This window comes from Pelophylax lessonae (genome assembly GCF_965119305.1).
Source record: "Pelophylax lessonae genome assembly, chromosome: 3".
In the NCBI taxonomy this organism is placed as follows: domain Eukaryota; kingdom Metazoa; phylum Chordata; class Amphibia; order Anura; family Ranidae; genus Pelophylax; species Pelophylax lessonae.
The window spans coordinates 377,607,586-377,751,764 of NC_138770.1; the positions used below are offsets into that span (position 1 = coordinate 377,607,586).

General features: G+C 44.2%; 1 protein-coding gene across 2 annotated transcripts; it reads right to left on the reverse strand.

The window, feature by feature from the left end:
• Positions 1-6,477: 6,477 nt before the first annotated feature.
• GPR63 (G protein-coupled receptor 63) lies at positions 6,478-107,352 on the reverse strand. 2 transcript variants are annotated; one of them, XM_082252105.1, is made up of 2 exons: positions 107,156-107,352; positions 6,478-8,523 (listed from the first exon to the last, which is right to left on the reverse strand). In XM_082252105.1, the coding sequence occupies exon 2, from the start codon at positions 8,389-8,391 to the stop codon at positions 7,129-7,131; it is 1,263 nt and encodes a 420-aa protein (XP_082108231.1). In that variant the 5' UTR covers positions 8,392-8,523; positions 107,156-107,352; the 3' UTR covers positions 6,478-7,128. The 2 variants fall into 2 exon arrangements, with proteins under 2 accessions (XP_082108231.1, XP_082108232.1); XM_082252106.1 differs by lacking the exon at positions 107,156-107,352 and adding an exon at positions 66,230-66,338.
• Positions 107,353-144,179: the final 36,827 nt, after the last annotated feature.

The following is a 144,179-nucleotide window of genomic DNA, read 5'->3' on the forward strand; positions in this document are numbered from 1 at the left end:
TGAGATATTTGGTATTATATTTACATTTTCTATGAAGTGCAGCCTACTGTTCTAAATTATCAGCCATTTTCGGCTAAAGCAGGCTTATACTGTACAAGGCTGTATAAAGTGTCTTTCAATGGGATTACTAGAGAGGAAGTCAGCTACATGCAGGAAGCTCTTTTCCCACAAAAGCAGTATTTATGTGTAGGTAATTGCCATTTTATTTTTAAAAAATCAAGTTCTAATGTAGGATACTGGCTACGCAAATCTTGACGCAAGTAGGGCTTCATCATTTTAAAGATTCAAGTTATGGCACTTAAACCCCCATATAAACGAAGTACAATTTCAGGCTCGTTTTAATCATACCCCACTTTGAAATCGAAAATCCTGAGTTAAGTGGCTTCAGGTTTTACAAGTTAATAAAAATGTACACTTATCTTACAGAGTAAACTGCGCAAATAAGCTACATGATACGCCAGAACACAATCATTTATAGTTCACAGAAGAATGTTACCATTAAGAAAAATCCTATGTAGCGAGTAAATGTTAAAAAAGTAAAATCACAGGGCACCATATCATAAAATAGTTGTGCTTAATAAGGAGTAAAGTAGACCTGTATGAAAAAAAAAACTTGTCTACATACTGACTAAAGCCCCGTACACACGCGTCGAAAATTGGCAGGGAATTTTCGGCCAACGTCCGATCTGCCGATTTTCGGCTTGTTAGTATGATGCTTCCGACAACCGACTCCGACTTTTCGCCCGAAAAAAATCTGGTGTGCAGACTATAAAATTTTTGTTGGCCGATTTTCGTGCAGTCAGTACAGATTTCGACAGGGAAAAATCTGATCAGCAAGTCTGGGCATGCTCAGTGAAGAAAGAACACAAAGAAAGCAAACCAACACATGACATCACTTCTGAAGTAGAATTTTGTTGGGCGAGAAAATTCGTGTGCAGTCTAGGTACATTCCAACCAACAAAACACAACTCTGGACAAAAGACGGGCGATCGGTCGGCCGATAATCGTTGCGTGTGTACGGGGCTTTACTCAGCACCCAACTTTAGTCGTCATCATTGTCATTTAAATGGTTTATAAAGATTAGTTACCCACCAGTCACTAAACTCAACCAAGTTGTGTACCTCAATCACCAAAGAAAAATATCTATAACTGCTTACACTATCATTAAAGAAGCGTCTTGGGTTTTACATTGTATAAACTGGATTTAATACTATTTTCAATATACTGGATATTAATGCTTTCGTAAATAAAACTATAATCAGGACACAGATGTGTAATCAATCATTGATCTCCTTTCAGAATTTAAGGGGAGCCTCTCAGACATACACTGAATCCTATCCAGCTCTGGAAAAGGCATATCGGAGTTCATGAGGCCGCTCAGGTGTGCACCCCACTATGAAAAAATGTGGTAGCTTCCCTTTACTTATATGGCCTTTAGCCATACCAGATAGCACTCAAAACCAATATTGATAATATTAAAGTGTATGCAAAGGCAAAAAAAAAAAATGACATAGTGGGGAAAGCTTACATCTCTTGGTCAGCCTTTTTTTTTTTTGTCTGTGTTCCACTGAGGAGACTCACCCCTCTATTAGTCCTGGTGACCTTCTCAGGGAGACAAAGATGTGAGAATCCAATTTTAGAGTTGTCACCATAGCACCTGTTCATATGACAAAATCGCAGCGATGAGAATTCTGTTCAATTTAGAGAGATTTTATTTCTTTTCCAGGACAGAATTTGAAGGGAAATCTCAGTAGCGGGACACAGGCAGAACCAAAAGTACCCGACATGGGTTTTAAGCCTCCCTTACTTTCTAAAACTGAACGGACATAAAAACAAAAGTTAAGTACACTTTAAACAGTTAGATATCATTATATAAAATCTCTTTGTTTTCGGTGTATGAAAGGTGTTATTTAACAGGTGTTCACGCACTTACAGTACATCCAAGTATGCATCCTCAAAGATAACCAAAAATTAGGCATTTACTGCTTTTTATTTTTGTTCGGCAAGTTTTTAGCTGCGGCTGATATGATCACAAAGAGCCATGTGATGTAGAAATAATTCAATCAGCATGAATAAACAAATCAGACAGTGATCTTGATGGTTTGAGTGACAAGATTATTCTAGGTTTAGCCATTCCAGAGATGTAAATGAAATACGATTTGCTATGATGTCAGTGATACACAAAACCCCATAAAGATTTGTTCATGCTATTCATACTTCTTTTTGTGCCATATCAGGTAAAATTGAGATTCTAAATGATTGCAGTTAGATCCTGCAAATCTACCAACTGTTCACCTGGAGGTTAATTGATAACGAGGAGCAGATTTCGCTATCTGCACTCTGTTATGGACATCACTGCCCAGCCCATTCATATAAATTGGCCACTGTGTAGTGAGCGGAGCCCCACATTAATCAGAAAGAGCGCTGTGATTGGAGAAGAGATGGTTATGTGACTGACAGGCCCAGTGCCCAGAAGTCAGCAGAGCCCATTTTATTTTTTAAGTAGTATGGCCATACAACACCACTGTAAATTAACTCTTTGGTCCACATACAACTGACTTATTGATGATAAAAAAATAAAAACTCCTGCTACTGCACTCCTAAATTCATTTGTATTGCTTTATTTGTATTTTCTTTTATTTAAAAAGCTAGATTGGAATTTGCTATACAAAATCAAGTATTGTACAGCTTACAGTCTCATTCTAAGTTGTCAACTGCATGGTATATCAAAGTGTATTTAATTAATAAAGAATGTATTTTTACTTATAATGTTCATATACATAAGTGCAGCTTATGCAATATACTGTATGCAAGTTGTACTTAGTGGTCCAGCACAATGCTTGTATCTCTAAGTACACATCCCTTCAAATTAAAAGACAAATACGCAGTGTCCGAGAAATATATCAGTCACACCTCTAATCCTTCAGCAAGAATTCTGTTGCAAATATATGATCTACAGACATCCAACAGTGGGAGAATCCTAAATTTTATATGAAACCCCCTCCCCCCCTCCCCAAGAAAACATGGAATAAGAAAGCAAGCTAAATGTAAAAGACATATCAAAGTCACATGTGATCATATTAGCCATTGACACAAATATTGCAATTTACTATAAATAAATCCTAAAAGTACTCCTCGTTCCCTATTAATGACCCAGGCTCTGTGCAGAAAACCTACTGTCAGCAGATCTTAACCTGCCTTGCATCCATGAAAAAAGATTGATAGAATGGGATGTTCTTATGGATTGCACACTGATCATGGCCTTCTTAAGATGAGCCACAGATGTTCTCACACATTTTCTTTTGGAGATTGGGTGCAGATGATTACACTGAACAAGGTATTTAACGGCTGGTTACACGTCAATACATATGCATTAATGCAACACTTTACTGTGCAATTAGGAGCAGAGCACCCTTTTTTAAAAAAATATAGGGCACTGCAATACAAAAATGGTTCACATCTGTGTACTGCATTGTGCTACAATGCAAGTATGTGCTGCAATGGCTAGTTGCATTGTGAGCCCATGCCTGGTTTACCAAGTGTTACCACAATGCAATAGCGTGAAAGGAACCTAAAGTGGTTGTAAGCCCTTTCATATACCCAGTGAAATGACTAGCATTAGGTGATACACACAGATGAAAAAAAGAAAATCCTTCATAAGTTGTACACATTTATCTTAAGCCACCTGTCCTGTACAGCCTTCTACAACACATAGATGAAAGGGTTTTTCTCAGAAGCAGAAAGCAAGGGGCAGGGACCTGATATCACACACACTGCAGAGCCAGAGCACAGAGCTGAGTGTAATCTGAGAGCTGACTGCAGGGAAGTGACGTGACCCCCCCCCTCCCCCCCACACAGGCTCATACATAGAGCTGAGCGTATGAGTCATCTGCTGTGTGTTTTGGGGAGGGGCTGAGATGTCTGTTTAATGCATTAGGAGTGATTTATGCATATAGCAGAGAGAGAGAGGAGCGATTAGAGGGGAACCAAACGCAATGCTTTGGATTCAGGTTAGTACACACTATAGTGGGAAGTGCTTTTCTAATTGTTTTATGTCTGGGGTTTACAACCACTTTAAAATTCCAGAAGAGCTAGCTTTGCATGGATATACTCTTGGAATAATATCACTTACAGTTATCTATAGATTTCAATGCCCAAATGTTTATGATATGGACTTTTTTAGACAGTGAAAACAACTAGATAGCATGCAGAGTGCAATAACAGATATGGTTTCAGTCTGAAAAGACTTGGTTGCATTTACATTTGCCGTAAATAAAATGACACTAAACTCATTTTTTTATATCTATCATTCTAAAATATCAAGTATATCATGTCTCTGAGGGTTTTTTTAGTTACAAATTATCTTACCATTGTTTTCAGGCTTCTTTTTTGTCTTGTGCACGTTCTCTATCCTTCACTGATGCACCTCACTACTACTGGTATAGAGCTAGCAGTGCTATTATTCCTGGTCAAGTGCTCCACTCTTTGTGTAATACAATACTCATAGAGCTGAATGTGTCTGCAGGTATTTGCGAAATCCATCTAGTAGGTGAGCAGGAAAGGGTGGCTATGTTCACATACACATGGAGGTCACAGAGAACAAACGCAGCCACCCTAGAACAGAAAGAATAGCAGAAAAAAGCTTGCATTTGAGAGGTGAAATAAACAGAGATAGAAGGTATATTCTACTTATATTTAGACATATTGCATTTAATTTATTTGATAAAAATGTGAGATTAGTGTCACTTTAAGGCAAAGCAAAGAGTTTTTTTGGATAAATGGTTAGGCGTACACAATATTAACCTGCTGCTCCACTAACATTTTTCCTAGACAACCACATTACAGCAGCCTCTAAATGTCTTTATCCATTTGAGAATAGCAATATAATCCATGAAGAGTCCCACTCAATCAGATTTTACATTCTGTACTGAAGACACTTTTGATGTAATTTGCACTTATTAAAATATAACACACAATCATATTAGGAAATATATTTTCAATCTGTGAAGCCCTGATTATAAGATTATTTAACCATAATATTTAGGACTTTAATTATTTTTATGTAAATATTGTTTATACTAAAATATTATACCTTTTTTAATATTGTCCTCCATAAACACTAAGGGCAAATCTGTAACAAACTCGGATAAAGTGCACATCAGTCTACAGGAGGGGCAAGAAAGTGATTTGATGTTCAACACTGTAAAGCATTCAAAATTCCTTTGGTGCATGTAAACAGATATTTGCCTTGGGCTGTCTCCACCAGCTTAGCTGTGATTCATATTTTTATGGTTTATTAAAATATGACTCCTCGTTCTAAATGCTTCCTGTGCCTAAATGGAAAATCATTTTAGATTAGTATAGAAAGACAAAAAAACAATCTAGTGGCCATCTGAGCTATCACCTTTACCCAGTACCCCATTAAGTACTTTATTTCTTTTTTCCTTGTAGTCTATCTCCATGAAGCTGAGCACCAGGGACTTTCAATCATGCCAGCAAACAAGGAAGACAACAGGGAGGAAGTCTTTAGAATGTGAATACAGGCCTCAGGCAGCAGCTGATTACATCAGCAGTTATACAAGGTGCCCAGAAAGTCCACAATAAACTTGAATTTTACTTACTACTCCAGTTTTTGCAATGTCTAGACCAGTGGTCTCCAAACTGTGGCCAGGAGGCCGAATGGGGCCTTTGTCCGGCCCTTGGGGCATTATACCTCCCAATGACACCAACAATGGGGCAATCATTTCTGCACTGACACCAACAATGGGGAACTATTCCTCCCACTGACACCAACATTGGGGCACTATTCCTCTCACCGACCCAGATGATGGGGCACTATTCCTCCCACTGAAATCAGCGATGGGGCACTAACCAACAATGGAACATTTTCTACTCCCACTACCCCCCCCCCCCCTCCCAAAGCCTGAAGCACAGTAAACTGGCCCTTTGTTAAAAAAAAATAAAATTTGAGACCCCTGGTCTAGACAATAACCCCTTAAATCAGTAATAAGCACCAGGAATAAAGCTCACAGAAAGATTAAACTGTTGCCACACTCCTGATTTAGGTATGTGTTGGGGGCTGCAAAGGTCAAAAGCAGACTAGTGATTAAAGAGAAGCGGATTACCATTTAAAAACAAATTCTAAGGACATTTTTTTATTTCAATGAGCTTTACTGAAAATGTGGAGCGTGTGCAAGATAAAGGTGTAATTACTACAGGATTGGCAAGGAAGAAGCAGACAAAGTGGCAGTGAAAAGGAAAAGGAAGGGAAGCAGCGGAGATCTGTAATATTAAAGGGAGACCGAGATAGAGAGAAAATTGGATAAAACAGGATGGGACAAGAGGTTCTTAGTATCAGCGATACTGGAGTAGGAGAAGGAAAAGATGCAGCTAAAGCATGGATACTGCACTTAAATGGGACAGAAGGCAAAAGTGTAAAATAAGTGTAAATTCTTAGGAGTTAAAAAGGAAAAGAGTTAGACAACCCTATAATGACAGTACTTCATAACTGGGTACTAAAAGATCCCATCACCAGAGGCTCAGATGTAAAAAGCTGATTCTACCCATTCCAAGTTTACAGGGTCGGCCCATCCACAACTAACATTTCAGTGTTTGGAGGACTGATCCTTTAAGTTCCTCTGAAGATTAATAGGAAACAGCATAGCTAAGCTGATGTGTGCATCCTAGGTCAAATGTCTGCATTTATGCACATCAAGTCCCTGCAACAGCAAAGAAATTAAAAGCGACATATCATCAAGTATATTACCAATATTGAAATTGGTTTCCAAAAAAATCTAAACTTGCAAAATTGTAGCTACAGAATATTTTTGGCTCACTTCTAATAACAAAAGCAGCAACATTTGTTTCAGGAAAAAAATAAAACAAGACATCCACTGATTGTAGCAGCATACAAGATGCCCGCAATAACACACTGCAGGCCTGGTAAGCATTAACCTGACAAAAAAGTACTTATCAAATATGGATTTACAATAAATCCTAGAGGTAACATGTTTTACTTTTACATTGCTTCCTGGCAAAGAACAGATCACTTTCTGCACAGGGGAAATCATTGAAAACACATAACAAATAGGTCATGGCAGTCACTAAAAATACATTTCTTAATAGGCTTTACACAACTGATCTATGTTCCCCACACACATAGATGGCACTAGGCCGGATTCGTCTTCTAGTGTGACCAGGTAACTGGGGTAAAAACTTGAAGTATTTCGGCATTAGATCCAAACAAGCGTCCCGGAATTTCTTTATCCTCCAGTAGTAGATTATTGGGTTTAGTGCAGACTTGAGGTAGCATAGCCAAAGGAGCCAAGTGCTTATCTCAAAAAAATTGTTCTTGCTGTAGAAGTCACTGTTGAATGTAGCAACTAGGCTGTAAGTAGTGAATGGTGCCCAGCAGACAATAAAGACAATGAATAAAATTAAAATGGTGGTGAAGGCACGAGTTTTAAAGCTGATGTCTATATTCATTTGAAAAGGCCTTTGAAGGCTCATTAGGCCCAACTTGCTTGCCTGGCTGAGACATATGCTATCCGGATGGCTATGTATACGGACTGCATTGTGGCGCACAGTGTTCAGTATGCCCATAAAAGCATAAAGCATCACCATAAAAGGAATAAAAAAGAAAATTAGAACTATCAGTATTACATAAGCTTTATAACCAGCATTAGTGGTGTAGCCAAAAACACACTGTGGAGCTCTAGAGGGTACCTGTAATTGTGGGTTGCCAACAGCGAGAGGAAAAGCCACACAAAACGAAGTTGCCCATGAAATAACTATGAGAATCTTTGCCCGATATGGGTTCAGCTTGTCCTGTTTCTGAACAATAATTAGAAACCTGTCAATGCTTATTATAAGCAGGATAGCAACGCCCTCTATTACAAACAACCAAAAGAACATGGCTGATACTCTGCAGAATACTTCTCCAAAGATCCACTCGGTAACAATGATAGTTATCAATGCAAAGGGCATGTTCAGAATAGAAAGCAGCAAGTCAGCAAATGCCAGGCTTGCAAGTAGAATATTAATTGCAGATCGCATTGCCGCTTTTTGGTAGACCATAAGACAGACCACAAAATTTCCTAGGAATGACAGCAAAAGTATAATAATCATTATTGAAGAAAGAATTATTTGAAGGGGTAAATTTAGGGTCTCCAAATTATCTTTTGTAGACTGGGTAGCAGTAGAAGCTGTAGTGTTCAAAGGTAAAGTACCAGCTGTGGTCATGGCAACTGGTACGTATTTTGGTGGTAGATCAAGGCTGCCACGAAATGAAGACTGAGGTGTCGTTATGTTTGTATAGTCATTTTCATAGATGACATGTGTACTGTAGGATGTCACGGGATGAGCCGGTGTAAGCATTGCTGAGAACACCATATTTGTATATGCCACGTTTTTCAAAGCACTTTAGCAATTCTGGAAAGTTGTTGCACTCCATGATTCCTGTTGTGATGGCAGAAGTGGTATGAACATATATCTGTAGTCCATTCCAAAAAGGTCTTCATGAAACTGAAAAGAGAAAGAAAACATTGATTAAAACTGTATACTGTATTTAACTCTAGACCAGCCTTTCTCAACCTTTTCAACACAGAGGAACCCTTGAAATAGTTTTCAGGTTTCAGGGAACACCTGCTAAAAATGACTATATTTACAACTCATGATGCATTAGTGTGATGGTCAGTGGGATAAATGCTCCTTACTCTTTTGACATTGGGAAGAATTACCTTCTTCCAGATAGCTTAAAAGATCAATGGTGTCAGGGGACATTATCTGGGAGGCAGAAAATGCTCATTGCTCAAGGAATCCCTAGCAACCTCTGGGGGAACCCTGGTTGAGAACCACTGCGCTAGACTGTACTTACACCATAGGTAACAGTATTCCAATACAATTTTTGATGAATTAACTGCATCCTCCACATATTAACTGCATTAAAACGTGTGGTTCAAAAAATGTTTTAATTGAAAAAGGATAATGAAACCAGCTCAAAAAGCCAATCAAATCCAACCATCCATTTCCTTGTTTAAACCAATAAGTTTCAAGCTAAGGAGCAGGGCCGGATTAACATAGGGGCTATTGGAGCTGCAGCTCCAGGCCCCTCCCTGAATATAGGCCTATGCCAGTGGCTTATCGATATCTACGTGTGCTGTCTTGAAGAAGAAGTCCCCTCTGCACTGCACATGTGAAGGAGAGAAGTCTCAGCTGCTGCAGCTGAGTCCTGTTCCTGCCGATGCCTGGCTCCTATCACAGGATCTGTTACACTCACACAGATCCTCAGTGTAAAGGAGATGCAGGCAGCCGTCAGGGGGAGGGGTGCTGATGTCATCCTAACCATCAGAAGCCCGGGAGAAAGGAAATATTTCATGCTGCTCAAATGAGGTTAGTAAACTTATTAGGGAGAGAGGATTGTGCAAAAACTCTCCTGGGGGCTGTGATGATTGTTGGAGAGACTGCTGCTTCCCCCCATGTAATGTGTTCCCTTTTGCCCACAATGTAATGTGTTATGCCATACAGTGCCCACCATGTTATATGCTGTGCCATGCAGTGCTTGCAGTGTAATATGCAGTGCCCACCATGTAATGTACTGTGCCATGCAGTGCTTGCAGTGTAATATGCAGTGCCCACCATGTAATGTACTGTGTCATGCAGTGCCCACCATGTAATGTACTGTGCCATGCAGTGCTTGCAGTGTAATATGCAGTGCCCACCATGTAATGTACTGTGTCATGCAGTGCCCACCATGTAATGTACTGTGCCATGCAGTGCTTGCAGTGTAATATGCAGTGCCCACTATGTAATGTACTGTGCCATGCAGTGCCCACCATGTAATGTACTGTGCCATGCAGTGCTTGCAGTGTAATATGCAGTGCCCACCATGTAATGTAAAGTGCCATGCAGTGCCCACCATGTAATGTACTGTGCCATGCAGTGTCCACTATGTTATGAGCAGTGCCCACTATGCCATATGATGTACCATGCAGTGTCCACCATGTAATGTGCTGTGCCATGCAGTGTCCACTATGTTATGAGCAGTGCCCACTATGCCATATGATGTACCATGCAGTGTCCACCATGTAATGTGCTGTGCCATGCAGGGCCTACCATTTAATGTGCAGTGCCTATCATGCCATGTGCCGTGCCATGCAGTGCCCACCATGTCACATGCAGTGCCCACCATGTCACATGCAGTGCCCACCATGTCATGTGCAGTGCCCACCATGTCATGTGCTGTGCCATGCAGTGTCCACCATGTCATATGCTGTGCCCAGCATGCAATGTGTTTTGCCCGCTGTGTAATGTGCTATGCAGCAGTGCCCACCATGTCGTGTGCTGTGCAGTGCCCACCATGTCACATGCAGTGCCCACCATGTAATGTGCTGTGCCCAGCATGTAATACGTTGTGCCCACTGTGTAATGTGCTATGCAGCAGTGCCCACCATGTCACATGCAGCGCCCACCATATAATGTGCTGTGCCCAAAATGTAATGTGTTGTGCCCACCATGTAATGTGCTGTGCCCAAAATGTAATGTGTTGTGCCCACCATGTAATGTGCTGTGCCCAAAATGTAATGTGCTGTGCATTGCCCACCATGTCACGTGCAGTTCCCACCATGTCATGTGCAGTTCCCACCATGTCATGTGCTGTGCCATGCAGTGGCCACCATGTCACGTGCAGTGTCCACCATGTCATATGCTGTGCCCAGCATGCAATGTGTTTTGCCCACTGTGTAATGTGCTATGCAGCAGTGCCCACCATGTCGTGTGCTGTGCAGTGCCCACCATGTCACATGCAGTGCCCACCATGTAATGTGCTGTGCCCAGCATGTAATGCGTTGTGCCCACTGTGTAATGTGCTATGCAGCAGTGCCCACCATGTCACATGCAGTGCCCACCATATAATGTGCTGTGCCCACCATGTAATGTGCTGTGCCCACCATGTAATGCGTTGTGCCCACTGTGTAATGTGCTATGCAGCAGTGCCCACCATGTCACATGCAGTGCCCACCATATAATGTGCTGTGCCCACCATGTAATGTGCTGTGCCCAAAATGTAATGTGCTGTGCCCAAAATGTAATGTGCTGTGCATTGCCCACCATGTCATGTGTATTGCCCACCATGTAATGTGCTATGCCATGAAGGCCTCCCATGTCAATTGCTGTTCAGTGCCCACCATGTCATGTGCTGTGTTGTGCCTATCTTGTCATGTGCTGCACCATGCAATGCCTACCATGTAATGTGCTGTACCCACCATGTAATGTGCTGTGTATTGCCCACCATGTCGTGTGCCATGCAGTACCCACTATAAAATGTGCTGTGCCGTGCTCACCATGTCATGTACTTTGCCCACCATGTAATGTGCTGTGTTGTGCAGTGCCCACCATGTCATGTGCAGTGCTCACCATGAAATGTTCTGCACCCACAATGTGGTGCCGTGGAGTGCCCCAGGTAATGTGATGTCCAGTGCCCACCATGCCATGTGCAGTACCCACCATATATTGTGCTGTGCCCACCATATGATGTGCAGTGCCCAACATGTAATGTGCTGTGCCAGCCATGTCATGTGCTGTGCCCACCATATAAGGTGATTTGCCCACCATGTGCTGTGTTGTGCCCACCATGTAATGTGCTGTGCAGTGCCCACTATGTCATGTGTTGTGCCCACCATGTAATGTAATGTACTGTATCCATGTATCCACCATTTAGTGTGCTGTGCCCACCATGTAATGTACTTTGCTATTACCCCCATGTATTGTACTATACTGTGCCCCCCCACAGACTCACCTCCCCTCTACCCTTTCTCTCTCTCTCTCTCGCCCCCTTAACCCCCTCTCTCCTACCACTCTCTCTCTCTTTCCCCCCACTCTCTCGCACCCCCTCTTTCCTACCACTCACTGTCTCTCTCACCCTCTCTTTATCCCCATTTTTCTCACCCCCTCTTTCTCTCTCTCACTTTCACCCCCCTCTCTCTCTCATCCCCTTGCTTTCAGCCCCCTCTCTCTCTCTTTCGACCCCCTTCTCTCTCTCTCAGCCCATCTCTCACTCTCTTTAATTTATTTTAACAAAAAAATGTTTGCGTTTTCATTTTATTTTACTTTTCATTTTATTTTTTTTCATAAAAAGGCCCACCAAAATCCTCAGCACCAGGCCCATGATGCTCTTAATCCGGCCCTGCTAAGGAGAAATGATCAAAGCATTTTTGAATGTTTATTTTATATCTAGATTTATATGCAAAAAGTAATTTATTGTTCACAAATAAAAGACATTCAAAATCAGGATACCTGGCAGCTGGACTAGACAAATAGGTTTTCAAATCTGAACGATCTGGCTGCTAAGTGCCCTCTGCATGATACAATGCCTCTATCTTTTTTACCGGATTGAACAAACTTTTTGAAAACCTTAAAAAATCCAGGCTCAAAGGAGCAACACACATTTGTACATTTTGCAAATATAAAATTTGTGCACTAAACGTAGTCCTGCTGTCAGTTCAAGAACTATATTACAAAACCAGGAACCAACAATACTGCCAAAATCAATACCATCAAACATTTTCTTGGTTTGCATTGAACTTCTCTGTGCAGTGGGGCAACATCCCTCCCATTGATATCCTACACTGAAAAGTACAATCATCAATATGATATTTGATTTTATTAAAAAGGAGGAGCCCATGGCTATCTAGTAAACATATGGCCCCTTTCACAAGGGGCGGAGACAGTTGAGATCAGTAGGCAAAGCAGAGCAGGCAGATGAGCCACTCTGCTCTATGGGTGGCAAGGAGTAAATGGACTCCTCTGTTCCTTTACACCCGACTTCCCTCCGATCTGATCCACCTAGATGTAAGAGGACAGATCCCCTTCCGTTTTTTTTTTTTAAGAGACCAGATATAGGTGGGTGAAAACAGACAGAAGTCCGTTTACACTCGCCAGTCCATAGGGGTGAAGGAACTGCCTGATCAGGTCCACCTGAAAAATCAACAGACAGACCTGACCGGCCCCTTTGTGTGAAAAGGGCCTAACTGTGCTAGAATCAGGAAGTTAACTCCATTTAGTTTAATTCGTTTATTGTAATCCTTAACAGACCAGGGAGTCAAGTTAGAGAACTGCAGTAGAAAAAAATGGCACCTCTCTCTCTGTCTCCTGCCTCACCAATCACATTCAAACTTTCAAAGGTAGGTTTAAATTTGATTGTTGGCTGTTGGAAACTTTTTATTGCCTTGCAAGAAAGCAGCAAGGAGGGCATTCCGCCATCATTAGCGGAAGCATTCCAAAATCACCAAATTACATTGCAAAAAAAAGGGAGGCAGAGTGGTACAGTAAAGAAATGTCTGCATTAAAACTAAACTGCTCGGCAGGTAGACCATGCTTGCTGTATTCCACCTAATGCGCCTTTTCCAATTTTGCTTCGAGTGCTTAAAAAGAAAAGGGGAGGGTGAGAATTGGAGTACAGTTACCTCTTTGCTGACCACAGTAAGTGCTATTGCTTAGAGGCAAGTCAGATGAAGCATGCTTTCAGAAAACTGCATTTGAGATCTGTTTGGATCAAATCTTAAATGCATTCACATTGACTTGTTTAGTACGATAAAAACAAATCAACACAATGCATGGCAAAAGCAACATTAAAATCCTAAGTGAATTATTTATCTGCCAGGTTACAAATCCTTCAAAAATACATCCCTCAGTGTTTGCATCTGGTGACTGATCACTCACAGCATCTTAGGAGGTTAGGTAACATGCTCCACCCAAATGTTGGGTATTTATGACAGCTCTGAAAAAGCCAAAGAAGGGGCAGTGGGAACGCGGGGAGTATTACTAAGTTGAGGGTGCTCTGAACTGAATGAGTCTTTTTAAAGCTTGAACTCTGGGAAATGTATTTTTTTCAATGCAGTGGAGCTGTGCATGGGTTAACTGCTTGTTTTTAGTCCAGAGGATTGGAGAGCTGAGATCTGCTCACCTAATCCTCTGATCCTTCCAGAGTAAGACCTGTCCCTGTGGAACCTGCACCACCCACCCCATACCCACGCCCCCCCCGTGGTCTAGCGGTCTTGGGCTGTGGATTGTTCCTGACGTCACCAGATCGGCTCTGGAGGCCAGGAACAGTCCACCGCTGGACATGGGGGAGTCCTGTTTTCCAAAGAATCGGGTGAGTATAGACTCTTGTGTTCACCCCTAGACAAAACATTCAGCCCCATCCAACCACAGCAGCTGGCAGCCTCTCCCACAGTTTGACAGACTGCCAGAAGTGAGGCTGGATGGTGCACCTGTGCCCTCAGCCTGCACCTAAATGCCAGAGCCTTATGCACCGGGGCTAAACACCCAGTTTACATGGGGCCTACAAGTGATTTATTGCTGGCTGCAATCAGCAAGCAACTGCAATGATCTATTGCTGCAGGAAGAGGTGGGACAGAGCTGATATGATGGCACATCCTTCCTGATGTAAACACAAAGCATAAGCATTATTCACAGTGCACCGCTACAAGCACTCCTATGAAGTACTGTGTGGCACGATCAGAAACCTAGGAGCTGATCATTCCAGCTCTTGGGCTTAGCACTGAGTCCGGCCTGTCACAGACAGCTTGTGATTCCTGTGCTAAAGCCACTGAGACCAGCAGAAACCACTAAGACCAGTTGCCATTGGGCAGCATTGGGGACTTATGCGGTCAATGTAGCAAAACTGATGTTATTGCATGAAGATGATTACTACCTTTAGAACAACTGTTGTTCTGGGCCAGATGGCCAGATGACCCCAAAGAAAAAAGTAAAGAGGTGTTAGGTCTGGAGATTTGAGAGGCCATTCCACTGGACATCGCCTTCTAATATTATTTAACTAATGACAAGTCCCATTCTTTACTCTATCCAAAACTAAAAAAAAAAAATGTTTTTGCTTTAGATATGCTTTTACCAATACAACATTATTTGTATGACAAATTTATAGCTTGGCCTATTGAATTGGGTTGTTTTGAATTATATAAATACTGTACATGTTTCACCAATTGAGAGTATTGGAGTATATATCAAGATCAGTTTTTTTTTTAAGAGAATTTAAAAAGAAAATGTAATAATTACAGCTAAAATTACTATTACTTAGTAAAAGGAAAAGGCTGATGTAACGAACACTACGAATTAGACATGGGTTATGTTATATTATATAGATCTCTCCTGTTTAGAAGGGGTTAAGCTTTGGAGAGCTCTTTGAAATGATAGAGATACCTCAGCTGGGGCCTCATTTATGACCCAACTGTCTCCATAGCAACCATATAATCTATCTAGTAAGAGTATCCTAAATTCCAGTCATTTCCATCTGCAAAAATACCCAATAGAAAAAAAAGAAAATCAAAAGATTAAAAAATAGCATCTTACATTTTTTGAAGTCAAACGCTGCAGAAACCATTCTGCTGATGAATGCAGATAATTGAACACTAAGGGCAAGAGAGATAAACATATCACAAAGGCAACTGTGAACATTGCAATATGGCCAATTAATCAAGAAACTGGAACTCTAGCAGCACTGGTATACAGTAGCTCAAACTAACATAAAATAGCACATGTGGAGATTGATGATAAAATCCCACTGAAACATAACCTAAAATAGTATGCAAGGAGATGAACAATAAATAAATTCAAATGAAACATGACCTTCGCAAAAACATATTTTTAAACTGTGCCATGTACGTATACTCTGCGCTATGGACAATTTTTTTTTCTACATGAAGTGGTTATAAAGGAAAAAAAGTAATTTTTTTTTTTTTACCTTAATGCGTTCTCTGCATTAAGGTAAAAAACCTTTTATAAGTTGAACCCCCCCCCCCCCCCGAACGCTTAACGCGTAATTCCACTTTTGTTGAGAAAAAAATATTCCCCTCTAGGTGATCTATGTACATTTCAAGGATTAAAAAAAAAACGCAGTTGCAGATTCCAACCTTTTATTATTCTGAAGAAATTCATGTGTGTTCCTCTGTGCCTATGTGCTAATTGAGCCTAACGGGAGTGGTTTCATAATTATCAATCAGCTGTGCAGCTGCAAGGCACTAATGAGGAAAGCTGCTGGGCCTGCATTCATTTAGACGTGTTCCTATTGGGAGTATCTCACCAAAAAATTGGATTTTTGTTGCAGGGGATGCCTGAAATCTGATTTGCATCTTAGACACTCTTAAGCCCCGTACACACGCACAGATGGTTGGCCGTAAATTGTTGGCCAACGTCCGATCTGCCAATTGTAGGCTTGTTAGTATGATGCTTCCGACAACCAACTGCTAATTTTCGGCCGAAAAAAATCTGGTGTGCATGCTATAAAATTTTTGTTGGCCAACAAAGAACGGCCGATTGTTCCTCAGTCAGTACAGATTTCGGCAGACAAACATCAGATGAGCAAGACTGGGCATGCTCAGAGAAGGAAAAACACACGGAAAGTCAACCATCACATGACATCACTTCTGAAGTTGGTTTTTGTTGGCCAACAAAAATCCAGTGCAAGTCTAGAGCACATTTCAACCAACAAACAACACTGGACAAAAGTTGGCCGATCAGTTGGCCAACAATCTGTGCGTGTGTACGGGGCTTTAAGCTGGATACACACTATCCAACTTTTGTGGTTAGGTTTCCTTCAGATTTACCTTTTCTATGTAGTACAAGGACCTGCCTGATTGCATACAAAGTGAAAGTGTTTAGGTTTGACCTCATATTATATGGTTTTGGTAAGTCTTAAGGAAAAAGTCTTCAGAAAATCTTATAGTGTGTATGGCCCATTAGTCTCTAAGTTGTGCAGGCCAGTCAAGTTCCTCCACCCCAAACTCACTGTTGTCAATGTCTTTATGCACCAGTGCACAAAGCAAGGTCCCCAAACTGTTCCCACAAATTTGGGAGCATGAAATTATCCAAAATGTCTTTGTATGTGGACGCCTTAAGAGTTCCCCTTACTGGAACTAAGAGACCAAGCAAAACCCCTGAAAAACAACCCCACACAATAATCCCTCCTCCACCAAATGATTTATACCAGTGCACAAAGCAAGGTCCATAAAGAATGGATGAGCGAGTTTGGAGTGGAGGAACTTGACTGGCCTGCACAGAGTCCTAACGTCAACCTGAGAGAACACCTTTGCGATGAATTAGAGTGGAGACTGCGAGCCAGACCTTCTTGTCCACATCAGTGCCTGACCTCACAAAAGTGTTTCGGGAAGAAGGTCAAACATTCCCATAGACACACTCCTAAACCTTGTGGACAGCCTTTCCAGAAGAGTTGAAGCTGTTATAGCTGCAAAGGGTGGGCCAACTCAATATTGAACCCTACAGACTAAAACTGGGATGCCATTAAAGTTCATGTGCGTGTAAAGGAAGGTGTCTCAATACTTTTGGTAAAATAGTGTATATGGGACACTACACTGAGAGGGTTTTCTGGATGATCTCCATCTCTCATACAGCTGTGAAAAAATGTGTCGGTATCCTTCCACAAAACAGAAAAACTTATGATTTCCTCTAACTTGAAACTGACCAAAGTAATTGCCATTCATCAGTTTTTCATCCACATGTAATAAAATCAGGCTTTGCTTTTAATATTTTGATACAACTAAATATTTTAAATAATAAAACAAGTTCATGTTTGGCATATACAAACTCATGGACTTTTCACCTAATATTTTGTTGCACAAGCTTTAGAGGCCATCACGAAAAACAAGCGACTTCTGAGGCTCTCAAAGAGACGTTGGCACCTGCCAACAGATCATTTTGGCCCACTGCTTCGGCTGTCCAAAGATTGAAGGGTGTCTTTCTCAGACTGCATGTTTCAGCTCTTTCCATTGATGTTCAATAGCATACAGATCGGGACTCATAGAAGCCCACTTCAGAATTAGGGCTGGGGAATATAATCGAAAGATTGATGCATCGCGATTCGACCCTTCGCGATTCTGCATCGATGCAGGCTGCCGGCATAATCGATTATACGAAATGACGTCATCAGCCGCGGCCACGCCCTATCGCGCAAGGGAAAAAAAAATAAAAAATCACAAGATCGCAGGATCGGCAGCTGATTGGTGGGTTAGTGGCGGGAGCTTAATAAAAAGGCTCCGCCCCTCCCCTTCCGCCTCTTTGACCCGGGCCGAGGCGCAGCAAGACATCCCCCGCGTGTATCGGCGTCCCACCTGCGGCCTAGAAGCCAGCCAGCCAGCCATCCAAGCCAGAAGCCGCCAGTCCAGTGAGTCCACACACAGGAGCGAGGAGCCCCAAGTGCGTCCCCATCGCAGCCAGCCAGCGCCGCCAGCCTCACCTCACCTAACCGTAGCCGACAGGCCCTGGAGGCCCAGCCGCCACGCCACTGCCAGTGACGCCAGCCGCCCGCCACAGAGCCCAGAGAGCAGCACAGCACCTGTCCTCCTCTGCAATGCAGTGCACAACAACCCACACAGTCACACAGCAGGTATGTCCGAACAAATAATTGTGTAATCATTCATGGGGGTCTCTCGTCTGTATCTCTGGGGGATGTCTGTGATGGGGGGGGGCCTGGGACAGGGGACAGTCGGTCGGGGCCCGGGGGTACTGTTCTGCTGTGGCAGTCTGGCAGCCAGGGGGGTCAGTCAGTGTCAGTGGGGGCCTCTGTCAGTGTCAGTCAGCTATGGGGGTCTGGGCAATGCATATTCACATAAAAGGATTTATATATAATGTTTTGTGGGAATTTATGATGACCATTTTCACAAGAATATTAGCTTGGCTGGCTGGCTGGCTGGCTTCTTCTATCTTGGCTTGCCTTAAAGTACAACTATAGGCCAAATTTTATCCAAAATCCAAAAAGTTTGGCCTTTAGTTGTACTTTAAATGGTGGTAGGCCTAGCTTATATTAATATTTTCTTTTATGAAGCAGTAAACTGCACTACTACAGTTTTTTACTAATTTTACTGTTACTTCTAGTAAAATACTAGTGTTGTTGTCTGTCTCTGCTATGCTGTTTGCATTTTCAGACCTTCCTATATGTTTGCAGTGCAAGTGCACTAAAGTATGCAGGGCTTGCAGGCCATGACAGGGTCCAGGAAAGTGTCCTTTGAAGCAAATGAAAATAAAAAGGATTCTTTTATTTGTGACTGCTTGATTGTTTGTTTTTTTTGATAAAGTTTTGAAAACCATTGGGCAGTGGGCTGGGCATGGGCATTGGGCAGTAATCTTGATGCATCGCGGAATCGAATCGTATCGAATCGCGACCCTAATAATCGTAATCGCATCGAATCGTGAGGTAAGTGAAGATGCACAGCCCTATTCAGAATAGTCAGGTTCTTAACCTGACAGAATAGTCTTTTGTTCTTAACCAACCTTGGGTGAATATATCTGTATGTTTTGTGTCATTATCATTTTGGAGGACCCATGACCGGTGTCAGACAGATCTTTCTGACACTGGACAGTACATTTGCCTTTCAGGATTCCTTGACAGTCTTCATTGCACCCTGCACAGATTCAAGACATGCCAAAGCCAGAAGCAGCAAAGCAGCTCTAAAACATCCGTGAGTCTTCATTAAAATTGTATAGTAGATACAGTGCTCTTTTCTTTAAAGGTTTTTCATCTGTAAACTGAGCTAATATGACTTGCCAAAAATCTAAAAAAAAATTTTATCTGTCCAAACAATATTGTCCCGGAATCACTGTGGCTTGTGATAATGTACTGTATTTTAGAAAATTCCAGTCTGGCATTTTATGTTTCTCTATCAACCGTGGAAACCTCCTGGGTCTTCTTCCTTTGAGCCTACTTCGGTTTAAAAGCAACAAATGGTGTGATCAGACAATAATGTGCCTTGACCTTGGAGTTCAGCTTGTATCTCTTTGGATGTTTTCCTTGACTCTGAGTCTATCATTTACACTATCCTTCAGTTAAATCTGGGGTTGATTTTCCTCTTACAGCCACATCTAGGAAGGTTGTCTACACTCCCATGGATCCTAAATTTCTTAATATTTGCAACAGTAGTATCAGGAACATCAAGCTATACAGAGACTTAGGCACATATGTTACAACTAGGCCCATGAGCCGAATCCGGTCATGTCATGTGGCCCTTACACCCAGTTTTGCAACCGAAAAGTGGCAAAACCCCATTCTGCCACCCCTGCCTCTCGCCCACCGCTCTGTTGTCACTTGTAAACACAGAAGCTTTTTGTTTTTATAAGGAACAGGTTTGCTTTCAGCGGCTCCAGTAACTAGAAGATCCCTGTACACACTCACGGCGGTAACAGATCTCCAGAATCTGAGAGAGAGAGAATTATCTTCCTAAAAGGTGATGCAGAAGCTGCCTACAAAGGGAGGTACTAGAGTCCGGCCAGGTAGGAGAGAGATACGAGGAAGCTAAACCCTGTACTCTGTACACAGCAAAACTATGAACTCTGCACTTTGTATGCAACACACTTCTGAACACTGCACTCTGTACATAGCACACCCTAAACCTTGCACTCTGTACATAACACACCCATGAACTCTGCACTCTGTACGTAGTCCACTCCTGAACTCTGCACTCGCACCGCATATTCCTGAACTCTGTACGCAGCATACTTGTGAACTCTGCACTCTACCATCCTCCTGACCTTGCACTCTGTACATAGTACACTCCTAAACCCAGTACTCTGCAGGTCATGTAATTCTTAACTCTGTATGTAACACACTTCTAATCCCTGCATTCTGCATCAATGCAGTGCATGTTATCTTAGCTTGCAGAACTTGGATTCATTGAAGGAGTTTACCAAAAATGTAAATATTGCAGAATATACAGCCTCATGCTTTATAACTAAAGTCCATTTCATGCTGAATAAACTAAAATTATTATTGTATCCTAGATAAAGGTAAATAGAAAATTATCTTTACATAGATTTTTACTCCAAAAGCATTTTATTAAAATAAATTTAATAAAAAAACAAAAAATCGAATTTAGATAAAAAGAAAAAAAATCATATTTGTTTGAATTTTTTTTAAATATCATTGATTTTTATCCACTCTGCATTGTTTTATAACTGGGGAAAGCGGGTATTCAACTTATCAACCCAAATACCTGCAGCAGCTGGAGAGCAGTAAAGCAGTGGTGTTTCAAGAAAAAAGCTACCGGAAAGGTAAGTATATCACCACTTCTTTTTAAGTCTTTATGTACACTAGCAAATTTGAGTTTAGGAGCTTTTGGCGTTTTCTTTGCCAAAGCTTCTAAACTGAACTCTATAAAAGCCTATGTGTCCATGTACACATAGGCTTTTGGGATAGTTTAGGAGCTGCTGTGGTTAGGGGAGTTTCAACCTCCCCTAACCTCCCTCTCCTGAACGCAGTAGAATCATGTTCAGGATAGGAACGTTTTGACCGCTGGCTGTAAAACACGCAAGATCCCAGTAAAATAGTGGCACAATTTTGCCACGTCTTGTGTTTTCCTGCAGCCAGTTGTCAAAGTAGTTCAAGTGCACATGAAGCCATAGGCAGGTGTAGCAGGGTCATTGTAAGAAAAACGAACAATACATATAAAGGCCCCTTTCACATGGGCTGTCCGATCAGGTCCGCCTGTCAGTTTTTTAGGCGGACCTGACTGGACCTTGCACTCTCCCCTATGGTGTGGCGGATGTCAGTGGTGACATGTCCGCTGACATCCGAAGCTATCTGATCTGATCCTGCCTGCAAAATACAGACGGATGGTTGTCCTATATTCCATCCGCCTGGCGGATCGGATGAGAATGGAAAGGCGGTCCGTTTTCACCTGATTTCCCCATAGAGGAGAGCGATTCCCCGCTGAGCAAACTGAGTCCATCAGGTGGAGGCGCCTGTGTCAGAGGAGCCACATATTTGTATTTTTCATAGATCATAGTTACTGAAATTTGTGGTTTGATTGAAGGGGTTTTTAAAATAAAAGTTTTGAAAGATTTAGCAATTGTCCTCTTGGCATCAGTAAATACTGGCACCAGGAAATACAGTATATAGCGCAATAAATGAAACTGGTATTTATTGATTTTGTCTGATCTTTTATTGAGTAGGGCTTCACATGGGTTTTCGTTTAGTTGGTATAGAAAGAGTGTAAACTAAGGGAAGATTTTTGTCCAGAACTTGTCTACCATATGTGGAGAAAGTCACCACATATAGTAGCCACCTATGCAGGGTGGCAGGTACTGGGGGAAGAAGGTTGCCAGTTGGCTAGGTACCATGTACTAGCATGTTAAAACCTTGTAGTTTGTTTCTACTGCTGGGACATGTTGGGAACATATTTTAGATGTATGCCCTGGTTAAACCCAATCTTCCCTGTCTAGTGTGGTGTTGAAGTTACAAAGCAATTAAAACTAAACTCATGGCTACTGAGTTTAGACAAGTTATGTTTAGTCACCTTAATTGGCCAGGCTGGAATGATATAACGCCCACACATGAGCACAAGAGTTCAATCATTGTGGCACCCACATGTACCAAAAATGCATGTGCAGCCGAGTGTACATTTTAAAGACGTTTACAAATTTCTGAAACAAATGCCCAGTTTGGCAGGGACGGGATTAACACCAGGGGGGATCAAAGGGTTAAGTGTGTCCCTAGGGGATGCTTTCAAACTGTGTGGGGGATGGACTCACTAGATGAACACAGAGACCTGAATAGCAGGAACACAGGATCCCTGTGTTTTTAGGGATGCACCGATCCAATATTAGGATCAGATATCGGCGCCGATATGGCCATAATAGCTGGATCGGGGGATTGGTAAAATTAACAGATCCACGGGCCGATCCGGTTTTTCTTTTTACATAGCTGTGAGGGAGCAGAGAACAGCTGTCAAAGAAAAAAAAAAAAAAAGAGCCTCCTGCAAATGCCTGTCAGTCTCCCAGTTAAGTAAACACAATGAATACAATGTATCTTTTCGTTCCGCCGAAGGAGGGAAGTTTAACCTCTTAAATGCACAATTGTTATAAGGTATCTGCCGATACTGATCTGGAAGTATTAATTTGTTATAAGCTCACAAAACAGTACTTCCGGATCGGACTCGGGATCGGCAATTTCACAAGGCAAAAGATCGGCATCAGGACCAAAAAATTCGGATCGGTGCATCCCTAGTGTTTATCTGTGACAGAACGGCGGTCTGCCTTGTTTACATAGGCAGACCGCCATTCTGTCTCTATGGGGAGCGATCGTGGGTGGCCGGCTGACATCGCGTCTGCTGAACCCGCTGATTGGCTACCCCTCTGGCCAATCAGCGTGCACACCGTGCCCCCACTGGCTATTGCACGAAACAACGTACAGGTATGTCGTTTCACGCAATAGAGCCAAACTTTTGCAGTAAAACTACGGCGGCTGGTTGGCAAGTAGTTAAAAGAAAATATAGGAACCCAATAGGTTTCTAAACCCGCACAAATCGATAACCAAAAAACAAATAAACTACAAAAAAGGGCTGCGTGTTGTACAGTGTAAAAAACACCTATACCGTGAAAAGAAACAATAAAATACATATCACCATAGTGAACAGACACTGGAACTTTGAATACACTATTTATATACATATTGAAAGGATGACAGCAGCGGTTTGAAATCATTCCTGTGACCTCATGTATGACATCTTGGATTTTCCCTGAGTGCGCAATTTGACTCCCTGTAATAGGGGTCAATTAAGTCTGGTGAGTGTATAGTGCATCTGCATGCTGGTAGAGGGGAACCTTTCCTATACTCAGTGAGGACGTTATTCACGTGTGGGATTAGATATGGACAATTTTTATGTATTTTTTATAATTTAAATGAAGATTTTTTTTATTTATTTGTCTATTCAATATTGTTTATTCACTATGGTGACATGTATTTTATGATATAAGAGTGCGGTTCCTTTGTTTCTTTTCACACACAACACACTGCTGGCCGAGCTGAAGACCCAAGGCAAACCACAAACATGCATTAATGCTTCTTCTGAATAATAGATTGTATTTAAACTTGTGAAAAAAACAGCGTTTTTTAATCTGAACGTTATTTGCTCTAAAATGAGGTCCTCAATAGGTGTTAAAAGAAATTGGTCTACGCACATTCCTGCCTCACCAGATGCATTACTGTCACTGCTGAAATTATTCCATAAAGTCACCAGTTCTTCATCTTTACTCGTGTTTTGTGAATCTGGATGTCAGAGATAATGTCAACACAAATCACACAGCGCAATATTTCTGCTTACAGGGCAACAGAAGCAAAGACTCCTACGGACCATTTTGATAATGGAACAATTTCACAGAATACGGTGAGAAAGTGGAAGCTGTTACTTATTTGTGTGAAACTACGTAAAAGTAACACTATCTCAGTTCTCAAATATGTTGCACAATTGTACAGCGACGCCTCAATAATGGTAATTCTGTAGGTGCCTAATTTCATAAGCCATCATCACATGCCCTAAGAGCATAAATGAGCAGACACACAAAGTGCTATATTCATGAAGCCTTCTAATATATCTTTTATACCACAGTTCCCAACGGATGAGTTGTGCTCCACTTATGTGCAGAACTTCCTTCTCACAGTATATTCTCTAATGGCTGTTTGCCAGTGGCAGGTACTAGAAGAAACACTTTGGCTTCACTCACAGACTGGAGGTGTGCGCTTTTACCGGCTCCAGAGGACATTTTAGAGAGGAAAACTCACTGACCGACCACTTTATAAGGTAGACCTGTTTAATTGCTTGGTAACATAAATTTGATGAAGTTCAAACTGATCAGGAAGAGGATTTAAGTGACTTTGAACGTGGCATGGTTGTTGGTGCCAGACGGGCTGGTCTGAATGATTCAAAAACTGCTGATCTACTGGGATTTTCACACACAACCATCTCTAGGGTTTACAGAGAATGGTCCGAAAAAGAGAAAATATCCACTTAACGGCAGTTGTGTGGACAAAAATGCTTTGTTGATGTCAGAGGGGAATGGGCAGACTTGTTCTAGATTAGGGTTTCTCAACCAAGGTTTCATAGCACCCTAGGGTTCCTCCAGAGGTTGCTAGGGGTTCCTTGAGCAACAAGCAATTTCTACTTCTCAGATAATTTTCCCATTGACACCGTTGATCTTTTTAGCTACCTGTAAGGGGGTCATTTTTCCCAATGACCCCAAGTGTAAGGAGCATTCTTCCCTCTGACATCACACTAAAATATCTTGGGTTACAGATATAGTAATTTTTAGCAGGGGTTCCCTGAGACCAGAAAGTTATTTCAGGGGTTCCTTTTTGTTGAAAAGGTTGAGAGAGGCTGTTTTATATTATAGAAAGGCAACAGTAACTCAAATAACCACTCTTTACAACCAAGGTATGCAGAATACCATCTCTGAATACACAACACATCAAACCTTGAACCACACCAGGTGCCACTCCTGTCAGCTAAGAACAGGAAACTGAGGCTACGATTCGAACAGTCTCACCAAAATTGGACAATAGAAGATTGGAAAAACGTTGCCTGGTCTTATGAGTCTCGATTTCAGCTGCGACATTTAGATGGTAGGGTCAGAATTTGGCGCAAACAATATGAAAGCATGGATCCATCCTGCCTTGTATCAATGGTTTAGGCTGGTGGTGTAATGGTCTGGGGGACATTTTCTTGGCACACCTTGGGCCCCTTAGTACCAATTGAGCATCATTTAAATGCCATTGGACTACCTGAGTATTGTAGCTGACCATGTCCATCCCTTTATGACTACAGTATACCCATCTTCTGATGGCTACTTCCAGCAGGATAATGCGCCATGTCACAAGGCTCAAATCATGTCACCACTGGTTTTTTGAACATGACAATGAGTTCTCTGCACTCCAATGGCCTCCACAGTCACCAGATCTCATGCAATAGAGCACTTTTAGGATGTGGTGAAACAGGAGATTGGCATCATGGATATGTATCTTTTGTACCCTGAGAGCCCATTCACACTAGCGCGACTTGTGAGGCAACTTGTGTTGCCCCAGGTAGCTTGACATAAAAGCAATGTTAATCAATCAGTGCCGTCTTAATTGGCACTACTGAAGTTGCTCCGACTTCAGAAAAGGGTCCTGTACTACTTTGAGGCGACCTGTGATCCGACTGTCCCATATACTTCAATGGGAGTCGCCTCCTTATCTTAATTGACACGACTTGTTATCAGACTTTCCAGGAAGAAGAAAGAGATTAGCCAGGCATTCCCCACAGACAAAGTCGCCTGTCTCTTCAAAGTAGTGCACAAGTCTCTTCCAAGTCTCTAAACAAGTCTCTTCAAGTCACGGGGCGACTTTCTGGTAGTGGTAGTGTGAACCAGCACTGACAATAATCTATTAGTAATACCATGCTTGTTGATATACAATGTTCTTTTGTACCACCATTTTTTTCTCAAATAAAAAGTTTGTAAACAAAGTTGCAGGCCATACACTGCTGGAATCTTGAAATCAGCTGAAATTTGAATTGTGGGTGGTCCTGTTGGCAACTCCACTCTAAAAAAAAATTATTTTTTTTCTGACTTTTGACAAAGGAGCGAGTCCAAAAATTTTCAGCTGAATAGTGCATGCAGAAAGTCATATGTAAGCACTATTCAGCATCCGCTGGAACAGTGACTGTTGAATACAATAGCCAGCAGCTGGCATTCCTCTAACCACACTACTTGGCGTATATGTCCAGTTTAACCACCTGAAGACAAGGTCTATTTTAACACCTTGTTTACAAGTAAAAATCTGAATTTTTTTTCTACAAAATTGCTTAGAACCCCAAACATTATATTTTTTTTCTTTAGGAGAGTCCCTAGAGAATAAAATAGTTGTCATTGCCATTTTTGTATTTAAAAAAAGTATTTGCGCAGCGGTTTTTCAAACACAATTTTTTATAGAAAAATACACTTTAATGCATTTCAATGCAAAAAAAAAAAAACACAATATGTAACCTAAATTTTTGGTAAAACATAAAGGATGGAATTAAACGAATAAATAGATACCTAACATGTCACGCTTTAAAATTGTGCGCGCATTTGGAATTGCGAAAATCCACAATACTTTAACGATGATGCTTTACATTTATTTTTTAACATGTTACCAATTTAGAGTTACAGAGGTCTAGCGCTAGAATTATAGCTCTTACTATAATGCTCCCAGTGATACCTCACGTGTGTGGTGCAAACACCTACGTATGTGTTCGCTTCTGCACGCAAGTACAGAGGGATAGGGGTGTTTTAATTTTTTTTTTCTTCGTTTAGTTTTATTCCTATCACAAGAAATGTAAAAATTCCTTGTAAGAAATAAGGGATGACAGGTCCTCTTAATGGAGACATCTGGGGGTCTAAGATCCCAGATCTCTCCTCTACCCTGAAAAGCATGAGGTCAATTAAAAAAAAAAAAAAAAACATTGATCTCATGCTTTACAAAAAAAAAGCAGTGTTAACATCTGCCTCACCGGCCTCCTAGACCAGAGAGATGGCTGGGGACCAGAAGCTCACTGTCTAGCACTGTGATCAAATGGCAGCATCACCCAGATTGAAAACTGGGCTTCCCAATCGCACAGGTGAGCCTGGAGAAGTGCCAGTGGGTGGTGGGAGGGGACTGTAAGAGCAATCCAGTGGCTAATCAGTCGCTAGGATTGCTTTAGATAGAAAACCATTGCTGGCTGTAAAAAAAAAAAAATTGGGGTTATGGCATACAGCTGCAGCCATAGCCCTGGTATAACCACTTGAACACAATCAGATACAGTACATGTATGTGATTCTGTGGCAAGTGGTTAAAGAACTATGGTCACAGCATACACTTTCATGTTTTAAACATCAGCATTGTGATAACAATACAAACAATCGTTATTAATGACAATCCAATATAAGTTTTACTTAAAAAATCTCCTTTCACATTGTGAGTTCTGTCTGCTGGCCATCTCTTTCCACAACTTCCTGGATTCCCTGCATGCCATGCAGCTTATCCTCTGCTGTTTACTTTCAATGTCTAAAGACTACATGTCCCATGGTACCGTGCTGCCTGCAAGTGGTAATTCCTGACTCTGCTTCCTGAGACTCTTCCTTTCAGCACCTCTGTAGCTCAGAAGACAGGATCTTTGAATTCCGTGACACAGCAGTGCCTACTCACAGGACATAGTGAACATGAGTCACAGAATTCAAGGAAGTAAATGTGTGGGGATCTTCACAAAATAAGTTTTCACACTTCGAGATCATTGATATTAATAGAAGCAGGCTAGAAATAATTGAAATAATATGTGGTATTGTAGTCAATGCAGTAACCAGCGTGCCCCCCATCAATGCAGTGACCAGCATGCCCCCCATCAATGCAATGACCAGCAAGCCGTGTCCCCTTCAATGCAGAGAGACTTACCTAAGGTAGAAGAACACAGCCTGACATCCATCCCACATGTTCGGTCTGCCCTGCAGCTAGTTCTCCTGACTGAGCGGTGAGCGCCGGGAGCACAGCGGACCAATCACGTCGTGCGTAGCGGCACAGTGAACCAATCAGGTGTGCAGGCACGCGTGATTGCTTTGCTGTGCCGCTGCTCACCGCTCAGTCAGGAGATCTAGCTGCAGGGCAGACTGAACATGTGGGCGGATGTCAGGCTGTATTCTTCTACCACTACTGTGAGTCCCGACTTCTCTGCCTTCCCCATCGCATGTTCGGCGATGTGACTATCGTCCACGCTCGCAGCACGATATCGATGTTCACATCGACTATCGTTCAGCCCTAATGCTTTATACTGCACAAAGCTAGAGGGGCTGATTTACTAAAACCAGAGAGTGCAAAATTTGCTCCCAGGTTTTATTGTCGAAGCTAAATTGAACAAGCTGAAGTTATAAGCTGATTGGCTACAAATCGACAAATCCCAGGCTCCAGGGCAACACCGATCCCAGGCGCACCTACCCCCCCCCCCCCCCCCCACCCCCACTATGTATCTCGGGAACCAGCATAGGGTAGAGGAAAGGGACACACGTCTTCTCTCCTCCCTTCTTGTTGCTGACCCAGATGTGATGTCGTTCATGGGTCCCCGTTGACAGTATCATTGAGGCCCAGGAAAGAATGTAATGCAGTGCGGTGTGCATTGCATTACATTCAGTGGAGCACAGGGGAGAGATGCAGGGTCTTTTAGAACCTGGATGTCTCATTAAAGAGAACCTGTCACCTTTAGTAATCACATAGGGGAACATGTTAGATATCGCTGCGCACACCATGAGAGAAATAATTCTAGCACCTCCTTCGTAATGCTAAACTGATGACCTATAGGGGGGATTTTAAAGCATCACCTATGGAAAATATAGGGTACTGAAGTTTGTTGCCATTTCACAGGCGCACGCAAATTTAATGTTTGACATGTTGGGTATCTATTTATTCAGGGCAACCTCTGCTTTTATATTTTACAAACAAAATTGGCTAATTTATCATTTTTTTGTGCCCCCTAAAATCAACTTTTATCATGTTTTTTACAGAAATGTACCTTTGTGGTACTATCGTGTGACATAAACTACCATTATTTTATTCACTAGGAGGTCTGCTTTCAGAAAATATGTAATGTTTAGGGGTTTTATGTAAGCTTCAAGTCTAAACTGATTTTTTAAACGTGTGCAAAAAAATCCTCAAAAACAGCTCTGGCTGTGAAGGAGTTAAAGGATAAGTTCACCTTTGGGGACATGTTACATGTTCCCACCCGTAAACTTTGTTAGTTAAAAAAAATGGCTTCTAACTTTTGTAGCTGGTTTCCTAGATCCAAATACATTTTGTCAAGTGCTCCAGTTTACGGCTGGGTTCACACTATTGCGAATTGGATGTGGATTTCTCCACATCCAATTCGCATGTCAGGAGATTGTGACTGGCTCTGTATGGAGCCAGTTCACATATCTCCATAGCAGCTCCGGTATGAATTGCACAGGAGTCCTGTGAGTCTTCTGGTCTGTTTCAGGTCCGAATTCAGCCAAAAATTCAGACTGAAATCATACCCAAAATGATTAACAGGGACGCAGCGGACCCCCCAATAGGAAGGAGCTGCTCCGTGCGGCAGTGTGAACCCAGCCTTAAGCCTCGTACACACGCAAAGAATTTCCGCCGACCGGTCGTCCGTCTTTTGTCCAGAGTGGTGTCTGTTGGTTGGAATGTGCTCTAGACTGCATACGAATTTTCCCGCACAATAGAATTCTACTTCAGAAGTGATGTCATGTGTTGGATTGCTTTCTATGTGTTCTTTCATCCCTGAGCATGCTTAGTCTTGCTCATAAGATTTTTCCCCATCGAAATCTGTACTAATGAGACGAAAATCGGACGTGTTTAGACGGTCAACAAAAATTATATGACCTGCACACCAGGATTTTTTCGGCCGAAAAGTCGGAGTCGGTTGTCGGAAGCACCATACTAACAATCCGAAAATCGTCAGATCGGTCGTCGGACGAAAATTCCCGGCCAAATTTCTACTTGTGTGTACAGGGCTTTAGTAAATCTCTCCCAATGTGTCAAGGAAAGCAATTTAGACACATATACAGTACATATACTTGTAGGTATGGGTATAGAGCACCTAATGCTCTATGAGGACATCACCTCAGGTGAACTGTCTGAACAGCAACACTTCCAATCATAGCGAGAATCTCTATATAAACATTATTATTATAGGCATCTTTTTAAATATGGTAGATCTGAAGCCCAAACATTTTGTTAAGTTGATGGCGTATAGAATGGTTAAAAAGCTCAGTCAAGGTCTATTAACACCAGCTGTAACACAGCGGCTGGTGTGTGGTGTGGTGTGGTGTGGCCAGACCATCGCAGTGTTGGCGCATCACACCATGCACTTTTCTCAAATTAACTGTATTGAAATGTCCACAGTAACATTTCATACATTCCTATTAGCCAGCGTGCAGTGACCAACACTGCGTTGGAAAAAAGTACTGCATGCAAAACGTTTAACGCACACCACCCACAACACACTACAACACAGTCATGTGAACTGAGCACGTCGGAGACAAGGCATTTTGCCCTGTTTTGCAGTGGGGGTACGGAGGGACTGCACTAGAATAGCCACCCAACACAGTCCCACCACACCTGGTGTCAATGGACTCTAATGCCTTGCACACAGATAATTGGACGACTTATCATTTGCATCCAGTTGCATGATACTAATATCGAATTCAACAATGTGTACTAAACGTAGGATTTTTTTGGTACGATTCTGGAAAAGCTTCCTGGTTGCGTAGCTATGTATCAGATAGTGCAAAACAAAGTCAATGGCAGCCAGGATTTTTCCGGGTTATTTTCGTATTTCTGATCATGCGCAGTCTTTGTCTATCGATTTTTAGCGGACGCATACTGTACTGATTAAACGGCTGTCGTTTGCTAAGCTATCGTACGACATAAGTTTTCATTTTGTCCCTTTGGATTTTGTTGGATGAAATGTCGTGATCGGCTGTCAAAAGCTGTGTACCAACGATCAGATTATCGTGCGATCAATTTGAAAGTGATTTTTTTCATACGATTATCTGATCGTATGTACGAGGCATAAGGCTCGGTTCACAGCTATGGAGTTTGCTTTTGATCTGTTTGCAGTGCTTTTTGCACACACGATTTTGCAGCGTTTTGTGTTTGGCATTTTATTTTTTTTTGCCCTATTTGCTGTTTGGCAGATTACAAAATACAAAACATGGCAAAAACGCATAACATGCTTTTCAGCAGCTTCTCCACTGAAGTCTATTTATCAAAAAAAAGCACAGTTTTCCATTTAACCACTTCAGCCCCGAAAATTTTACCCCCTTCCTGACCAGGCCCTATTTTGCGATTCGGCACTGGGTTATTTTAACAGACAATTGCGCAGTCGGGCGATGCTGTACCTGAACAAAATTTTCGTCCTTTTTTTCCCACAAATAGAGATTTCTTTTGGTGGTAATTGATCACCTGTGCGATTTTTAATGTTTGCCCTATAAACAAAAAAAGAGCGACAATTTTGAAAAATATATTTTTTTTCTTCACATTTTGCTATATAACATTCCCCCCCAAAAAATTTAAAAATCAAAATTTTTTAACATTTTAGGCCAATGTTTTCTGCTACATATTTTTTGGTAAAAAAATCACAATAAGCGTATTTTGATTGGTTTACGCAAAAGTTATCGCGTTTACTAACTACGGGAAAGATTTATGCAATTTTTTTTTTTCTAGTAATGTCGGCGATCTGTGATTTTTTGTGGGACTGCGACATTGCGACGAACAGATCGGACCCCTAACTGACATTTTTGACACTTTTGGGGGGACCAGTGACATTACTACAGTAATCAGTGCTATAAATATGCACTGTTACTGTAATAATGACACTGGCAGGGAAGGGGTTAACCCTATGGGTGATCAATGGGTTAAATGTATGCCTCATGCTTACTGACGTGTGTGGGGGGAGGGGGTTCTGTGGCAGAGATCACCAGTTCAGCTATGCTGAATCCTGTGATCTCCTCCTGTCTGTCACAGAGAAGATCCGCCTGCTACATAAGCAGGCGGGTCTTCTCACAGTTTCCCCGACGATCGGGGAAGGGAGGCGGCAATCGCACCCACCTCCAGCTGTGTCTAAGCAGCGCCAAAACACTAGGAGTCCAGCGACATAGGTCTACGTCGCTGGACCCAGGGGAGCCGCACTGCTGCAGTAGGATTACTGTGAGCAGTCGGCAAGTGGTTAAAAAAGTCCCTGACCCTTTCCAAAAACGCTGAAGTACAGGTGTGAACCAGGCCTAAGGGTTTTATTTTTTTTCTGTGTCTAGTCAGGAAAATTTCTCACTTCCTGCACAAGGGATACAACAGGATGTAAAAGGCTGCATTTGCATGAATGCATGGGTGCAGATAATTTGCTGCATTCAGTGGTGGATTAACATTGCCTGTGGATGCAGCAACACTCTGTGCTATGGCAGAATACAAACTGATTGACTACCTGCGGCCAGTTTGTGTGCGGCCAAAACTCTGCAGAAACATTGACCCTGGCTGTGTCCAGGGTCAGTCAAAAGCTCTACTCGTGTAACCACTCACATAAGCAGCTATATGCAAAACAGCAGTGGAGCTATATATTGATCTGTACAGAGTACAAATCAGACAGCTGTTACTTTCCACACACACTGTGCAACTGGCATTTCCCACTGGCGGGAGTCTAGTGATTATCACTGATCCCCGCTCTTAGCTTCCTTTGTGAATATAGCCTAAGACCGCTGATACCAGAGGCGTAACCAGAACCTTCAGGGCCCCGGTGCAAGAAACCATGAAGGGCCCCCAGGACCCCTGGCTTTGGCTCTTCCCACTGATCCTGGTTTCTTTTACTCTCGTTGCGGGGCCCTTTATTACGGTCCCGCAGTGGGGCCCTTTCACAAGTTCTGCAGTGGGCCCCCTCCCTGCCATCTTGGGGCCTCCCCACGTTGGTGGAATGCCAGGGCCCGGTCGCAAGTGTGATCTTTGCGATCCTGGAAGTTCCCCCACTGGTGTCAGTAGTTTTTATTTTTTGGTATTTTTATTGTATTTTTTATCATTTTAATTTATTTTTTTACAATGTCACTGACTATGACTCTGTCCATTCAGAAAAGGAAGGAGCTGGGAAATTACATATTTACCGACCCCTTCCTGGTTCTCTATTGTGACACATCCCCTGCAGCAGCCGGCAGGAGAGGGGAGGGAGCACAGTGGGAGGGGGGGGGGACAAGGGGAGCACACAGGGGCCCAGAGACAGCAGAATACAGGATAGGAGGTGTGGCGGGGGCAGTATACAGAGGAACCAATCTCCTCCATTTTCCTCCTGCAGCTACAGGAGGAAAAAGGAGGACAGTGATTTCTCTACATGCTGTCCCTCCTATCCAAATGTACAGGGGACCTACACAGGCTCCCTGGAGCATGGGGACCGATTACAATAGCAACCCCTGTAGTTACGCCGCTGGCTGATACCAGGTGCCCCCATTGGAAGATTTTTATTGACCTCCTTTTTTGGTGACAACCGTAAAATCCTGGATTTGCCATCAGAGTCTGCCCTGGGGACAAAATTCACCATGACAAAAAGGGGGTAATTCTCCCCAGTGGGATGCAGACATAAATAAAGACCCAATCCAAGCTCTACCTCTAGTGTTTCTAATTTTTTGGGATTTAGATACACTGTAACCCACACAAATTCAAAATCAACATGTACAAAATCATTAATCATTGAAGCAGTTTAAACATAACCGCCTTAAAACAAGACCCCACTACAAACATAAATATACCGCATGTCTTCACTATGGGGGTTCCATCCTTACTCTACATAAAATGTAACTATTTTGGAAGGTTTCCAGGCTTTCAGTGGGGGATGCATCGCATCTCCCCCGCCGGCAGTTCACACTGCCCTCTGCGTACCCCTTTGGGTGTCAATACAAATTTAATGAAACCCCAGATTGGTTCCCAGATTGCAGTGTGAACTGTGAATTTGGACAGGAATCGGATTGCATGGGTGTGAACACCCATGTGATCCGAATCCAGTGTGGGGGAAAAAAAGGTTCCTGCGCCTTTTTCGTGCGAATCCAATGCAAGCTCAGCCATACAACTGTATAGCAGAATTCGCATTGCACAGGCATCGTATGTGATCTGCACAGTAACGCGGTGCGAATCACATGCAATGTCTGACATCACAATACTGTGAACCCAGCCTCAATCACAATGGGACAATCTACTATTGTAAAGTTGGCCAGCAATATCACCAACTTTCTACTGGCAGCATGGACAGCCCATTTGAGTTTACCCAGGCCACATATTTAGGTGAATCCTTTGTAAAATGCCAGAGTTGCCAGGCTGGGCATGGAAATGTAAGTTATTGGTTTGTGATAGATGAAAGATAAAAAAAAGGCTGGCAGGAAAAATAAGTGACGCTGTCAATATGACTGATTCACATTAGCTTGGATCACACACCCACACATGTTCCCGAGTCTAATTAACATAATTCATCCTATATTTAGTTGCAAATATTCAAAAAGGAACTCTGTGCTAAAACTAACTACTTACAACAACATCTTATATAAACTACTCAATAAATGGAAAGCAGCAAAAAAGATGGGACAGAGTAAACCGCACATCAGCTGCCATGAGGAATGGCACACTGCAGAAGCACTAGAATAGCAGCAAAAAAAAACTTTCCCTTCCCATCTGCATAATGTGCTAGTATCCATCGCATAATATTACATTATGAAATACTTACCTTCGAACAAAGCCCTCCAGCGGCTGTCACTGCTGGCAGGGCTTCCATCTTGCCCGGTTTTACTTCTAAGTTCATGGACTCCAGCTGTGTGAGTGGCCAGGGCTGCTATGATGTCACTCCCGTGCATGTGGAGCATGCCGGACCTTTAAAACCCAATTCTGGGCTCACCCCCCCTACCTACTAATTGCTCCCTCCTTACCTCTGGAAGACCCGCAAGATGTATGCTTTGCTTTATTTTTTATACTTACCTTTTTTCAGATGTCTTCAGGTTGGTCTTCTTCCTCTTCAGTAGCCCAAGGAGGTCCTCTGCACAGAGCTGTGATGATACAAATGCTGCTCTATGCTTTGAAACAATATGAAAGAATGGCAATATGGTGAAACTGTCATACCCTCTGTACTACTCCTCTGCACATACAACCTGCTGTCATACCTTCCACATTCCTCTCCTGTACATACTGCCTGATGTCATACCTTCTGCACTCCTCTTATGTACATACTGACTGATGTTATAGCCTCTACACTATTCTCCTACACATACCAGCCACTGTCATTCCCACTGCACTGCTCTCCTGACAATACTGGCTGATGCCATACCCTCTATACTACTCTCCTGCACATACCAGCCACTGTCATACCCTCTGAACTGTTTGCCTGTACATACTGCCTGCTGTCATACCCTCTGCACTCCTCTTCTGTACATACTGCCCATTGTCTTATGCTTTGCCCTCCTCTCCTGCACATACTGCCTACTATCATACCCTCTGCGCTCTTTTTCTGTACATAGTGCCCACTATCATACCCTCTGCGCTCTTTTTGTGTACATAGTGCCCACTGGCATACCCTCTGCGCTCTTTTTCTGTACATAGTGCCCACTGTCATACCCTCTGCGCTCTTTTTCTGTACATAGTGCCCACTGTCATACCCTCTGCACTACTCTCCTGCACATACTGCCCAATATCATACCCCCTGCACTCCTCTTCTTTACATACTGCCCACTGTCATACCCTCTACGCTTCTCCCCTGCACATACTGCCCACAGTCATACCTTCTACACTTCTTCCGTGCGCATACCCCCCCCCACTGTCATATCCTCTGCACATACTGCCCAATGTCATACCTTTTGCACTCTTCTGCACATACTGCCCAATGTCATACCCTCTGCACTCCTCTTCTGTACATATTGCCACCTCTCATAGCCTATGAACTCTTTTGCTGCACATATTTGCTGCTCTCATACCATCTCCCCACCTCTGCTGCACATACTGCCAAATGTACCACCCTCAGCACTACTGTTCTGTACATATTTCCCACTATCATGCCCTCTGCACTCCTCTCCTGCACATACTGTCCACTCTCATACCCTCTACACTCCTTTTCTGTGCATACTGTCCACTCTCATAGCCTCTGCATTCCTCTGCTGCACATACTGCCCAATTTCATACCCTCTGCACTTCTCTCCTGCACAAACAGCCAACTGCCATACCCTGGGTACTCCTCTCCTTACTGTTAATTTAAAGACTTTTTCGGCATTATTTGTAGTATACCCTCAGCACTACTGTTCTGCACATATTGCCCACGCTCAAACCCTCTGCACTCATCTGCTGCACATACTGCCCCCTGTATTTTCCTTGGCACTCCTCTTTTGCTGATTTAAAAAACGTCTTCAGCATTGTTTGTAATGTCCAATCTTGCCTGTACTCAACTTTTTCTAGTATATCTAAAAAAGTTAAGCTTGGCTTCAATCTTTCCTACCCCCTGATTCTTTCTATTGGTCAGTGAGGCGCCTATCACATGCAAATACACCTGTCATCGTTAAAGAATGAATATATATTTGTCTAAAATACACCGGTCATAAAATAAGTGCAGGTGCTGCCATGGCTGCTTTTGTCTTGAAAATGAATACTGAATCATAAAGCTGGAACAAGCATGCTTTATATACTGTATATGAGAATCAGAAAAAGTGTCAGAATTTCTTATCTCTATACTTAGGGATGCACCAATATATGGACTGCCAAAAACAATCGGCCGAAAATAGGGTTATCTGCATTTTCTCGATAGCAAAAAAGGTGCTGATAATGGCCACTGAAAAAATGCACAGTGGTTTTCATAGGTCATGTGACTCAAAAAACGCATAAAAAACGCAACAGTGTGTTTTTGATGCATTTTTGGCGTGTTTGCAAAGCATTTCGATGCAAGTTACACCGCAACGGAAGCGCAACGGACCAGTGTGAAGACATACATAGAATTTAAAGGGATGCATGTTCTTGAGCTTTTCTTATGCTTTTGTTAAGGCAACAGCAATTCAAAAACTATTAAAAAGTCGAAAATAATACAATTATATATATTTACTTTTTTAAAACTGTCCATTTTGGTTTCGGTTTTCGGCATCCTGAATGTTTGGTTTTGGTCCAGAATTTTCATTTCGGTACACCACTAACACTTGTTCCCCATATGCGGCTCAGAAAGTACTGACACCAATTCATTAGAATGACAAAGAATTAACATTCTCAAAATGTAGGGTCAGCTATGGCAGCCTACGTAATTATTTAACATAAGGGACTAACAGGGAGGCGCTTATAATAAATATAATATATTGACTTAATTCATTGGAACTAAATGCTACATTCATTTTCTTTTATTCAGGCATTGACTCCTCCTTTATGTTCACATGGTGATCCTGCCAGTAACATACTTTCTGTCCCAGAGACCATACTCAATCATTACACTGTATCTATGCAACACTATAACTCTAGGACAGGACTACGGAACATCTGCCACCTCTCCTCTTTTCCTTATCATAAAGGAGAGGTGTAGTCCACACTCCACAGCGCTGAACTGCGCAGGGTAGCTAACAATGCTAAGGATTATAGAGCAGGAGAGGTGTGATTTGTTCAACTTAAATTAAGTTAAATGTTACAAACTTATAAGAGATGTTTTTATTTTTTACTTACCTAGGTGGATGCAGCAGCGTTCCGATGCTGCATCTGTCCCCCTCTGGCTCTAAGGCTGAGAACCAAGTGATCAAACAGTGCTGACCACTCGGTTCTCAGGGCTCCCCGAGCAAAGAGCTGGTGACCATCAGTCACCGCTCTCTGCTCCCCCACGCTCAATGGAGTGCTGGACTGTGGAGGGGGTGGGAGAGGCCGGCTCAGTCTCTCAGCGGCTTGCTGAGAGACTGTCCTGGGCGCCAGTACATACATGTGGTTGGATCCCGACCATATGGTTGCAATCTTTCCCCAGCCTGGCCTGGCTCTGTGACATCAGCTGACAGCAGGCGTCTGCTGAAAAGGGGGTCACAGGAGTGCAGAACAATCCTCAGCTGTACTTTTCTTTTAATGGATTTCTGGCAGTTCAACAAGAATTTATGTTTTTTAAAAGAGACAAAACATAAAAAATAAGACAAATGTACTAAATGAAAAAAAAAAAAAAAAAACATTTTGCCCAGACATACACTTCAAAAAATGTTATACAGTATACTAGCTAAATACAAGCAGAAAGTGTCTCAATTAGGCATGTGTATGACTGCAGAAACCCATTTATTCAGTGATGCGGTCCAAAACACATCAATGGTTTACATATCAAAACCTTAATAATGCTAATAATGCCCCTAAAGGACAGAGCACAGTGCTAGAAATTACTTACTCTCTGAATGTGATAATTGGTCTTACAATATGCTCTGAAAAGTCTTTATCTAAAGTGATAATTGGCTGTATCGGTCACACTATTCCTGGCAGTGACAGTCTAATATAAATTCCTTTGACTTCTGTGAAAGGTCAGCCTCATCAAATACCAATGACAAGCACATAATAAAAGATGGGAGAATGACAAAAGAACAAAAAATATCAAGTAGCGTACATAATAATGTGCAAAAAAATAAAACGTGTAAATCAAAAAAAAAAAAACCTGAAACAGTAGTCCATATCTTTATGTAAAATCTTGAATAATCCATAAAGCCACTGATGTGCATCATTTAATTCTCTGGGAGCAATCCCATGACCTGCTACACTGGAACTCACCACATCACAATGAGCACCAGTTTAAAGACAAGTCAAAAAGCACTTGAAAACCTCTTCTCCGTGGAATCAAACTTGCCTCCTTCTATGGCAGGGGTCTCGAACCTGCAACCCACAGGCCAAATCTGGCCTGCTGCAAGATTTTATCTAGCCTTTTGATGTAAGAGGAGGCTTTAACCACTTTACCACCGGAGGATTTTGCTGTCTTACGTCCAGGCCACTTTTTACGATTCGGCGCTGTGCGACTTTAACTGACAATTGCGCGGTTGTGCGACGCTGTACCCAAACTAAATTTACGTCCTTTTTTCCCCACAAACAGAGCTTTCTTTTGGTGGTATTTGATCACCTGTGCGATTTTTACTTTTTGCGCTATAAACAAAAAAAGAGCGTTTATTTTGAAAAAATAACAATATTTTCCACATTTTTTATATGAAATCCCCCCCCCCCCCCAAAAAAAATGTAAAAATCAAATTTTTTTTACATTTTTGGCCAAATTGTTTTCTGCTACCTATGTTTGGTAAAAAAAATCACAATAAGCGTATTTTGATTGGTTTGCGCAAAAGTTATTGCATTTACTAAGGGAAAGATTTTAACGCGTAATGGCGGCGATCTATGATTTTTTTTTGCGAGACTGCGACATTGTGGCGGACAGATCGGACCCTTGACTGACATTTTTGAAACTTTTGGGGGTACCAGTGACATTACTACAGTAATCAGTGCTATATATATGCACTGTTTCTGTAAAAATGACACTGGCAGGGAAGGGGTTAATTTTATTGGAGAGGGAGGGGTTAATGTATGCCTGGTGCTTACTAACGTGTGGGGGGGGGAGGTGACTGAGTGACACAGGGACAGATCGCATGTTCAGCTATGCTGAACACTGCAATCTGTCACTCCTTGTCACTGAGGAGATCCGCCCGCTCTGTTTACACAAGCGGGCGGATCTCCAAACTAGATTCCCCGGCGATCGGGGAAGAGCAGCGGCGTGCGCGCGCCACCCACAAGGGGCGGAGTCCAGCGGCGTAGGTTTACGTCGCTGGACGATAACGAGCCACATTGCTGCAGTAGCAGCAATGTGAGCGGACCTAAAGTCGTTAAAGGGGTCTCTGATGTAAGGGGGAACTCTGGTGGGGACTCTCATGTAAGTGGGACTCTGATGTAAGGTAGACTTTAATGGGGACTCTGATGAAAGCAGGGTCCCTGATGGGATCATGTTTATTTGGAATTTCTTTGTTTGATTTTACTGAAGTTTTTTTTCTGTAGTTCTAAATCATATTGTGCCATTAAAAAAGAAAAAAAATCAAGTAAAAACGTATTTATTTCATTTAGATTTGGTTCATTTATAAAAGCTGGTATTTTCAGTTCGTGAAAATTTCTAAACTTTACAATGTGGCCCTTGTACTGAAAAGTTTGGAGACTGTTGCTTTATGGTCTTGAACTTTAAATAGATGGAATTCCCATGATTTACACTATATTACCAAAAGTATTGGGACGCCTGCCTTTACACACACATGAACTTTAATGGCATCCCAGTCTTAGTCTGTAAGGTTCAATATTGAGTTGGCCCACCCTTTGCAGCTATAACAACTTCAACTCTTCTGGAAAGGCTGTCCACCTTGCTTTGTGCACTGGTGCGCAGTCATGTTGGAACAGGAAGGGGCCATCCCCAAACTATTCCCACAAAGTTGGGAGCATGAAATAGTCCAAAATGTCTTGGTATGTCTTGGGTGGAGGAAATTGAATGGCCTGCCTCAACCAGATAGAGCACCTTTAGGATGAATTAGAGCAGAGACTGTGAGCCAGGTCTTCTTGTCTACATCAGTGCCTGACCTCACAAATGTACTTCTGGAAGAATAGTCAAATTTTCCCATAAACACACTCCTAAACCTTGTGGACAGCCTTCTCAGAAGAGTAGAAGCTGTTATAGCTGCAAAGGGTGGGCCAAATCCATATTGAACCCTATGGACTAAGACTGGGATGCCATTAAAGTTCATGTGCGTGTAAAGGTAGTTGTCACAATACTTTTGACAATATAGTGTGTATCCCTTATATATACACAAATACACATAAACTGATCAGCAATAACATTATGACTACTGACAAGTAAACTAATATTGATTGTCTCGTTACAATGGCATCTGAAAGTGGGTGGGCTATTTTAGGCGAGTATATATTAGCAAGCAATCATGTTGTCCCTGAAGTTGGTGTGTTGAAAATAGAAAAAAATGGGCAAGTGTAAGGATCTGAGGGACTGAGAGGCATCTCCAAAATGGCAGCTCCTGTGGGATGTTCTCAGTTTACACTTGTCAGGACCTTCCAAAAGGGGTTCCAGGAACGAAAGCCAATTAACTAATGACAGGGTTATGGGTAGCCAAGGCTCACTGATACATGTGGGGAGTGAAGGATGGACCATGTAGTTCAATCCAATAGCTACTGGAGCTAAAAGTGCTGAAAAGGTTAAAGTGTTACTAAACCCAGGACCCTTCATTCATTATATCTGGTCTCCCACAGTACACAGAACATGGAATTGCAATAGTTTTAGTAAATATAAACTGCTAAATACCTTTTCTCATCAGCATCTTGTGACTTCCATTAGTGTCATTTTCATACTGCTCTCACTGTTCTAAAAGACTGCAGGGCCCCTGGCCATCTGTGTGGACAGTGCTGATTGGCCCTGTGATCACAAGTGTGCTCCCAAGAAAGAAAAAAAAATCTGTAGCAATACATCCCAAACTGAGCATGTGCAGCGTGTCCTCTACCCTCTGTACTATCCAGAGATGAGTTGGGGACACTGGAAGAAAATGAGGATCAGAGGAGACATGATCAAACAGCCTTTTTACACAATGCAGAGGATTAACCCCTTAGGTTTGACAGTGTGTATAACAAGCATGCTTTACTGCATTTACAGACTGATTTTACTTTTGTGAGTTTAGTAACACTTTAGGGCTCATGTACACTGCAGGTGCTAAACGGACGTTTAGGAGCAGTTGGGCGTTTTTATCAGCAGCCCTTGAACTTTCCTCAATGTTATCTTATGTGTACATGCACACTCAGTAGTTTATAGTAGTTTAGATGCAGCTGAGGTTACTGGCATTTTTGAAAGCAGAAAAATCATGTTCAGGACTGTAGTTTACCGGCATTTCAAACATCAAATACTTGTAAACGCGGTAACCCGAGCAAAACTGCGCAATTGTCAGTTAAAGCGGAGTTTCGGCCTCAAGTACCTTTTTTAACTAAAATACCCCAATAATACTAATCCATCGCTCTTTACAGAACCGCTATTCTCATACTTACAAGGTGTACAGTATTGGATTTTAGTCAAAATCGTACTTTTAAAAATGCTGTCTGGGCGCGGCCATCTTGGATGTGGGCATCTGAAGCCGCAGTGTAATCTGCTGTGTCCTTCTTCCTGTTTCCAGGGAGTTTTCTGGGAGTTCTTCCTGATTCCAGCCTCCTGGGAGTGATGACAAACAGCTCCCAGGATGCAATGCAAAGACGGAAGTGAAATCAGTGGCCATGGCCACAGAGGGGGGAGAAGGAGGAAGTGCAATCAAAAATGCCCTGAAAATAAGGTAAGGGACCCCTGAAAAAAATTGAAAATGCCCAATTGTTGATCAGCATAGCGAGAACTCCAGGAATCACTAAAGTTGCAAAATAGGCCGGAACTCTTCTTTAAAGTAACGCAGTGCTGTATCGCAAAAAATGGCCTGGTCATTAGGGGGGAAAATCTTCCGGTCCAGAAGTGGTGAAAGGGGAAAACATTTCTGATAATTTCTAAATATATTAATGTTGAAAAAACACAAATTTCACCACATGCTGTTGCCTGGTCCTATCACGCAATTTTCTATGTCTTCGCAGCCTCAGCAACAGCAACATCAGGAGCATTTCCTCACACATGATCATGATCGGATCCATAGTGAAAACACAAAAAATAAGACAGCTATCTAGCACTCTGCTCTCTTCTCTCACAGAATGGCTGAAATAATTAATAATTTACTTGTTTTTCATGGATTGTGGGCATTTGGGAGGGTCTCCTGAGGTTATCTTTAACCACTTACCTAACCAAACCAATTTTCAGCTTTCAGTGCTCTCACATTTTGAATGACAATTACATGCAACACTGTACCCTTATGAAATTTTCATTCCTTTTTTTTCACACAAATAGAGCTTTCTATTCGTGGTATTTAATCATCACTGTTTTTTTTTTATTTTTTGTGCTATAAATTAAAAAAGACCGACATTTTTGAAAAAAAAATATTTTTCTTAGTTTCGGTTTTAAAATTTTGCAAATTTAGTTAATTTTCTTCATAAATTTGGCCCAAAAATATACTGCTGCATTTCTTTGGTAAAAATAACCCAAATAAGTATATATTATTTGGTCTTTATGAAGGTTTTAACCACTTAAGCCCCGGAGGATTTGGCTGCTAAACGACCAGGGGTTATTTTGCGATTCGGCACTGCGTGACTTTAACGGACAATTGCGTGGTCGTGGGACGCTGTACCTAAACGAATTTGGCATCCTTTTTTTCCCACAAACAGAGCTTTCTTTCCTGTGCGATTTTTTGATCACGCGCTATAAACAAAAAAAGAGCGTCAATTTTGCAAAAATAGCAATATTTTTCCCTTTTTTTTTATATGAAATTCCCCCCAAAAAAAATGTAAAAATCAAAATTTTTTAACATTTTCGGCCAATTTGTTTTATGCTACCTATGTTTGGTAAAAAAAAAATCGCAAAAAGCGTATTTTGATTGGTTTGAGCAAAAGTTATTGCGTTTACTGACTAAGGGAAAGATTTTTGTTGTTTTTTTTTTTAACGCGTAATGGCGGCGATCTGCGATTTTTTTTTGCGGTACTGCGACATTGCGGCGGACAGATCGGACCCTTGACTGACATTTTTGACACTTTTGGGGTTACCAGTGACATTTCTACAGTAATCAGTGCTATATATATGCACTGTTACTGTAAAAATACACTGGTAGTGAAGGGGTTAACTTTATTTGAGAGGGAGGGGCTGTGTGTGTCCCTAGGGGCTTGATTCTAACTGTGATTGGCTGTGGCTTCAGCTGTATGCAGAGTGATCAACGGATCTACATAGTAGATCCATATGATCAGCTCTCATACAGAGGGGAGAATGACAGGCAGCTTGTTTACACAAGCTGCCTGACTTTCTCCCTCTCCCCCGCCGATCGCAGAGTGGCCGGCGGACATCGGGTCCGCCGGTCACACGCGCGGGGGGTCCGTGACCACGCGGGAGCGCGCCTCCGGCGGCGCGCGCTCGCTCCCTAGACCCTCACAAGCTAGTGACGTAGCCCTACGTCACTTTGCCTGTGAGGGGCTGACCGCCGACGTAGATCGGCGTGCGGCGGTCGGCAAGTGGTTAAAGTCTACAAGCTATGGTGCCAAACATTGAAAATTGATCACACCTAAATTACTGCCGGCCTCTAGGATCTAATTTCTTGACACCCTAACAAGCCAGGACAGTACAAATACCCTCCAAATGAACCCTTTTTGGAAAGTAGACATTCCAAGGTATTTAGTAAGAGGCATGGTGAGTTTTTTGAAGTTGTAATTTTTTCCCACAATTCTTTGCAAAATGAAGATTTTTTTTATTTTCTTTTTCACAAAATTGTCATATTACCAAGTTATTCCTCACACACTGTACATGCATACTTGCAACTACACCCCAAAATACATTCTGCTACTCCTTCTGAGTATAGGGATACCTAATGTGTGAGACTTTTACACAGCCTGGCCACATACAGAGGCCCAACATCCAAGTAGAACCTCCCGGCGTTCTAGGAGCAAAAATTACACATATCATTTCCTGATAACCTATCACACTTTTGAAGGTCCTAGAGCGCTAGAATAATGGAAACGCCCCGAAAATGACCCCATTTTGGAAAGCAAACACCCCAACACATAATCTAGTAGCCATTATGAGTCTTTTTAACATGTAATTTTTTTCCACAAGTTTTTAGACAATGTGGAAAGAAAATGAAAATGCATTTTTGTTTTTTTACACAAAGTTGCCCATTTAAGATATTTTTAAACACACTGCATGTACATAGCAAAAATGACACCCCAAAATACATTCTGCTACTGAGTATAGTGATACCACATGTGTGAGAATTTTACACACCCTAGCCACATACAGACGCCCAACATTCTGGGAGCACCGTCATGTGCTCTAGGGACATAAAATTACAAATCTCATTTCCTGACTACCCATTACACTTTTGTGAGGCACTGTAGGGCACTGATAAGCACTGATGTGGCACGGATGAGCACTGATGTGGCATGGATATGGCACGGATTAGCACTGATGTGGTATGGATGTGGCACAGATGAGCACGGATGTGGCACAGATGAGCACCGATGTGGCACGGATGAGCACTGATGTGGCATGGATGTGGCACTGATGAGCACTGATGTGGCATGGATGTGACACGGATGAGCACTGATGTGGCACGGAGGGGCATGATTGAGGCATGGATGAGCCTGATTAAAGAACAGATTGGCATGATTGAGGCACGGATGGGCATGATTAAGGCATGATTGAGGCATGGATGAGGCAGGGGTGAGTGGAGTTGCGATCTCCCTCCTCTCCTAGCACGCTGTACCGATCACTGCGTACAGCATGCAAGAAGAGGAGAGAACTGAACTGGACATGTGCCGGTTTGTTGACAACTGGTACAGGACAACCGCTGTTGGCCCTTTACCAGGATCTGTGATGCTCTGGGTCCCATGGACCATGCAAGCAAGGACACTTTTGTGTGCGTGCCCCAAGGGGCGCGTGGGAAGCAAAATTTTGGGAGGACGTCATTGTATACCCTCCCAGAATAAGCCGACCGCGCTATAGCCGTCATTTGGCTATGGCCCGGTTGGAAAGTGGTTAAAAACGCTTTTAACTTCAAAAGCTCATAACTGTTGCTAAAAATGCATAGACTCAGTATGTAAAAGCTGTAAAAATTACATTTTTCACTGTTGGTTTCCGGCGTTCAGTAGAGGTTTTCAACTGCCCTGTGTACATTAGCCCTAATACTGGTTCAGTCACAAAACCCAGAGTGCATTTCAGTTTGTTGCATATGGGGCTGCGTAGCCGCAGACTGGTCAGAGTGCCAATACTGAGCCAAAAGAGCCTACAATAGACACGTGAGCATTAGAAATATACAAAAGAGCAAGGGAAGAAAGTGGCCTAATCTTATCAAGTCATGAAAAGTTGGAGGAACACAAGTTTGAGGCATTGACTTGGCTTCAAAATTCCAAATTTCCAGATCTCAATCCAAATGGAGCATCTGTGGGGTGTTTTAGAAAAACAAGTCCGATGCATGGAGGCCCCACCTTTGGCAACTTACAGGACTTAAAAGACCTGCTACTAATAGCTTGGTGCCAGATACCACAGCATACCTTCAGAGGTCTATTGAAGTCCATTCCTCACCAGGTTATAGTGGGTGATCATAATGTTAAGTGCTTTTTGAAAATACCTAGGTTAAAGAGGACAGGGCCAATCTGCCTACACCAGAAGACATTCCTCTATTTCACAGTCTCCTTTGAAGAGGAAAGCTTTTTTTGCCTGAGTGAGAGTAATTTTGAAAACATTTTGAAACAAAGTGATGTCTTTGTATCATTCTTCTGCATTTTTTTTTTTTAAATTTCAGTACAATCCTTTTAAACAAGTCAAAAAACAAAGAACCTGAACTCATTTCATTCAACTAGTTAGGATAAAAGATGAGGACTGTCTGGTAATGGAAGGTAAACAATTGGAGTCTGTCATTCTTCTCCTTCCTTCATTACTCGGGAAATCACTGACCCGGAGAAGTAGCTGCGTATCAGTTGTCCCCACATTGTACTGGTTGTTTCATTCAGTCAATATGACAGTTCTGGAGATTTATGTTGGATTACTTTATTCTTCCACTGAAATCCCAAGGTGCTAAGTGCACAGTACAGTAACTTATAATACACATTACAGAAGACACGCTGAAATCTGATTACTATGGATACTGCAGTTTGCTTTTCCTACCGTTTTACTGAATGTAGGCTCAATTATGTAAGCCGTACCAATCAATCATTATTTGCTGTTATTTTCAGTAATACAGCAAATGGAAGCTAAAAATAACTGTCACATGGAAGCAAATAATGATTATTATGGCACAAAAACACTGCTTATATTTATACCTTCGTGAATTACCGATAAGTCTTCTGCCTGTTTTCTGACCACCATTGGGATTGTCAGAGGGGCACAGGCTTAACATCATTTTCCAAATGGCAATGGGCCTCCCAAGTAAATACAGCAAAAAAAAAGCCAGGTATTTGGGAGCCAGGCGATATGACCAGTCAGTCATGTGACCGGCCTTTACTCCAACCATGGCATTCTTTCTGCAGCGTTCCAGTGCATCCGGAAAGTACTTACAGCGCTTCACTTTTTCCACATTTTGTTATGTTACAGCCTTATTCCAAAATGCTGTTAAATTCATTATTTTCCTAAAAATTCTACAAACAATACCCTATAATGACAATGTTCAAAAAGTTTGTTTAAAATCTTTGAAAATGTATTAAAAATAAAAAAAACTAAAAAAAAAAAATCCCATGTACATTCATAGCCTTTGCCATGAAACTCAAAATCTAGCTCATGTGCGTCCTGTTTCCACTGATCATCCTTGAGATGTTTCTACAACTTGTGATAAATTCAGTTGAATGGACATGATTTGGAAAGGCGCACACCTGTCTATATAAGGTCCCACAGTTAACAGTGCATGTCAGAGCACAAACCAAGCGATGGAGTCCAAGGAATTGTCTGTAGACCTCCGAGAAAGGATTGTATTGAGGCACAGATCGGGGGAAGGGTACAAAAAAGTTTCTGCAGCATTGAAGTTCCCAATGAGCACAGTGGCCTCCATTATCCGTAAATGGAAGAAGGTTGGAACCACCAGGACTCCTCCTAGAGACTTCCCCCTCGTTTAGGGGAGAAGGGCCTTGGTTGGGGAGGTGACCAATAACCTGATGGTCACTCTGACAGAGCTCTAGTGCTTCTCTGTGGAGAGAGGAGAACCTTTCAAAAAAATAAAAAAACAACCATCTCTGCAGTACTCTACCAATCAGGCCTGTATGGTACAGTGGCCAGATGGAAACCACTCCTCAGTAAAAGGCAAATAACAGCCCACCTTTGAATTTTATAAAAGGCACGTGAAGGACTCTCAGACCATGAGAAACAAAATTCTCTGGTCTGGTGAAAAAAAAGATTGAACTCTGTGGCCTGAATAGCAAGTGCCATGTCTGGAGGAAACCAGGCACCGCTCATCACCTGGCCAATAGCAACCCTATAGTAAGCATGGTGGTGGCAGTATCATGCTGCGGGGATGTTTTTTTAGCAGCAGGAACTGGGAGAATAGTCAGGATTGAGGGAAAGATGAATGCAGCAATGTACAGTTATTCTTTATGAAAACCTGCTCCAGAGTGCTCTGGACCTCAGACTGGGGTGAAGGTTCATCTTCCAACAGGCCAATGACCCTAAACACACAGCCAAGATAACAAACGAGTGGCTACAGGACAACTCTGTGAATGTCCCTGAGTGGCCCAGCCAGAGCCCAGACTTAAACCCAATTGAACATCTCTGGAGAGATCTGAAAACGGCTGTGCACTGACACTCTTCATCTAACCTGATGGAGCTTGAGAGGTCCTGCAAAGAAGAATGGGAGAAACTGCCCAAAAATAGGTGTGCCAAGCTTGTAGTATCATACTCAAAAAACTTGAGGCGGTAATTGGTGCCAAAGGTGCGTCAACAAAGTATTGAGCAAAGGCTGTGAATACTTATGTGCATGTAATTTTTTTCATTTTTTATTTTGAATACATTTGCATAGATTTCAAACAAACTTCTTTCACATCGTCATTATGAGGTATTAAGAAAAAAGAAGGATCCGCGCTTAGGATGAAGGTCTAATATAAGAATTTATGGAAATTGGCTGCAGCCTACCTCTTAACTGTTCACAAAGTGTTCAGTAAAGATATAAGGGTGACAAGGAGGTAAGTGGCGCTGCCAAAAATAATATAGAGGGACAGAAGAAGGTATGTACCTATGTGTCCACAGTGTAGAGAACTATTTCACAAGTGAGTGTACGGATATTAAAGTGAACATCAGGTGAAATATGAAAACCAAAAAAGCCACCTTCTGAGACAGTGTAAGCAAGGGAATGTCCCAAAGGTTCTCAAACTCAGACTTCTGGAGTGCTGAAAGCACCAAATTGAGGTCCCAAGGCAGCAACGGAAATCACACTGGAGGAACCAAATGTCAGACACCCTTAACAAAGGTATGCACCAGGGAGTGTGTGGCTAAGGGTCGTTGGAAGAAGACTGCCAAATCCAACACCTAGCCCTTGATGGTACTCAAGGCCAATTTCTGTTTACCCCCCGTTGAAGGAAGATCAAGATCCGAGCCACCGAAAAGGAGCGAGGATAAACTTCAAGAGACTCACACCACGCAATGTATGTCTTCCACGTACAATGATAGATCTTCCTAGAAGTAGATGCCCTTGCTTTTAACAGCATTGGAATCATCGACTCAGATAAACCTCTATATATCAGCACCTGGCGTTCAACAGCCAAGCCGTCAAAGCCAGCGACTGTAAAGCAGGATGGAAGATTGGTCCTTGGGACAGCAGATCCTCCATGAGAGGAAGCTTCCAAGGAACATCAGTGAGCAACCGCACCAGATTGGCGTACCAAGCCCGGCGAGACCATTTTGGAGCCACAAAGATGACCAGAATCCTTTCTGCCCGATCCTGCATAGAAGTCTTAGCAGAAACTTGAAAGGAGGTAAGGCGTACATCAGACAATACTGACGCCACAGGGCCATCAGCGCGTCTGTGGCGTCTGCCAGAGGATCTCGTGACCAAGCCACAAACCTCTGCACCTTTCTGTTGAGCCAGGACGCCAACAGATCCACCTCTGGGATGCCCCACTAGAGACACAACTAATCAAACACCTCCGGATGAAGGGACTACTCCCCTTGGTCCAACGCCTGCCGACTGAGGTAATCCGCCTGCCAGTTTTCCACCCAAGGAATGTGTACGGCGGAGAGGGCTGGAACAAACCGTCCTGCCCACCTTAGAATGTCGGCTACCTCCAGAACCGCCAGGACACTTCTTGTGTCCCTTTGGTGATTGGCATAAGCCACGACGCCTGGACATCCCTGATGACGATCCGTCCAAAGGTCCAGGCACAGTCTGATCTGGAGTTCCAAGACATTGATAGGTAGTCTGACTTTTCCAGTATCCAGATCCCCTGAGCAGAGAGACTGCCGAGTCTGGTTCCATTTGGCCAGAATCTCCCTTTGCAGGGACCTCGTATAGGAACTGTGCAAACGGAACAGCCTCGAAGGTAGACACCATCAGGCCCAACACCCGCATGCAAGTCCAGGGGAATGACCATCTGCTGGACAGCAGGAGACGAATTGCAGTCTGCAATTTCTGGAGTTTGTCCATAGGAAGGAGCACTCTGGCGAAGACCGAGTCCAGAGCCCAGATAGTCCAGCTTTGTTGATGGAACCAGAGCAGACTTCTAAAAATTCGGAATCCAGCCGAACTCCTCAGAGTTTGTATGGTGATTTCCAGGTTTTCCACCAGAACAGTAGGGGACTCCACTCGCAGAAGGAGGTTGTCCAAGTAGCTCAGTCCTGTGTACCACCCTTGGCGTAACAATGCTAGCACCGGTGTTGTAAAATTTTGTCGGACCCGTGAAAAAATCGGACCTCGTCACTTCCGGTTATGGGAGTCTCAAGTGCGCATGCGCACCAGACATTATCTTGGTTTGGTAAACTTATAACACAGAGCGACCAGTTGAATGAGAGGAGGCGGGGCTGAGGTGGGACGGAAGACACCGCCGCGTCATCTGCAGAGCTGAATAGAGGAGGCGGGACGGAGGTGCGACCGTGTAATAAATGCAGGACTTTAGCGACTCCTTCTGTTTTATTATCTTTACTAATTATCGTATTATTTACCCTTAGGATTTCATTACATTTAGTATTTCTTATTTTGCATTATAGAAATACTAAATGTCATGAAATCCGAAGGATAAATAATACGATAATTACTAAAGATAATAAAACAGGGAGTCGCTTAAGCCCTGCATATATTACACGGCCGCACCTCCGTCCCGCCTCCTCCGCCAGCTCTGCATATGTGCCTCCGTCCCGTCGCACATCAGCCCCGCCTTCTCACAATCAGCTGTCCGTTCTCTGTTATAATTTTGCCAAACCTCGAAAAATGTCTTCTGCGCATGCGCACGGACGACTCCTATCAACTGTTTTGTGACGCTCTGTCACCGGAAGTGACGAGGTCCGATTTTTTCACGGGTCCGACAAAATTTTAGAACACCGGGGCTAACAATTTTGTGAAGACCCAAGGAGCAGAGGGGAGACCTCAGGATAAAGCCACAAACTGATAATGCTCCTCTCCTCAAGGCAGAGCAGAGGAAGCCCTGGTGACTGACACATATTGGAATGTGCAGATAAGCCTCCTTGATGTCAACATAGGCAAGAAAATCCCCCTGGTGCAGGGATGCCACCACCGTGCGAATGGGCTCCATCCTGAAATACTGCACCTGCACAAATCAGTTCAGCGCCTTGAGGACCAGGATTGGACGCACCTTGCCTTCCTTTCTGGGAACTTTAAACAGGTTTGAGTAAAAACCCTGAAAATGTTCTGAAGTTGGAATCGGGACAACCAACACTTGATGCAACAGGTCTTGTACTACTCCAAACAGACCCTGTAAACGGTCCGGGGATAGGCGCAGGTTGGAAGGAAAGAACCTTGCCGGGGGACAAGAGTGAAACTCGATTTTGTAGCCAGACTGAATGACTTAGTGGACCTTCTTGTCTTGTACCAGGGGAGTCCATGGGTCCAGAAACCAAAGAAGACTTCCCCCCCCACCCCCGATCACGCTGAAGGAGCCTTGTCTGCAGCTCTGGAGAAGCCCCTGCTCTCGGCTTGCCAGACCAGGTTCGTTTGGATCCTCAAGAGGGGGCCCTGAAAGGCTCCGAACCCTTGTCAGTCGACCCCTCGTCTTATGAGCCGAGAAGGAGTGCCCACGTCTACGATGAGGTTCCTTGCCTTTAGTAGCCGGTGGAAGGAAAGTACTCTTTCCCCCTGTGAGACCTTTAATGATGTCATCCAGGGTAGCCCCAAACAGGTGATCCCCTTGAACGGGGAGAACAATAAAGACCTTTTTAGAAGTTTGGTCCGCAGACCAGCATTTGAGCCAAAAGACAAGCGAAGGACCACTGCGGAAACAGAGAGCCGAGCCACATCCAAAGAGGCATTACAGATAAACTGGTCCGCCAGCTCGGCAAAGGCAGGGGGGAGCTGTTCTCCCTCCATTTTATGGCGTAAAAGCTTAGCCCACTAGGTCAGAGTTTGCTACACCAGGGCAATGGTGAATACCAGTCTCAGTGCCGAACCAGCCAGAGTGTACATACTGGGGGCCACAGCCTCTGCCTTCCTGTCAGCTGGATCCTTAAAGGCAGGGGACTCTTTAACCAGAATCATGGTTGCCTTGTTATCTCTGGAAACCGGAGGGTCCACCACCAGTGGAACAGTCCACTTCTTAATAAGGGACTCATCATTGGGGTAACGCCTAGTAAATAGCTTAGAGACCCCAAGGGGACGCTTTGATCTCGTCCCCACTCTTTAGGGACAATTCTGTCCAAATAGGTGGGGAAAGAAAACACCTTTGCCGCTCTGGATGACTTGTGAGGGCCAAAGAGAACCTGCGCCTTCATTGCAGCTGCAGCTGCGTCCTCCATCTTCAAGGTCTCACGCACAGATACAATCAGTGCTTCCACCAGCGCCTTTTCATGGCGGTTGCAGATGTGGAGGAATCATCCTCACTATCTGAGGATTCCGGGTGCGTGGTCGCAGACCCAGCAGAGTGACCCATATCCGCGGCGGCCAAATCAGATTCAGAATCTGAGGAGACAGAGGAGCCAGAGGAAGGCAGGGGATGCTATTTTCTAGCCTGGAGGGCTATTTGGAACCCGGAGGGCCCCGCAGCCTCAGAGAGGGGGTCAGGTGGGGAGATGCGCTACAAAGACTCCATGAATCACCAGGGGGACCCCACAAAAAGTGTAAAACACTGCAAAGGGACAACCCCCGCCGCGCTGGCAGCACTACCCGGTCAACAGGCACAAAGCACCAAGTGATTCTTAGCAGAGAGGAAGAGAACCCCACCAGACTCATCACCCAGCAGAAACAGGCACCTGCAGCCACCAAGATAATCTGCACTCCACGTGTGGCGGTCATGAAAATTTCCAGGAGTTAGCACCAGGGGATGAGGAGGGGCCCCCACCGCCAATATCACCACCCACAGGGCTCCAGTGTCATGGGCGCCGCTATTGTAAATGGCAAACCACCACAGAATGGCCGGACTACACAAAGATGGCCGCAGTGCATGGAAACACACAGGCTACAGCAACAGCTACAGCAAAATGCCGGCCCACCCAGTTGGGATCCCTAGGCCTCAAGGACAGGCCCAGGCAGGACGAGGGACCCTGGCAGGGGCCACCACCAGGCACAACCACACCACACCACGTCCAGTTGCCAGCGACGCACCCCTCCCCCCCATCGCCCGCATAGCGCCCTGCCTCCACCCCAGTAGGTGGACCAGACTACCCACACAGCCCTAGCATATGTGGAGGGGGGATACTCACCATACCAGGAGCCAGGCAGGCACTGCTCCAGACAGAACCCCTCGCCATCTTAATGGGGGGCTGTCGGCCAGGAGGAATGCTGCCACTTGGGCCGAGACCTGGTCGTATGTGACCTTGCAAGTAGTTCAACTTGAAGGCCAGCCCCCGTCCAGTGGGGCTATGTCACAGCCAACCTAGCACGGAGCTGAGGTCTGCGCGCACTTGCTGGCCAGACTGGAGTGACCACTGGATCTAGATTATCCAGCCCGTCACCCAGTCCGGCAGTTGATTGTAGATCTCACAGGAGAAAACCAGAAGAAAAAAAATTCTAAAAAAATCTAAAAAGGGTAAAAATTCACTAGGATCAGAGATCCCAGCAAGGAACTAGGTCCTTACTCCTGGCTAGGCAGAAAAAAACTGAGTACCTATAGCAGAGAGAGGGAGTATACCCCCTGGGACTGCCCATAGGCGTAGCTAAATTCTTTTTCTGCCTAGTGTCCTACTCCAGTAGGGGGCTGTATAGCACAATGGTTATGAAGAGCAGGAGCTATGTCCTTCAATGAATGAAAGAGAAAAATATTGTATGCCAGTTTTACTTTGATGCATCAAAAAAAAAAAAAAAAAAAAAAAAAAAAAGGGGGGGGGGGGTCCTTTACTATTTACTACCAAATAAAAGCCAAATTTGCCCTAAAAAAAACAAACAAAAAAAACAAGGTATAATCCACCTGGAAGGACAAAGTACAAGCTGTCCCCGTGTTACAAACATCCGACTTACAAACGGCTCCTACTTACAAACAGAGGGAGACACCAGGAAGCGAGAGGAAATCTACCCCTAGGAAGGGAAATTCACGTTAAAGCTCCATCACCAATCCTTGTTTCTGCAACAACCCAAAATGTTCAGAATTCAATTGTCACAGGGACAGAAAGTGAGGTGAAATCTTCTGAACACGGGCACAGACAGTAAAACAAATATTACAGGGGTGGTAACCCCTCCCTATGCTATCCAAAAAATGTAAAAACTATTTTTTTGGCTGGAGCTGAACTTAAAAAATTTACCTGTTCTGACTTACAAACAAATTCAACTTAAGAACAAACCTACAGTCTAGAGCTGCACAATTCTGGCTAAAATGAGCATCACAATTTTTATGCTTAGAATAAAGATTCTCTCGTGATTCTCGGCGTAACATCTTTTATATTATACAAAAAAAATGGGCTAACTTTACTGTTTAGTTTTTTTAAAAATTCATTAAATTGTACTTTTTCCCCCAAAAACTGTGTTTGAAAGACTTTTGCACAAATACAGTGTGACATAAAAGGTTGCAACGATTGCCATTTTATTCTCTAGGGTCTCTGCTGAAAAAATATTTATAATGTTTGGGAGTTCTAAGTAATTTTCTAGCAAAAAATACTGATTTTAACTTGTAAGCAGCAATTGTCAGAAAAAGGCTTAGTCTTTGAGGCTCGGTTCACACTGATGCGATGCGGGAATGCTGCGAATTCGCAGCCTGTTCCCGCATCGCACACGCACCCCCGGCAGTTCACACTGCCATATGCGATCCGCTGGGGGTGTCAATGTAATCTTAACGACACCCCCAGTTTGATCGCATATCGCAGTGCGATCGTGCAGTTCGCACAGGATCGGATCGCACAAGTGTGAACCGCTGTGCGATCCGATCCTGATGCGGCAGCAAAAATGCCTCCTGTGCGTGTTTGCTGCAGGTGCGATGCAAATTTAGCCATACAAACTGTATGGCTAAACTCGCACCACACAGCTGATCGCATGTCATGTCGGAGCAGTGCGCTCCGACATGACATGCGAACCCCGCACACGCAGTAGTGTGAACCGGGGCTGAGAGGTTAAACTGCTCTCCCTTACAGATGGAAGTTCATTCCTTTGATCTAAAAGGAAAAGATACATTGTAAAGCATTGTGTTTATAGTTATCTTAGCAGCCTTAACAGTGTTGATAAACATTTGTTGGGGCTTTTTTTTTTTTTTTTTTTTTGACAGCTGTGAGTGAGCAGAGAACGGCTCAGTAAGGGCTCTTTCACACGGGCGTTCCGATCAGATCCACCTGTCAGTTTTTTAGGCGGATCTGATCGGATGCCCCATTCAGCCCTATGGAGCAGCGGATGTCAGCGGAGACATGTCCGCTGACACCCGCTGCCATCCGCATCCGATCCGTGAAATCTGGACTGATGGAAACCCTACTTTCCATCCGTCCTGGGGATCGGATCGGATGGGATCGGATGAGAGCGGACAGGCGGTCCCCTCTCATCCGATTCCCCATAGAGAGCAGCGGGGCTCTGACACCTCCCTCTCCGCACACAGTGCGGAGACGGAGCTGTCATCCGCCGGCTCAGCGGGGATCGACGGATCGATCCCCGCTGAGCACAGCACAGTCCGCAACGGAATGCGGACTGTGTGAAAGAGCCCTAAGAATCGAAGACAGGCCATTTTATCGAGCTTTTATTGAGATCGTAATGTTTTTCATACAGCTTTACTACAGACCCTATCTTGTTTGTAACCCAGGGACCGCCTGTAGTTGCGATGATATGTGCGGTTTTGAAAACACGTCAAAGTTGCAAAACTGTGTTCAGGTGTTAACATTTGTTTTACCCTCAGGCACAAATGGGTTAAAGAAGAATTCCAGCACTCCAGCGGATCTACACATCCCCTGAGGCATTGTAAAAGACATGACTAGGCATGATGGGAATTGTAGTTTCTGAACAATTGGAGGGCCATAGTTTGAAGACCCCTGCTCTAGAAACTGGAAATCAGTGAAGTAGACACCACTACTCCAGTGATCTCCACTTGCTTCTGGATCCTATGCCAAGCGCCTGTCACACTGCATCGTGAACACGGAAAGGCCAGCCACTGGGTAGGGATGCCATTCAGAGATCGCTTTGCATTTTCTCAGAGAATGCAAGATGTTCTCTGATTGTATGAGGTGGACAGCCTGACTTCCATGCCCCACCATGCCACATAGTGTTCACTGAGAAAATGCAATGAAAAGTGATCAACGAATGATGCCTCTGCTGAGAACCCTTCCTCCTGTGTTCAGAATGTAGCAGGTCAGCATCTCGGCACAGGATTCAGTAGCAAATGGAGATCACCTGAGTAGTGGTGTCTACTTCAGTGATTTCCAGCTTCTTGAAACAAGGGGCCAGTTTATTGCCCTTCAAACTTCAGGGGGACCGGACTGTAGCCAGTGGAGGAAAAAAATACCCTGGCATTGATGGGAGTAAACAATGTCATAGGCTTAGTGGTCGGTAGAAGTAAAACAAATTTCATAATTGGTGTCAGTGGGAGTAATAGTGCCCCATCGTTGGTGTTAGTGGAAGAATTAGTTGCCCATCTCTAGTGTCAGGGGGAGGAATAGTGCCCCATCATTGGGGTCAGTGGCAGAATTAGTTGCCCCTCTCTGATGTCAGTGGGAGGAATTGTGCCCCATCCTTGGTGTCAGTGGGGAATTAGTTGCCCATCTCTGGTGTCAGTGGGAGGAATAGTGCCCCATAGTTTGGGTAAGTGGAAGAATTAGTTGCACATCTCTGATGTCAGTGGGAGAAATAGTCCCCCATCGTTGGTATCAGTGGGAGAATTAGTTGCCCATCCCTGATGTCAGTGGGAGGAATAGTCCCCCATCGTTGGGGTCAGTGGGAGAACTAGTTGCCCATCTCTGGTGTCAGTGGGAGGAATAGTGCCCCTTTGTTGGGGGTCAGTGGGAGAATTGGTTGCCCATCTCTGGTGTCAGTAAGAGGAATTGTGCCCCTTCATTGGGTCAGTGGAAGAATTGGTTGCCCATCTCTGCTGTCAGTGGGAGGAATAGTGCCCCATCATTGGGGTCAGTGGGAGAAATAGTAGCCCATCTCTGATGTCAGTGGGAGGAATAGTGGCCCGTCATTGGGGTCAGAGGGAGAATTAGTTGCCCATCTCTGGTGTCAGTGGGAGGAATAGTGCCCTATCGTTGGGGTCAGAGGGAGAATTAGTCGCCCATCTCTGGCGTTAGTGGGAGGAATACCACATTGTTGGTGTCAGTGGGAGTAATAGTACCTCATACCAGTGGAAGGAATATTGCCCTAGGACCAGATAAAGGCAAGCAAAGGGCCACGTCCAGCCTGTGTTCACAGTTTGGAGAACCCTGTTCTAGAGGGATTCCACAGGCATGGTAAATGTATAGTTACATTGATCCAAGCTGGGCCAATGTAACAAGGTAAAAATATCCATACTTAAAATTCTTCTTTAATAGCTTTCTGATATGAAAACTGAAGAAAGTGCTCCCAGATCTACTCACAAATACCACATAAAGCAGTGACACCCTATATTTACCAATTTCTGGTCATAAACCTTAGAGATCTAAAAATCCACAAGGAGTCACCTGGGCAGCTTAGATTTTAGGCATAAGTAACAAATGATGATTGTATGGCAGCCAAGTTCATCTCTTTCTTCCCTACATCTTCTAATGCCCCATACACACGTGCAGATTATCTGCAGACTTTTGTCTGCAGACTTACTAAATCCATATAATATGAGGTCAAACCTAAACACTTTCAATTTGTATGCAATCTGGCAGGCCCTTGCACTACATAGAAAAGGTTAGTCTGCAGATAATCTGCACGTGTGTACGGGGCATAACTGCCAAATGTTAGCAGTTGACAGAGGAAGGACAAATGCACCTGAATTTTGCAGCAAAACTTTGAGTTTACATCATTAATTAAGCAACTCAAAATAAGTATTTTATACTACTGTTTAAAACCTTGTTACAAACTATTTAAAAATGCATAACTTGAAGATGCGTTGAACTTGTAAAAGTTTATTTATATCAATTCTACGCAGCTACCCACTATCGCCCACACCAAGGTCCCACACAGAAACGTGTCAAAGGAGGTGGGAAACAACGAGCAATGAACATTCCATGGTTCTCACTACAGAAAATATTGTCTAATAAAGTCACTCAGGACACAAAGTGCTTAGGGACACAGGAGGTTTACTTTGTGCTGTGCCATGTTAAAACACTATGCAATGACTGTCCTCATTGATCAATGCAGTCCCAATCACTTGTATTGCTCCTCTGGTCAGGTACCACATGCATGCTGCTTTTACCCATCATATTTCAAGTGTGATGCATATCAATCGGATTCCCAACAACCCAGCCAGGTGCCTAGTGAGGGGATTTCTGTATCCTCTACACACACACTATATTACCAAAAGTATTGGGACACCTGCCTTTACACACACATGAACTTTAATGGCATCCCAGTCTTAGTCCGTAGGGTTCAGTATTGGTTTGGCCCACCTTTTGCAGCTATAACAGCTTCAACTCTCCTGGGAAGGCTGTCCACAAGGTTTAGGAGTGTGTCTATGGGAATGTTTGACCATTCTTCCAGAAGCATATTTGTGAGGTCAGGCACTGATGTTGGATGAGAAGGCCTGGCTCGCAGTCTGCACTTAAATTCAGCCCAAAGGTGTTTTATCAGGTTGAGGCCAGGAATTTGTGCAGGCTAGTCAAGTTCCTCCATCCCAAACTCACTCATCTATGTCTTTATGGACCTTGCTTTGTGCACTGGTCCAAATCATTTGGTGGAGGGGGGATTATGGTGTGGGGTTGTTTTTCAGGGGTTGGGCTTGGCCCCTTAGTTCCAGTGAAGGGAACTCTTAAGGTGTCAGCATACCAAAACATTTTGGAAAATTTCATGCTCCCAACTTTGTGGGAACAGTTTGTGGACGGCCCTTCCTAATCCAACATGACTGCACACCAGTGCAGAAACAAGGTCCATAAAGAAATGGATGAGTGAGTTTGGGGTGGAAGAACTTCACAGACCTGCACAGAGTCCTGACCTCAATCCGATAGAACACCTTTGGCATGAATTAGGGCCAGATGGACCACATGCAGTCCAGTGCATTTTTTTCTGCATCAAAAATGCATGGAAAGTAGGTTATATGGTTTCCAATAGCATAGTTCACACCAGTGCTTGCAGTTTCAGTGTGTTCCAGTTCCAGAAAAAAAAAAGGTAGAACATGCTAAATTTTTTCCTACACTGGACTGTGCAACGCATCACAAATGCACCAGAAAGCACCTAAATGCACTAAAAACGCACTGAAAACACATGTCCTTACTAAAGGTTAAGAAAAATGAGGGGTAAAAAAAAATGCATAGGACTGCATCAAAAATGCACCAAAAATGCACTGGAACACATCAAAAACGTGCATAAAGAAAAGCATCTGGAACGCATCCAAACTGCGTTCTATGGTGTGAACTGGTTCTTAGAGTACAGACTGCGAGTCACACCCTCTCGCCCACATCAGTGCCTGACCTCACAAATGCGCTTCTGGAAGAATGGTCAAACATTCCCATAGACACACTCAACCTTGTGGACAGCCTTCCCAGAAGAGCTGAAGCTGGTATAGCTGCAAAGGGTGGACCAAATCAATATTTAACCCTACGGACTAAGACTGGGATGCCATTAAAGTTCATGTGTGTGTAAAGGCAGATGTCCCAATACTTTTGGTAACGTATACACAGGAAGAACACAGTAAGGCCCCTTTCACACTTATGCAACGCGATTTTACAGCGATTTTGACGCGACTTTGCCGCGATTTTGACTGCAATGGCTATGGCTATGGCTCAAAACGCAATCAAATCCTGGCACAGTAGTGCAGGAACTACTTTGAAGTAGGTGCGACTTCAAAACGCACTGATATGAATGGAGCTCATTGAAAATAATGGATAACGACTTGTCATACGATTTTGCGGTCAAAAATGGCGGGACAAGTCGCACTAGTGTGAAAGGGGCCTAAAAATGAATAAATGCAGTATAAATGTAGTGCACACAATTTCTTTTTAGGGCTTATACATACAGTACTGAAATATATGCAAAATCTTTGTAGCAGAAAGTTTCTGTATAAAAAAACATAGTCCATAGTGGTAATGTTTTTCCATGCATGCCCATATAATGGAGATGTGTACGGCAGCTGTAAGGGTCAGTGAGCACACTGGAAATATAAAAATGACTGAAAGCCAAGGTCGTTCTATGCCACCGCTGCTGCATAGTGCCACTTATGCCCCATACACACGTGCAGATTATTTGCAGACTTTTGTCTGCAGACTTACCTTTTCTATGTAGTGCAAAGGCCTGCCGGATTGCATACAAATTGAAAGTGTTTAGGTTTGACCTCATATTATATGGTTTTGGTAAGTCTGCAGACAAAAGTCTGCAGATAATCTGCACGTGTGTATGGGGCATTACTCTTAGTGTATGTTAACATCTCCCCCTGGACCTGAATATACTAAGCAGCAACGGCACAGAATGACCTCAGGGCTGAAGACCATGGTCCTTCTACACCACTGCTGCCTAGTCATTCAGTGCCAGCGGGAGATAAAAACATACACGAGGACAGGTTCACATTAGGCCCTGTTCCCTCCTGACTGGTTTTCAGCTCATAAAACGCTCATCTCTGAAGTCCTAAAACGCCTAACAAGCAAAATCCTATTCATTTCAATGGCCCCTGTTCACATACGAGCAATTTATCACCTGAAGCAAAACGCCTGAAGCTCAAAAAAGTGCATGAGCTTCTTTTTTGGCAGATTACAGGCGTTTTTATTAGATGTCAATTAGTGGTGCACCGAAATTTCCGCCCGAAAATGGGCTTATTCCATTTCGGCCGAAAATGGGTTAAAAATGCTGATACTAAAGATGGCCGCCGCGGGCGCAGCGCAGGTTTCAAAAGACCCGCCTCTGGCCGGCGGCCCGCCTCCCGGTGATGTCACTACTACTACGATCTGTGCATGAATGAACTAACAGACCCGGCGGGCAGGCAAGCGGCCGCTAATAGCTGTAACTATGTGAGCGCTTCACTTCCCTATCAGGCATGTATCTCCGCTGACAGGGAAGTGAAGCGCTCACTTAATTATAGCTATTAGCGGCCGCTCGCCTGCCCGCCGGGTCTGTTAGTTCATTCATGCACAGATCGTAGTAGTAGTGACATCACCGGGAGGCGGGTCGCCAGCCAGAGGCGGGTCTTTTGAAAGGAAGAACACAGGAAAGCAGAGAGTAAGGAGACTGCATCATTGGGGTGGGGAGGGACGCTGAGGCGGGGGGGGGGGGGGGGACGCTGAGGTGAGGTTACCAATGGTATTTGTATTATGCAGCATGAGGGGGTTACTGTATTGCCACTGCTGGTCACTGATGCATTAGTGACCGACCAGTATCAGTGTTAATTAACCCCTTTGTGCTGCATTAGTGCAACCAGTATCAGTGCAACCAGTGTTAATTAATACTGATACTGGTTGCACTAATGCAGCACAAAGGGGTTAATTAACTGCCACTGGTCGGTCACTAATTCATCAGTGACCAGCAGTGACAATACAATAACCCCCTCATGCTGCATAATACTAATGTCATTGGTAATTAAATCAACCACTTAAAATTATAAATAGAACCGGCGCTCAATCACCCCCAATATGTTATAAAAATCACAGGAATAAATATGAATACACATCTAAAAACAAGCAAAGCAACAGCAAATCAATGTAAATAAGTGAACAGTAATGTGCACAGTGACAATAAGTGCAAGTATACCATTATAAAAATAAGCAGCAATATTCGTACTCTACCTAATTTCTTTTATTCTTTTACTACATCTGGTTGATGGTCAGCGCATAGGCTTATCCTAACTTTTTAAATGAACCACTTGCCAACCCGTGTTTGCCCCTGTTCTATCTATTTTAAAATCATTTGGGGGAAAAAAGTCATTTTCGGTTTCGGTTTTCGGCCAAGGGCATCCAGCATTTTCGGTTTCGGTTTTCGGCCAAGGGCATCCAGCATTTTCGGTTTCGGCCCAGAATTTTTTCATTTCGGTGCATCCCTAATGTCAATGCCTGCCTCCAAACTCCTGCAAAAAATGCCTAAAAAACGCCTGAAAATGATACGCTCAGGTTTGAATGGCGTCCATATTCCAAATCATACCGCGCATGCAGATATTTCTCTTTTAGGTTTAAACGTAAAATATGCACATAATCATACCGCGCATGAAAAGGTTTCCATTTTTGGTTTCCACGTAAAATATGTTCCAAATCATACCGCGCATGCAGATCTCTCTATTTTAGGTTTATACGTAAAATGTTCCAAATCATACCGCGCATGCAGCTTCTTCTATTTTAGCTTTACATGGCTTGTAAGCGATCACCTTGTATAACAACCCTTTCAGTTTAAAATAGAAATGAAAGGCAAACCATTTGTGTAGATATAAAAAAAACCATTATCAATACCTTTTTTTCCATTTCTTTATAAGTGATCACATTCCCTAAGTTCCCTCTGTTCTCAACTGCATAAGAGCTGGCAGGGGGGAGCAGCAACAGCACACTGACCTTCCCAGTGAATGGCTGTGCAGGGGGGGGGTGTCAGGACAAGTCTGATCATTGAAGGAGAACAGGCTGAGTTCCCAGCACTCTCTCCTGCACAGTGTGGTCAGTTTTTAATAGGACTGACAGGATCACCAGAGATTTCACATTAAGGAAGCAAAGAAGGAGAACAGAAGACTTTACCATACAAGCACATGGTACAGCAGGCTGGCACATATTAGGAATATGAAGTGTTGGGGTAACAAATGCTTTAACGCTATGAAGGGATGCAAACCACAAGGCATCCGTGGGCATAAACCCTTAGCCAATAATACGGTTGTGTTCAGATCCATATAAACTGTATGCAGTAAGCATGTGAATGTTGTGGTTTGTATACCCGTGTGCATGAGCACCTAAGAGTTGCATTTCTATCACCTGGGGCAGCAGGTGCTCAGTCCTGGTAGGATCCCCTCCGTGCCCAGTCCTGGTCGGGATCTTCTCCGTGCCCAGTCCTGGTTGGGATCCCCTCTGTGCCCAGTCCTGGTCGGGGTCCCCTATGTGCTCAGTCCTGGTCGGGATCCCCTCTGTGCCCAGTCCTGGTCGGGATCCCCTCTGTGCCCAGTCCTGGTCGGGATCCCCTCTGTGCCCAGTCCTGGTCGGGATTCCCTATGTGCTCAGTCCTGGTCGGGATCCCCTCTGTGCCCAGTCCTGGTCGGGATCCCCTCTGTGCCCAGTCCTGGTCGGGATCCCCTATGTGCTCAGTCCTGGTCGGGATCCCCTCTGTGCCCAGTCCTGGTCGGGATCCCCTCTGTGCCCAGTCCTGGTCAGGATCCCCTATGTGCTCAGTCCTGGTCGGGATCCCCTCTGTGCCCAGTCCTGGTCGGGATCCCCTATGTGCTCAGTCCTGGTCGGGATCCCCTCTGTGCTCAGTCCTGGTCGGGATCCCCTATGTGCTCAGTCCTGGTCGGGATCCCCTATGTGCTCAGTCCTGGTCGGGATCCCCTCTGTGCCCAGTCCTGGTCGGGATCTCCTTTGTGCCCAGTCCTGGTCGGGATCCCCTCCGTGCCCAGTCCTGATCGGCTCCCCTCTGTGCCCAGTCTGATTCCCTCCATGCCCAGTTATGGCTGGGTGCCCTCTGTGCCCAGTCCGATCCCCTCTGTGCCCAGTCCTGGTCGGGATCCCCTATGTGCTCAGTCCTGGTCGGGATCCCCTCTGTGCCCAGTCCTGGTCGGGATCCCCTCTGTGCCCAGTCCTGGTCAGGATCCCCTATGTGCTCAGTCCTGGTCGGGATCCCCTCTGTGCCCAGTCCTGGTCGGGATCCCCTATGTGCTCAGTCCTGGTCGGGATCCCCTCTGTGCTCAGTCCTGGTCGGGATCCCCTATGTGCTCAGTCCTGGTCGGGATCCCCTATGTGCTCAGTCCTTATCGGGATCCCCTCTGTGCCCAGTCCTGGTCGGGATCTCCTTTGTGCCCAGTCCTGGTCGGGATCCCCTCCGTGCCCAGTCCTGATCGGCTCCCCTCTGTGCCCAGTCTGATTCCCTCCATGCCCAGTTATGGCTGGGTGCCCTCTGTGCCCAGTCCGATCCCCTCTGTGCCCAGTCCTGGTCGGGATCCCCTATGTGCTCAGTCCTGGTCGGGATCCCCTCTGTGCCCAGTCCTGGTCGGGATCCCCTCTGTGCCCAGTCCTGGTCAGGATCCCCTCTGTGCCCAGTCCTGGTCAGGATCCCCTATGTGCTCAGTCCTGGTCGGGATCCCCTCTGTGCCCAGTCCTGGTCGGGATCCCCTATGTGCTCAGTCCTGGTCGGGATCCCCTCTGTGCTCAGTCCTGGTCGGGATCCCCTATGTGCTCAGTCCTGGTCGGGATCCCCTCTGTGCTCAGTCCTGGTCGGGATCCCCTATGTGCTCAGTCCTGGTCGGGATCCCCTATGTGCTCAGTCCTGGTCGGGATCCCCTCTGTGCCCAGTCCTGGTCGGGATCTCCTTTGTGCCCAGTCCTGGTCGGGATCCCCTCCGTGCCCAGTCCTGATCGGCTCCCCTCTGTGCCCAGTCTGATTCCCTCCATGCCCAGTTATGGCTGGGTGCCCTCTGTGCCCAGTCCGATCCCCTCTGTGCCCAGTCCTGGTCGGGATCCCCTATGTGCTCAGTCCTGGTCGGGATCCCCTCTGTGCCCAGTCCTGGTCGGGATCCCCTCTGTGCCCAGTCCTGGTCAGGATCCCCTCTGTGCCCAGTCCTGGTCGGGATCCCCTATGTGCTCAGTCCTGGTCGGGATCCCCTATGTGCTCAGTCCTGGTCGGGATCCCCTATGTGCTCAGTCCTGGTCGGGATCCCCTATGTGCTCAGTCCTGGTCGGGATCCCCTCTGTGCCCAGTCCTGGTCGGGATCCCCTCTGTGCCCAGTCCTGGTCGGGATCTCCTTTGTGCCCAGTCCTAGTCGGGATCCCCTCCGTGCCCAGTCCTGATCGGCTCCCCTCTGTGCCCAGTCTGATTCCCTCCATGCCCAGTTATGGCTGGGTGCCCTCTGTGCCCAGTCCGATCCCCTCTGTGCCCAGTCCTGGTCGGGTCCCCTCCGTGCCCAGTCCTGGTCCAATCCCCTTTGTGCCCAGTCCTGGTCAGAACCCCTCCATGCCCAGTCCTGGTTCGATCCCCTCCGTGCCTGGTCAGAACCCCTCCGTGATCAGTCTCGTTCAGAACCCCTCAATGCCCAGTCCTGGTCAGAACCACATCGTGCCTGGTCAGAACCCCTCCGTGATCAGTCCTGGTAAGAACCCCTCCGTGACTGGTGAGAACCCATCCGCGCCCAGTCCTGGTCACTCAGAACCCCTCCCTGCCTGGTCAGAACCCCTCCGTGATCAGTCCTGGTAAGAACCCCTCCATGACTGGTCAGAACCCCTCTGTGCCCAGTCCTAGTCAGAACCCTTCTCATCACCCCATACAAGGATGGGATCTCTCCTCCTCCATACACAATACTGAGCACAGGCTGGAGAGACACCATCACCCAGAGGACACTGGAGTCCATTACCTGCCCCATGAGCAGCCATGGTGATCAGGCTTCCTATGGCACTACATGCAGCTATTGTGTATAATGCACACACCCGGGATGGATCCCCGTATTAGAGGGCAGGATCTTATACCTGTCTCCCTTCTCCAGCCATTCATAGCGGGCGGGTGGACGGCTGACTGCTGGCTGCTCCCGGCGGCGGAGGATCATGTAGCTGGACGGAGTGCAGGGATGAGCGGAACACGCTTTGTGAATGGGACATCGGGAGACATAGGACGGCTCTCAGCCAGATGCTGCATTCACACACTGGGCCGGCCTACAGCAACAGACACGCCCCCACAGGCTCCTATTGGCTCTCCCGCTAGGAGAAAGTAAAACCTCACTACACAGCTGGCTGAGGAGGAAAGTTCTCCACTCTCCAGTATGGGAGAGAGAGAGAGGGGGAGCTGCACAATGCTGTGTAATATCACCACAATGCATGTATACTATGATTGTATACTATCACCACAATGCATGTACACTATGATTGTATACTATCACCACAATGCCTGTACACTATGATTGTATACTATCACCACAATGCCTGTACACTATGATTGTATACTATGATTGTATACTATCACCACAATGCATGTACACTATGATTGTATACTATCACCACAATGCCTGTACACTATGATTGTATACTATCACCACAATGCCTGTACACTATGATTGTATACTATGATTGTATACTATCACCACAATGCCTGTACACTATGATTGTATACTATGATTGTATACTATCACCACAATGCATGTATACTATGATGGTATACTATCACCACAATGCTTGTACACTATGATTGTATACTATCACCACAATGCCTGTACACTATGATTGTATACTATGATTGTATACTATCACCACAATGCATGTACACTATGATTGTATACTATCACCACAATGCCTGTACACTATGATTGTATACTATCACCACAATGCCTGTACACTATGATTGTATACTATGATTGTATACTATCACCACAATGCATGTATACTATGATTGTATACTATCACCACAATGCATGTACACTATGATTGTATACTATCACCACAATGCCTGTACACTATGATTGTATACTATCACCACAATGCCTGTACACTATGATTGTATACTATCACCACAATGCCTGTACACTATGATTGTATACTATGATTGTATACTATCACCACAATGCATGTATACTATGATTGTATACTATCACCACAATGCATGTATACTATGATTGTATACTATCACCACAATGCATGTACACTATGATTGTATACTATCACCACAATGCATGTACACTATGATTGTATACTATCACCACAATGCCTGTACACTATGATTGTATACTATGATTGTATACTATCACCACAATGCATGTATACTATGATTGTATACTATCACCACAATGCCTGTACACTATGATTGTATACTATGATTGTATACTATCACCACAATGCATGTACACTATGATTGTATACTATCACCACAATGCATGTACACTATGATTGTATACTATCACCACAATGCCTGTACACTATGATTGTATACTATCACCACAATGCCTGTACACTATGATTGTATACTATGATTGTATACTATCACCACAATGCATGTATACTATGATTGTATACTATCACCACAATGCATGTACACTATGATTGTATACTATCACCACAATGCCTGTACACTATGATTGTATACTATCACCACAATGCCTGTACACTATGATTGTATACTATCACCACAATGCCTGTACACTATGATTGTATACTATGATTGTATACTATCACCACAATGCATGTATACTATGATTGTATACTATCACCACAATGCATGTACACTATGATTGTATACTATCACCACAATGCCTGTACACTATGATTGTATACTATCACCACAATGCCTGTACACTATGATTGTATACTATGATTGTATACTATCACCACAATGCATGTATACTATGATGGTATACTATCACCACAATGCCTGTACACTATGATTGTATACTATCACCACAATGCCTGTACACTATGATTGTATACTATGATTGTATACTATCACCACAATGCCTGTACACTATGATTGTATACTATGATTGTATACTATCACCACAATGCCTGTACACTATGATTGTATACTATGATTGTATACTATCACCACAATGCATGTATACTATGACTGTATACTATGATTGTATACTATCACCACGATGCATGTATACTATGATTGTATACTATCACCACAATGCATGTATACTATGATTGTATACTATCACCACAATGCCTGTACACTATGATTGTATACTATCACCACAATGCCTGTACACTATGATTGTATACTATTATTGTATACTATCACCACAATGCATGTATACTATGATTGTATACTATCACCACAATGCCTGTACACTATGATTGTATACTATGATTGTATACTATCACCACAATGCCTGTACACTATGATTGTATACTATGATTGTATACTATCACCACAATGCATGTATACTATGACTGTATACTATGATTGTATACTATCACCACGATGCATGTATACTATGATTGTATACTATCACCACAATGCCTGTATACTATGATTGTATACTATCACCACAATGCCTGTACACTATGATTGTATACTATGATTGTATACTATCACCACAATGCCTGTACACTATGATTGTATACTATGATTGTATACTATCACCACAATGCCTGTACACTATGATTGTATACTATGATTGTATACTATCACCACAATGCATGTATACTATGATTGTATACTATGATTGTATACTATCACCACAATGCATGTATACTATGATTGTATACTATCACCACAATGCATGTATACTATGATTGTATACTATCACCACAATGGCTGTATAATATCACTACAATGATTGTTTAATATCACCACAATGGCTCTATATTATCACCACAATGGTTGTATATTATCACCACAATGGCTCTATATTATCACCACAATGGCTCTATATTATCACCACAATGGTTGTATATTATCACCACAATGGCTCTATATTATCATCACAATGGCTGTGTACTATGATTGTATATTATCACCACAATAGTTGTATATTATCACCACAATGGCTGTGTACTATGATTGTATATTATCACCACAATGGCTGTATATTATCACCACAATGGCTGTATATTATCACCACAATGGCTCTATATTATCACCACAATGGCTCTATATTATCACCACAATGGTTGTATATTATCACCACAATGGCTCTATATTATCATGACAATGGCTGTGTACTATGATTGTATATTATCACCACAATGGTTGTATATTATCACCACAATGGCTGTGTACTATGATTGTATATTATCACCACAATGGCTCTATACTATCACCACAATGGCTGTACATTATCACCACAATGGCTGTGTATTATCACCACAATGGCTGTATATTATCACCACAATGCCTGCATAGTATCACCACAATGGCTGTATAGTATCACCACAATGGCTGTATATTATCACCACAATGCCTGTATAGTATCACCACAATGGCTGTGTAGTATCACCACAATGGTTGTATAGTATCACCACAATGGCTGTATATTACCACCACAATGGCTGTATATTATCACCACAATGGCTGTAGTATCACCACAATGCCTGCATAGTATCACCAATGGTCGTATATTATCACCACAATGGCTGTATAATGTCACCTCAATGACTGTCTACTATGAATGTATAATATCACAACAATGACTGTCTACTATGAATGTATAATATCACCACAATGACTGTCTTCTATTAATGTATAATATCACCACGATTGCTGTATACTATGGCTATCTAATATCACGACAATGGTTGTATAGTATCACGACAATGGCTGTATAGTATCACGACAATGACTGTATAGTATCACGACAATGGCTGTGTAGTATCACCACAATGGCTGTATAGTATCACCACAATGGCTGTATATTACCACCACAATGGCTGTATATTACCACCACAATGGCTGTATATTACCACCACAATGGCTGTATAGTATCACCACAATGGCTGTATATTACCACCACAATGGCTGTATATTACCACCACAATGGCTGTATAGTATCACCACAATGGCTGTATAATGTCACCTCAATGAATGTCTACTATGAATGTATAATATCACCACAATGACTGTCTACTATGAATGTATAATATCACCACAATTGCTGTATACTATGGCTGTGTAATATCACCACAATGGCTGTATAGTATCACCACAATGGCTGTATATTACCACCACAATGGCTGTATATTACCACCACAATGGCTGTATAGTATCACCACAATGGCTGTATATTACCACCACAATGGCTGTATATTACCTCCACAATGGCTGTATAGTATCACCACAATGGCTGTATAATGTCACCTCAATGAATGTCTACTATGAATGTATAATATCACCACAATGACTGTCTACTATGAATGTATAATATCACCACAATTGCTGTATACTATGGCTGTGTAATATCACCACAATGGCTGTATAGTATTACCACAATGGCTGTATATTACCACAATGGCTGTATAGTATCACCACAATGGCTGTATATTACCACCACGTGGGCTGTGTAGTATCACCACAATGGCTGTATAGTATCACCACAATGGCTGTATATTAACACCACAATGCCTGTATAGTATCACCACAACGGCTGTATATTACCACCACAATGGCTGTATAGTATCACCACAATGGCTGTATAGTATCACCACAATGGCTGTATGGTATCACCACATTGGCCGTATATTATCACCACAATGGCTGTATAATGTCACCTCAATGACTGTCTACTATGAATGTATAATATCACCACAATTGCTGTATACTATGGCTGTGTAATATCACCACAATGGCTGTATAGTATTACCACAATGGCTGTATAGTATTACCACAATGGCTGTATAGTATCACCACAATGACTGTATATTACCACCACAATGGCTGTATATTACCACCACAATGGCTGTATAGTATCACCACAATGGCTGTATATTACCACCACAATAGCTGTATATTACCTCCACAATGGCTGTATATTATCACCACAATGGCTGTATAATGTCACCTCAATGAATGTCTACTATGAATGTATAATATCACCACAATGACTGTCTACTATGAATGTATAATATCACCACAATTGCTGTATACTATGGCTGTGTAATATCACCACAATGGCTGTATAGTATTACCACAATGGCTGTATAGTATCACCACAATGGTTGTATATTACCACCACGTGGGCTGTGTAGTATCACCACAATGGCTGTATAGTATCACCACAATGCCTGTATAGTATCACCACAACGGCTGTATATTACCACCACAATGGCTGTATAGTATCACCACAATGGCTGTATAGTATCACCACAATGGCTGTATAGTATCACCACATTGGCCGTATATTACCACCACAATGGCTGTATATTACCTCCACAATGGCTGTATATTATCACCACAATGGCTGTATAATGTCACCTCAATGAATGTCTACTATGAATGTATAATATCACCACAATGACTGTCTACTATGAATGTATAATATCACCACAATTGCTGTATACTATGGCTGTGTAATATCACCACAATGGCTGTATAGTATTACCACAATGGCTGTATAGTATCACCACAATGGTTGTATATTACCACCACGTGGGCTGTGTAGTATCAACACAATGGCTGTATAGTATCACCACAATGGCTGTATATTACCACCACAATGCCTGTATAGTATCACCACAATGGCTGTATATTACCACCACAATGGCTGTATAGTATCACCACAATGGCTGTATAGTATCACCACAATGGCTGTATATTACCACCACATTGGTCGTATATTATCACCACAATGGCTGTATAATGTCACCTCAATGACTGTCTACTATGAATGTATAATATCACTACAATTGCTGTATACTATGGCTGTGTAATATCACCACAATGGCTGTATAGTATTACCACAATGGCTGTATAGTATTACCACAATGGCTGTATAGTATCACCACAATGGCTGTATATTACCACCACAATGGCTGTATATTACCACCACAATGGCTGTATAGTATCACCACAATGGCTGTATATTACCACCACAATGGCTGTATAGTATCACCACAATGGCTGTATATTACCACCACAATGGCTGTATAGTATCACCACAATGGCTGTATATTACCACCACAATGGCTGTATAGTATCACCACAATGGCTGTATATTACCACCACAATGGCTGTATAGTATCACCACAATGGCTGTGTAGTATCACCACATTGGTCGTATATTATCACCACAATGGCTGTATAGTATCACCACAATGGCTGTATAGTATCACCACAATGGCTGTATATTACCACCACAATGGCTGTATAGTATCACCACAATGGCTGTATAGTATCACCACAATGGCTGTATAGTATCACCACAATGGCTGTATATTACCACCACAATGGCTGTATAGTATCACCACAATGGTCGTATATTATCACCACAATGGCTGTATAATGTCACCTCAATGACTGTCTACTATGAATGTATAATATCACCACAATGACGGTCTACTATGAATGTATAATATCACCACAATTGCTGTATACTTTGGCTGTGTAATATCACCACAATGGATGCATAATATCACCACAATGGCTGTCCATGACTGTATAATATCACCACAATAGCTGGGTACTAGGGCTGTGTACAAGCCCATCAAAGCTACTCTACATTCTGTACAACTGCTACAGTACTGGTGTATTCTCAAAAATATAGCAATTAACATGGACTCATGAGCACCTTTATTACTGAGAGCATAATAAATGTCATCCATTGTAAAACAACAGGTCCCTGGAAGGGTCAAAATACTACCACTTCTATTTGCATTGCATTTATACGCCCTTGCAGTGACTTGTTTTCATGCAGGTCACTGCACATGGTGTAAACTGGCCCCAAAGAAAGTTGAATGAAAAGTCATTTCAATAAAGTAAAAAAAAAAAAAAGTGTGATGTATTGTAAGAATGAATCGCACAGCCTCCTTGCAGCACACACTACCAGGTGCACCTTATAGAGAACATAACACACACCCACTCATGTCTACAGAGCTTTAGTATAACTCTCCAGCAGGCGGTAAATCATAACTTCTCTTTAGCATCTTAACACTTCCTGGTCTGTCAGATGCCTGTGTTTCCCTCCACCAACCCCTACTTTACTACAGGAGACAAAAGCGAGGTAGGGGCTGGCAGAAGGAACCACAAAGCACAGGTAGGTAACAGACATCTGACACTTATAAAAATGTTGGACAAAAAAAAAAAAAATAGCCTGGCGCTAATAAACAAACAATTCATAGAAGTAAACCAAAATCCAGTGTATTACAGCAGTCCTTGTATGATAATGCTCATATGGCTTTTTACTGAAAAGCCAAAACAAGTCCACTGATTCAGGGCTGGCCTTAAAAAGGTAGGGAGTGGAAGCAACCTCCCAAACATGTAAGAGAAAAGAGAAAGAAAGGAGCCTCTGAGTGTAGACTGTTAAAATATTCATTCTAAAAATAAGGAGTAAAAAACTCACATGAGAATGAAGAATACAAGCATATCATGATGGGGTTTCACCCAGAGGACGTTAAGGGGCGTTGGAGCTCAGATGTGCCCATGCTGGAGCTGTCACCACTTGAGAAAGGAGCGCGCATAGTGGTATTCTCTCTACTGAGCATGCTCCGAAACGCGTTGTGGACTAGTGACGTCATAGACGAGTGCTGGGTTCCTGCATGCGGTCCACCTCTTGGTTCAGGCTACTCCTTTATTCTACCACACAGCCGGACGGAACTACCTTAACCAGTGGCAGTGACATCTGAGCCCCAACGCCCCAGGACATCCTCTGGGTGAAACCCCATCATGATAGGCTTGTATTCTTCATTCTCATGTGAGTTTTACTCCTTATTTTTAGAATGAAGAGAAAAGGGAACGAATGGCCCCTTTTATTCATGGGGTAGTGGCAGGTGAGGATAGTTTAGGAGAAGGAATAGGCAGAGTTTAAGTTGTCAGGCAGTTTAGAGCCTGTCAGAGTTTAAGGTAAGCTGATTGGCTATAGGGTTTAGTTAGTTTACTTGAGTATCTAGGGAGAATAAGCCCCTGACCTGTCTGAGCCGGTTTCTCCCGCCTGTGAAGAAGTTCAAAGTTGATTGGCTGAAGGGGTTCAAGAGGACCCATTTAAGGATCCCCTCACAGATGAGCCGTCACTCCGTCGGTCAAGCAGCGAAGAAAGAAGACAGCCCAGCGGTTCCAGAGTCCATCGTCGGCGGTAGCGTTTGTCCACTGTCGGTAGTCCAGCAGGCGGTTCGGGGTGGAAGACGTCAGCGGCGGCTTTCCTGGGAGAAGAGGAGAAGAGAAGAAGAAGAGGAGTTAGGCGCCCCCGCTTACCTCAGCCGAGATGAGCCTCCTAAGAAGACTGATCGAGCGGGCGGGAGAAGATGGCGGTGAAGATTGGCTCCGGAGGTGTTTTGAATTGCCGCTCGTCGCTGCATCCGAGGGAGCGGAAGGTGAAGACCGCGCAGGACCGGCATCGACGGTGGCCGCCGGAAGAGACGTCGGAAGAGGATCGGGTGACGCGGCGGGCGCAGAAGGAAGATCGTCATCGTCGGTGACGCCGGGCGTAGAAGACGTCACGGAGAGGGGTGTGCGCAGGCGCGCCACACCCGGAAGAACCGGCCAAGGAATCGGGCCGGCGAAGAGGCGGCGCACTCCGCGCCAACGGTTCTCCCCTCCGGCGGACGTCTTGAAGACTCGCCAAGAAGAAGACAGGCGGGAAGACCTGCTCCAGGACCCGGAGCGAGGGCCCGGTCGGAAGCGGCGGGATCGATCGGCGGGACCAGGAATCCGGAGGGGATCGCGCCGGCGAGATCAGGTGAGGAGAACTTCATGGACACTGTGCCAGCCCCCACATTGCTCGCTAGGCCCCCAGGAAATCTGCCTCTCACACCAGCCAGACATTTAGACTTCAGGCCTTCCGGGACACAGCAGCCCGGGCCACCAGCCCCTACTAGGGCCCCTAGGCCCCCCGGGACGCATCAGCAGGGGTCACCAGCATCTGCCTTAAGCACTGGGCCCCCAGGAATACAGCAGGTTACCTCAGCTTTTAACACTGGGGGTGCTGTCGCTCAGGACAGTACCCCCCTGCCAGCCATTTCAGGTTTACTTCAAAATTTCTTAAAGGATTTTAAGTCTATGCTTGAGACCAGTCCGGTTACTGGGTCTTGCACTGGTACACCGGCCAATTCTACAGCAGTATCTGCCAACCCCGCTCATGTAACGGGCGACATGGGGTTATCACAACATGCCCCTTCACCTAGGGATGTCTGGGTTCCTCCCATGGGCAATTTGGAGGTCGAACCTCATAGGCCCCAAAGCTTGCACTCTGAGATGTCTGCTTCTTATCTCCTGGCTCAATCACAAAATTTACCTGAGACTTCCCTTAGGGAAACTCTCACCTGTGAAATGTCCCCGCTAGGTTTCCACCTATCCGAATCAGTTAAGGAGAGGATATGGCAGGGACATTTTATTGATATGTTGTCACTGTTGCCTTCAGCTAGGGATTTTGTCGCTAAAGGGGATAGGAAGGATGATGAGGAACGAAGGCGCCCTGTTTCCAAATCTTTCAATAACTGGTTACAGGGTTTCTTTATTTTTTCATCAGTAATGTGTGAGAGATTCCCTACCAAAAGTGTGGGGCTTTTTCAACACGCGGATATCATATTAGAAGCGTACAAGAATTTCGGTGGGACATCATGGTTCCAGTATGACGTGGCTTTTCGCCAAAAACTGGCGGTGCAGCCTGCCATGAAATGGGGAACTAAGGACGTCAGCCTTTGGCTGGACCTTTTTCTCCCCCAGAGGTCTATTTTTTCCAGACAGCCCTTTCCGAGTCAACAGTCCCAAGCAGCCTCTCCGGGTTTTCAATTTAGAAAAGGAGTGTGCTTTAACTTCAACGAATCCGTCTGTAAGTGGCCGGGTTCGTGCAAGTATCGGCACAAATGCGCCTTTTGCTCTGGGGCCCACCCCATTGCAAAATGCTTCAAGAAGCAAGGGGGTCAGGCACCGGGTTTTCTACACAAAGGCGGTAACCCCAGTGAACCTCACCGCCATGCTCCCGTGGCTCCAGCGCTACCCAGACAGGGTGAGAGCCACCCTACTAATTGAGGGCTTTCAGGACGGTTTCCCCCTTCCCAAATTTTACGGTAAGGGTTGTAAGTTGGTAGATAACCTTAGATCCGTGGCGGGTTTGGAATCGGTTGTGGCCGAAAAGGTAAGTAAAGAAATCGAGTTAGGTAGATTCGCTGGCCCTTTCTCTGTCCCACCCTTTGAGGATTTTAGGATCTCCCCTTTGGGCATTGTCCAAAAGAAGGAGCCTAATTCTTACAGGCTTATTCATCATTTGTCGTTTCCTTTCGGGGATTCCTTAAATGATGAAATAAGCGAGGATTTAGCTACGGTCCAATATTCTTCGTTTGACGATGCCTTGGTTAAATTAAGGGGTCTGGGAAAAGGGGTTTTGATGGCCAAGGCGGACATCAAATCGGCTTTTCGTCTGCTGCCGGTTCACCCGGACGCCTTTAATTCCCTGGGGTTTTTCTTTTCGGGTAATTTTTATTTTGACAGATGTCTCCCCATGGGATGTTCACTGTCATGTTTTTATTTTGAGTGTTTTGCCACCTTTTTGGAATGGGCAGTTTCGCTACTTTGCGATTCGACTGACATCGTCCATTATTTGGACGATTTTTTGTTCTTGGGAAGGGCAGGGTCTACAGACTGCTCGCGCTTGCTGAATGGTTTTCTTCAGTTGTGCGAGCTGTTTGGGATCCCGTTGGCACATGAGAAGACGGCTTTTCCGTCTACTTGCATTCAATTTTTAGGCATCACAATCGACTCCGATGAGATGGAATTTAGGCTCCCGCTAGACAAAGTGTCTAAATTGAAGTTTTGCCTTCTGACTTTGATCTGGAGACGTAAGGTTCGCCTTAAGGAGATGCAGTCCTTGCTTGGTTTGCTGGCTTTTGCTTCCAGGGTTATCCCCCTGGGTAAGCTATTTTCCAGGAAACTGTATGCAACGATTGCGGGTCTGAAGTCGCCAAATTCTCACGTGAGGTTAACTCAGGAGGTCAGGGAGGATATGCTGGTGTGGTTCCAGTTTTTAACGGATTTCAATGGCAAAAGTCTTTGGCAGGAAGAATTTGTTCTTGACAAGGATTTTTGTCTCTTCACCGATTCAGCGGGTTCGTTCGGCTTCGCCGCCATTTGGCGCACGCATTGGTGCGCTGATCGCTGGTGCCAGAAATGGGTTCAATTGGGTTATACACGCAATAGTGTTCTTCTCGAGCTCTTTCCCATTGTGGTGGCCCTGGAGGTTTGGGGCCATCATTTTCGGAACAGGAGATTAATGGTTCGGACTGATAACAGGGGGGTGATGTTCGCTATCAATTGTTTGTCTTCGAAATCCCCTCCTGTTATAGCCTTATTGCGGTATTTAGTAGCTAAATGCTTATCATTTAATATTTGGATTAAGGCGACTTTTGTCCCCGGCAAAGATAATGGTTTGGCGGATGCTTTGTCTCGCTTACAGATGGAGCGATTTTTTACGCTGTTTCCGGAAGCGGACGAGCTGAGCTGTCATTACCCGAGCCACCTATGGCACATAGTCTAGACTTGGTAGCAAAGAATGTTTTGCGTTCTTTGGCTCCGGCGACCATGGCGGGATACCAATCAGCATGGTCATTATGGGTGTCGCATCTTCAGTCCTTGGGTGCATCCCCCGATAGTTTTTCGGAAAATTTGGTTTTGTCCTTTTTAAATTCTTTATTCCGTATGGAGTATGCTTGGTCTCATGTAAACAAAATTCTGGCAGGAGTATCCTTTTTCGTTAAGTTAAAAAATTTCCCTTCATGCTCTTCCTTTTTTACAGTGCGTCAGGCCCTGAAGGGTTACCGTAAAGCGAAATTCTTGCCCGATTACTGTCCCACTTTTGGAGAGCTTGTGTGCAGTTACGTCGGTCGTTTGTTTTTCTTTTTATGAGTCGGTCCTTTTTCGGGCGGCTTTTTCGTTGATGTTCTTTGCGGCACTGAGAATATCGGAGCTGGTGCCGACGAGTAGGACGCTTAGCTCTGGTCTTTTTCTCTCGGATGCGGTTTTATCTGACGTGTCATGTTGCATTTTAATACGCTTCTCTAAGACGGATCAATTGGGTGTTGGGAAGCGCGTTATTTTACACAGGTTTCGCAACTCTTCCATATGTCCGGTGCGTTTATTACAAAAATTTTTGACAATCAGATCGGCCGGTTCTGCATTCTTGTTCAATCATCGGGATGGTAGGCCATTGACTGGCTATCAATTCAATGCTGTTTTTAAAAAATGTCTCGTTCAATTGGGTTTGGAAGAGGAAAGGTTGACTTCACATTCATTTCGCATTGGTGCTGCTACTGAAGCGGCAAGATTGGGTCTCGATGATCAAGTTGTTAAAAAGTTGGGCAGGTGGAAGTCGGATGTTTTTCAAACTTACATCCGCCCTGACACTGTATGTTAAAAACTTTTTTCAGGTCAATGTCTGGACGTGTGGATCATCGGACATTCGTTCGTGCACTGGGCTCGTGCACGAGCCAGAAGACGTCCTTATGGCGAAAACATCGGTTTAGATCCCAATTATTTTAGGGTTCAGTGGTTTAGCAAGAGAGGAATGCTGTGGCCGGAATTTCGTCCGGAAATTTTTAGACTACTGCAGTTTCTTCCCCCCCCGGATATATTAGTTGTACACCTTGGGGGGAATGACGTAGGCAGAGCGAGAACATTAGACCTGATTTTTGCGATCCGGGATGACTTGCAATTATTAAGGTCAACATTCCCTTTTATGACCATTGTTTTTTCGGAGATTATACCTAGACTCGCTTGGTTCAAGCATTGTTACTTGAAACCGCTTGAGAAAATCCGTAAGCGCGTAAACAGGGCTTTAGAGAAGCTGCTGCGCGTCGTTGGTATTTTATCCTTTCGGCATATAGAGCTGGAGGGAGGTACTAGTGGATTATACAGGTTTGATGACACCCATTTATCAGACATTGGCCTGGATACTTTTAATGCCAATCTGGGTACTTGCGTGGAAGAGGCCGCGTGGTGGGGGTGTGCCAGGCGGGTGTGAGCCGCCTGCCTTTTGGATGTGTCGATGTATTTAGTTGAGTAATGACAACCTGGGTCGTTGGGACCGGGTTTGTTCTATACTGCTGTTATTTAAAGTTTAAAAGATTTATCGATCTTTAATGTGTAAAATAATAAACGGCCGCGGCCTCTTTCATTCCAAATTTAAGTCTGAAGGTGTCTTGTTTAATAGTTATAAGTAAGCTTAAGGAAATCCTGCCTACTACCCCATGAAGAGAAAAGGGAACGAATGGCCCCTTTTATTCATGGGGTAGTGGCAGGTGAGGATAGTTTAGTAGAAGGAATAGGCAGAGTTTAAGTTGTCAGGCAGTTTAGAGCCTGTCAGAGTTTAAGGTAAGCTGATTGGCTATAGGGTTTAGTTAGTTTACTTGAGTATCTAGGGAGAATAAGCCCCTGACCTGTCTGAGCCGGTTTCTCCCGCCTGTGAAGAAGTTCAAAGTTGATTGGCTGAAGGGGTTCAAGAGGACCCATTTAAGGATCCCCTCACAGATGAGCCGTCACTCCGTCGGTCAAGCAGCGAAGAAAGAAGACAGCCCAGCGGTTCCCCTCCCACCCCCCCCCCCTTTTTTGTTTGTCGCGGTCAGTTTGTTATTTTAGGGTCACCTTCGGTCACGTCGAAGGGGGACGTTTGTTGTATTTTAAGTTGGATGTGTCGATGTATTTAGTTGAGTAATGACAACCTGGGTCGTTGGGACCGGGTTTGTTCTATACTGCTGTTATTTAAAGTTTAAAAGATTTATCGATCTTTAATGTGTAAAATAATAAACGGCCGCGGCCTCTTTCATTCCAAATTTAAGTCTGAAGGTGTCTTATTTAATAGTTATAAGTAAGCTTAAGGAAATCCTGCCTACTACCCCATAAATATTTTAACAGTCTACATTTAGAGGCGCCTGTCTTTCTCTTTTCTATAAAAGGTAAATATTAAGGCAGGTTTCCAGACATTGCATGTGATTCGCACCGCTTTGCTGTGGGGGTGTCATTACCTTTACACTGACATCCGCAGTGGTTCGCAGAGAGCAGCGTGAACTCCCTGAGAGTCAGATGCACTGCGGGAACCCACACAGGAATCGCGATAGTGCCTGCATTGCATCAGTGTGAATCCAGCCTAAGAGTCTATATTTTTAATTTTCCTAAAAGGCTAAGTTCACCTTTTGCCTAAAATTAACTATGCAGTTAGTGCTGGTGTTCTATCAGATTACCGCTACCTATCAGATTCTGCAATCAGAAGTGACGTTCGGACGAGAACAACTTACAGTGTTCCAACATGGCCGCTATGCGTTCCAATGGGTTTCCTAATGTGACAGAACACGAAGCAGCAGCGGACATCTTCTTACACCCAAGCAAGTCTTGAATTTTAAATTTATTTTAGCAGTAAACTCACCTTATAAACTGAATAAAAGTATTAAATTTCTATTATTATTGTAACATAGTAAATATAGCGAGGTAGAAGGTGGCGATGACCATCTTGGTACACCCCGCACTGCTCAGCAACAAAATGATTATATAGTGAATTCAGGTAAAAATCTGGGGCCTGAATCTAACCTGAACCGGTGAACAGACACACGCCGACCACAGGCACGAGCCTGCGGCAGCACATATTTTAACCGGGCCTTAGAGAAACCAGGGCCATCTTACAGAATGGGCACGCCGGGCAGTTGCCGGGGGCCCCACCTGCCCAGCGCCGCAGCCCCAGCCAAGCATTACTCCTGATTCCCGTGTGCATCTTGCATGAACTTAGCAGGTGGCAAGCACATGTTGGCCTTGCAATGTTGTCAGGCCACTTGGGCCATGGAGGGGGAGCCCACAACATCACGAATGCCGGTCCGCCTCCACGGGAACAGGCACACACAGGACAATCGAGTCTGACTCCCATCCATGTGTGTGTTCACCGGACCCAGCCGCCCAACATGGAAGCTGTCATTAGCCTGGCACTGCTGTACCAATAAATATCGCCTTATCGATAATTTGCATTTTTATTCTCGTGGGTGATTGTGTAGGCAGGGCCCCGGTGCCCTGCATTGCCCAGGGGCCTATAATGCTGATAAGATGGCACTGAGAGAACCTGAACATGAAGATAAACCTATAACTAAACCCAATTCATTAAACTTTTATTCTTATAGCCACCCTTAGATTTTTGCTTGGATCTTCATTCATTCATTTTGGTGACTATCCCTTCCTGTAATGTATCCGCTTTATTTTTTTTCTCCCTGCCGATTTCCATTTCTATCCTGTCATTGGCCAGCTTTCTATTGAGACGATCCCCCTTGCATATTAGCTCTGAAAGTAAGACCTCCTGGGACCCGGGTCCTACTGCTGGCTGTCTTTTCTAATTAGCGTTTGATACTACTTTGGCCTCGTGCACTCAAGGCATTTGCCCAGCTCATCTAAACACCTTTCTCCTAGCAGCAGAAACGCAGCATCAAAAATGCACTTCTTTGCAAACACGTTTAGGCGCATTTAGGTGCGTCAAGCTCTTGGGCATTTATTCATTTCACTGGCCAGAATATTATTTAATCTGGCCAATAAAATGAACGGCCAAACCCTTGACACAGCTAACGCTAAAGTGCATTTAGACACATTTACACGCATTTAGGCATGTTTTTCTGCCAATATGCTGCTGTTCCTGAATGCGCTGGCAGTGGGGTTTTTTGTTCTGCCTGTAAATGCCTAGGTGCGCATAGACACATAGGCTAACATTGGTGAGCATTAACAGGCAGTAAAAAAACACAAAACAAAAGACGCCTCTAGAAGTAGGGTTTAAAATGCCCAGTGTGCATGAGGCCTAAAGTGATACATCTTTTTTTTTTTATGGGAGGCCATAGTTTAACCACTTTACCACCGGAGGATTTTGCTGTCTTAAGTCTGGGCCACTTTTTGCGATTCGGCACTGTGCGAATTTAACTGACAATTGCGCAGTCATGCAACGCCGTACCCAAACTAAATTTACATCTTTTTTTCCCACAAATAGAGCTTTCTTTTGGTGGTATTTGATCACCTGTGCGATTTTTACTTTTTGCGCTATAAACAAAAAAAGAGCGACAATTTTGAAAAAATAACAATATTTTTCAAATTTTTTTATATGAAATTCCCCCCCCCCCCCCCCCAAAAATGTAAAAATCTAAATTTTTTATCATTTTAGGCCAATTTGTTTTCTGCTACATATTTTTGGTAAAAAAAAAAAATCGCAATAAGCGTATTTTGATTGGTTTGCGCAAAAGTTATTGCGTTTACTAACTAAGGGAAAGATTTCTGTTGTTTTTGGTGTTTTTTTTTTTAACGAGTAATGGCGGCGATCTGCGATTTTTTTTGCGGGACTGCGACATTGCGGCGGACAGATCGGACCCTTGACTGACATTTTTGACATTTTTGGGGGTACCAGTGACATTACTACAGTAATCAGTGCTATAAATATGCACTGTTACTGTAAAAATGACACTGGCAGGGAAGGGGTTAATTTTATTGGAGAGGGAGGGGTTAATGTATGCCTGGTGCTTACTGACATGTGTGGGGGGAGGTGACTGAGTGACACAGGGACAGATCGCAGGTTCAGCTATGCTGAACACTGCAATCTGTCACTGTCTGTCACTTAGGAGATCCGCCCGCTTTGTTTACACAAGCGGGCGGATCTCCAGACTTGATTCCCCGACGATCGGGGAAGAGCAGCGGCGATCGCGCCGCCGAGAGAGGGGAATGTCTGGCGACGTAGGTCTACATCGCCAGACGTTATCGAGCCACTTTGCCGCAGTAGAGCTCTAGTGATCAGTGCGGAAGCGGTTAAAAAGAAAAAAGAAAAAGAAAAAGGAAGTCTAACATGCTATGGGTTACTGACTGCCCATTGCTCTTGGCCTGCCTGTGTGACTAATGAGGACTTACATAACGCAATTTTCAAGCAGTTTCAACATACCTTTAATAGCAAAATAGCAGAACAGATAAAGACTACAATGACTGAACAGATAAAGGCTACAACCAACAGTTGTCATGGAAATCGTGAAACCATCAAAAGTTTAGTGTTAGAATGCTCTGATCTATACTATCAATTGGGAAACTGCTTTAAATTGCCAGAAAAGTTCCATAGGTATGGTCAGAATAACAGTTCCTACAAACATGCTGCAGAAAAGCATCCAGTGCCCCGCATCAAGCCTGCTCGGCTGGTGGTGGATGTCAGAAGGTAGCTCAAATGGGTGGCTTTTTAGGACCCCATAAGAGAACGGAGCCAGCTACAAACAGGAAAGTGGGGGCAGTGATCATAGGAGAGGACTAAAGGGGAAGAAAGAAAAGCTTTAAAGTGGTTGTAAATCCCTTTTTTCTGAACTCTCAGACAATCTTTAAAGATCAGCACTTTGAATGGATGTAGAGAAGAGAGGGCAGCAGATAAACAGGTACATCTTAGTAGAAGATAGACTTAGCAACAGTATGCAATGTCAAGCTGCGGCTGCCAAAGCCGGCAGAATATTAGCATGCATAAGGAAGGGGACGTATTCCAGAGACAAAACTATAATCCTTCTACCAGGGGCGTAACTACAGGGGTTGCAGGGGTTGCGGTCGCAACTGGGCCCCATGCTCCAGGGGGCCCTGTGCGGCTCCCCTGTACACCTCGATAGGAGGGGCAGCATGTAGAGAAATCACTGCCCTCCTTTTTCCTCCTGTAGCTGCAGGGGGAAAATGGAGGAGATTGGTTCCTCTGTATGCTGCCCCCGCCACTCCTCCTATCCATCAAGTTCACTTGTGTTCTGCTGTCTCTGGGCCCCTGTGTGCTCCCCTGGTCCCCCCCTACTGTGCTTCCCCCCCCTACTGAGCTTCCCCCCCCCCACTGTGCTGCCCCCCCTACTGTGCTCCCTACCCTCTCCTGCCGGCTGCTGCAGGGGATGTGTCACAATAGAGAACCAGGAAGGGGTCGGTAAATAGGTAATTTACCAGCCAGCTCCTTCCTTTTCTCAATGGACAGAGTCATAGTCAGTGACATTGTAATAAAATAAAATAAAATGATAAAAAATAATACAATTAAAATACCAAAAAAATAAAAACTACTGACACCAGTGGGTGAACTTCCAGGATCGTAAAGGTCCCACTTGCAACCGGGCCCTGGCATTCCGCCACTGTGGGGAGGCCCCAACATCGCAGGAAGGTGGCCCACTGCAGAACTTGTGAAAGGGTCCCGCAACTAGAGTAAAGGGCCCCAGGATCAGTGGGAAGAGTCCCAGGCTTGAAGGGAAGGGCCCCGGCCAGGGGTCCAGGGGGCCCTTCATGGTTTCCTGCACCGGGGCCCTGAAGGTTCTAGTTACGCCTCTGCCTTCTACTTTATAAATCACTGGTCCGACCACATCTGGAGTATTCTGTCCAGTTCTGGTCACCAGTCCTCAGAAGGGATGTGATGGAGCTGGAGAGAGTACAGAGAAGGGCAACAAAATGTATTAGGGGATTAGAGGACCTTAATTACGAAGAGCGTTTGGAGGTGCTTGATTTATTCTCCCTGGAGAAGAGACACCTGGGAGGGGACATGATAGCAATTAACAAATACCTCAACGGTGATCTCAGAATAGAAATAAAACTATTCAGTCGCAAGTAATGCATGAGGACACAAGGCCATACAATGCGTTTAGAGGAGAAGAGATTTAACCTCAGGCTACAGAGGGGGTTCTTTACAGTAAGGGCTACAAGACTGTGGAATTCTCTGCCACAAATGGTAGTAACTGCGGGGAGTATGGCTACTTTTAAAAGACTCTTGGACATACATCTCAAAGATCAAAACATTCAGGGGTATGGGAAATGATTCACACCAACACAGGTTGAACTGGATGGACTATTGTCTTTATTCAACCTCAACTACTATGTAACTTAAAGCCAAGTTCCACAGAAAAGGGGAACTTCTGCTCATTTGCTTCCTCCCCCCCCCCCCCTCCGGTGCCACATAGGGCACCTTTCAGGGGGGAACGTGTACCTGTTTTTGACAGGTACCCTTCCCCATTTCCGGGAGACGGTGTCACGGCGCTGTTACTCAGAAGTTTGGCCCCCTCCTCCTTCCCCCCCCAGCCGGGGCAATCTGAATGCCCAGCGTGCATTGCGCAAGCACAGTAGGGACCCTCCCGTGAAACCGCAAGGCTTTACTGCCGGGTTCCCTTACTGGCAATGGTGGTGGAAGCATTCAACTCGGCTGCGGTGCCGACATCGCTGGACTCCAGGACAGGTAAGTGTCCTAATATTAATAGTCAGCAGCTACAGTATGTGTACAGTATGTGTAGATGCTGACTTTTAATTTTTGGAGGGGGAGGTTGTAACAACACTTTAAATAGGAGGATTTGTTTTATCTCTGTGTATCTCCCTAGGCCAGTCACTTCACTGGGTATATGAAAGGATTCACAACCACTTTAACCATTCCTGATGTACCCTTACTTCGCTGCCTACTCTCTACTCTCCCCGCCCAGTGCCCACTGTGATTATACACAGCAGGAGCCTGTCAGCAAGTCCTGGCCAATGATTCATAGATGGGACCTCTGTACAGAGAGAACAATCTCTCTAATGATCACCTTGTAAATGAACACATTCAGTTTAAAATAGAAGTGAAAGGCAAAATATGTTTGTATAGATATAAAAAAAACATAAATACATTTTTTCCTCAGTGGACAAAAAAGTGGTGTACTTTAACTTTTTGTCACTGTAAAAAGGCTGCTGACTAGTGTTGAGCGAACACGGACTGTATTATTCGTGTTCGTACCGAATAATTGGATTTTTTGTACCCGAACACGGACACGGACACTTTACTGTATGTTCGGGTAAAAATCCGTGTTCGGTCGTTTTATTTCCGGGTTTTGCATGCTTTGGCGCTCTTTTCATGGCGGGCTTTCAACAGCCAATCAACAATCGTTTAACTGGTGTGCCTTAAGCCATCCCAGCCATGCCTGCAAATGTCTCAGTAGCTGTGATTGGCCGTCTGAAGCATGTGACCAAGTCTTTATAAGTTCGAGGCAGCCGCAGCGGCGTCATTATGCTGCTTAGATTCAGGGACAGAGCACACATCAACGTGCTGGCTGCTGATTAGGGAAAGATAGGCAGGAAAAAACCATTTGTGTCCGGATAGAATTGAGGGACAGGTCGGAGTGTTTAGGCAGGGCGAGTTGTAGGCATTTTAGGGATAGAGTCTGCTGAATTATAGGGTCAGTGTCTTCTACAAACTACAATCGATATTGCTGTGTGGGGGGTGGGGTGAATCTGCACTCAATCCTGATCTACGATCTCTTCTCAATCCTGTTAGGGACAGAGTCTGCTGAATTTTAGGGAAACTGTGTTCTACAAACTACAATCGATATTGCTGTGTGGTGTGGGATTGGAGATAGGCAGGTGTCAGTGATCCACATCCATTTTTCTGTGTGTGAGCTGCAGTGAACACAATCTTTTTGGGCTGCAGTGAACACAATCTTTTTGGGCTGCAGTGAACACAATCTTTTTGGGCTGCAGTGAACACAATCTTTTTGGGCTGCAGTGAACACAATCTTTTTGGGCTGCAGTGAACACAATCTTTTTGGGGTGCAGTGAACAAAATCTTTTTGGGGTGCAGTGAACACAATCCTTTTTGGTGTGCAGTGAACACAATCTTTGTGGGGTGCAGTGAACAAAATCCTTTGTGGGGTGCAGTGAACACAATCTTTTTGGGGTGCAGTGAACAAAATCCTTTTTGGGGTGCAGTGAACAACATCCTTTTTGGGGTGCAGTGAACACAATCTTTTTGGGGTGCAGTGAACAAAATCCTTTGTGGGGTGCAGTGAACACAATCTTTTTGGGGTGGAGTGAACAACATCCTTTTTGGGGTGCAGTGAACAAAATCCTTTTTGGGGTGCAGTGAACAAAATCATTTTTGGGGTGCAGTGAACACAATCTTTTTGGGGTGCAGTGAACACAATCTTTGTGGGGTGCAGTGAACACAATCTTTTTGGGGTGGAGTGAACAACATCCTTTTTGGGGTGCAGTGAACAACATCCTTTTTGGGGTGCAGTGAACACAATCTTTTTGGGGTGCAGTGAACACAATCTTTGTGGGGTACAGTGAACAGAATCTTTGTGGGGTGCAGTGAACACAATCTTTGGGGGGTACAGTGAACACAATCTTTGTGAGGTGCAGTGAACACAATCTTTGTGGGGTGCAGTGAACACAATCATTGTGGGGTGCAGTGAACTCAATCTTTGTGGGGTACAGTGAACACAATCTCATACTTCTGAAGGTTTGAGGGTGCTGCCTGTTCCATACTCCCCCTACTCCTCATCTAGCCTTTTAGGGGTACAAACAATAGTAATTGGGGCCTAGTGTGGTTGTGTACGTGTGATATACATACACTTTTTTGGGATCATATTTTCTATTCCGCTATTTAATCAAAAACCTTTGGGGATCAGTTAAATTGGGGGATAGTCTGTGTTGGTACGTGTGAGAGAGATCCACCTTTCCAAGTTGTTGGGGTTCATCTCATACTTCTGAAGGTTTGAGGGTGCTGCCTGTTCCATACTCCCCCTACTCCTAGCCTTTTAGGGGTACAAACAATAGTAATTGGGGCCTAGTGTGGTTGTGTACGTGTGATATACATACACTTTTTTTGGATCATATTTTCTATTCCGCTATTTAATCAAAAACCTTTGGGGATCAGTTAAATTGGGGGATAGTCTGTGTTGGTACGTGTGAGAGAGATCCACCTTTCCAAGTTGTTGGGGTTCATCTCATACTTCTGAAGGTTTGAGGGTGCTGCCTGTTCCATACCCCCCCTACTCCTCATCTAGCCTTTTAGGGGTACAAACAATAGTAATTGGGGCCTAGTGTGGTTGTGTACGTGCGAGATACATACACTTTTTTTGATCATATTTCCTATTCCGCTATTCAATAAAAACCTTTGAGGATCAATTGAATTGCGGGATAGTCTGTGTCGGTACGTGTGAGAGAGATCCACCTTTCCAAGTTGTTGGGGTTCATCTCATACTTCTGAAGGTTTGAGGGTGCTGCCTGTTCCATACTCCCCCTACTCCTCATCTAGCCTTTTAGGGGTACAAACAATAGTAATTGGGGCCCAGTGTGGTTGTGTACGTGTGATATACATACACTTTTTTTGGATCATATTTTCTATTCCGCTATTTAATCAAAAACCTTTGGGGATCAGTTAAATTGGGGGATAGTCTGTGTCGGTACGTGTGAGAGAGATCCACCTTTCCAAGTTGTTGGGGTTCATCTCATACTTCTGAAGGTTTGAGGGTGCTGCCTGTTCCATACCCCCCCTACTCCTCATCTAGCCTTTTAGGGGTACAAACAATAGTAATTGGGGCCTAGTGTGGTTGTGTACGTGCGAGATACATACACTTTTTTTGATCATATTTCCTATTCCGCTATTCAATAAAAACCTTTGAGGATCAATTGAATTGCGGGATAGTCTGTGTCGGTACGTGTGAGAGAGATCCACCTTTCCAAGTTGTTGGGGTTCATCTCATACTTCTGAAGGTTTGAGGGTGCTGCCTGTTCCATACTCCCCCTACTCCTCATCTAGCCTTTTAGGGGTACAAACAATAGTAATTGGGGCCTAGTGTGGTTGTGTACGTGTGATATACATACACTTTTTTTGGATCATATTTTCTATTCCGCTATTTAATCAAAAACCTTTGGGGATCAGTTAAATTGGGGGATAGTCTGTGTTGGTACGTGTGAGAGAGATCCACCTTTCCAAGTTGTTGGGGTTCATCTCATACTTCTGAAGGTTTGAGGGTGCTGCCTGTTCCATACTCCCCCTACTCCTCATCTAGCCTTTTAGGGGTACAAACAATAGTAATTGGGGCCCAGTGTGGTTGTGTACGTGTGATATACATACACTTTTTTGGGATCATATTTTCTATTCCGCTATTTAATCAAAAACCTTTGGGGATCAGTTAAATTGGGGGATAGTCTGTGTCGGTACGTGTGAGAGAGATCCACCTTTCCAAGTTGTTGGGGTTCATCTCATACTTCTGAAGGTTTGAGGGTGCTGCCTGTTCCATACCCCCCCTACTCCTCATCTAGCCTTTTAGGGGTACAAACAATAGTAATTGGGGCCTAGTGTGGTTGTGTACGTGCGAGATACATACACTTTTTTTGATCATATTTCCTATTCCGCTATTCAATAAAAACCTTTGAGGATCAATTGAATTGCGGGATAGTCTGTGTCGGTACGTGTGAGAGAGATCCACCTTTCCAAGTTGTTGGGGTTCATCTCATACTTCTGAAGGTTTGAGGGTGCTGCCTGTTCCATACTCCCCCTACTCCTCATCTAGCCTTTTAGGGGTACAAACAATAGTAATTGGGGCCTAGTGTGGTTGTGTACGTGTGATATACATACACTTTTTTTGGATCATATTTTCTATTCCGCTATTTAATCAAAAACCTTTGGGGATCAGTTAAATTGGGGGATAGTCTGTGTTGGTACGTGTGAGAGAGATCCACCTTTCCAAGTTGTTGGGGTTCATCTCATACTTCTGAAGGTTTGAGGGTGCTGCCTGTTCCATACTCCCCCTACTCCTCATCTAGCCTTTTAGGGGTACAAACAATAGTAATTGGGGCCCAGTGTGGTTGTGTACGTGTGATATACATACACTTTTTTGGGATCATATTTTCTATTCCGCTATTTAATCAAAAACCTTTGGGGATCAGTTAAATTGGGGGATAGTCTGTGTCGGTACGTGTGAGAGAGATCCACCTTTCCAAGTTGTTGGGGTTCATCTCATACTTCTGAAGGTTTGAGGGTGCTGCCTGTTCCATACCCCCCCTACTCCTCATCTAGCCTTTTAGGGGTACAAACAATAGTAATTGGGGCCTAGTGTGGTTGTGTACGTGTGATATACATACACTTTTTTTGGATCATATTTTCTATTCCGCTATTTAATCAAAAACCTTTGGGGATCAGTTAAATTGGGGGATAGTCTGTGTCGGTACGTGTGAGAGAGATCCACCTTTCCAAGTTGTTGGGGTTCATCTCATACTTCTGAAGGTTTGAGGGTGCTGCCTGTTCCATACCCCCCCTACTCCTCATCTAGCCTTTTAGGGGTACAAACAATAGTAATTGGGGCCTAGTGTGGTTGTGTACGTGCGAGATACATACACTTTTTTTGATCATATTTCCTATTCCGCTATTCAATAAAAACCTTTGAGGATCAATTGAATTGCGGGATAGTCTGTGTCGGTACGTGTGAGAGAGATCCACCTTTCCAAGTTGTTGGGGTTCATCTCATACTTCTGAAGGTTTGAGGGTGCTGCCTGTTCCATACTCCCCCTACTCCTCATCTAGCCTTTTAGGGGTACAAACAATAGTAATTGGGGCCCAGTGTGGTTGTGTACGTGTGATATACATACACTTTTTTTGGATCATATTTTCTATTCCGCTATTTAATTTAACTGGGCCTCCATGCGAGACCTGTGTGCCTTGTTGCGCTGTTTTGAGTACTCCACCAACATGGCCAGTGGCAATGACGCCGTTCTCAGCTTAACTATCCCACTTCTATGCCTCCTTGAAAAAACAATTCGGGCGATGATGGAAGAGGATGTGGCACAGGATGAGGAGGAGGAGGAGGATGAAGAGGTAACATTTCCAAGGCTTTCAGGGCAGTCATTCGCAAGGGGCTCCGAGGGTGGGTTCCTGCACACGCAAACGCCAGGGACGCAATTGTCCAGCAGGGGCACAGTTCTGGAGGATGAGGAGGATGAGGAGGAGGAGGAGCTGGAGGAGGAGATGGAACCATGTTCACAGCAGGGTGGCACCCAGGCCAGCTCATGGCCATCACTGGTGCGTGGCTGGGGGGATACAGAGGACACGGACGATACACCTCCCACAGAGGACAGCCTTTCGTTGCCTCTGGGCAGCCTGGCACACATGAGCGATTACATGCTGCAGTGTCTCCACAACGACCGCCGAGTTGCCCACATTCTAACTTGTGCTGATTACTGGGTGGCCACGCTGCTGGATCCCCGTTACAAGGACAACGTACCGTCCTTAATTCACTCACTGGAGCGCGATCGCAAGATGCGCGAGTACAAGCGCACGCTGGTAGACGCCATGCTGCTGGCATTCCCATCTGACAGCGGGGCCACAGTGGAAGCACAAGGCAGAGGAGGAGGAGGAGGAGGTCGCCAACGCAACCAGGGCACCGCCAGCACCTCAGAAGGCAGGGTTAGCATGGCCGAAATGTGGAAAAGCTTTGTCAGCACGCCACAACAAACAGCAGCACCAGCAGCTCAGATGGAACGTCTTAGCAGGAGGCAGCATTTTACCAACATGGTGGAGCAGTATGTGTGCACACGCCTACATGTAGTGAATGACGGGTCTGCCCCCTTCAACTTCTGGGTCTCCAAATTGGGCACATGGCTTGAGCTTGCCCTTTACGCCTTGGAGGTGCTGGCGTGCCCTGCAGCCAGTGTATTATCTGAACGGGTATTTAGCACGGCTGGGGGCGTTATAACAGACAAGCGCAGCCGCCTGTCCAGAGACAATGTGGACAAGCTCACGTTCATTAAAATGAACCAGGCATGGATCCCACGGGACTTTTCCGTACCTTATGCAGAATAGCAATGGATACCGACCTTACCCACCCATTGTTCCATTTTTGCTCTTTCTCACTCTTTTGGGGTGTACCCTCATTTAAAATTTTTGAAAAGAAGCAGTGTTGGCTACCTCGTCCTCCTCCTCAGGGCCAGATTAATGTAGGGGCTATTGGAGCTGCAGCTCCAGGCCCCTACCTTTTATATAGGCCCCGGGTTGGCCATATTCACTGTTACCGCTCTTCTGTCACTTGTAAACACAGAAGTCTGGCTTCTATGCTCGCTTCCCCAGGCAGCACCCTCAGAACCTCCCCACACAGCGTGAAGGCCGGACAAGGAGGGACAGTTGGCGATGCATGGATGTGTTTATGGGCTTCAGAGACAGCATCCCATGTTGAATTAGGCATGCATGGCTGCACCCTTCCTCCTCTGGGTGCATGGCAAGGCACGGCCCTTAAGGCCCTTCAAAATCCTCAGCACCAAGCCCATGATGCTGTTAATCCGGCCCTGGTCCTCCTCCACCGCCGCTTCCACCTACACCGCCCATAGGTGTGCGCAGCCTATTGCATTAAGGTGTGCACCCCAAAGTTGAAATACACATGCATGTGTTTGCCAGCAGGGAGAGTAATGTATCGGGGCCATGTACCTGTAGGCAAGGAGAAATAGAGCAGAGCAGGTCCCAGGGAGATCTTTCCCATCTCCTCACTGGCAATGCTATGTGCCCTAGGTGATTAGGGTGTGCCCAGGCACACCCAGCACACCCTGTGCGCACGCCTATGTCACCGCCACATCCACCACCACCTCAACCTCCCTCCTACTCCATATGGGCCTCGTCCTTCAGAGATGAAGAAGAACATTGTTTTATTTTTCTGTTTTTTTTTGTTGTTTTAAGTTATTTCCCTATCCACATTTGTTTGCAGAGCACTTGCCATGCTCTTAATTACGTTTTGCTGCCATTTGCAGCACTCTAGCCCTTTCCTTTGGTGTTTTAGAGCCATTTTAGTGCCTTAAAGTTCGGGTCCCCATTGACTTCAATGGGGTTCGGTGTCCGGGAAAAGTTCGGTAAAAGTCCGGGACACGGACCCGGACTTTTTTTTAAAGTTCGGCCGAACCCGTCGAACACGGACATCTAGGTGTTCGCTCAACCCTACTGCTGACCAACTTTTTTTACGGAAAATGAATACTTCTGTACTGGAATGGCTCCAAGAAAATCAGTTGCCCACTAGTCCCGCCTTGTGAAACAACAGGCAGGTGTACAGATTTGACCAATTGTGTTTTTGTGCTGGTTTACTGCTGGAGCAAGAAGGATGTATCTGGACCCCCTGGACATCCACCGGACTACTGCCTAGATGGACCGGACTACTGCCTAGATGGACCGGACTACTGCCTAGATGGACCGGACTACTGCCTAGATGGACTGGACTACTGCCTAGATGGACCGGACTATTGCCTAGATTGACCGGACTACTGCCTAGATTGACCGGACTACTGCCTAGATGGACCGGACTACTGCCTAGATGGACCGGACTACTGCCTAGATGGACCGGACTGCTGCCTAGATGGACCGGACTGCTGCCTAGATGGACCGGACTACTACCTAGATGGACCGGACTGCTGCCTAGATGGACCGGACTACTGCCTAGATGGACCGGACTATTGCCTAGATTGACCGGACTACTGCCTAGATGGACCGGACTGCTGCCTAGATGGACCGGACTGCTGCCTAGATGGACCGGACTGCTGCCTAGATGGACCGGACTACTGCCTAGATGGACCAGACTGCTGCCTAGATGGACCGGACTACTGCCTAGATGGACCGGACTGCTGCCTAGATGGACCGGACTGCTGCCTAGATGGACCGGACTACTGCCTAGATGGACCGGACTGCTGCCTAGATGGACCGGACTACTGCCTAGATGGACCGGACTACTGCCTAGATGGACCGGACTACTGCCTAGATGGACCGGACTGCTGCCTAGATGGACCGGACTACTGCCTAGATGGACCGGACTGCTGCCTAGATGGACCGGACTGCTGCCTAGATGGACCGGACTACTGCCTAGATGGACCGGACTACTGCCTAGATGGACCGGACTGCTGCCTAGATGGACCGGACTACTGCCTAGATGGCCTTGTGGATGATCCGCCTTTCAGGTCACACTCAGCCTGGCTGCCGACCTTTTCTACTAACATGGAGGTGGTCATCAGGTGGCAGAAAATAGGTGCTATTAAACTGCAAGGATACTGTAGCAAATATTTATGTAACGGTAATAAAGAAAGTTTAATGACAAAACATATAATCCCTAGGGTAGGAATGGTTTCTCGAGACTTCGAAACCTAGCCCAAAGGCTGCATCTATAGACTTCTGACATCCTAACATGAGTAGAATGCCGAGACATAAACAATGTCCTATGTGGGTAAAACCCTTTGGACAGCCATTATCTCTATACTAATTACACTGCCAGCTGCTGAATTATTTACTTGGTGCACCGTGAAAAACCCATCATTTTGTAATTCATTCTAAGGAAGTAACATGGATGTGCAACTGGAAAACTGCATATGAGAAGTATGGTATTTACATTAAATGGCATTGCTAGCTGCACTTTTCAGTCCCTTGCACAGAACTCTTCACTCTAATAAGCCGGATATTGTTTTATAATTAGGAGCTGATAAAATTATTAGATATAACCAAAAAACACATTTCAAGCTTTGAGAAATCAACATGCAAATTAACAGATCTCTGGTATCCAACACCTACACAATTTTTGCTGCTGTAACTACTCTATACATTATATTATGCTGATAGAAAGAACAGCTCATGCAGGAGAGACCAGGGAAAGTTTATGCTGCATCACATGATCCAAGTTTTCTTTATGTATGTACAAACTTTATCCACAGATATTAGATGGCCTCTGAACTTTAGGAAATTATCTGCCAACAAGAATCTAACTCCCTGGCGCCCAACCTGTGGCTCAGGGGCTGCATGCCCTCATTGGCAATTTTTTTGCAGCCCGCTGGGACCCTGAAGACATTTATCTGTTTCCCTATTTCCCTGTTATAGAAGTGACTTGTAGCAGTCTCAATATGTCACCAGTCACTTGTAGCAGTCTCAATATGTCTCCAGTCTATAACTGTCTCCTGAAGCATGCCCCCAGTCTCCAACATCTTGTATAGCTTGTTCACAGTCTTTGAAGGTTTCTTGCAGCATATCTACAGTCTCTGACCATCACCTGTATTATGTCCACAGTCTCTGACCATCTCCTGTATTATGTCCACAGTCTCTGGTCATCTCCTGTATTATGTCCACAGTCACTGACCATCACCTGTATTATGTCCCCAGTCTCTGACCATCTCCTGTATTATGTCCACAGTCACTGACCATCACCTGTATTATGTCCCCAGTCTCTGACCATCTCCTGTATTATGTCCACAGTCTCTGGTCATCTCCTGTATTATGTCCACAGTCACTGACCATCACCTGTATTATGTCCCCAGTCTCTGACCATCTCCTGTATTATGTCCACAGTCACTGACCATCACCTGTATTATGTCCCCAGTCTCTGACCATCTCCTGTATTATGTCCCCAGTCTCTGACCATCTCCTGTATTATGTCCACAGTCTCTGACCATCTCCTGTATTATGTCCACAGTCTCTGACCATCTCCTGTATTATGTCCCCAGTCTCTGACCATCTCCTGTATTATGTCCACAGTCTCTGGTCATCTCCTGTATTATGTCCACAGTCTCTGACCATGTCCTGTATTATGTCCCCAGTCTCTGACCATCTCCTGTATTATGTCCACAGTCTCTGACCATCTCCTGTATTATGTCCCCAGTCTCTGACCATCTCCTGTATTATGTCCCCAGTCTCTGACCATCTCCTGTATTATGTCCCCAGTCTCTGACCATCTCCTGTATTATGTCCACAGTCTCTGACCATGTCCTGTATTATGTCCCCAGTCTCTGACCATTTCCTGTATTATGTCCACAGTCTCTGACCATCTCCTGTATTATGTCCACAGTCTCTGGTCATCTCCTGTATTATGTCCACAGTCTCTGAACATCACCTGTATTTTGTCCCCAGTCTCTGACCATCTCCTGTATTATGTCCACAGTCTCTGGCCATCACCTGTATTATGACCCCAGTCTCTGACCATCTCCTGTATTATGCCCACATTCTCTGGCCATCTCCTGTATTATGTCCACATTCTCTGGCCATCTCCTGGATTATGTCCACAGTCTCTGACCATCTCCTGTATTATGTCCACAGTCTCTGACCATCTCCTGTATTATGTCCACAGTCTCTGGCCATCTCCTAAATTATGTCCACAGTCTCTGGCCATCTCCTGTATTATGTCCACAGTCTCTGGCCATCTCCTATATTATGTCCACAGTCTATGACCCACAGTCTATGACCATCTCCTGTATTATGTCCACAGTCTATGACCCACAGTCTATGACCATCTCCTGTATTATGTCCACAGTCTCTGACCATCTCCTGTATTATGTCCACAGTCTCTGGCCATCTCTTGGATTATGTCCATAGCCTCTGACCAACTCCTAGATTATGTCCACAGTCTCTGACCATCTCCTGTATTATATCTGCCATCTCTGATCATCTTCTCTATTATATCCACAGTCTCTGACCATCTCCTGTATTATGTCCACAGTCTCTGACCATCTCCTGTATTATGTCCACAGTCTCTGACCATCTCCTGTATTATATCTGCCGTCTCTGATCATCTTCTGTATTATATCCACAGTCTCTGACCATCTCTAGTATCATGCTCATAGTCTTTGTCTATAATCTGTTGGGTGTCACTGAATTTTACATGTGGCCCTTTAGGGATGTCAAGGGCCACATTTGAGGTCCTGCATATCACGAAAGCTGACCACTACTGATCTAATTGTGTGTTATTACAAATCTGTTTACAATTAGGTAAATCAAATTAGGGAAAATAAATGCAAAAAAAAAAAAAAAGAATGCTTTTGATTTTACTCATAAATATTTTATTCATTTATCAAAGCAACTAATGACATTTCTGGGCCTACTGAGTTAGAGAAAGGTCTGTTGAAAATTAATTTACCAAACTTTCCTTAAAGGGCAACCTTGGCCTAAATACCACTGTAAATTTGGCACAAAATGGTGCAAGTTCCACATCATCTATAAAGGCCCTCGTGGATGGGAATGGCAGATCCAGAAATTTTTCAGTGAAAAGCAATTCAAGCACTTCTTTCATAGTAAAGCACCACTGTGATGCTCTGAGAAAACCCAAAGATTCGAAAACAATATTAAGTAAAGCAAAATATTGGCCAGCTTCCTTCTCGGCTGCCTCTTTCCACCAGTTAGGCTGTCCATCATAGCGATGGGCCAATAATATATCACAATAGGTATGAAATTGGGACCAGAAAGCTATTTTGTGGCACAAGAATTTAGACGTTCTGGGGTGCCCAGAACAGCGTGGGTGGGCATAATTTTTTTTTTTAACATGTGCATTTTAACTGCAGAAAAGTACAGGGCTGTAATGTGGCTCTAAATCTGGCCATACACTGTATGAATTTTGGTTCCTGATAAATCAACTGAATTTCGAGCAATGGGAGGTTCTTTCACCACTCTCTTGCCTAACAACTTTCCATTGAAAAATCAAAGTAACCGGAAGGAAAGTTGTATGCCAATCAGATGCAGCCGCAGTTTGGTTATTTTGACAGTCCGTGGGATGGACTGTCAACATAAAATAAACACAGTGGGAGATTCGTCCATCTGCACTGTATAGGGTGGATGGAAGAATCTTTTGGATTTGTGTTTGTCAGGTATGAGTATGGCCAGCTTAAGGTAAACCTGTTGTGAGGTCATGCAAGGCAAAGTGACCCCGTAGCCAGCCTTTGGTGCCTCACATAACACTCTCATGCAGTCAAGTACGTTTCCTATTTTAAAAACATTGAACTACGAAACCCTCCCTTTCCAAGTTTTTACCAGCTTTCAGGGCAGGAGTAGCAATCACTAAGACATATGCATTCCTGCATGTGCCCCACTATCAAAAGTTCACCAGAACTTAAATGTAGGAATTGAGAGATGCTAAGTTTTATAATTCAAAAGGTTTATAATTTTGGTTTAGGCATTGGGCCTGGATCAGGAGGGCCATTAAAGTACTCAGAGGGACCTATTACTCCCTGGACGATTCATAATTCTTTACAACAATGCCACTTTAACACTCACACTTTGTTCAGTATACTGACGCAGCCTCCAGCTTCCTTTGTGCAGCTTCCCCAATTATTCTGTAAATGCGCACATAAGGGTGGCTATGGTGAGGCTCCACAGCACCCTGCAGGTCAACAAGTCACCCTTAACCTCCCTGGCGGTATGATTCTTTTGGATTTTAGGTGCTGAAAGCGGTACCATTATTTTGCATGTAGGCAGGCTCTGATTGGACAGGCAATTCAACATGACAAATCGCATGCCAAATTGGCACAATGTCAACAGGGCTTAATGTTCCATGAATGATACCCCGAAACAGATTGCAAAATGCAGTGCACTTGCCAGAATCGCATTGCATGGGTGTTCACAGCCATGCAATGCGTTTAAGTGTGGAGAAAAAAAGGGTCCTACAACATTTTGGTGCAAATGTGATGCAATTTGAGCCATAAAAAATATATGGCTCAATTCACATCGCATAGACATCACATGTGATGTGCACAGGAATGCGGTGCGTTTTCGGCTTTGGCGTTTATCAGCGTTTATTGATATTAGAGTCTTACCATCAGCATCTGAAGTCATAAAAAAAAAAATTGTTTTTTTATTGCTTTAAACTAGAAGCTTGGCGGTTGGGTCTTACACCCTCCAAATGCCATGTACTAGGCCAGGGGTCTCCAAACTTTCTGAACAAAGGGCCAGTTTATTGTCCTTCAGACTTTAGGGGGGCCGGACTGTGGACTGTAGAAAATGTCCTGGCATCAGTGGGAGGAACAATGCCCCTTGTCTGGTGTCAGTGAGAGGAATTGTGCCCCATCATTGGTGTCATTGGGACGAACTGTGCCAATTCATTGGTGTCAGTGGAGGGCATGATGCCCCATTGCTGGTGCCAGAGAATGAAAAATTGCCCCAAGGGCTGGATAAAAGCTTGCAAAGGGCTGCATCTAGCGCTCGGGCCGCAGTTTGGAGACCATTGTACTAGGCTAAGTGGTCAGTAGGCCGTGATTGCCTTGTCCACCTGTGTGCTTTTCCCCAGCACTTTGGACTTGCATGCCCGTCTGTACCCAGCTCCCATGTGCTCCAAGCTTTACAGTCATGCACGTTATTAAAGTAAACTTTGGTTTAAGGATATAATACAGACCTGCGTTGATGGAATCTGTAACCGTATGAGGCAGCTGTCTGTTTTTATATCTAGTGAACCTGATGGATCACATTGTAGGTCCAAGATGATGTTAAGTGAGTCCAAAAACACCATCAATCTTATACAATCCACCTACAATCAAATGTGGTTTTAGATTTCATCTGTCAAATCTGAAAAATGTACCAACCATGTAGTGTGGGCATCTGCTTGACTGGACAGAATTAGAATAGATTGTTTAGGTAGGGCTCCACACTGCATAGTTGTTAATAAAAGCAGATCTGAAACAAAATACTGTGTGTCAATTATTAGCACAAATGTATCATTTAAGACACCAGGCCTTGCTTACTGAAAGTAAAACATTGTGTAAGTTGTAAATTGGCTTCCATCCAGGCTTAGGGCCCTTGTGCCTTGTGGTGTATTACATTTAGCAATGACGTTTTTTCAGAGTGAGTACGAGTACCGATACTTTTCCTCAAATACTCACCGAACACCTATTTTTTTTAGTGCTGTGAAATTTGAGCATATACAAACTAAATGGGCTCAAATCGCACCAGAATTTTTTTTTTATGTGATTTGAACATGAATGCGGTGCAAATCCTATCCAAATCACATGCGGTTTTCTCATACTGCTCCTATGGGAACCCAGGCTGAAGTCGCTATGACAAGCCTGTGTTCACAAAGGAGCGGTGCAGGAAACCGCATGTGATTTAGACAGGATTTGCACCGCATTCCTGTTCAAATCACATGCGATTCTTTGCAATGCAGTTTGAGCCGATTCATTTTGTATGGGCTCAAATTGCAACGCACCACACGAACATGGTATCGGTTTTAGGTATTGGAAGATTAGCATGAGTACAAGTACTTGTGGAAATGGTTAGTATCGGCACAGATACCGATATCGGTGTAGCCCTAATTAAAATGTCACCAAATGATATTTCATACAACTCTGCACTGCAGCACATTGCTATGTGGTGTAGTGCGTTGTCACATGTTGCCCTGTATACATTACAACCTGTCCTACTTTTTTCAGTATTCACCAGGGATCCCCAAACTACGACCCTCCAACTGTTGCGGAACTACACATCCCATGAGGCATTGTAAAACTCTGACATTCACAGACATGACTAGGCATGATGGGAATTGTAGTTCCTGAACAACTGGAGGGCCATAGTTTGAAGACCCCTGGTATACACCAATGCAGTGTATTGAAGTAAACTGAAACAATAAGACATAGGGCAAATTACAACATTGCCCAATGGGCCTGTGATATTAAACCCTCAATTTATAAGAACTTTCAGTAGCTAATTTAATTCTTGACAATGTTCCAGTTTAAACTGGTGCCAAGACCACTATCCCAACTTTCCTGTTTCAGGGTGACTCCTTTCTCTTTCAGCATCCAATGGAGCCACCCATGCAACCAGGGCTTAGAGTTGTGTCTCCTTACACTGTGTGCATCAATAGAAACACACAGCCCCATAGTGTGAGATGGCAAGGCACTCCCCTGCTCCTCCCTCCTCCTCCCTTCTCCAAACTAGCAAGCTGACTGGAGGCCACACTAGCCATTGTTTCTTTTAAATACCAGAAGTTCAGGGAAGCAGCAATGAGAGACCAAGAGCCAGTATATTTTAAAGTTGGAACCTGCAAGTGTTGGGGTAGGAATTTTAACAAAGATTTTACAGGGAACCTTTATTTTATTGTGCTCAATGTGTTAAACTAAAGAACGCCGATGTTTTAATACTACCCTAAATTTACCTAATTCAAGATCATTAAATTTCCATGATATGATGCATGGTCCAAAACTTTAACATTTCTACAGAAAGCACCAAATCTCATTTTAAAATGGAACTTCACTCTCTCAATCAACGTTGACTATTTGGAATCCTTATTCTGCAAGCATTAGTAAATAGCTCAGCAAGTATATCATATATACTTGTTTTAAACTGTTCTTTTTGATTTATTTAGTTAATTCCTGGTTTCCATGCCTAGGAAAATTATCTCATACATCCCGGGAGTCTTCAGGCGGGGAAGAGGGTTTTTCTTCTCTAAGCACGCCATCCTCTTGCATGCCTGAGCTAAGGGCAGATGAATTTGAGGAAATAAGTGCTACATGAATCATCTGCCCTTACCCAGCCAGAAATGCAAGGGGGGGTGGGGGTTCAAAGTGATTTCTCATCAAAATAAAGCATGGAGACATGGATGGATGGGGAAGTTTGCTTTGAATATTAAAAATGAAATAAATTGTGTTTTTGGTTTGTGGTGCTCAGAAGCAGTGTAGTTACTCTTTAACACATACTGTATAGTTAGTAAAGCTGGATACACACTATACAACTTTTGTTGTTAGATTTACTTTAAGCTGGATACACACTTTACAATTTTCTTTAGATTTTTTCCTTTAGATTTACCAAAACCATATCATGAGGTCAGACCTAAACACTTTCAATTTGTATGCAATCAGGCCAGCCCGTGCACTACATAGTTGAAGGTAAATCTAATGCCTCGTACACACTTTCAGATAATCGTACGATAAAACTCGCTTTCGACCTGATCGCACAATAATCTGATCGTTAGTACACAGCTTTCGACAGCCGATCACGACAGTTCATCCAACAAAATCCAGGAAAACTTCTGTTGTACGATAACCTAGCGAACGACAACTGTTTAATCAGTACAGTATGCGTCCGCTAAAAATCGATCGACAAAGACCGCGCTTGATCAGAAACACTAAAATAGCCTGGCTGCCATTGTTTTTCTTTTGCACCATCTGATACGTAGCTACGCAACCAGGAAGCTTTTCCAGAATCGTACCAAAAAAATCCTACGTTTATATGCATTGTTGAATTCGATAATAGTATCATGCAACAAAACGCAAACGATAAGTCGTCCGATTATCTGAACGTGTGTACAAGGCATAAAGGAAATCCACCAACAAAAGTTGTATAGTGTGTATACAGCTTTAGATTTACCTTCAACTATGTAGTGCAAGGGCCTGCCTGATTACATACAAATTGAAAGTGTTTAGATTTGACCTCATATTATATGGTTTTGGTAAATCTAAAGGAAAAAATCTAAAGACAATTGTATAGTGTGTATGGCCCATTAGTGACAAAAAAGTATTAGCAATAGAAAGCAGAACTCAGCTGTCGTGTCTTAATTGCAGGAAATAAAAGGATAACTAATTCTAAGATTCTATGGTCTTATTTTTCATACATACAGGTATGAAGGTATCATGATACCATCTGTAGTTATCATGATCTGCAGATTTCATAACACACACTGCCAAATCCATAGGGACAAAACACAATCGTCAGCGCTTCTCCCTTGTGGGATTATCTTTTTTACCAGCTGAACTATTGCATTGTTTTGCTCTGTTCAGCTATTTATTAAATGAATACCATGGTGGTCAGCCACAACATAAGCTTAAAGTGTATGTATGTAAACCCATACACTTTGCCCCAACCAGTTGGGGCATATTAGAAGAAAATTAAAACATTTAAAAAAACGGTCTATAGATCTCTCATTATAAAAATACTGTAAAATGTTATTTAGGGATTCTGTACATTTTAGTCATATTATTTCCCCATCCTAATTCACACCACGCTTCAGTGGATGATGCCTATGATGCTACCTGCAGACATCACTTCATTACCCTGCTGGTGAGACCTTCTTTTTCAGCTTGCGGGGCAGTTCCTACAGGGTGATTAGCAACTAGCCGCCTTACGTAACACTTATCATTGGCTTATTCAGGAGCTAGATGGGGAGAAGCCACTGTCAATCACTCTGCCAGAGGGCCCTGATAGCTGATAAAAAGGGATAGGCTGGGCAGCTAGCTGGGGTGAATGAGTCACTGTCAATCACCCTGCTAGAGCGGCCCTGATAGCTGATAAAAAGGGATAGGCTGGGCAGCTAGCTGGGGTGAATGAGTCACTGTCAATCACTCTGCCAGAGGGCCCTGATAGCTGATAAAAAGGGATAGGCTGAGCAGCTAGCTGGGGTGAATGAGTCACTGTCAATCACTCTGCCAGAGGGCCCTGATAGCTGATAAAAAGGGATAGGCTGGGCAGCTAGCTGGGGTGAATGAGTCACTGTCAATCACTCTGCCAGAGGGCCCTGATAGCTGATAAAAAGGGATAGGCTGGGCAGCTAGCTGGGGTGAATGAGTCACTGTCAATCACTCTGCCAGAGGGCCCTGATAGCTGATAAAAAGGGATAGGCTGGGCAGCTAGCTGGGGTGAATGAGTCACTGTCAATCACTCTGCCAGAGGGCCCTGATAGCTGATAAAAAGGGATAGGCTGGGCAGCTAGCTGGGGTGAATGAGTCACTGTCAATCACCCTGCTAGAGCGGCCCTGATAGCTGATAAAAAGGGATAGGCTGGGCAGCTAGCTGGGGTGAATGAGTCACTGTCAATCACTCTGCCAGAGGGCCCTGATAGCTGATAAAAAGGGATAGGCTGGGCAGCTAGCTGGGGTGAATGAGTCACTGTCAATCACTCTGCCAGAGGGCCCTGATAGCTGATAAAAAGGGATAGGCTGGGCAGCTAGCTGGGGTGAATGAGTCACTGTCAATCACTCTGCCAGAGGGCCCTGATAGCTGATAAAAAGGGATAGGCTGGGTAGCTAGCTGGGGTGAATGAGTCACTGTCAATCACTCTGCCAGAGGGCCCTGATAGCTGATAAAAAGGGATAGGCTGGGTAGCTAGCTGGGGTGAATGAGTCATTGTCAATCACTCTGCCAGAGGGCCCTGGTAGCTGATAAAAAGGGATAGGCTGGGCAGCTAGCTGGGGTGAATGAGTCACTGTCAATCACTCTGCCAGAGGGCCCTGATAGCTGATAAAAAGGGATAGGCTGGGCAGCTAGCTGGGGTGAATGAGTCATTGTCAATCACTCTGCCGAAGCCACCTTGCAAAAAAGGTGAAGGAGGTCACATGGGGTGGCTAGCTATGGAGGAGTCCCTGCCAATCCCCCCGAAGGAGAAGTCACTGTCAGTCACCCTACTGGAGCTGCCCATAGGCCAATGAAGAGGGTCACATGAGGTAGCTAGTTAGGGAGTGGAGAGGAGACTTCTCCCTAACTATCCTACCCGTGTGACATCAGGATTTGGGGCAGCTCCAGCAGGGTAACTGGCAGCAGCTCCACCCTGGTAATGATGAGCTTGGAATCCTCCAAACTCTAAGTTTGCGCTCTTTTTTTTACTCCAATTAGCTACAGGGTGGGTTATTCCTGCCCCAAAGCCCTCTACTTTGTTTATGTGGGCCGTGCAGTGGGAATAACCCAGCCTACAGCTGGAGTAAAAAGATATTGTAAGTTTGAAGCTTAGGTAGGGATGAGGTTGGAAGATGGCCAAACTTGGGATGAGTTTGGAGAATGGCCAAGCTCATCTCCTCTAGTGTGGAGCCGCCGTCAGTCACCCTGCTGGAACTACACACAAGCTGATGAAGAAGGTCACATGGGGTGGCTAGTTAGGGAGAAGGAGCCACTGTCAGTCACCCAACGGGTTGCCACGTAAGCCAATGAAGAAAGTCACACGGTGTGGCTAGCTATGGAGTAGAAATGCATTTGGATGTCCTCTAAATTTATCTACACAAACTCTGAATGTGCCCCTTTTTTTCAACTCCATAAAGCTACGGACCAGGTCATTCCCATCCTAAAGCCTGCCACTTTCTTTCCATGAGCCGTGGGGCAGAAATGACCCAGGCCAAAGCTAACTAAATTATAAAAGAGTGCCTATTCCAAGTTTGAGCAGAGATGAGTTTGGAGAAGGGCCCAGCTCATCTCTACTAGGGTGGAGCTGCTGCCAGTCACCCTCCTGGAGCTGTCCCACAAACCAACGAGGAGGGTAACATAGGGTGGCTAGCTAGGGAGAGGGAGCTGCTCTTAATCACCCTGCTGGAGCTGACCTGCAAGCTGATGATCAGGGATGGGCTCAGGCATGTTTGGATCCGAGTCCCAACCCACCCGAGCAATTCTGCCAGGAAGCCTTCACTGCACACCGCCAATCATGAGCAGCTCTGTATGTGCAACTGTGGGCTGGAAATTGCCTCACTGTCTATGATTGGCAGTGTGCTGGGATGGCTTCCTGGTGGGGTTGCTCAGGTGGATTGGGACTAGGATCCAAACACGCCTGAGCCCATCCCTACTGATGATTAGGGTCACATGGGGTGGCTAGTTGGGGACAAGAAGCCACAGTCAATCAACCTACTGGAGCTGCCCTGCAAGCTGATAATGAGCGTCACATGGGGGGGGGGCTAGCTAGGGAGAAGGATGTAAGGATCTGTTGTCAATCACCCTTATGGGACCAACCCTACAAAACGATGAGGGTCACCTGGGGTGGCTAGCTAGGGAGAAGGAGCTACTGTAAATCACCCTGCTGGAGCTGCCCCACAAGCTAATGATGAGGGTCGCATGGAGTAGCTAGTTGGGGAGAAGAAGCCACTGTCAATCACCCTGATGGAGATATCCTGCAAGCTGATGATGAGGTTTACCATGGGTGGTTAGCTAGGTTGAAGGATCTAATGATCTGTTGTCAATCACCCTAATGGGACCAACCCTGCAAGCTGATGATGAGGGTCATATGGGGTGTCTAGATAGGGAGCAGGAGCTACTGTAAATCACCCTGCTGAAGTTGCCCCACAAGCTAATGGATGAGGGTTGCATGGAGCACCTAGTTGGGTAGAAGAAGCCACTGTCAATCTCCCTGATGATAAGGTACACCAGGGGTGGCTAGCTAGGGAGAAGGATCTAAGGATCTGTTGTCAATCACTCTAATGGGACCAATCCTGCAAGCTGATGATGAGGGTCATATGGGGTGTCTAGTTAGGGAGCAGGAGCTACTGTAAATCACCCTGCTGATGTTGCCCCACAAGCAAATGGATGAGGGTGGCATGTAGTAGCTAGTTGGGGAGAATAACCCACTGTCTATCACCATGATGGAGTTGCCCTGCAAGCTGATGATGAGGGTCACCTGGGGTGGCTAGCTATGGAGATGAATCTTAGGATCTGTTGTCAATCACCCTGATGGGACCAACCCCACATGGCGATGATGAGGGTCACATAGAGTGACTAGCTAGGGAAAAGGAGCTACTGTAAATCACCCTGCTGGAGTTGCCCACAAGCTAATGGATGAGGGTGGCATGTAGTAGCTAGTTGGGGAGAAGAAGCCACTGTCTATCACCATGATGGAGTTGCCCTACAAGCTAATGGATGAGGGTGGCATGTAGTAGCTAGTTGGGGGAGAAGAAGCCACTGTCTATCACCATGATGGAGTTGCCCTACAAGCTAATGGATGAGGGTGGCATGTAGTAGCTAGTTGGGGAGAAGATGCCACTGTCTATCACCATGATGGAGATGCCCTGCAAGCTGATGATGAGGGTCACCTGGGGTGGCTAGCTATGGAGATGGATCTAAGGATCTGTTGTCAATCACCCTGATGGGACCAACCCCACAAGGCGATGATGAGGGTCACATGGGACAGTTAGCAGGGGTAAAAAGAGTATGTTCATGGCTTCCTCCCTGGGGCATGCGCAGAGAGAGTGACAACACAGAAGATCAGCTCTAATAACGTTGCCAGAAGGAAATCCAAAGAACTATTGCAAAAAAACAAGAATTTACTAACTAAGATGATATTGATTATACAGTCAATTTTATTTACATCCAATGCATTAAAAAATATGGGTTAGCTGACACTTGACATTTCAGTGCACTAATAACTTTTATGGGAATGATCCCATCTATGGAAATGGCTAGCTAAGCTCCTGATAGAGAACACTATATGCTATATTCAGTAGATCATCATTATTATCAGGAAGGCTGTTATAGACAGGGAAGGATTGAACACTACTGGCTGATCAAGCGTTAAAGAGGGGGTGTTAGCCCAGGCAGTGTGTGTAATAGGAATGCAGCTTTTGTGTTGCTGGAGGAGACATTCACTAACCTGGGATCGCAGTCCTTGGAAAGGCAGCATTTACAGCCTGGCTATCACCGGGTATACCGAGCTCCCTCCTCCACCATCCAGTATACAGGATACATCCCAGTCCAGCCATGGATCAGCTCCTGATGTCACATTGTCACCGAGGAACAGACAGATCCTTCCACAGCTGTGTGATCAGCAGCAGCCCATAGCCAGCCATGGAGCAGACACAGAAGCAATGACAGGGACCTCCCTGGCAGCAGCTGCATTAAAGCTCGGCCTCCACTCTACACCACGCCCACCGCACCTCATTGGCTGTCTCTGGAACAGAAAGTGAAGCCTCCTAGACACTGTACAGAAGTGATGACTATGGCATGTATGGGCAGGGTAGTAATGTACAGAAGTGATCACAGTGGCATGTATGGGCAGAGTAGTAATGTACAGAAGTGATCACAGTGGTATGTATGGGCAGGGTAGTAATGTACAGAAGTGATGACTATGGCATGTATGGGCAGAGTAGTAATGTACAGAATTGATGACTGTGGCATGTATGGGCAGGGTAGTAATGTACAGAATTGATGACTGTGGCATGTATGGGCAGGGTAGTAATGTACAGAATTGATGACTGTGGCATGTATGGGCAGGGTAGTAATGTACAGAATTGATGACTGTGGCATGTATGGGCAGGGTAGTAATGTACAGAATTGATGACTGTGGCATGTATGGGCAGGGTAGTAATGTACAGAAGTGATCACAGTGGTATGTATGGGCAGGGTAGTAATGTGCAGAATTGATGACTGTGCCATGTATGGGCAGGGTAGTAATGTACAGAAGTGATGACTGTGGCATGTATGGGCAGGGTAGTAATGTACAGAAGTGATCACAGTGCCATGTATGGGCAGGGTAGTAATGTACAGAAGTGATCACAGTGGTATGTATGGGCAGGGTAGTAATGTACAGAAGTGATCACAGTGCCATGTATGGGCAGGGTAGTAATGTACAGAAGTGATCACAGTGGTATGTATGGGCAGGGTAGTAATGTACAGAATTGATGACTGTGCCATGTATGGGCAGGGTAGTAATGTACAGAAGTGATGACTATGGCATGTATGGGCAGGGTAGTAATGTACAGAAGTGATCACAGTGGTATGTATGGGCAGGGTAGTAATGTACAGAAGTGATGACTATGGCATGTATGGGCAGAGTAGTAATGTACAGAATTGATGACTGTGGCATGTATGGGCAGGGTAGTAATGTACAGAATTGATGACTGTGGCATGTATGGGCAGGGTAGTAATGTACAGAATTGATGACTGTGGCATGTATGGGCAGGGTAGTAATGTACAGAATTGATGACTGTGGCATGTATGGGCAGGGTAGTAATGTACAGAAGTGATCACAGTGGTATGTATGGGCAGGGTAGTAATGTGCAGAATTGATGACTGTGCCATGTATGGGCAGGGTAGTAATGTACAGAAGTGATGACTGTGGCATGTATGGGCAGGGTAGTAATGTACAGAAGTGATCACAGTGCCATGTATGGGCAGGGTAGTAATGTACAGAAGTGATCACAGTGGTATGTATGGGCAGGGTAGTAATGTACAGAAGTGATCACAGTGCCATGTATGGGCAGGGTAGTAATGTACAGAAGTGATCACAGTGGTATGTATGGGCAGGGTAGTAATGTACAGAATTGATGACTGTGCCATGTATGGGCAGGGTAGTAATGTACAGAAGTGATGACTATGGCATGTATGGGCAGGGTAGTAATGTACAGAAGTGATCACAGTGGTATGTATGGGCAGGGTAGTAATGTACAGAATTGATGACTGTGGCATGTATGGGCAGGGTAGTAATGTACAGAATTGATGACTGTGGCATGTATGGGCAGGGTAGTAATGTACAGAAGTGATCACAGTGGTATGTATGGGCAGGGTAGTAATGTACAGAAGTGATGACTATGGCATGTATTGGCAGGGTAGTAATGTACAGAATTGATGACTGTGGCATGTATGGGCAGGGTAGTAATGTACAGAAGTGATGACTGTGGCATGTATTGGCAGGGTAGTAATGTACAGAAGTGATCACAGTGCCATGTATGGGCAGGGTAATAATGTACAGAATTGATGACTGTGGCATGTATGGGCAGGGTAGTAATGTACAGAAGTGATCACAGTGCCATGTATGGGCAGGGTAGTAATGTACAGAAGTGATCACAGTGCCATGTATGGGCAGGGTAGTAATGTACAGAAGTGATCACAGTGGTATGTATGGGCAGGGTAGTAATGTACAGAATTGATGACTGTGCCATGTATGGGCAGGGTAGTAATGTACAGAATTGATGACTGTGGCATGTATGGGCAGGGTAGTAATGTACAGAAGTGATCACAGTGCCATGTATGGGCAGGGTAGTAATGTACAGAAGTGATCACAGTGCCATGTATGGGCAGGGTAGTAATGTACAGAAGTGATCATAGTACCATGTATTGGCAGGGTAGTAATGTACAGAAGTGATGACTATGGCATGTATGGGCAGAGTAGTAATGTACAGAAGTGATCACAGTGGTATGTATGGGCAGGGTAGTAATGTACAGAAGTGATCACGGTGCCATGTATGGGCAGGGTAGTAATGTACAGAAGTGATCACAGTGCCATGTATGGGCAGGGTAGTAATGTACAGAAGTGATGACTGTGGCATGTATGGGCAGGGTAGTAATGTACAGAAGTGATCACAGTGCCATGTATGGGCAGGGTAGTAATGTACAGAAGTGATCACAGTGCCATGTATGGGCAGGGTAGTAATGTACAGAAGTGATCACAGTGCCATGTATGGGCAGGGTAGTAATGTACAGAAGTGATCACAGTGGTATGTATGGGCAGGGTAGTAATGTACAGAATTGATGACTGTGGCATGTATGGGCAGGGTAGTAATGTACAGAAGTGATGACTGTGCCATGTATGGGCAGGGTAGTAATGTACAGAAGTGATCATAGTACCATGTATGGGCAGGGTAGTAATGTACAGAATTGATTACTGTGCCATGTATGGGCAGGGTAGTAATGTACAGAAGTGATCACAGTGGTATGTATGAGCAGGGTAGTAATGTAAGGAAGTGATCACTGTGCCATGTATGGGCAGGGTAGTAATGTACAGAAGTGATCACTGTGCCATGTATGGGCAGGGTAGTAATGTACAGAAGTGATCACTGTGCCATGTATCGGCAGGGTAGGAATGTACAGAAGTGATGACTGTGGCATGTATGGGCAGGGTAGTAATGTACAGAATTGATGACTGTGGCATGTATGGGCAGGGTAGTTATGTACAGAAGTGATGACTATGGCATGTATGGGCAGGGTAGTAATGTACAGAAATGATGACTGTGGCATGTATGGGCAGGGTAGTAATGTACAGAATTGATGACTGTGGCATGTATGGGCAGGGTAGTAATGTACAGAAGTGATCACAGTGCCATGTATGGGCAGGGTAGTAATGTACAGAAGTGATCACAGTGCCATGTATGGGCAGGGTAGTAATGTACAGAAGTGATCATAGTACCATGTATTGGCAGGGTAGTAATGTACAGAAGTGATGACTATGGCATGTATGGGCAGAGTAGTAATGTACAGAAGTGATCACAGTGGTATGTATGGGCAGGGTAGTAATGTACAGAAGTGATCACAGTGCCATGTATGGGCAGGGTAGTAATGTACAGAAGTGATCACAGTGCCATGTATGGGCAGGGTAGTAATGTACAGAAGTGATCACAGTGCCATGTATGGGCAGGGTAGTAATGTACAGAAGTGATCACAGTGGTATGTATGGGCAGGGTAGTAATGTACAGAATTGATGACTGTGGCATGTATGGGCAGGGTAGTAATGTACAGAAGTGATGACTGTGGCATGTATGGGCAGGGTAGTAATGTACAGAAGTGATCATAGTACCATGTATGGGCAGGGTAGTAATGTACAGAATTGATTACTGTGCCATGTATGGGCAGGGTAGTAATGTACAGAAGTGATCACAGTGGTATGTATGAGCAGGGTAGTAATGTAAGGAAGTGATCACTGTGCCATGTATCGGCAGGGTAGTAATGTACAGAAGTGATCACTGTGCCATGTATGGGCAGGGTAGTAATGTACAGAAGTGATGACTGTGGCATGTATGGGCAGGGTAGTAATGTACAGAAGTGATCACTGTGCCATGTATGGGCAGGGTAGTAATGTACAGAAGTGATGACTGTGGCATGTATTGGCAGGATAGTAATGTACAGAAGTGATGACTGTGGCATGTATGGGCAGGGTAGTAATGTACAGAAGTGATGACTGTGGCATGTATGGGCAGGGTAGTAATGTACAGAAGTGATCACAGTGCCATGTATGGGCAGGGTAGTAATGTACAGAAGTGATCACAGTGGTATGTATGGGCAGGGTAGTAATGTACAGAAGTGATCACAGTGCCATGTATGGGCAGGGTAGTAATGTAAGGAAGTGATCACAGTGCCATGTATGGGCAGGGTAGTAATGTACAGAAGTGATCACAGTGGTATGTATGGGCAGGGTAGTAATGTACAGAATTGATGACTGTGGCATGTATGGGCAGGGTAGTAATGTACAGAATTGATGACTGTGGCATGTATGGGCAGGGTAGTAATGTACAGAAGTGATCACAGTGGTATGTATGGGCAGGGTAGTAATGTACAGAAGTGATGACTATGGCATGTATTGGCAGGGTAGTAATGTACAGAATTGATGACTGTGGCATGTATGGGCAGGGTAGTAATGTACAGAAGTGATGACTATGGCATGTATTGGCAGGGTAGTAATGTACAGAAGTGATCACAGTGCCATGTATGGGCAGGGTAATAATGTACAGAATTGATGACTGTGGCATGTATGGGCAGGGTAGTAATGTACAGAAGTGATCACAGTGCCATGTATGGGCAGGGTAGTAATGTACAGAAGTGATCACAGTGCCATGTATGGGCAGGGTAGTAATGTACAGAAGTGATCACAGTGGTATGTATGGGCAGGGTAGTAATGTACAGAAGTGATCACAGTGCCATGTATGGGCAGGGTAGTAATGTACAGAATTGATGACTGTGCCATGTATGGGCAGGATAGTAATGTACAGAAGTGATGACTATGGCATGTATGGGCAGGGTAGTAATGTACAGAAGTGATCACAGTGGTATGTATGGGCAGGGTAGTAATGTACAGAATTGATGACTGTGGCATGTATGGGCAGGGTAGTAATGTACAGAATTGATGACTGTGGCATGTATGGGCAGGGTAGTAATGTACAGAAGTGATCACAGTGGTATGTATGGGCAGGGTAGTAATGTACAGAAGTGATGACTATGGCATGTATTGGCAGGGTAGTAATGTACAGAATTGATGACTGTGGCATGTATGGGCAGGGTAGTAATGTACAGAAGTGATGACTATGGCATGTATTGGCAGGGTAGTAATGTACAGAAGTGATCACAGTGCCATGTATGGGCAGGGTAATAATGTACAGAATTGATGACTGTGGCATGTATGGGCAGGGTAGTAATGTACAGAAGTGATCACAGTGCCATGTATCGGCAGGGTAGTAATGTACAGAAGTGATCACAGTGCCATGTATGGGCAGGGTAGTAATGTACAGAATTGATGACTGTGGCATGTATGGGCAGGGTAGTAATGTACAGAATTGATGACTGTGCCATGTATGGGCAGGGTAGTAATGTACAGAATTGATGACTGTGGCATGTATGGGCAGGGTAGTAATGTACAGAAGTGATCACAGTGCCATGTATGGGCAGGGTAGTAATGTACAGAAGTGATCACAGTGCCATGTATGGGCAGGGTAGTAATGTACAGAAGTGATCATAGTACCATGTATGGGCAGGGTAGTAATGTACAGAATTGATTACTGTGCCATGTATGGGCAGGGTAGTAATGTACAGAAGTGATCACAGTGGTATGTATGAGCAGGGTAGTAATGTAAGGAAGTGATCACTGTGCCATGTATGGGCAGGGTAGTAATGTACAGAAGTGATCACTGTGCCATGTATGGGCAGGGTAGTAATGTACAGAAGTGATCACTGTGCCATGTATCGGCAGGGTAGTAATGTACAGAAGTGATGACTGTGGCATGTATGGGCAGGGTAGTAATGTACAGAATTGATGACTGTGGCATGTATGGGCAGGGTAGTAATGTACAGAAGTGATGACTATGGCATGTATGGGCAGGGTAGTAATGTACAGAAATGATGACTGTGGCATGTATGGGCAGGGTAGTAATGTACAGAATTGATGACTGTGGCATGTATGGGCAGGGTAGTAATGTACAGAAGTGATCACAGTGCCATGTATGGGCAGGGTAGTAATGTACAGAAGTGATCACAGTGCCATGTATGGGCAGGGTAGTAATGTACAGAAGTGATCATAGTACCATGTATTGGCAGGGTAGTAATGTACAGAAGTGATGACTATGGCATGTATGGGCAGAGTAGTAATGTACAGAAGTGATCACAGTGGTATGTATGGGCAGGGTAGTAATGTACAGAAGTGATCACAGTGCCATGTATGGGCAGGGTAGTAATGTACAGAAGTGATCACAGTGCCATGTATGGGCAGGGTAGTAATGTACAGAAGTGATCACAGTGCCATGTATGGGCAGGGTAGTAATGTACAGAAGTGATCACAGTGGTATGTATGGGCAGGGTAGTAATGTACAGAATTGATGACTGTGGCATGTATGGGCAGGGTAGTAATGTACAGAAGTGATGACTGTGGCATGTATGGGCAGGGTAGTAATGTACAGAAGTGATCATAGTACCATGTATGGGCAGGGTAGTAATGTACAGAATTGATTACTGTGCCATGTATGGGCAGAGTAGTAATGTACAGAAGTGATCACAGTGGTATGTATGAGCAGGGTAGTAATGTAAGGAAGTGATCACTGTGCCATGTATCGGCAGGGTAGTAATGTACAGAAGTGATCACTGTGCCATGTATGGGCAGGGTAGTAATGTACAGAAGTGATGACTGTGGCATGTATTGGCAGGATAGTAATGTACAGAAGTGATGACTGTGGCATGTATGGGCAGGGTAGTAATGTAAGGAAGTGATCACTGTGCCATGTATCGGCAGGGTAGTAATGTACAGAAGTGATGACTGTGGCATGTATGGGCAGGGTAGTAATGTACAGAAGTGATGACTGTGGCATGTATTGGCAGGATAGTAATGTACAGAAGTGATGACTGTGGCATGTATGGGCAGGGTAGTAATGTACAGAAGTGATCACAGTGGTATGTATGGGCAGGGTAGTAATGTACAGAAGTGATGACTGTGGCATGTATGGGCAGGGTAGTAATGTACAGAAGTGATGACTGTGGCATGTATGGGCAGGATAGTAATGTACAGAAGTGATCACTGTGGCATGTATGGGCAGGGTAGTAATGTACAGAAGTGATCACTGTGCCATGTATGGGCAGGGTAGTAATGTACAGAAGTGATCACTGTGGCATATATGGGCAGATTAGTAATGTACAGAAGTGATCACTGTGCCATGTATGGGCAGGGTAGTAATGTGCAGAAGTGATCACTGTGCCATGCAGTGTTGCCAACCACCCGTAAATTTACGGGCAGTCCATAAAGACAGGGAATGCCCGTAAGAGCTGAGAAGTGCCAGTAAAAATGGCAGCTACAGGCTCGGGTGAGAACTGCCCCTGCGCAGTTCCGGAAATCGCTGAGTCAATACAATCTTGAGTCTCCACACCGCCCACTGATGATGTCATGCCGCACGGCCGAGTCCGACAGCCTATAGAATTTAAAATGCCGAGCCGCGGGCTGACGGAAGGAGACTTGTTGCTTTGGTGTGATTGAACAGTGCAGGTCAGCGCGCCAGGAGCCGAGCGGGTGCCGGGTGGAAGTGGAACGGAGAAGTTGGACTCTGGAGCCCTGTGTGAGTGACTCAGACTATGAGGATCAACCTTAACTATTTATATACTCTTTGTGATGGCGGATAATACAATTAGAAAATATTGGCACTGAAACCCAAAAACCCAAAATAACTTTTAGAAGGGCCCACAACATATGGTCACATCTGGCAGACAGTTTAGAGAAAATAAATATAAAAACACCTACAAGGATTTATTCAGAAATCAGTGGTTAGTGAGTGCATACCATGTTAAAGCGTAAATGATAATAGGAATATCAGACAGGTGTTCATTGATAATTAGTAAGAAAAGTATGAAATTAAGGATACTCTCACATATGACTTCTCTAGCTGCGTGTACTGTAAAGTAATTTCTTTTCAAAGATCTCAAATTATCTCCTGTATCCTGTCCGCATCTTCAAATCTCCTTCTGTATCATGTCCGCATCTTCAAATCTCCTCCTGTATCCTGTCCACATCTTCAAATCTCCTCCTGTATCCTGTCCACATTCTCAAATCTCCTCCTGTATCCTGTCCGCATCTTCAAATCTCCTCCTGTATCCTGTCTACATCTTCAAATCTCCTCCTGTATCCTGTCCGCATCTTCAAATCTCCTCCTGTATCCTGTCCACATCTTCAAATCTCCTCCTGTATCCTGTCCGCATCTTCAAATCTCCTCCTGTATCCTGTCCACATCTTCAAATCTCCTCCTGTATCCTGTCCGCATCTTCAAATCTCCTCCTGTATCCTGTCCACATCTTCAAATCTCCTCCTGTATCCTGTCCGCATCTTCAAATCTCCTCCTGTATCCTGTCCACATCTTCAAATCTCCTCCTGTATCCTGTCCGCATCTTCAAATCTCCTCCTGTATCCTGTCCGCATCTTCAAATCTCCTCCTGTATCCTGTCCACATCTTCAAATCTCCTCCTGTATCCTGTCCGCATCTTCAAATCTCCTCCTGTATCCTGTCCACATCTTCAAATCTCCTCCTGTATCCTGTCCGCATCTTCAAATCTCCTCCTGTATCCTGTCCACATCTTCAAATCTCCTCCTGTATCCTGTCCGCATCTTCAAATCTCCTCCTGTATCCTGTCCGCATCTTCAAATCTCCTCCTGTATCCTGTCTACATCCTCAAATCTCCTCCTATATCCTGTCCGCGTCCTCAAATCTCCTCCTATATCCTGTCCGCGTCCTCAAATCTCCTCCTGTATCCTGTCCACATTCTCAAATCTCCTCCTGTATCCTGTCCGCATCTTCAAATCTCCTCCTGTATCCTGTCCGCATCTTCAAATCTCCTCCTGTATCCTGTCCGCATCTTCAAATCTCCTCCTGTATCCTGTCCACATCCTCAAATCTCCTCCTGTATCCTGTCCGCATCCTCTGACCGTCACCAGTACCAATTCTACATCCTCTGAGCATCTCTTGTATCCTGTGCGCATCCTCTAAACATCACTTGTCTATTATCATGCCTCTGTTTCTGAGGAGGAGGAGTCTGGAGAGGAATCAAGGGTGAGAGCAGGGATGGAGATTACAGGAGAAGTCAGACGTGTGTGGACTGTGGAGAGGAGACTATGGGATAAAACCAGAAAAAAAACGAATTGAAAAGGATTAAAAGAGGTGCATGGAAGCCAGCCAGCCCCCAGTCTGATGTACTCACCCTCCAGTCTGCCACCAACCAAGTAGACCTGTCTCATGATATAAATAATGAACAGGGGTTTAGTTGACACGCATTTGCAAACACATGTGTAAGCTGCAGAGCCACGACACGGCACCCTGTTTTATCTGCAGTCCCTAACACTTTTAAATTTGAGTGTCTCCACTCTGGGAGCACATGGCTTCTAATGGATGGATAGGAGGCAGGTGAGAGGGAGCAGCCCAAACTTCCCCCAACCCACCTCCATCCACGACTGGTCTAGTATCTCAAAACTCTAATAGCATTGTTCTTAAGATGGTACAAACTGAAAACAACCAGCTGAGAAGCATACACCTCCAATCCCTTGGTGGATGCAGTGTAAAACACAGATTGGGACTTTATATGAGGCAATTTGCCTGTATAGCACAGTGCCTCCATCCCTAATTTCATGAAAGAGAGAATGCCTTTTTGGTGATGATCTGGATAAAAATATCCAAAAGATCTCGGAGGGGGGGGGGGGGGTAGTACATTGCTAAAATGGAAGAGCAGGCGTCCTTCTTTTAAAATCCCCAGCACTCATACTACCAGTGCTTTTAATGCAAGACAGTGGCGATGGCCTCAACCATCTGGATCCAGAACCAAGCCTTCAGAGCAGGGTCAGAAAAAGCCCTGGACCAAGAGATCAGCCAAGTCTTCCTCTAAGCCTACTCTGTGAAGGGGCACCCCCCACTCACTTGAGTGGGGGGAAGGCTGCTGCAGTTCTCAAGGGTTTGGGTGGAGTTGATTCAAGACAATTGGGTTGTCTCCACCATTTCACAGGGTACAAGCTGGAGTTTTGGGTGTTCCCGTATCCAGGTTTATAAGGTCAAGTATACCAACAGATCCCCTAAAAAGGCATTCTGGCATTGGACCAGCTGGGGGCTCAAAAGGTGATAACAGAGGTACCAGAGAACGAAAGGTTCAGGGGTTTTTACTCAAACCTGTTCCCTAAACCAAGCGGGGAGGTGAGACCTATTCTGGATCTCAAAGCTCTAACCCAGTTTCTGAACATTCTTACTTTCCGCATGGAGTCAATTCGTTCAGTCGTAGCCTCCCTGCAGGGAGAGGAACTTCTAGCATCCATAAACATTAAGGATGCATATCTTCACGTGCCTATATTCCAGGCCCATCAAAGGTTTCTACGTTTTCGATAGGAAACCATTATTTTCAGTTTGTGGCCCTGTGCTTCGGGTTAGCCACAGCTCCAAGAGTGTTCACAAAGATCATAGCCCCAGTATTGGCTGTTCTAAGGTCCCGAGGGATATCTGTAATAGGATATTTGGACGATCTATTACTAATAGATTGATCAGCGTCTGCTCTAAGCCGAAGTGTCCTTCAGACAGTACAATTTCTAGAACGTCTGAGTTGGATACTGAACTTAGCATTACAGCCAGTCCAGGGTCTGGAATATCTGGGTTTTCTGGTGGACACAGTACAGGCAAAGATATTCTTGCCAACAAGAAAAGTCACAGACCTGAAGGATTGGGTTCAGTCTGTAGTAAGGCTGATATGTCCTTCTATACGTCTTTGCATGATATTACTAGAGAAGATGTTGTCCGCATTTCAGGCTATTCCCTATGCTCAGTTCCATGCCAGACCCTTACAGAACAACATTCTATCTACATAGACCAGGAGGGTTCAGTCTCTGGACTAGTCCATGTCTCTGGTACCAAGGGTACGTCGGAGTCTGAATTGGTGGTTGTTGACCAGAAATCTGGTGAAGGGGAAATCCTTTCTTCCAGTGACCTGGAAAGTGGTGACTACAGATGCCAGTCTCTCTGGCTGGGGAGCGGTTCTGGAGGAGGCCACTGTCCAGGGGAAATGGTCTTAGGTAGAGAGCAGTCTCCCCATCAACATTCTGGAAATCCGAGCAGTCAGTCGGGCTTCGAAATACTGGACTCCCAGACTTCGGGGTCCCCTTGTCAGGGTGCAATCCAACAATGCCAAGGCTGTGGCTTATGTCAACCTTCAAGGAGGCACAAGGAGCCGGTCAGCCCAGAAAGAGGTGGATATTATCCTGTCCTGGGCAGAGACGTTTTTGCCATGCCTAACAGCAGTGTTTATTCCAGGAATAGAGGACTGGCGGGCAGATTTTTTGAGCCGTCAACAGATGTTTCCATGGGACTGGTCCTTACATCCCAAGATTTTTCAATTGATCTGCCTTCGCTGGGGAGTCCCAGATGTAGATCTGTTGGCATCCAGGTTCAACAACAAGTTGAAGAGATTTGTGTCCAGAAACAAGAATCCACTCACAGTCGGGGTGATGCTTTGGTGACTCCTTGGGAGGAGTATTCCCTGATTTATGCCTTTCCTCTGGTGCAGCTGATACCGCGTCTGTTGCGCAGTATCCAACTAGAGGGGAAACCAGTAATTCTGGTAGCCCCAGCATGGCCAAGGAGGGTTTGGTAAGCAGAAATCCAAAGGTTGGCAGTGACGAGGCCTTGGGTTCTTCCACTGCGTCCGGACCTACTTTCTCAAGGTCCGATATTCCACCCTGCTGTACAGTCGCTAAACTTGACAGCTTGGCTATTGAAGCCTTAATCTTGAAGGAGCGGGGTGTATCTGGCCCTGCAGTTCATACGCTGATAAACGCCAGGAAACCAGTCTCTAGAAACATTTATTACGGGGTCCGGAAATCCTACATTGCCAGGTGTGGAGCCAGAAAGTGGCATCCCCGCAAATATATAATCGGGAGAATTCTAGCTTTCCTTCAAGCAGGGGTAGATATGAAATTAGCCTTGATCACTATTAAAGGGCAAATTTCAGCCTTGGTTTTCTTTCAGGAACCGATTGCTTCCCATTCATTGGTTCAGACCTTTGTCTGGGGAACGTTACGTTTGCTTCCGCCTTTGAAGCCACCATTGTGTCCTTGGAACTTAAATTTGGTGCTGGCAGTTTTGCAAAAAAAAAAGCCCTTTGAACCTCTGGGGCAGGTTCCCCTGGTTCTTTTGACCAGAAAACTGGTATTTTTGATTGCGATAATTTCAGCTTGAAGGGTATCGGAACTAGCATCTCTTTCTTGTAAAGAGCCATTCTTGATTTTTCATCTAGATAGGGTGATTCTATGTCCACATCTAGGTTTTTTGCTGAAGGTGGTGTCCGCCTTTCATTTGAATCAGGACATTGACCTACTTTCCTTTTTTCCAGAGCCTCATTCAGAGGAGGAAAGGTTATTGCATTCCCTTTATGTAATGCGTGCACTGAAGTTTTACTTGGAGAAATCAGCTCAGATTTGTAAGACCGAGAGCATGTTTGTGCTGCCAGAAGGCCCCAAGAAGACCTGTGCGGGGTTCAGGGGTGCGCTATTTGCAGGGTTCAGGGGTGCGCTATGTGCAGGGTTCACGGGGGCGCTATGTGCAGGGTTCACGGGTGTGCTATGTGCAGGGTTCAGGGGTACGCAATGTGCAGGGTTCAAGGGTGCGCTGTGTGCAGAGTGCAGAGTTCAGGAGTGTGCTATGTGCAGAGTTCAGGGGTGCACTATGGGCAGAGTGCAGGGATGTGCTATGGGTAGAGTGCAGGGTTCAGGGGTGTGCTAAGGGCAGGGTGCAGAGTTCAGGGGGTGCATTATGTACAGGGTTCAGGGGTGCACTATGTGCAGGGTTCAGGGGTGCGTTATGTGCAGAGTTTAGGGGTGCACTGTGTGCAGGATTCAGGGGTGCACTGTATGCAGAGTTCAGGAGTGGGCTATGTGCAGAACCCAGGGTTCAGGGGTGTGCAGAGTTCAAGGATGCGCTATTGCAGACTGTAGGGTTCATGGGTGTGCAGAGTGCAGGGTTCTGGGGTGCACTATGTGCAGGTTTCAGGGAGTGCTATGTGCAGGGTTCAGGGGTGCACAATGTGCAGGGTTCAGGGGTGCAAAATGTGCAAAGTGCAGGGTTCATGGGTGCGCTATGTGCAGAGTTCAGGGGTGCGCTATGGGAAGAGCGCAGGGTCACGCTATGGGCAGAGTGCAGGGTTCAGAGGTGTGCTATGGGCAGTGGTGTATTTTGGTTTTGTGCTGCCCTAGGCAAGACTAAAACTGGGCGCCCCCCCATCCTATGTGAATTTGCCCCACTCCCTTTTTAACGGATGTGACTCCCTTAAAAATTGAAAGACTAAAAGTCCCAGCATGAGCCCCTGAGGTCTCCCGAGAGGGGGGGTGGGTGAGGGAGAGAGAGAGGGGGGCGGGTGAGAGGAGATGAGAGGGGGGATAAAAGAGAGGGGGGGATGAGAGAGAGTGGGGAGATAAGAAAGGGGGAGATGAGAGAGATGAGAGAGAGGGGGATGAGAGAGAGAGAGGGGGGATGAGAGAGAGAGGAGGTTAAGAGAGAGAGAGGGAGGGTGAGAGAGAGAGGGATGGTTGAGAGAGACAGGGGGTGAGAGAGAGAGAGGGGGTGAGAGAGAGAGGGGGGTGAGAGAGAGAGGAGGGATGAGAGAGGCGGCTCTAGCAACCAGGAGCCAATAGAGTCTCAGGTGGAAGGGGGGGTGGCTTTTTTTGCTGCCCCCTGCAAAGTGCCGCCCTAGGCCTGGGCCTTGTTGGCCTAGGCCAAAATACAGCACTGGCTATGGGCAGGGTGCAGAGTTCAAGGGTGTGTTATGTACAGGGTTCAGAGGTGCTCTATGTGCAGGGTACAGGAGTGCGCTATGGGCAGGATTCAGGGGTGTGCTATGGGCAGGGTGCAGAGTTCAGGGGTGCATTATGTACAGGGTTCAGGAGTGCGCTATGTGCAGGGTACAGGAGTGCGCTATGTGCAGAGTTTAGGGGTGCACTGTGTGCAGGATTCAGGGGTGCACTGTGTGCAGAGTTCAGAGATGCGCTATTGCAGAGAGCAGGGTTCAGTGGGGTGCAAAGTGCAGGGTTCAGGGGTGCGCTATTGCAGAGTGCAGAGTTCAGGGCTGCACATCTAAGTTTTGTTTTTATTTGTTTTCTTAATGTTGTGAATACCCTAAGGCTCAGTTCACACTGCTGCGACATGGGATCCAACTTGTGAGACCCCAAGTCGCATGAAATGTCAAATTCAATGTTTCCGTATGAGAGCTGTCATAACTGATACTACACAAGCCGCTTCAACTTTAGAAAAGGTTCCTTCACTACATTGGTCCGACTTGCAATTTCAGCCTTTCTACAGGCTCCTAAATAGTATCTAAGTCAGATCAAGTCGGAAGGAAGTCGCAGGGCAAAATCGTATGACTTTATGTCGTCGTATGCCATTGCAGCAGTGGGAACTGAGCCTTAGAAATAGTGCGCACATAGAAATAACTTTTGTAAAAAACAGAAAAAAGTAAGAATGACAGTTGAAAATGCGTATCGCTGTAATAAAGTACTAGTGTACATGTTTATCATTTTATAGATACATTTTTAATAACATTTTTTGTAGATTATAGTATGTCACGTTTTTAACTGAAGCTCTGATAAAAGGGGAGTTCCTTTGACCCCCGAATCGCATTGACTGTCTTTTAACACAATATCGATAAATACATTTGGATTTTTTTATCTTTTGCTCTGGCTCACCTTCCATATATGCACGCTAGGGCTGAACGATATTCGATGTGATCATCAATATCGTGCTGCGAGCGTGGGCGATAGTCACATCGCCGGAACATGCGATGGAAGGCAGAGAAGTCGGGACTCACAGTGGTGGTAGACTGAACATGTGGAACGGATGTCAGGCTGTGTTCTTCTTCCTTCTACCACCACTGTGAGTCCCCACTTCTCTGCCTTCCACCACCACACTCACACTGTCTTCTTAACCTGCAGTTCTCACCCAGTTCCCTAGTTAACCTGGCCTGCCCTGTATGGTACAATCACAATCAGAAGAAGGCTGCTGCACTACTTCCCATCCCTACAGTAACATTAACCCTGGCTGACCCTGTGTAGTACAATCAGAAGAAGGCTGCTGCACTACTTCCCTACAGTAACATTAACCCTGGCCTGCCCAGTATGGTACAATCAGAAGAAGGCTGCACTTTACCTACAGTAACATTAACCCTGTATGGTACAATCAGAAGGCTGCACTTTCCCTACAGTAACATTAACCCTGTATGGTACAATCAGAAGACTGCGCTACTTCCCTACAGTAACATTAACCCTGTACGGTACAATCAGAAGGCTGCAATAATATATCGTTGGGAAAAAAAATATTGCAGTGTAATTTTTTTCCAATATCATGCAGCCCTAATGCACGCCTTTTCCTGCAAGCGTGTGGGCTCTTCAAATGTTTTTTTGCCCCCCTCACTATCTTGTTTAAACTCATATTACAGTCCCAGTGCCTCTTGAATGCCTCTTTTTCCATTGGATTTAGCGTTTAATGACCTCTAACTTATTGTTGTGAGCTGTAGACTACAATAAACAGGTTAGTGTAATGCTTTATAAATGTAGCACTACCCCCCTAGGAGTCACGATAGTTAGGGTTCCCCACTGCTGCACAGCCAGTCACATAGCATTTTCCTTTATTCACTCTAATTCAGAAAACAGTCCTTGGCTTGTTTTTGTTGTTTTTATTAGGGGATTATAACTTGGATGGGGTTGGGGACTTATGGGATGCCCAACTTGAAAGACAACTTCCCTCTATTTACCAAAGTCCTCTTCTTCCTTCCACCTGCACAAACTTGGTTTCCATTGTACAGCACCTGCTGCTCACTTCTGTTGGAACTAGCAGTTTATTGCTAGTTCAGCAAAGGCCCATTACAGGCAGGAACACTCATTCCCTTGGCATAAATAGCACAATTAGAGTGAACAGCATGACATCTCTCTTGCTTCCCTGTGGCCACTGATCCCAGCTCCACTTTGCTTGCAGAAATGCTAGCCCACCTGGCTGCCATCAGCCACTCCCGGCTGATCTTCTTCCCAGTCCTCCCAACTGACTTCTGCCCCAGTCCTGCCTGACTGGCATACATTTACTGGGACCTCCCAGGACAAGGTACGATGAAGACTTGGCACTATGCGGACTTCAAGAAAGCACTGTTACTAATACAATTATGCTTTAAATTCTATACAGTCATCAAAGCATTAGCAGCGCTCATCCAGTGTATGGAACACCGTGTGCTTCCAAAAACATACCGAATGAAGTCCGATTCGTGAGTAATGTTATTAAAGAACATACCGAATGAAGTCTGATTCGTGAGTAATGTTATTAAAGAAATTCAGTCAATTTGTTCCTCGTACAGCCAATGTGAGTGTTTGGTACACCAATACCATCGCTACACCTCGTGAGATCCACTCCCCATTAGAGATTGCACTCACCAAATATCAAAACATCAAGCGCCTTGTAACAATATATTCCTGAGGCCACAATGGATACAAGGTCTCTCTCGTGTCATAAAAAGAAACAGGAAACAATCAAAATTGTAACAGTATATCATATCATCAAACAGCAAAAACAGCTCTATAAAACCTGCTCATCCTGCACAATCTCTTTCGCCGATCCCTGATATGACACTGAGAGCGAGGATTCCCGGGTAGAGCCGAGCTGCTTGCAGCGTTGGGTGTCACAAGGTCATACCCAGGCGCGTTTTGTCATAACGACTTCTTCCTTTGCTTTATGTGCACTGGGTTTGGGGATTTATGCGCCTTTTTTTTACATTACAAAGCACTGTTACTTATGACATTCATTCCCTGCACCATGCTGATCTACTCACTGTCTCTCCTTGATCCTTCCCGCTGCCTCTCATGTATTAATCTTTCTAATGCCTCCTGTGCTAGGATCCTTCCAGGCCAGTTTTACTGAGCTCCCAGCCCAAGGTAACCACCCCCCGGTAAGGGGTCTCTCAAGGGCCACTGACAGCCTCTCTTAGCACCACTTCTCCATCTTTCACCCGACTACCCTTGTTGGCATGGCTCAGGTCTATTAATGAGTTATCCCAGTTCCCTGCCAGCCCACTGCTGGGGATTGGCTGAGAGCCCATAAATATTCAAGGCAGTCCCTCCTAACCTCTGCCCTCTAGTTCTAGAAGGTTCTCCAACCTTCCAGATACCAGGGGAAGGCACCAGAAAACTGCCAGGATTAGTCATCCAGTCCTGGCCTCTAGTACCCCTGACCCACATCAGTAACTCAGGTTTATTCCTGGCCAGCCAGAAAAAAATACTTTACCTACTTTCACTTCTAGAAGCACACACTAGAGGGTGCTACATAAATGTCAATTATTGAAAAGTTTCTAGTAACAAAGGGACAAAGAGCAAGTTTACAGGATTGAACCATTGAGTATTTAGATAACAGGGAGCATAGTATTGTAAAGGACAGACTGCAAACAACTTTAATAATGATCTAAGTAATGGTCTTGATATACATATAGGGCCACCCAAACTGGGTGCAGGAGGTAAATGCCAAACTGGGTGTGAGGGGTGAATGCCCAACTGGGTGTGGGAGTTGTGGTCAAAGACAATGATGTATGAAAAGGTCCGTGTCTCACAGCATCACACAGGTGACCAAAAGCTGACAGGTGCATGGCAGCAAAGGCATCACAAGTACAATTCAAGATAGCTGCCAGAACACCAAAAGGTCTGTAGAAAGTAGGGGAAGACTTAAGGCAAATTATATAAAACCAACTCTTGATAAAGGGGTTCTGCTGTGTCCGGAAATGCTGTTGGTAATATTATATGCTAATAAAGTCTTTCACTACTGGCTACAGATCTTTTGGTGTGCTGGCATCTTCCTTCAGTTGGCCAAAGACAACAGCCCCTTCAGCATGAACCTATTACAAGTGATATCTTCTATGGAGGGACAGGGTGTATGGAAGAACAAAAGTTGAACAAATTGATGTGCTTAATTCTCTTAATGAAGGATGTTCCATATATTGAAGCATTATGAAATAATTCATAAGTTATGACTTACAATGAATTCAATGAAAAATGGGTAAAACTGTGTTCTATTCTAATCCATACACCAAGACCCCAATAACAAATGATCAAGAAACCATGTTCCTAAGTGCATATAGATCTTGAACATCACTTCAGCCATATTATTTACTGTCATTCAGGTGCATAAGAAACTTTAAGAAATGTATGGACAAAAATCCTATCTCACCCTAATCCAAAAGGTGAATGACAATGTATGGTCCAGACTACCAAAGTTGCACTCAAATTAATTGTTGTTGGCCACTAAAACAATAAACTTGCAAACCTTTACTTAATCTTTACAAAAGAGAAAAATAAAGTGACTCTTCTGAAACAGGTTAGGAGGTTTGTGGTTAACCCAAGAAAGGAGCTACCCCACCTGTGTGGTTCAAACACTTTGATGATCCATCAGTTATGTATTTCCTAATTACTACTTTTTCAGAAATAGAAAAGTGCAGGTGCCACACTCAAGCAATATTCTTGTTTATTTTAGGTATGATATAGCTCTGTCAATTTACACAGTTCATTACATATACTGTTTATTGCACAGTCACATCAATACCTACTCTCAAGGAGATTACAATCTATGATCCCTAATGCACATTCACACACACGCCAATTTAGTCTGGAGCCAATTCGCCTATCAGCATGTCTTTGGAGTGTTGGAGGCAATCAAGGTACCTGGAGGAAACCCAGCAGACACAAGGAGAACATAGGAATTCTGTAAAGGTAGAGCTGTAGTTGAGATTTGAACTGTCAACCCTAGTGCTGCCAGGTGGAAGTGCAAACCCCTTAGCCACTGTGCTGCCCCCAAGTTGTGTTGTGTGCATTGTCAATGAGGTGACTTCTTCTGTATTGGCTGAACTAAGTATTTGTGTTATAGGAAGGGCCATCTAAACCATGTGTGAGAGAGGTCAAGTTGCACATACTCATCCAACCACCTTCTTATGTTTTTGGCTGCTCTTACCGATCCAATTTTCATTGCACATCATTGTCTGTTCCTGAGAAAAAACACCTGTATCTTGTTTCTTCCATATCTTTTCCTGAAGTGTGATACAGCTTACAATAGCTTGAGGTCATGGTCCTGGTGTAGTGTGTTTGTAGAAAACCCCTGGAGCTGGACCATAATGTCACTGTGAGTGTAGCCAGCTAGAATCCAAAAATGGGTCAAATACAGATGTAGTGCACAAATCACATTGGTCTGGCAGTTTGATCCTGGGTTCCATTCCCTGATAGGCACACAGAAACCAGGCACAAGGCATTTCCCACAACACTTGAGTCAGTAACAGGCTGTGCAACTCTTTTTTATTTTGGATAGAACTTGGATAGTGTGAGGGTGTGCCTAGTAGTCCAGTAACTGTAAACTTGAAAATGAGGACTAAGACTTTCAGGGTGAAGGCATCCCCTTTGAGGTGTAGAGATGAACAGTAACAAATAGGAATCCTTCAACAGGAATAAGGTCCTGAATGTAGAAAGTAGGAGCTGGTGATCTCCTGGGAAAGAAAAGTCTTTAGATCCAAAAGGCTAGTACTCACTGATTCCTGAACTCAGTGCAGCCATGTGCAAGGTCAGTCAACGTCTGTATTCCAGCAGCCTTTGTCCCAGATCTTTAGGAGGCTTTCTGAGATGCTGCAGGAGGATAGAACAGAGATCCCCAGCCAAAAGCCCAGCTAGAACCCCACAGAAGGTGCTTGCGGCTTCCCAGGAATGACACAGTCCTCAGGCTGGATCCTTCTCCCCCAGGAACAGGGCTTATACCCCCCTCAGCCCCCTGCTGGTCATCTGCCATATTAACCAGTGATTGGCTAGGGAGATATAACATGCAGGCTGGGGTCATATCCTCCCGCCCACTATGTATTGGCTAGGGAGATATAACATGCAGGCTGGGGTCATATCCTCCCGCCCACCTGTTCAACTACTTCCCCCTGTATCCCAGAGTCCCCTGGGATACAGGGGGAAGTAGTTGAGCCCATACCTAAAGAGCCTAGAGCAGACCTGACTAATTAAATAGTGTCCTTCCTGGTTACAGGGAGGCCAAAAACTAAATTTAACAAGACATTAGCTCTATGGGGCGCTACAAAGAATAAGTCAGTACATTTCTGCATAAGCTGTATAGAGGAGTAAGTAACATAGGATTCAATTGAATAACAATTAAAAAAAGAAAATGTACACAGTGTGTATGTCACCCTTTTAGACACAGTTCGGCAAGCAGATGACCCCTGCATGAGGTCAAGTTTTCTACTCTCCCCGGCAATCGCTTGTCTGCCATTTAACAATTCTGGTTTATATAAGAGAACAGATCAATCCATCTTTTATTTTCGACAAGGTCTGATAGTATTTGTAAACAAAACATTGCAGTTGTTGTGGCACCGATGTGCCAGGTGATGAAATGTTTCTTCTGGGATTAATGTCATTATGCTAATAACATCCCATATGGAGCCACCTGGCATGTGATCACTCTCTGTTTGGATGTGATCCCTTATGTGAGAGTAGGAGAGGACACGATCTAGGGTGACTTTTAAAATGCAAAATCTTGTTTTATAAAAAAAAACAAAAAAAATATATTCGTATCTACACTGTTTCCTATCATTTCCATTTTAAATAAAAAAGATAGGCTATACTTGCCAATGTTTCATGTTATAGAACTACGAAGGGTACATACATTCAAGCTGTAATACCATACCACATTTATTGATTACCACTAGTACTTTACTGCTTCCACTCTTCCAAATAGCAATCCTCAAAATATGTTCTCTTTCTGTCATTAGAGACTCATTTGTAAGTCTATAAAACAGTCTTGGTGCTGGATTTCTAGATGCATCTCGTTAGAGTGAAATATGTCACCCACAAACGGTGCTAGTCCATACCATCTAACCCAGGATCAATTTTTATTTTGCATTGATGAATACTAAACACATAACAGACTTCTTACCAATTAACCACTTCAGCCCCGAATGTTTACCCCCCTTCGTGACCAGGCCATTTTTTGCGAAACATCACTGCATTATTTTAACTGACAATTGAGCGAACGTGCGCCATTGTACACAAATAAAATTGATGTCTTTTTTTCCCCCGCAAAAAAAAAACCCCAATTAGCGTATGTCGATTGGTTTGCGTAAAAGTTATTGCATCTACAAACTGTGGGATAGATTTAAGGACTTTTTTTTTTTATTATTGTTTTTATTAGTAATGGCGGCCATCAACGATTTTTAGCAGGACTGCGACATTGCGGCGGACAAATCTGACACCAAGTGACACTTTTTGGAGACCAGTGACACCACTACAGTGATCAGTGCTAAAAAAAATGCACTGTCACTGTACTAATGACATTGGCACAGAAGGGGTTAACATCAGGGGCGATCAAAGGGTTAAATGTGTTCCCTGGGAATGCTTGCTAACTGTTAAGGGGTGCTTTGACTGGGGGAAGACAGAGATCCATGTTCCTGCTTAGCAGGAGCACAAGATATATATCTTCTCCTCTCACAGACCGCTGTTCTGCCTTTTTTGCGAACGATCGCCAGGTGCTGGCAAACATCGGATCCGCCCGACCTGTTGATTGGCTCCCGCTGTGTCCAATCACAGGGGAGCGGGTCGCCAGCTGTGCATGCCCCAGACCCAGTGCACGAAAAGATATACAGGTACGTCATTTTACGCAGGAGGTCCACCCTGCCACAGTATATCTGCGTGGGGCGGTCCAGAACAGGTTAATCAACATCATTAGCTGACTTTTGTCCAGATAATATATGGATGTAAGTTTTAAAGGTACCTTGAATAAGAACTCTATGCGTGGCCCATAATAACTAACATTTCACTATTGTACATTGCAATGTAATAATATGATTGTTGCTTTGGATAGCAAAGTTATTTTCTCTTTTAGAGAGACTGATGAAATCAGACTATTTTTCTAAAAGGTTTACCACTTACATCATTAACCTTCATATGCTTTACTCCTAATATAGTATTGAATTTAGTGATGTAAGTAGGGAAGCTAAAGGGGCTAATTTATTAAAGACAAAAAGGCTGTTCATTTTTCAAAGGAAGTTGCATTTTGCAAGGGTATTTGCCCCAGAGCTTAGTAAATGCGGTGACATTTCACTTTGCAAAGAATACCCAGGGAAAAAAAAAAATTTGCTTTGCTTACACATGATTGGATGATGGAAGTCAGCAGAGCTTCTCTTCATTCACTAATCTCTGGGGATGGAGAAAGTTCCCTTGCAAAGTGCAAATTCCCATGCAACATGAACTGCCTATTGGCCTTTAGTAAATCAACCCCAAAGAGTCCCAAAAGTGCCCTGTGCCCATTTCCTAGTTTATTCCCTTTGGGATTTAAGAACAGGAATTAGTGAAAAGCCTTTACACCTAATATAGTATTGTATTTAGTGATGTAAGTAAGGAAGCTATAGGGGTCGAATTAGAAAATTAAGCAAACGTTCCCCCTGTTTGTGGGGGAGTTTGTGTCTTTTAAATCAGAAAAAATAGGGGTTGATTTACTAATTGCAAAAGGGCTGTTCACTTTTCAAAGAAAGTTGTCCTTTGCAAGGGGAATTTGCCCCAGAGCTTGGTAAATGTGGTGAAATTTCACTTTGCAAAGAATTTCCAATCACGTGCAGGGAAAAGAAAAATAAAAGTAACATTTTTGCTCACACGTGATTGGATGATGAAAGTCAGAAGATCTTCTCTTTATTCACTAATTTCTGGGGATGGGGAAAGTTCCCTTGCAAAGTACTAATTCCCTTGCAAAGTGAGCTGCTTATTTGCCTTTAGTAAATTAACTCCAAAGAGTCCTAAACGTTCCCTGCACCCATTTCCTAATTTATTCACTTTTGGGAGTTAGTATCAGGGATTAGTGAAACACTCCAATTTTATAATGTCAGATCTAGCAAATGAAAATTCGAAAATTGAAGATTTTACCAAAATCAAGTTTTACAGAGTTTATTTTTCCAACCTTTGGCACCATTTCTGGACATGATAATGTGCCTTGTATATGGTGTAGAATGAATATAAAGAAAATATTTGGGAAACAAAAGTATATTTACTCCTAATCAGGTTTTCTTAACCCTAGCGGATTATTTTGTGTTTTACTGCTTTATCCAATTGTCTTATGGGAGTGCTTGCAGGGGTGTTTTACCATTAAGGGATGAAACAGAATTCCTTTTAGTACTACTGGCTGAGAGCATAGTGGCACTAACAATTGTCAGTAGTGTTGATGGCAATTCATCAATTGATGACAATGGAGTCTACCCAACCGATTGGTAACAGACCACAGTCAGTTAGAAACAGACCCCCCTACAGTTAGAAAGCACTCCCTAGGAGCACACTTATCCTCTTGATTGCCCCCAATGTTAACCCCTTTCCTGCCAGTGTCCTTTATACAGTAACAGTGCATATTTTTAGCACTGATCACTGTATTGGTGTCACTGGTCCCCAAAAAGTGTCACTTAGTGTCAGATCTGTCTGCCGTATTGTCGCAGTCCTGCTAAAAATCGCTGATCGCCACCATTACTAATAAAAACAATAAAAAATAAAAAGTCTATAAATCTATCCCATAGTTTGTAAATGCTATAAGTTTTGCGCAAACCAATCAATATAAGCTTTTTGGGATTTTTTTTACCAAAAATATGTAGCAGAATACAAATTAGGCCTGCAACTAACGATTAATTTGTCTGTCGACTAATCTATCGATTATTTTTACGATTAGTCGACTAATCTAACGATTATTTAAATTTTTTGTTTTTTTGCTTAATCTAGTGTTCTTTCTTTGATTAGTTAAATAATCCTTTGAATAACTTTACAAAAAATGATACGTACAACTTCTAATATAATATTTCAACTTTTATTAAAGTTTTTCCAAAAAATACTTCAATGTGGTTGAAGTTTCAGTGGCAAAAATAAAATGTAAACAACACTTTAACATCAGGCAGGAATAATGCCATTAATTCAAAACCAAAAGCATTCAAAATGCCATATAAATTATAAAGCACTGCAGTGCTCAACAACACTAACTTGTGCAACTGTGCAAAAATACAAGAGACACATAAAGTGCCAAACACTTTAGGGCATCAGGCATGAAAAATGCCATATCTGCCTAACAGTACTTTAACTTCTTTAAACTACAAGTCAGCTCTCTGCCTTCAGGTAATCTTTTGCTGTATTGGCCATTATTTTTGGCCATTACTTTTGCACAGTGTTAAGCAGTGCTTTTGTTGGACTAGTTGGCTCCTTTAAAACTTGGTTACTTTTTAGGTATGTTTTCCATATACAGTGTTTGACCAGTATTTTTTTGGTGTGTGTGTTACTTGTAAATGTAAAACATACCTAAAAACTAACATAGTTTTAAAGGAGCCAAGTCCAACAAAAAGCAAGCACCGCTCAACACTGTGCAAATTATAATGGCCAATACTGAGGAAAGATTACCTGAAGGCAGCCAACAGCCATCTTGTAGTTTAAAGAAGTCCAACAATACAACCCAAGAGAGTGCAACAGGTACAGGTTGGGGGCCTGTACCTATAATATAGCATTGCAATGGAGGAAGGTTAGCATATTGACATGCTCTGCAGTTAGGCTTGCTCTTTTTTTAGTCACAATGTTGCCAGCAACTGAGAAAAGCCTTTCAGATGGGGTTGATGTTGCAGGCACACACAAGTAACTCTTTGCCAGCATGGCCAAGATGGGAAACCTCCCTTCATTTTCCTTCCACCATTTCAGTGGATTGTCTTCCTTTGGAATGGCCTGCTCACTAAAGTACATGTGTATCTCATTCCTCACAACTTCACTGTGAATTTCTGGATCTTGGATGTGAGTGTCATCCTCACCATTACTGTGGTGTTCATCTGAATCTGAACCGAGCAAAGAGTCAAACATAGACACTTGCCTCTTTTCTGAAAGTTTCATGTCTGGACTCATTGTACTGGCTGACTGAACCTGTTCCTCACATTGACGTTGATGTGTTTGCTCTTCCTCATATCTTCTTTTCTCTTCAAGAGCAAGAGCTTGGACCTTGAGGTGAACTTTTAAACTATCCTCTGCTGCCAGGAATTTTAGCTTGCGAAATCTGGGGTCCAGGGCTGCTGCAATAAGACATATATTTTCTCCACCGTCATCTCTGAACTTAGTTTCCCTCTCCCATCTTGTGGTCATCTCCTGTGCAGCAACATTTTGGAAAGCCTTGACTGCCGCTTTCTCGCAAATTGTGCTCTGTATGGATTTCTGGAGGCCTTTTACCAAAGGAGGTAGAACGGAACCAGTCACATAGGACTCTCCACTCAAGAAAACAGTAGCACACTCAAAAGGCTTCAAGACTTGTTCCACTTCCTCAAGTAAGCTCCACTGATCATGTTTTAAATCCAGGAAGCGCTTCCCTCGTGGTGTGACATCAGGATCGGAAAGTGTGGCAGTCACAGGCCACCTCTGTTCAAGCAGGCGACTGATCATGTGTAAAGTACTGTTCCATCTTACAGATACATCATTTATTAGTGCATGATCAGGGGTACCCATTTGTTGTTGCTTTGCTTTAAGCTTTGTAGTGGCCAGCTCACTTTTTTTAAAATGTTCCACAAGGCACTTTGCAGCCCTCAGTGTCTTGCTGATCTGGGGATCCCTCAGGGCATGGTTGACAACTAACTGCAATGTATGACCAGCACACCTGAGAGAAGAGATGCCAGGATGCTTTTCTTCCAAAATACGCAGAGCAGCGACAACATTTGAAGCATTATCATGAACAACTGCAATTACATTGGCCATGGATATCTCAAACTTCTCAGCTGCTTTTTCCACCCAGTTAGCAATGTTTTCAGCTGTGTGGCCATCTTCAAGTGGCATAGTGGTCAGATTGTAGGATGTAAGCTTCCAGTCTTCATTAATGAAGTGGCATGTGACACCCAAGTATGCCTCTGTGGCAATACTGGTCCATGCGTCTGTGGTGAGAGCCATTTTGGATTTGACATCTTTGATTGACGCTTTCAATCTTTCAAAATTCTCCTCATATTTCCTCTCCATCAGCTTCGTGAAATGGGACCTGAAGGGAAGTGTGTATCCTGGGTAAAATGTGCTGATCATCTCATGAAATCCTTGACCGTCTACAATAGAAAGAGGTCTCATATCTTTTACAATCATGTTGAGTATGCTATTGGTAAGTGTAATGGCCACTTGGGGTGTGCAAGCAGTGACATCCTTTTTATGAAAGAAGAAATCTTGTACACAGCTTTGCCTCTTCCTGAGGAAAAACAACAATAATAATAATTAATAATAATAATAATAATTAATAACATTACCAATTTACACATCTATGAATGCTCAGCCTCAACGCTAACAATATTAATTGTATTTTTTCTAGTAGAATTTTGAGATATCCATGGCCAATGTTGTAATTAATAATGCTGCAGACAGAGTGCAGTGACAGTCAAAATAGCTCTCAGGTGTGCTGGTGGTCATGGTCAGATCATTGCACTCACTGCACTCACTTGTTGTCAATCATGACCTGAGGGATCCACAAGACAGACACTGAGGGCTGCAAATGCAAAATGCCTTGTATGTAGTCCACTCCATTTAAGAAAAGTGAGCTGGCCCGGCCTAAGCAATCATCAGCTAGCAATGCATTAATTAATATTGTTGAAATTAGTAGTACTAGTACTTACAAAGATGGCTCGTCCTTTGTGGTCAGTGCGCCAGGATGCTTTCTTCTGAGGTGCTCATGCATAGCAGTTGTGCTGCCGTGGTATGCCATTTCACTTTTGCAAAGGGAACAGAGGACCATTTTATTTGGCCTCTGCTGAAAGTATTCCCATACCCTTGATGACCGTGATCGGGCTCTCGCTGTCTTTTGTACTGGTGGTGTGCTGCTGGAACTGCTGCTGGAAGTGGAACCGCTGCTGCTGCTGGCTTTTTCTCCCCCAGGATCAGATGTCGCCATTACCGCTGCTGTTCCGCTATTTTAATGCAAATTACGTGAGATGCGTGTGACGTCACGTCACGTGCTGACGCGTCAACGCTTTTTCCGCACGTCGACGATTTTTTGTAGTCGACGTCGTGGCAGCCCTAATACAAATTGGCCAAAACTGATAAAGAAATTTGATGTCTTTCAATTTTTTTATTGAAAGTGTTTTATAGCAGAAAGTAAAAAAAAAGACACCAATTTTATTTGGGTACAGCGTCGCACGACCACGCAATTTTCAGTGAAAGCAACGCAGTGCCATATCGCAAAAAATGGCCTGGTCATTAACCTCCCTGGCGGTATGATTCTTTTGTATTTTAGGTGCTGAAAGCGGTACCATTATTTTGCATGTAATTCTTGTGAATGAGCAGCCCAAACCAACTGTTTACATTATATATATATATATATATATATATATATATATATATATATATGTATACATATATTATATATATATATATATATATATATATATAATGTATACAGTTGGTTTGGGCTGCTCATTCACAAGAATTACGTATATATATATATATATATATATATATATATATATATACATGTGTATACATACACACATATATACAAGAATTACGTGTATATATATATATATATATATATACAGTATATATATATATATACACATACATATACATATATATACATATATATATATATATACAGTATATATATATATATATATATATATATATATATATATATATATATATATATGTATATATATATATACATACATATATATATATATACATATATACGTATATATATATATATACGTATATATATATATATATATATATATATATATATATATATATGTATGTATATATATATATATATACTGTATATATATATATATATATATATACATATATTTACATAAAAAGTACAGTAAAACTGCAGGAAAGGGCACTGGGGGGCAATGTGATTTTATTTTATTTTGAATGGTATTAGTGTGTTTGTGTGTTTTACATTTGAATTTGCCGCCGGTTCCACCCCCTGGCGGACGTCACGTCGCCGGAGACGGAAGCCGGGGCTCGCAGACAATCGGGAGAGAGCTCCGCCGCCGCACACCGCCGGGATACATCGCTGGATCCCGGAGAAAAGGTAAGTAAAACCTCTTCCAGGATCCAGCGATCTTCCTAGCGCTACCCCGAGTGTGGCTCGGGGTTACCGCTTTTGGCTCTGAAATGTAACCCCGAGTCAAGCTCGGGAATACCGCTAGGAAGGTTAAGGGGGTAAAACCTTCCGGAGCTGAAGTGGTATATTTGGGCCAATATGTATTCTGCTACATATGTTTGGAAAAAAAAATCCCAATAAGCGTATATTGATTGGTGTGGGCAAAGCTTATAGCGTCTAAAAACGATGGGATATTTTTATGGAATTTTTATTTATTTATTTTTTTTACTAGGAATGGCGGCAATCAGCGACTTATAGCAGGACTGCGACATTGCGGTGGACAAATCAGGCCTAAGTGACACTTTTGACCCTTTTTTGGGGACCAGTGACACCAATACAGTGATCAGTGCTACATAATAAGCACTGTAACTATACTAATGACACTGGAAGAGAAGGGGTTAACATCAGGGGCAATTAAAGGGTTAAATGTCCCCCTAGGGAGTGCTTTCTTACTGTGGGGGGGGGAGTAGCTTGTACTGTAAGAAGAAAGTGATCCGTGTTCCTGCTTAGCAGAAACACAAAGTCTCTGTCTTCTCCTGTCACAGAATGGCGACTGCCTTGTTTATATAGACAGACCACTGTTTTGTCTGCTTCAGGAACAATCGGCAGGTCCCTGGGGACATCAGGTCAGCCAGACCAGCTGATTGGCTCCAGCGTGCCCCAGACCAGGAAGAGCGAAAACACATACAGGTATGTGATTTCGCACAGAGAGGCCGCCCCGCTGCAGTAAATGTACGTGGGGCAGTCCAGAAGCGTTTAAGCCAAAAGATCATTAAACATCTAAATAACCAAGCTGTGCACATTTACTTTAGTACAATATTTGTACCTGCTGAAATCCGTCCAAGTTCTGCATATTTAAATGCCTTCCCCTGGGAAAGCCAACAATCACAATAATTAATGGTTGGTATATGAGTCATGTTTTGTCCCTGTGGACAAGAAGAACAGTTCCATTATACAGTATTTTCTGTTTGTGCTGTAGACCAAATACTATATATTGTGACAGATGTATGGTCTACTACTTTGCAAAGATGCAGATAGTGCATGTTTAAGCAGGAAAAGGCCCCTAAACAGTGTGAAACTGAGTGGAGTCAGGGGGGCATTGCTCACAAAAGGGCGTATTCTGTAGTGATTGCTCCCATGTGCTGCCACTGCAGCTTGAAGTCTATCCAGTGTGCTCAGGTCTGTCTTGCCCAATACTTACTACATACTCAGATTCTGCACCAACCTAGGATGAGCATTCAAGCCAAACTGGAACTTTTGAGTTTATATAATAAAAGAACAAATTTCAAGGAGTGAAAACTGCATTTATTTTTCGGCATACTCCCCTGCTACATTTATACACATCCCAGCAATTACAGTGGGGATCGAAAGTTTGGGCACCCCAGGTAAAAATTTATATTAATGTGCATAAATAAGCCAAGGAAAGATGGAAAAATCTCCAAAAGGCATCAAATTACAGTTTTGACATTCTTATAATATGTCAACAAAAGTTTGATTTTATTTCCATCATTGACACTTTCAAAATTACAGAAAACAAAAAAATGGCGTCTGCAAAAGTTTGGGCACCCTGCAGAATTTATAGCATGCACTGCCCCCTTTGCAAGGCTGAGACCTGCCAGTGTCATGGATTGTTCTCAATCATCGTCTGGGAAGACCAGGTGATGTCAATCTCAAAGGTTTTAAATGCCCAGACTCATCTGACCTTGCCCCAACAATCAGCACCATGGGATCTTCTAAGCAGTTGTCTACAACAGTGGTCCTCAACCCTGGCCTACAGGGCCCACTAACAGGCCAGATTTGCAAGATAACTGAAATACATCCCAGGTGATATTATTTGCTACTCAGTGATTGCAGTACTCTAGTCTGCATCTCCCCAAGGTAATACTTAAAATCTGGCCTGTTAGTGGGCCCTGAGGACCGGAGTTGAGGACCACTGGTCTAGAAAACTGAAACTGAAAATAGTTGACGCTCACAAAGCTGGAGAAGGCTATAAGAAGATGGCAAAGCGTTTTCAGATGTCAATATCCTCTGTTCAGAATGTAATTAAGAAATGGCAGTCATCAGGAACAGTGGAAGTTAAAGCAAGATCTGGAAGACCAAGAAAAATATCAGACAGAACAGCTCGCAGGATTGTGAGAAAAACAATTCAAAACCCACGTTTGACTGCACGATCCCTCCAGAAAGATCTGGCAGACACTGGAGTTGTGGTACACTATTCCACTATAAAGAGATACTTGTATAAATATGGTCTTCATGGAAGAGTCATCAGAAGAAAACCTCTTCTACGTCCTCACCACAAAAATCAGCGTTTGAACTTTGCAAATGAACATATAGACAAGCCTGATGCATTTTGGAAACAAGTTCTGTGGACCGATGAGGTTAAAATTGAACTTTTTGGCCGGAATGAGCAAAGGTACGTTTGGAGAAGAAGGGGCACAGAATTTAATGAAAAGAACCTCTGTCCAACTATTAAGCATGGATGTGGATCAATCATGCTTTGGGGTTGTATTGCAGCCAGTGGCACAGGGAACATCTTACGAGTAGAAGGAAAAATGGATTCAATAAAATTTCAGCAAATTTTGGATGGTAACTTGATGCCATCTGTGAAAAAGCTGAAGTTAAAGAGAGGATGGCTTCTAAAATTGGATAATGATCCTAAACACACCTTGAAATCCACGGGGGATTACATCAAGAGGCGTAAACTGAAGGTTTTGCCATGGCCTTCACAATCTCCTGACCTCAACAACATTGAAAATCTATGGATAGACCTTCAAAGAGCAGTGCGTGACAGACAGCCCAGAAATCTCAAAGAACTGGAAGACTTTTGTAAGGAAGAATGGGCAAAGATACCTCAAACAAGAATTGAAAGACTCTTGGCTGGCTACAAAGATATTAACTCTGCAGGGTACAAGATATTAACTCTGCAGGGTGCCCAAACTTGTGCTGACGCCATTTTTTTTTGTTTTCTGTTATTTTGAAAGTGTAAATGATGGAAATAAAATCTTTCCTTGGCTTCTTTATGCACATTAATACAAATTTTTACCTGGTGTGCCCAAACTTTCGATCCCCACTGTACCTAAAGTCTGAAAAGCTTCGGCAAAGAAAGTAGGGTTGCCACCTCATCCCTTTAACCCAGGACACATATTAATTACACAGGTTCTGAGGCTGATATAATGCACAGAAGGCACTAACTGAGTTTATTTACCACCTTAATCAGCCTCAGAACCTGATTATTATGTGTCCTGGGTTAAAGGGATGAGGTGGCAACCCTAAAAGAAAGATTTGTCAGTACGCCTGAACCATCGTAGGACAGCCTGCTTACCTTCGTCATCAGTGCTAAAACAGTACTGAATCAGAGGAACTCTTTTAGGGGTCCAAACAGGTGGAAATCACTCGGAGCGAGGTCAAGGCTGTAAGGGGAATGTGACAATACCTCCCAACCGAGTTGTTGTAATGTGTATGTAGTACGGTAAGCAGTATAAGCTCCTGCCTTGTCCTGAAGAAACAGGACGTCCCTAGTGATCAAACCAGCCCATTTTTTCCACAGATACATATGCACATCACTCAGAACACAACAGAAAAATTCACTGTTGATAATGGCACCACAGGGTAGAAGTTCCACATGAATAAAGCCATGTTTGTTCCAGAAAACACTTGACATGAGTATAACTGCAGAGGCAATTGTTCAGAATGTTTTTGGTGGAGGTGAGTCTGCATGCTTCCACTGCTTTGATGCTCATTTTGATTTCGCAGTGAAATGATGTGCCCAGGTTTCGTCATATGTAATGAAATGATCCAGAAAATCCTGGCCTTACCTGTCAAAACGCTCCTTCTATGCAGTGCAGACTTCAACTCTTCTGTGCTGGTGAAAAGCGGAAAGCTGTCTTGGTACCCAGCATCTGGGTTTTTTGTTGTAGTAACTTTTCGAAAAAGGAAATGTTCATAAATGATTGCATTCACAGAAAGATTTGTTTCTTGTACGCCGTCTATCAGTGATAGGACACACTTGCCACTTACTACTGCGTGTAGTACTGCCTCGCTAGCATCCCTTTTTATACCCTTAAAATTAAAAGTTTGACTTGAACACCCCTTGTATCAGCTTAAAAAGCCTCAGTAAATACAAATATATTACATCTATATAATTTCTAGCATCTAGAAATGACAGTCTAGGACTTTTGTTGTCCTAGACAAAATTTTCTTTTAATCACTTAACCACTTAAGCCCCAGAAGATTTTACCACCTTCCTGACCAGGGGGTATTTTGCGATTCGGCACTGCGTGATTTTAATGGACAATTGCGCGGTCGTGCAACGCTGTACCCAAACGAATTTGACGTCCTTTTTTTCCCACAAACAGAGCTTTCTTTTGGTGGTATTTGATCACCTGTGCGATTTTTTGATCATGCGCTATAAACAAAAAAAGAGCGACAATTTTGCAGAAATAACAATATTTTTCAAATTTTTTTTATATGAATTCCCCCCCCCCCCCCCCCAGAAATAATGTAAAAATCAAATTTTTTTTTAATTTTTGGCCAATTTGTTTTCTGCTACCTATGTTTGGTAAAAAAAAAATCACAATAAGCGTATTTTGATTGGTTTGCGCAAAAGTTATCGCGTTTACTAACCAAGGGAAAGATTTTTGTCATTTTTTTTAACGCGTAATGGCGGCGATCTGCGATTTTTTTTGCGGGACTGCGACATTGCGGCGGACAGATCGGACCCTTGACTGACATTTTTGACACTTTTGGGGGTACCAGTGAGATTACTACAGTAATCAGTGCTATACATATGCACTGTTACTGTAAAAATTACACTGGGAGGGAAGGGGTTAACTTTATTGGAGAGGGAGGGGTTAAGTGTGTCCCTAGGGGCATGTTTCTAACTGTCATTGGATGTGGCTAGTGGTGTAATAGCACAGATCAACGGTCCTACATAGCAGGACCGAGTGATCTGTGCTTTTACACAGGGGAGAATGACAGGCGGCTTTGTTTACACTAGCCGCCTGCCTTTCTCCCTCTCTGCCTGACGATCGCGAGTGACCGGCGGACATCGGGTCCGCCAGTCACACGCGCGGGCTTCCTCTGGTACGAGCGGGAGCGCGCCTCTGCGCGCGCGCGCGCGCGCCCCCTATTCGCTCCCAGGCTAGTGACGTACCGGTACGTCACTTTGCCTGGGAAGGGCTGACCGCCGCCGTATATACTCGGGCGGGGGTCAGCAAGTGGTTAAAGGGTAACTCCACTTTCGTTGGAAAAAAAATTAGCAAATAAAGAAAAAACAATAAAGCGTATATGATTGCGACACAAATCATATTGTAATTGAATGTTATTAAAAATCCCCTTTCCTTTTCAATCTGCAGCTGTTGTCATTTTCTGAAAATGCAATGCAATATGGCTACCTGGAGGTGTTCTGTACATAGAATGTGTACTGACCACACCCCGGAAACATAATTTCCTGCTTGTGTGATTGGGTCACCAATTTTCCCAGAAGTCTGCACTAAGATACAAGTCAGATTTCTGGCACCCCCTGCAACAAAGATGTCATTTTTGGTGAGATACTCCCAATAGGAACACATCTAAAGGGATGCAGACCCAGCAGCTTTCCTCATTAGAGCCCTGCAGCGGCACAGCTGATAGATAATTATGAAACCACTCCCATTTGACCCACTCAGCACAGAGGCAGAGAGAAAAACAGGTATTTCTTCAGAATAACAAAAGGTAGGAATCTGTAACAAAGTTTGTTGAAATCCTTATAATGTACAGAGATCACCCAGAGGAGAATGTTTTTTTCTCAACAAAAGTGGAGTTACGCTTTAAGGACCGGAAGGTTTTACCCCCTTAAGGGCCAGGCCATTTTTTGCGATACAGCACTGTGTTAGTTTAACTGGCAATTGCGTGGTCATGCGACACTGTACCCAAATAAAATTGATGTCCTTTTTCCCTCACAAATAGAGCTTTCTTTTGGTGGTATTTGATCATCTCTGCAATTTTTATTTTTTCCGCTATAAACAAAATAAGAGCGACAATTCTGAAAGAAAAAAAACATGATTTTTTACTTTCTGCTATAAACATTCCCAATAAAAAAACTAAAAAAAAAACTAATTTTTTCATCATTTTATTCCAATGTGTATTGTGCTACATATTTTTGGTAAAAAAAAATCCCAATAAGTGTATATTGATTGGTTTGCGCAAAAGTTATTGTGTCTATAAACTAGGGGAAAGATTTATGTCATTTTTATTTATTTTATTTATTTCTTACTGGTAATGACAGCGATCAGCGATTTCTAGGGGGACTGCGTCATTGTGGCGGGCAAATCGGACACCTAACTGACACTTTTGAGAGGACCAGTGACATTACTACAGTAATCAGTGCTAAAAATATGAACTGCTACTGTACTAATGACACTGGCAGGGAAGGGGTTACCACCAGGGGCGATCAAAAGGTTAAATTTGTGCCTAGGGGGTGCTTTCTAACTGTGTTGGGATGAACTTGCTGGATAAACACAGAGACATGTGTCCCTAAATAGGAGGAACACAGAATCCCTGTGTTCATCACTAAAAGAGCAGCGGTCTGCCGTGTTTACATCGACCGACCGCCGTTCTGTCTCCATGGGGAGCGATCGCGGGTGCCCAGCTGACATCGCAGCCACCCGACCCGCTGATTGGCTCCCCGTCTAGCGCACACTAACTGCTATATAAAGCGATGTACATATACGTAGTTTCGCATAACAGAGCCGACCTGCCTCAGTATAACTACGGCGGCTGGTCAGAAAGTGGTTAAACAAGCACATCAGTTCCGCCTTACATTCTGCATCTGAGTATATTATTCCTCTCTTTCTATTTTGCGTAGTCCTAAACAAACTCTGGAAATGTCAAATCAAGAAAATCAGCATTGGAGCTACATACATCACTTAACTGCTTTAAGCAAACCATTGTTAATTGTGAACTGTATTTGTTCCTCTAAGGGTAGCCTGCAGAAGGCTTTTGAATAGTGGGCTACACTGACAATAAGTAAGCATGACATGCCAGCTGATGATCAGATGCATTTTATATTAAACAAAGCTTTCATTTAATACAATTTAAAGAAGCTTGTCTATGGATAAAACCCTTTGTAATGTAGCGCTACTCCCATGGGGCCGCTTAAAGAATTTTTACCCCACTGCTTGCCCTGACCTTGCAATTATTCCGACACCTCCAACACTCTGGGTTCCAAAATTTTTGTTGTGACAAAAGATAGGCAAGTAAAGCAGTTGAATCTTGTTTACTTAAAGATTAGTAGCAATAAAATGCAGCAACCTAAGCCCTGGTTCACACTAGGGCGACCTGTGAGGTGACCTGGTCGCCTCACAGGTCGCCGCAGGTCGCCTCCCATAGGGAAGCTACGGACCCGTTCTAATAGGAGCGACACAAGTCGCTCCGACCTAGAAAAAGGGTCCGGAGCTTCTTTGGGGCGACCAGGAGGCGACCGCCATAGACTTCAATGTTATGAAGTCTGTGGCGGCCGCTCCGAGGTCGCGGCGCGCTGCTCGCACCGATCTCGGAGGTCGCCCGTGAAAGTAGCGTCGCGCCAGTGTGAACCGGCGCTAAAATCATTACCTGCTGAGGATTAACTACAACAAATAACCCTGACAGCAAAAAACAAAAAAAACACAGTGCTAGAAAAACGAGAACTATTTGCAGTATAATATAAACACTTATACAGAACCAAAAACTCTGCTTGGATTGAGCTCTATGGGGACAGGCAGAAGAAGGGCAGAAGAATGAGCAAATTCATGCCAGACCACTCCCTTCTGTTCACCAACACCACAGTCCCAAAGAACCCTAAAAAAATTGTATTTACTTCCAGTGGCAACCCATCCATTGGGTTACCCCCCTATCCGTGCATCTGTCCCCCTAATCTACATGCAGGGTGCCGAATGCATGGATTCCAATAGGGTTTTTTTTTTTTTTTCAAGCACCTGATTAGAGCCAGAGGCTCTAATAGGCTTCCGAAAAGGGTGGGCTCAGGGAGCAGACCACTGCGCCTTGAGCCCACCCAATTCGCTATTATCACACTGATTCTCCTCCCAGCCAATCAGGAAGCGGGTGGTGAGTCCCCTTTTCCGATTAGCTGAACGGAGAAGCGATTTTACTGGCCATTGGCCAGGAAGAGGGAGGAGACACACGGCCACTCGGGGAAGGAGGAGGTCCAGGTGGCCAGCCGTCTGTCTGCGCTGAGGGGTGGTGGATTTGACGCCCGTCCTGCGGGGGGGAAAGGGGGTGTTAGTTTTGCCGCCCCCCCCCCCCAAATTATCATGCACCAGACACCACTGTTTAGTTCAATTCAAATAATTTATCCTTTAAGGCCCCTTTCACACACTCCCTCCGTCGGACGGAGTCAGTTTTTCTCAGCGGGGGATCGATCCGCCGATCTCCCGCTGAGCAGGAGGATGACAGCTGTGTCTCCGCGCTGTGTGTGGAGACACAGCTGTCAGTTCCCCATACATCTCTATGGGGGAAATCGGATGGGAACGGACCGTC

Coding starts and splice junctions, on each gene's coding strand:
- GPR63 (XM_082252105.1), bottom strand. CDS start 8,391: ATGGTGTTCTCAGCAATGCTTACACCGGCTCATCCCGTGACATCCTAC.